The sequence below is a fragment of the Cucumis sativus genome, chromosome 3 (genome assembly GCF_000004075.3).
Source record: "Cucumis sativus cultivar 9930 chromosome 3, Cucumber_9930_V3, whole genome shotgun sequence".
Lineage (NCBI taxonomy): Eukaryota > Viridiplantae > Streptophyta > Magnoliopsida > Cucurbitales > Cucurbitaceae > Cucumis > Cucumis sativus.
The window spans coordinates 4,139,847-4,282,231 of record NC_026657.2 but is presented as its reverse complement, the minus strand read 5'-3'; the positions used below and the strand labels follow the sequence as shown (position 1 = coordinate 4,282,231).

The following is a 142,385-nucleotide window of genomic DNA, read 5'->3' as shown; positions in this document are numbered from 1 at the left end:
TTACCACAAATTCAGTTACCTCTTTCACAATTCACTTCTCATTTTCTCATATTTGTCTCTCATCTCAGAGTTTGTTTGGCCTCCTTCTCTTATGTTCATTTCAATCTTTCTCATCATCCATAAGTATGCCAAACATAGACGAAATTTGGATACCTTCGCTTGCTCAAAAGCATATAAGCTTAGAGTTAGTTTCGATTTGTTCTCTTTAGTTCTTCTTTCGACTCTCTTTCTCGGTTGTGGTAGTGTATACAATCGAACAACTATGACCTTTATTTTAATCATATTATGAATTTTACAACCAGCACTTCTTTTTTATTTCAATATTTTTTCTTTTGTACAAAAAAGTTCCATTTGTAGGGGGAAGATGGAAACAAGGAACACAAACAAAAACAAAAATGTTAGACAACCTATATTTTTTAAAAAAGTGAATAGAAGGGTATATGGTTCGTTTGATTTGTTTCATATATATATCCTTTTAGAAAAATTGATTCTGGTTTATATCCCTTACCCCTGACTTATACTAAAAAAAATGTATATATAATATATTTGTATATTTAGTAAATCAATTCATTGTTACACTTTACTTAAAGTGTATGCAATTGATATACTATTATTCTAATTGTGTGGAAAGTTGATTTTCTTTTTTGTTTTGATTTGAGAAGTTGTTTTCATTTTCATATAGTTGAATGGTTTACTTCATGTTTTGGCATTAATTTTTTTATGTTTTCACATTTTTATCTCGTTTGGATGGTGTATATTAATTACAATAATTATGTTATCTAATATAACAAATATAAAGTATATCAGTTAATTTATTATTATTATTTTTTGGAATTTTGACATGATTCCAATGTGAGGTAAGTTACGTTTAATTTGGTATGTCAATGATAGAATGTATATACGTCATATTTCGTATATGATTAAAAAGAAAGAAAAGTATATCAATGATATTGTTTTTTTTTTTTTCTTTTTCAAATTTAGTTTATTGCTAAAAAAAAACTTGAAGCTAATTTGAAGTTTGACCATGGAATCCAAAGCTACTTATGGCTCATGAATAGATTGAGATTGACGATCAAAGAGTTTCAACATCAACATCCGCTCATCAGATTACTGTCACACTCTGTCTCGAGTTCATATATCAAATCTAAGACATAGCATGACGAGAATAGATTCTAATTTAACAATAAAATTGATTATCAAATTCGAAAAGTATTTCTAAAACAAACAGAGGAATAGCAAATGCTTTCTTGCAAAATTTATTAAAATTTGTAGCATCATCGCCCCTTAAAGATCGAAGAAAACTACATCTAAAAAAAGAAAAACTTGTAAAGAAATTGTTCGTCAATTCCAACTGAATGCACAATTTTGATGCCCCTTTCTAAACCCTAAACTAAGCATTAATCTCTCTTACATTCTCAAACTTTGGAAGAAAGAAAAAAGAAAAACCCTTGAAAAATCTCTTTCCACCATGATCCACTCTCTCGAACCCAAATTCCACCAAACCCCATTTTCCCTTCTCCGCCGCATCCCCAAATCTCCACACCCCATTTCAATCCGATGCGGCGGCACCACTCGCGAGCTCCGATCTCGACTAGACTCCATCAAAAACACCCAGAAGCTCACCGAAGCCATGAAGCTCGTCGCCGCTGCTAAAGTCCGACGTGCCCAAGAAGCCGTAATCAACAGCCGCCCCTTCTCCCAATCCCTCGCCCAATTTCTCCATTTCCTCACCCAACAAATCCAACGAGAAGACATCGATTTCCCTTTTCTAAACCCCAGACCCGTTGGAAAAGTCGCCGTCGTTGTCTTCACCGGAGACCGAGGCCTCTGCGGAGGCTTCAACGCTTCAGTAATAAAAAAAGCCGAGGCCCGATTGGCGGAATTGAAAAACCTCAATATGGGTCACACCGTAATCAGCATCGGGAAAAAGGGCAATTCCTATTTCCGCCGCCGGTCTGATATTGAAGTCGATCGATTCATCACCGGCGGCGGCGGTGTTTCATTACCCACAGCAAAAGAAGCACAAGCCATAGCAGACATTGTGTTTTCTCTTTTTATCAGCGAAGAAGTAGACAAAGTGGAAGTAATTTACACGAAATTCGTTTCGTTGCTGAAATCTGAGCCTGTGGTTGAGACATTGCTGCCATTGTTGGGGGAAGGGGAAGCCATGGGAGATGGTGGGTTTAGATTGACGACGGCGGAGGGGAAATTGACGGTGGAGAGAGAAGGGAAAGGGGGGGAATTAGGGGAAATTTCGCCATTGTTGGAGTTTGAACAAGACCCAGTTCAGATTTTGGATGGGATGATGGCTTTGTATTTGAACAGCCAGATTTTGAGAGCTTTGCAGGAGTCAATGGCGAGTGAAGTTGCGGCGAGGATGAATGCGATGAGTAATGCTTCTGAGAATGCAATGGAATTGAAGAAATCTGTTACGATTGCTTATAATCGAGAGAGACAGGCTAAGATTACTGGGGAGATTTTGGAAATTGTTGCTGGAGCTGAAGCTCTTAAGGAATTTTGATATTTGATTTTGCATTTTGTTATGGCTGCTAGAAAATTTGACATAGCTTTTTTTTCAAGATGTAGAAAGAGATCTTTGACACCAACGAGTTTCCCAAAATAAACACAATGGTTTTTTTTCTTTTTTCAATTTAGTTAAATCTCAAATTAAATATGTTCATTTGGCATTTTAGTTCGGATAACTGTTTACAATTTTTTAAAAATAGTTTCCAAGTTTTTGCTATCTAAATTTTCCATAAAAGATTATATTTATTTCTTTTATAACTATTTTCTTTTCTTTCTTGGAAAAATTTACATTTTTATTCGAATACATGCATTTGTAAAAATTGTCATTTTTAGTCTTCTAAGTGGTTGATGAGTTTTTAAATAGATATTTTTAGTTTCCAACTTCATAAGAATAATATTTGAGATTTTAAAATGTATCTTTTTAGTTTCTAGTTTTTAAAAATAGATAATTTTAAAAGAAGTAGCTTTAGACTGCTACGAGAATGAAAAACTGAATACACCTTTGGTGTAGGATACTAATGCATCGCAGGAGGGTGCAGAGGTTATTGTTTAAAAGCGAGGGACAAATGAAAGTTAAATACTTTGGTGTGTTTATAGGTGTAGATTGTTTTAGTTTATATTATAATTGTAAGTACTATTTGGTTTAGATTTTTCTTTTCTCAATTAAAAAAAAATCAATTTTTTTTTATCACAAACCTAAATATTTGGTAATTAAATTGTGTACTAAGTGTTGTTACCAAGTGTGTATCTAGTGTATCAAATGCCTATTAGAAGGTGTCAAGTGTATACCACATGTACGCATATCAAAGTGGATATCAATAATATATCAAGTGTGTCAAACATGTTATAAAATTCGTGATTTGTGAATATTAAACTACTTTATTATGCAATAAAGTAGTTATTGGAATATTATTCAATAAGTTGTTATTGGTTAAGAGATTTTGCTTGATATGAACTTAGAATCCAATAAACAAGGTTCATTCAATATAGGATGAGTGTTTGAACCTGACATCCTAAAAAGAGTTTTCACGTAGAGTGTAACACTTCAAGTTTAGGATTCGAAATTCGGATCTCCGATATTCCCACAAACCAACACAAGTTCTCTTCAGTATGTTTTGTTCTCGCTCACATGCATCCTAGAAAAGTTTTCAGAGGTCACCTAACTAGAATTGATTCAAGCTAAACACATTTAACTTTAGAGCTCATATGAGCAATAAAAAAGAAAGGTGCACATTGTTTGTATAGGTATGTAACTTTTAGTTCTTTTAAGTATTTTTTAACTTTATTTTTCATGTCCTCAGGACCCCACTTATTCAGATGTAATATTAGTTCATTCATGTCTCATTCCTAAACTCAAAGTGTTACATAAGGTGTAAAATGGAATTCACTCTTGGTCACTTTTAGGGTTAGTAAATAGGAGTTAGTAAATAGGTTCTGCCCTTAACTGTTCAATCTAAGTCTTGAACAAAAAGACCTCACTCTCCTATTGGCCCAAAAGACATTTTGTTTAATAGCAGGACTATAAATCAATTGTTTATTAGAGGATCAATGAAGGCTTAAGAAACAAGATGTGATCTTAAGGGTAAAACGGTAAATTGACCCAACCAATATTACTAATAACTTGTGAAAGGTTGACTTATTGATCATGATTATATCAGTCGAACACATTATATTTATAGTAAGGAGAGTGCAACTACAAACTATAATGAACAGTCCTGATTAGTTAACAAATGTTGATTAACTCGATTAAAAGAGTTTAGCAAGTTAATTTTGGAACATTAGAGCTTATGATCTATAAGTCCATTAAGTTCCTCTACTCAAATTAGTAGTCTCTCAAATAGATCATGACATTTTGCTACATTTAAAAACAATAAAAACATAGACATGGAGAAGTAATAATATAATAATAACATATAAAATAAGAAAATATGAATTAAAATTTTTCTATAAATCTCTACTCTTTCTCAAAATCTACCAATTCTTGTTACAAAACTCACTAAATACCACTTGTCAGGTAAGAGGTGGATTACATAGATACTAATAATGTGTCAACTTGAGATACACGTACAACATGACATGACTCTATTAATCTTTATATTATAAATATAATTACATATTATAAAGGGGTAGTTGTAAATTTAGCAATTAAATTCAAATAATTAAGTATATAGCAACATTTTAAAAAATTTATAAATATAGTAAAATTTGTCAAATTCTATCAATGATACGAGTCTATCAATTATACACCATGTTGCAAATATTGGTCTATCACTGATAGACTATATGAAATGTATGAGCGATACAAGTCTATCAGTGATAATTTTGCTATATTTGCAATTTTTTTAATATTTTGTTATATCCTTAATTATTATTACTGAATGGTTATCCATTCCAATTTTCCTATTATAAATGTAGATATTCACGACCAACTCACGTCATCTATTTTCATAAAACATTCATTACATATTATAATGTTCATCATTTTGAATTTCATATATAACAATAGAGGTGTGGTACTAAAATACATGCAGTTGAATTCAATTGTTTTCTATTTTATACGAATTCATAATAATAATAAAATATTTTTTCGTAAGAGAAAAAAAAGAAAAAAAAGTGTAGAATCAATCATTTTCATTTTAGAAAATTGTGATGAAGGTGGTGTGTGGATTGGAATGTTGGGTCATGGGTGCGTTCATTGTACGCGTCGCGTCCCTTTATGACGAATAAGGATTCCTTTTTTCCCCACGTCTAAGAATATGTTATCCCCATAACCGTACACCCCGAATTCATCCTCATCGTCCATCTTTTCCAACCAAAGACTCCATACCCCACCTGGCCACCTCTCTATATATTCTCCTCACCCTCTCCCTTCTCCCCCAACCTTTCCACACTCCCCGTTCTCCTTCCCCTTCACCTTCAGGTACAACTCTCTTCTTCTTTTTCTTCTTCTTTTTCTTCTTCCTTTTGAATTTTCATCTCATACCACTCTGTTCTGCGATGCTTTTGAGTGGGAATTCATCTCGATCACAAATTTAACTGTTGTTTTTTAAGTGTTCTAAATCTTATAAGAAACATCCTTGGTGTTGTGTTCAACTCTTATTTGTCTTCTTTGTTAAGGTGTTGCTTCTAATTAAATTTACCATTTTTAAGCTTTTGGGTTGATTAGTGATTTGGTATGGTTTTGTGTTCAGTTGGAAGAATTTAATTTTCTCTCAGTTAATACTCATTTGATTTCTACTTATTCGCCTTGTACAATTTTTCAAGATCAAAGTCAAGGATTTGATATAAGCCCATTAAGCTTTTAGTGATTTAACAAATCTTTCCTTCATCTTTTCTATATCTATGTTTATCTTCATACACATTTATTGATGAGGTAAGTCAATAAAAAAATGTGTTTATTTTATCTTGAATATAGCTTACTGGTTCACTAGTTTTCATTAGGAACACTGCATTGACGATGCTTACCACATTCTTTTTTACTTGTGAGTTTTAAAATATATCTTCTCTATCAAAAACAATTATCTGCTGATAGCCAATCTGGCTGGTTAAGCTTTCAAGGGTGAATGTTAAATAGTTTTTTTCTTTATGTGGGTTTTGGAAACAGTTTCTTGGGTGCCTTTAGTTACCACAAGCAAATTACATGGTTGATCTAGACGTCCAGATTCCAAGCGCTTTCGATCCCTTTGCTGACGCCAAAGACTCGGATGCCCCCGGAACCAAAGAATACGTCCATATAAGGGTCCAACAGAGGAATGGAAAGAAGTGTCTAACAACAGTTCAAGGGCTTAAGAAAGAGTTCAGCTATGATAAGATCCTCAAGGACCTGAAGAAGGACTTCTGTTGCAATGGGAATGTTGTGCAGGACAAAGAGCTGGGGAAGATAATCCAGCTCCAAGGCGATCAGCGGAAGAACGTCTCTCAGTTCCTTGTTCAGGCCGGGCTTGTCAAGAAGGATCAAATCAAGATACATGGTTTTTAAGCAGGATCCTTAAATTGGTCTGCTGTTTATGCTGTTTGTGTGTGAATTAAGTTTTTAATCGAAGGGTCGTGGGGAGAAGGAGAGATTATATTGATGAATTGTCTTTATATATAGTGCAAGCTAAGTCTGTCTGTTTCTGTTATGGTTTGTTTTTACATTGCATTAACAATAAGAGGATTGCAATGGAATATTATGGCTTCGTTTTATTAATTAGTAAAAAGAATGTTGACAAGAATCTCCCTCACCCTTGGGCCACTTTGAAAAATAGAGATCACAATATAAGTAATCTATTACATAGGCTTACATATAACCATCTCCTAGTGTTATAAAATGCGTTTGAGAATGACGCCTGTTTTTACCTTTATTATAATTTTAGCAGTGACTTTTTATGATATCTTTTATCGTTTCCCTGCATTTTTTATCCACGGCCAAGTTCTGAGGCCTAATTCTATTAACTTTAAATGATTTCGTTTTCATTTCTGATGTCTTATTTCATTCAGTCTTATGAAGACTGAATTAGACTGAACGTAAGTGTGAATCAGTCTTCAAGGAAGACATTAAGGGAATAGAATTGAATCCTTCATTGAAGACTGAACCATGATGGAATTCTAAATATGCCTGACTGATGCTGACATTGACCAGGTGTAGGAGGAATATTTCTAGTCCGAAACTTAGTTTCTTTCTTTTATTTTATTTCTCATACTCCAACTTTGGTGACCCTAAAATTTTATGCCTCTTCGTAAGTCTTTCAATTTTCTCCCAAACCTTTCCAATCTCTTTCAATTTTCTCTCAATCTCTTGCAGATTCTTGTATCTGTAGTTACTTTGAGAATGTTGAATGGATGGTGTTGAAGTAGGATTTGTTTTTTTTTATATATGAATGGAAATATTATTACTCGTTTGCAACATATACACTATGAAAGACTGTCAACATTTAAGTCTGTTTGAAAAATTAGTTGTTTGATAAATTTTCAGTAGATCAAAATGAAGTATTAAAGGTAGTGTTTAGGTATTGAAGCGTAGGTTCTTGTGAATCTACATATTATTGTCGTTTGTTGCTGGAATTATTATTTTCCAAATTTTATCTCTAGTTGGTCATGACCAACTAGAGAGGACTTTGACAATTAAAATTTATTTTAAAGATTTTAATTTCGATATGTGTTTATTAAATTTGTTGTGTGAATAGTTTGATTATTATTGTTGATTAGATCAATACCCCTGACATAAAACATTGCCACAACTAACCATGTTAAGACAAGACACAATCAAGCAGACAATACCCCTGGCATCGTTGTATATGATACTTTGCCTCCATCCATTGCCATAAATGATGACAATTATGTCAAAACAGAAGATGATAGTGCGGTGGAGAGAAGAGAAAATTCCTGATCAATTCTTTAAGAATATATTTGATCATGGAGGTTATAGATTTTATGCCTGAAACAGGCATTAGTGAAGGTGTTAATGCACCTGAAACGTTGATGAAAGGTATGGTTTTTAAATCGAAAGTTGATCAAACAAATGTTGTCAAGAGCTATTCCATTCTTTCATCATCAACATATTGACGTTGTGGAATCCAAAGAAGGTTGCACTTGCAGACATTCTTGTGTTTATTCAAGGTTGAGTCAAGATCATCAAAAGTTGAAATCTAATTTGATTGTCGTGTAATTAAATACGACCCTTCTGTCACTGTTAAAACCCTACAAAAAATGATATATTGATGAAGAATGACTATAGGGTTATTGGAAAAGCATGTCATGAGAAACAGAAGGCAACTAAAAAATGCTTTTGGAGATTGAGAGGAATCCAGCTATAATATATTTATTGTCTAAATGAACTCATATTTTGAAATTTATTAATTCTGAATCATTACAACAGTCGCATGGAAGTTCCATGAGGATGTATGGTCCAACAATGAAGCCATCCTCCACAATGTATTTTGACCATTTGACCAACAATAGAAGGATTCCAACACTGCTTCAAATTGATGGAACCCTACTTAATTATATTGGACAAAAATTATAATGGTAAATAATTAATAGTTTCTTTTGTCGATACAAACAGTCATATGTCCCTATTGCATATGCAGTTGTGCCTGAAGAAAGTGTTGAGATATGGGGTTGGTTTATATATACTACATATGACATCATGTTGTATGCAAGAAGAAGAGGATATGTCTAATATACCATATCGACATAAAGGCATATCATTAGCTATAAGGGACGGATCAAATGGATAGGAAAATGTGCACCATCAGTTCTATCTACAACATGTGGCAAGTAACTTCAACACAAAGTACAAAGATAAGACATTAAAAAACTTAGTGTATCGCACCGGTTCACGTTTCAGAGTACATAAATATAAGGAGTTGTATGGTTGAGCTTAGTTGATGCAAATCAAAGAGCTTAAACCTACTGCTTTCTAGTTTATGTTTTAACTGACTATTAGTTAACTAAAACTACTTAGTTAGTTACTATGTAACCACTATTTTTCTCTATAAATAAAGCATCACCTCTCACATTGAGAGCATATTATTTATTCAAATAAAAAGATTTTTTGGTTTACATCACTAAAATAGAAGACAAAGAGTGTATGAGTTTCTTCACTTTACTGGACTCTACACAATGAGCACAGTCACATGATGGTGATCGTCGATATGGATGGTTGACAATAAAACGTGGTTGAATGTATAAATAGAGTACTGAAAGGAGTGAGACGACTACCAATAACTGCATTAGTTCAAACAACCTTTTATTGAACTGCAGCGTACTTTACCATATGGTGTTTAAAAGCACAAACAACAATTCACAAGACAGAGAGCGAATGTATACAATATATAAATATACATTATAATTAAACAGTACTTATTGCCATATTTGATTAGGTATGTTGTTGGTAAGCTAACAGTTTGGAAAGCGAGTGCAAATGAACATGCAGTGATCATGTATGATCACTTGATGGGGATTTGTGATGTCATCGATCAAATAGCATTAAAAGGTGGAACCACTCATTGTGTGCATTTGACTGAGCAAACATACAAAATTTCTTGTTCACATGCAATTGCTCCATGGAAGAAGCTCTAACTCGAATATTTGAGGCTCGTATAGTCATATTATGAACTGCCGCGTTACTTTCATACTATGAACCCCAGTTTGAACCCATCCCCTAGATAAGTTGTTGGCTTGACTCAAACTTTCGACACATTCAACCAAATGCGAGGTTATTGTGTAGTATCAGACATCCATGCAACTCACGTATACAAAACAAGATGGACTGGTGAGAGGGAGTTATTAAATCACGTTGCTCGGTATGTAGGCAGGAATGACAATTATAAGCAAATTTTCCCATTACTCATTATAATCATTAATGAGTATTGTTTATAATGTTGTATATTTAACCATAAACAATCAAGACGCTAAAATATTAATGCTTTTGGGTGTATACTAATGTTGACAACAAACCAAAATGGAGAGTATTACTTTTTTCAAATTCCATTGTTATTGTTTGATTAAACTCATATTCTTTGCATGTCTTTTAACTGTCATTAGATGGACAATTTTGCAACCACGGGATCGTATAACCCTTTCGTATTTGCACGTTCAAGCCAACCATATAGATCATAATTAGTTTTATAGGACAGATATATACAGATGTGATGCATTGCAATTGTCGAAAAGCAGTAATACATTGAATAGGACGGCCAGACGACGAATCTATTATGTCATACCTATGTCCAATATGATTTTACAAGGTGAGTGTATTGAATTTATTCTATTATGCATTCAATTACAACATGGGTAGAACGATGACGACAAAAGACCCATACGATCCTTCACCTTCCACATGGGGAGACGATAATCACATCACAAGATTTTGCTATTCAATTTGGACTACCAATCGACTAAAGAGATGTAACTTGAGGAGTTTCAAATTCGAATAACAATTTGGGATACAACTGAATGAGCATTTTATGAAAGGTGGTCGTCTTAGCTTAACATTTTAACAATTTCAGGCCTTTATCACATGATACAAACGAAGAACATATACGTTACACTAAGGCCTGTATACTAACTCTTATCGTAGGCATCACATTACACGATAAGACTAACAATATGGTACAGTTCATGTATCTCCCCCTGTTGGAAAATCTTCAAAGATCAAATACTTATCATAAGGGAAGCAACTTCTCCTGCATTGTTGTATAGACACAACTATGCATAAGCTGTGCAGCGATGGACAACAAAGACTTGTTAGACCCACTAATATCTATTACAAATATGGGCATGAGATCAATTACTTTCTTTTTCTGGCACCGAGACAATGACACTTGTCTTAATTAAAGGTTGAAAAATGAATGTCTATTTATACATTGTTTAGAGAAAAGTGATGGTTTGAACTTCAACATTTATATATATATGTGAATATGCGTGGTATGGGCATCAACAGACTGCTTGTCTTAATTAGAAGTTAGCATTATACTTATTACCGTTCCAAGAAACTATTAACCATTTTAGTTCTACTATCGATTATTGCAATATGATGATTGTCTAGTTTATTAAATATCCACACTCACCCACTTCCCATGTCACCTATTGCATTGCAGAAGATGGAACTATAATGGAACTATAGGCGTTTAAATTGATAGATCCACTAAATCCCCGAATTCAACCCTAGCTAGATCCACTAAATCCCCGAATTCAACCCTAGCTTACTCACAAAACCCTTTTGTACGCTTGCTCTTGTTGGAGAGGAAAACTTGTATGTACGTGATATATCATTATACTTTTAAGACACAAAATTGAGGTATTATCTCGTTACAAATTCAACCCATAGTAGAAATAGTTCATCACCAAAAAAAGTTGTACACTTAGAACCTTAATGAAAAATCCATGAATTATGAGCATAAGCAAAATTCTTACCTTTATCTATCATAACATCATTCACACATTCTAATGGTGGTTTTGCTTTATCAAACAAACACACAAACAAGAACCTTATAACAATTAGTTAGATTCAGATATTACCAGTGGAATGTCTTAGTGTAAATAGAATTTGTACAAGCAGAGTGTTCTTTGGTTTGCTTTTTTACCTTTGTAGCAGAATGATACATAACGATGCGATGCATGACCAGTTCGATTGGTTCAACAAATCCTTTGATAATATGATATAGATAAACAATTATACCTACGTAACTTACGTGAGCCACATGAACAAGATTGGGTTAGCATATTGGCTCCTCAAACAGAATTATTGGCAATATCAACACAATTATGTCGTAGAGTGTGCAAATGTTAGTTCTAGATATGAAGTATGGTTTTCCAACCTTAGTAGGAAATACATTACTGATTACATAGTCTATTGTAACTTTGTAAGGAATTGCTCTTATGTTATCGAGAGCTCCACGTGACATCCTAAAATTCTTTTTTCGTTTTGTTTTCCGTAGTGACATTCTAAACCTAAGCGAAGGTCACAGAATAAACTTAGAATCACTGACAATTATATACATTCCAGGTATGATCCAAGTGCATCATCTTCAAGCCATGAATAGAGGATATTTTGTTTTTAACTAAATTCATTGAACTAAACTAATCTTACAACATAGTCTAAGCATAGAAAACTTATTGATCTTTCAATTATTTAATTTTACAAATACTTTAAAAACCAAAATCATCAGTTGTTTATTTTTACAAATACTTGAAAATATGGAGACTTTTCCATTCCATTAAAGATGGGAAACGGACACCTTTTATTAAAGGGTGGAAGAAGGAAACAACTAAGAAATAAGCAACTTTCATAAGATCCAATCTGAAATCACTCAATCCTGGCCAAAGTCAACATTTTTTTTTACCCAAAAAGAGTAAGATCAAGTGGACATAATTAATACTCAAGTAAACAAGTTCATTGAGGCAAATACAAATTCTCCCATCAAGCAACTGCCTTAAACATATATCTTATACGAGCCAGCAAAATTATACAGAAAAATATAAACATCAATTCAATTGCTATGCAAAAATATCACACATTAAAACCTGAAAACCAATGTTTTAGGTGTAGTCTCGATATTTTGCTGTCGACAGACAAGCTCTTCTACAGGAGATGATCCCTTCGTCGTCTTCTGTATCATTCTACATGTTAAAAGAGTTTGGCTTGTTGGGTTCCACTTCTCATCATTGAACAGAATTCATCATAGTTGATTCTTCCATCCTACAAAAACCGAACAAAAATTAGTTACATGTTATAACAGAAGACTGGCAAGAACATCCAACTCTAAATATGAATGAAGTTACATTGTCTGCATCGACTTCAGAGATAATTTCTCTAATAGTCTCTTCGTCGCCCATTCCATAATCTTTCATTGCAGCTTTTAGCTCATCTCTTGTGATATAGCTGAAAGAACGATAAGCAAATACTCAAAAAGCTGAAAAAGGTTGTTTCAAAAAGCAGATGAATGCTTATATATTCTAGGATTAGAAACTGACCCACTGTTATCCTTGTCAAAATGCTGAAAGGCTTTGTAAAGATGCTCTTCTTTTTCTAGCTTGTATCTATGCATCGTAGCAGTGATGAATTCAATGTAATCAATTGTACCATTTCCATCCACATCTGCCTGAAATAGCAAAACAAGTTCTCTCGGTTCATGTGAGGAAAAGCAAATAAGGAACTTCGGGTGATTGATAATGTTTAATCATATAGTACCGCTTCCATAAGCTGTTTGACCTCAGCCTCACTTAGTGTTGAGCCAAGCCGGGCCAGTCCAGACTTCAATTCTGCATAAGTGATGGTTCCGCTTTTGTCGGTATCCATGTTTGTGAACATTGCTTTCAGGCCTTGGATCTCTTCCTCAGAAAGATTTTCGGCTATAACCTACAATTGTATCATAAAGTACCTGTTAATATCATGAACTCTCTATCCCCCGGCCCCTCATTAAAGTATAACTTCTGCTATGTAGAAAAAATATAACCAATCACCTTCAGGGCAAGTTTCTTCAGTTTGTTCATTGCCCTAAATTGCTTGAGTCTTGTAAATACTGCACTGTCTATTGGCTTATCCGATGCCTCTCCGCCTTCTCTCATCCACGGATGCTCTAAAGAAGATAGACAAATCCCATACCCCCGGTTAGATGATATAGAGTCATATACCAACTTTTTTCAGATTTTTTTAGGCAAAGGATTCATGAAAGCATTCACAGACAAGATACTGACATACCGAGAACCTGAGCAGATGTAATCCGGTTTGCTGGATCTTGAGTTAACATTCTCTTAACTAGGTCCTTTGCACTGGGGGAAATATGTGGCCATGGATCGCTTTCAAAGTCAATATGTCCTTGCAATATTGAGTCAAATATGCCCTTCTCCGTTTCTGCAATAAAGATCACATTATTCACAATAGCCGCCAGACATTTTTCAGAAAAAGAAAATGTGATAGATGTTTAATAGACAGAGCATGGCAAGGAGAAAAAGAATGAATGCTTTCTTTTACCTGCCCAAAATGGAGGTACACCACTGAGTAATATGTACAACATGACTCCAGCACTCCAGACATCAATTTCTTTCCCATATTTACGACGCAACACTTCAGGGGCAACATAATAAGCACTCCCTACTATGTCTCTGTACACCTTTCCTGAAAGAAGTCAAATGCCAATTTTTCAGGGAAAGCAGATATAATTCCATCGATCCGCACTCTTCAGCAAAGTATGAGTACATTTGGCACAAGTGCACTTGTTACTCGGTGATTTTGGAGCAATTTAATCGCACAAATTATCAAGTAAGATGGGAAAGGTCGAACTAGGCTATCTTGTGTCATGGATCCAGCCTCGACCCATATTTTGCAGGAGAGAAGATTTACAACTATCTATTATAACATTAATCATCAGAGGATGTATCTTAGAAGTGAACAAATTTTATCAAGAGTTTACTTGGGGATTTTGCATCTTGTTAAAGTGATTTTTAAGTCTGAATTGTCTTGTTAAAATGATAATTAACTTGAATTGTTATATATTTGAAGTTTCAGGCAGATTGATCATTGATATTCAGTATGTGATCCCATTACTAGTGCTACTCCCCTTCACAATATAAGGCTACAAGCAATTCACAGAAAAAAAACTACGCACAGAAATCAAAGCAAGAGTTATTGAGAAAAGCAGAGAACTTATCATAATACAAAACGCCCAAGCTTAAAATGCTGTGCTTCATCCTCATAATATTAAGAAATCAACATTAAAAAACCGCAAAATAAAAGTTAATCATGTTTGAGGCCATCCACCTCATGAAATAAACACATACGCCAATCTATTTCAAGAAAAGAAATTAATAATTAAATGAAGAGATTTATACAACTCAACATTGGATGCCAATTCTGTCAGGATGAAGGCATTAACCACTGTTAAAATAAAGGTTAAAACAAAAAGAAAATAAACGTGCTAGAAGAGTTATGTACTTTTCAAACCTAGCCATCTAGGAAGGCTTTATTTGATGAAGAAAAGACCTAGGAAAGTTCAAGACTTCAAGGTTGAGGTTATCAATCCATAATATTGAACTTTGACCAAGAAGAATAGTTCCTATACCCATGTCAATCGAATACTTATAAGTTGATTTATAACAATACTTTGTTTTTATATGGAGGTTGACTAACTCTTACCTGTCATTTTTTGATATGTACATGAATACTACTAACAACCAAATCATAAAACTTATAACTTTTCAAACATTGAATCGGCATCAGCATGAATAAACTAAGTAGTTAGGTGCAACTATGCAAAATATATAATAAAAGTGATTTTCAACCCTACATTTAGTTCGCTCAGTCAATTCAACCCATAAATTTCAATTTAAATACCTTCTGGCTTAAACTTGAATATGTGGTGAAATGAACACCTTCTCAAAAGTAAATTAGTAAAGCATCAATAAACCAATCCATAACTCATACAAAATTCAACCAACAAAATATTCCAAACCAAGTATAAGAATTGCCCACATCTAGCAATAAAAGGACAAAACCTAGCGAAAATGTCTGCACCGTTAATTTAAGTTCAATTCTATTAAACTGTGTTCAAAACTAAAATTGACTCATTGAGGAAATACAGGAGAAATGTGAATTTCCCCTAAAACGAAAGCCCCAAGACTTTGAAATATAGATGATTACCAAGAGCAACCGTAGAAATGAAATATAGAGAAAACACATATCTAGTTTTACCATCTAAAACTTTTAAGCCACACAAATTTCCCACACGTTTGACCTTCTAAAATCGTCAATAAGAAGAGCAATATCAACTAAAACAATCACAGAGAAACACCCAATCAAAAAGACATGAAGAAGAAAACCAATAAGCAAAGCAAGAACCTCACCCTCTTCAATGAAAACAGACAATCCGAAATCTGTTGCTTTGAGCATAGCATCTTCCTCTTTGCTAGCAAGCAGAAAGTTCTCGGGCTTGAGGTCCCTATGCATCACTCCCATGAAATGACAGATGTGAACCACATTAACAATAGACCTGCAGATTGAGGCAGCTGCTTTCTCACTGTAATGGCCCTTGGCAATAATTCTATCAAACAACTCGCCACCAGCACAAAGCTCCATGATCAAATGAACCGATAGCTTGTCTTCATAAGCTCCCTTGAACTCAACTATGTTAGGTTGCCCACTCAAATGCTGCATAATGTGAATCTCCCTCCTAATATCCTCCTTATCATTTTTGGTCACAAGCTTCCTCTTCAAAATGGATTTGCAAGCATATTGCTTACCGGAGGAATTCTCAGTGCAAAGATAAGTAACCCCAAATTGGCCTCTCCCTAATTCCTTTCCAATCGTGTAATGCAGCTTAACATCCTCTAATGGCTTCCCAAGAATCGTATCAGACCTGAAGGGGGTATGTTTGGGGCTTTTGGGAGGACCGGATGGCTTAGCCCCCCCCGCCGTTTGACGATATTCCGGCGAACGGTGAGTGTGTTGAGCTGGGGCTTTTGGTTGTTGTTCATAATGATCATACTGCCGTGAGTATTTGCCTTTGCTTGTACAGATGCCCATTACAGATCAAATCAACAAACCCCCCCCAAACTGAAATTGAAGATCAGAAACTCAAAAATAAGAAAACCCCAGATGGAAAATTGGTATTAGGAATCTGATTTTTCGTAGAATCTTGAAAAAAGAGGAAATGGGTATGGAAAGAAATTAAAAAGAAAGCTTCAGAGAGGGCTGGAAGACGAGAAAGAGGAGGGAGATTGCAAAGAAACGAAGCTCTCTGGATTTAAGGAAATGGGGATCGAAGGCTATGAAGGGAGAAAAATGGAGGGTCGAAGCCGAGTCAATGAATCTGAAGGAGTTGAAATTTGGTCAATTATTGTCCATTGTTGAAGGAGAAGAGGTTTGAAGGAGACAAAAATATATAGAAAAGAAAAAATATCTTTGCTCATAGCAGCCGATTATTCAATACAGCTGAGTAGGCTATGAATATATCAATGATATTGCTATATATAAACCCATAAATAAGAGTCCCCATTCTTGAAAGCCATCACCAAACTCCCTCTCCCAAATAAATAAAAATGAATCAATAACATTTCCATAATTCTAAACTCTTTTTTAATCTACAACTCAATTAATTAGAAGTATTGCAATATTTGATGTATCAGAATATTATTTGCATTGTTTACTTATCTTAAGTCTTGTATTTTCTTCATTCAAAATTAAATACCCTATCCATGTTCTCTCTAATTTGGCAAAATCATATATTAGAAAGGAAATTTTCTTATATTTTAATTGATTTGTAGTTAATTATTTAACTAATAGATAATGATAGATAATGGGACTTTGATTATGTGTAACAACGCGTTGACAAGAGTTTTATTGTAATGACATAAATAGTTTAAGATAGATATACGGTGGACCTTTCTTTTTTTAGAAAATATATATATATATATATATATATATATATATATATATATATATATATAAGTTTTAAGAAAATTGTTTAAAATAACGAATCTGTTGAAAATATTTATAAATATAGCAAAATTTTAAAATTTATCAAATTTATGAGTGTTTATGTATGTTATTGATAGACATCGTTGATAGAAGTCTATCAGTGTCTACCAATGTTTATTATTGATTAAATTTTTATTTAGGTCATTATGTCATATTCAGAGACAACTCAAAATTTGATGAAATGAAGTGGTATACTTCTCCAGATCTACCCAACCTATTTAGAAGAAAAATCAAGTAGACGAACAAGAATACGAGAGGATGGAATCACATGGTAAATTTAGTAAAGCATTAAATAGTATATGGAACGAAATAGAAAAGTCAAGAGTAGAAATATAATTTAAACATTTTTTTTTCAAAAAAATAGGTTTTTTTGAAATAATTATTTTAAATAACAAAATTGTTAAAAATATTTACAAATATAGTAAATGTCATTATTCATCTACCATAGATTGTTTTAAATATAAACACTAATGGATGATGTGTACCAGTATCCATCACTATCTATGTTTGATCGATAATGAATTAATCTTATTATACTCGTAAATAATTCGACTTATTTTGTTATATTTTAAAACATTTATTTTTTTATTCAAATCAGAAAGAAACACAATTTTTTAAATGTTTTTTTTTTCTTTTCTTACTTTTATTTTAATCCTTTGAAAACTAAAAATATTCCTAACTAATATTTCTATCATAATTGACATGATTTTTTTTTAAAAAAAATTGTTGGAGAAAATACAGAGTAATTATTGTTCTTTGAAAAAAAGACATAATGTTCTGGTTTTACGTTGAAATACTTTTAGCAAAATTAGTTCAATATAAGGTTGTGTTTAAAATGAGAATGGTACAATATAAGTCATGGGTTGAATCATGTTTGACACGACTTTTGATAATGGCATGAAACACGCATATGATAGAATATGTTGAGGGTCCAGGTTATAAGGAGTTTGAGAGAAGCCATACGAGACCATTGTGTTTCAAAAGAAAAATATTGATGCATCGATGTTTGGATCGATTAGCCGAACTAGTAAATATATACCAATTTTGAAATAATTGAGTTGGACCCTAATTGACACCCTGAGTGTCAAAAAAGTCACAGACATCATCCCCATTACATGTTACTTGAGGTATGTGTCAAGACCTATAAATAGCTAGTCTCATTTAACCATTCCAAACGAGATTAAGCAATCTTCAAGAGAAATATCTAAGTTTATGTTTTTTGTACTGTGTGAGCTAAACATTTTTTGTACTAACTTAAGTATCAAAGTATAATAAACTAGGTCCTACATTTGTGAATTTTTCTCCCGTAGAACTGTGAATTCTCTATAATAAATCCTTAACTTGATTCCTACGAAACTATAAAATTTTGTATGGATGAAGATTAACACAAAGGTAGGAATAAGGGACAAAAGAAAGAAAAAAGACATTTTCATCCGTGCTCCACCTCGTAAATGTCTCTAGTTTTCTTAGAATTTTCATCAACCCTTCATCACAATTTCAACATTCTTCCCGCCAATAATTAAAGTGTTTTTTTTAACCAATTGCTATACATCTTCAATAAGAAATTCTAAAACATATTTGTTCACGTTTTTAGCTAGTTTAAATCTTCAATAAAGTTTCGGTTGGTTTCAATTTTTTTGTTAAGTTTTAGTTTATTTTCTCATATGTTTTTGGTTGTTTCAAGAAAACCGTTGGTTTAAACAAAACTCTTCACTTAGTTTAATGAAACAAGTACAAAATTACCATATAGTAACAAGACTAAAAATAAAGGTAAACGTCCTAAACATGAATTCATCTAGATTATTAAATGTTTTGATTTATTTTATTATATTTAAGTAGTCGTTTTGCAAAAAAAAAAAAAAAATTGTATATAAAAAGAAAGTTGTTAATGGTTTCAAAATAATAGTATGAATAGTTTTTAAAAGTATGATAATAAATTTGACCCAAATTAAATAATGTAAAATGCAACTAAAAATAAAATACAAGTTATGGTATCATTATATAGAAATATATATTATAGAATTAATAAGTTTTATTTGAATAATGCATATTAAATTTATGTCATACCTACTCGAGAGCGCCAATGGGACAGCGACACACATGTAATTCTTATCACTTCTTTTTTTATGGATTTTTCTTTTTTATTCCTCATTTTCCACGTCTCATTCTTCCACCTTTCATATATTTTTTTAGAAAAATAAATACAATATCATATTTAAACCCTTTTTATTTAAAATACTTCAACAAATTGTACTTTACATCTCCAATATCCACGTATTGATATTTATTTGATCTTTAAAAATTTCAAAATAAACATTTTAATCTCCAATATTTAAGATATAGTTTTAAATGGCCTTCCCATACTCTATCAAGCAACCCTCTCTTCTTTCCTTTTATATTCTCTCCTTCAACCTTTTTATTGTAATGAAAGAACAGAATCAACCCACAGCCCAAAACCAGAAAAGGAGTAAAAGAATCCCTAAAACAGTGAATTACACGAATACCAATGGAGCTTTCAAATGTTAGATTTTAGTTTTTGTATCTAACTTAAATTTCTTTTTTAAAATCACAATTTGTTAAATAATAAATTATATTAATGTTTCTATGAATTTGCTTTCAAAATTTATAATAAAAATACTAATATATAAATATTTTTTTAAAAAATATAGTAATATATATGTCCTATACTATATTAAAAGAGGGTAAGTAGGAATAATTTTTACTTTTCTATTTTGGTCTTAATTTTTAAACATATTTTTATTATGCAATTAGTGCAAAATTCCCTCTTTTTTTTTTGAATGATACTATATTTTCATAGAATACTCTCTCTAGTTGATAGGATCGTTAAACAAGTTTTTATATAAAGAGATCATCCTAATCTTTTTTTTCTATGCAGTTCACTATTGAATTTCTTTTATTTTGATTTGTATTTGTTTGTCAACCCATTTGTTCCTCCTCTTCTTTCTTTTGTTTTTGTTTATCTTTTAGTTCTTTTGTGTGTTTTCTTTTGCACATTTTTGTCTAAGCATATAGAGAAAATGTTATAAAAGAAAAATTGTAAGTCATCTTTGGTATACTTTGTACCATTTACAACTTTAATTTACTTTTTGTTCAGCCTCTTCTTTCTTTTATGCATTTTTTAATTAACGGTTTATGTTCATTTTTAAACTTAGTTTTGAAACTTTTAAACCGTTTATGGGTATTTTTAAACAAAATTTTGTTGATTTATATTTAAAACTAACGACAAAAGTATCTTTGAACTTATCTTGAAAATGAAGAATCTTTTTTAAACTTTTAAAACTTCCAACCCATTTTTACATAAAATTTAAAGTTTAAGAATAATTTTTATATTTTAGTATAAAAGTCTTAAAAATATCGTATCAATCAATTATTTTTAAAAACTAAGTCATACTTTGAGAAAAGTTGAAGAAACCGATTTACTGAATTTTTTAAATATAAAAAAATTACTAGTATATATTAGTATGAATATTCTAAATTAGAGTTTGAATATTATTAGATGTCCATGACCTCTCTGAATTACAAATTTATTCACTAAACTTTTCATCCGTTTGCATAAATTTTTTTGTCATATTTTTATGTTTGGTTTTGTAACTATTATTCTCGCAACCTTATAAATAGAGGTTGTACAAATCATCGGTAGATATACCACAATACGCATAGTATGTGTGATATATTTGTTTTTACCTTGATTATATTTCTCTTGTTTTCTTACGTTTATTCTTTAGACATTTTTAAAAATAGCAAAATAAATGTACAAGCTATAATTTTCTTTTGCATTCTATTAATGACTTCTATTATTGTCTATCAAGACCACTGATAGAAGTTCGTATCTATTATTGATAGAATGCAAAATTTTTGGTATATGCGGTAAATATTTTGTCAAATTTATTATTTTTTACTATTTTTCTTTATTTTTTTTAATTTTTTCATTCAATTTTATAATGTATATATAAATAAATAGAGATCACTGTCCACTTGCCACGTGGAACTTCATTTATCTTTCACGCCAAACCGTGTGAGTTTCTTTATCTTTTAAATATATATATATATATATCATTTTATTTTCCTTTTAACATTTTGAAAAGCACTTTTTAAACGCGTTTTTAACACGGATTTCATTTTCGGACTTGAAATAAATAAATAAAAAAATGAAATCTTATTTGTAACCCAGAAAGGTATAGATGTTCCATTTTTTCATACAATCATTAAAACTAAAGCAAAGTTGGATTTAGCCTTTATTTATAACCGTCCAATTATGTGCTTATAATGATTGAGTTTTCTCTATTATTTATTTTATCAAAAGTAACTTCCTCTCCATTTTTGTTTTTGTTTATGGTCAGAGCTATCACTAATTGTTATTATCAGTTGTTATGACTGTTAACTCCTATAAGTGGTAACTTTCTATTTGTTACTGGTATGAGTGTTTCTTTTCGTTTTTTTCTTAATTGAAAGTTATTATTGATTGTAGAAACCAGTGATAGTAATTGTTAACTATTATAAGTTGCTATCATTGATAGATGCTATCGACAATAACTTTCAAATTGAAAAATGTAGTTGTAATAGTATATCAAGAATAGTCATTAGCTATTGGATGACAGATTTGACATTTTGAAAAAAATTACTAGTTAGTCAACCTTTCCTATTTTTGCTAGTAAATTTATGGGGGCGCTTTATTTTTAGTTTATTTTGTAAGTTATATATGCTATTTGCTCCAACTTTTCATGTTGAAAATACTACTAAATATTATTATTAAAAATTAAGATCTAAATTGTAGTTCAAGGCTAAAAAAAATGGTTTATTTCTTAAAAGAATAATGAAGTCTAAATAGAAAAGAAATGATAAAAGATCCCTCTTATCTTGATCATTGGACACGTTTGTTTTTAAAAACCTTATTATTGTTTAAAGTTATATAATATTTGTGGTAATTTTAAAGGATCAAATTGCAAAATGAACTAAAATATTTACAAAATATAACAATTTTTTATTTTATTTTACTAGTGATAGACTCTTATTAATGTCTATCAATATGCTCATACATAACGATAAAATATTGACATAGTCACCAATTTGTCACTTACAATAACTTTTTTCGTAGAAATGTTTCAATAATTTGCTTATAAATTTTTGGGTGAAAACTAGAACATACCTGTAGTGTATGGTGATGATTAAGGTCTCAATTTTTGTTTTGTTTTTTAGTCAATATTAAGATATCACATTACTGATGGGTATTTTTTCTGTTGTAAAAGGTCGAGACCCATTTATAAGGAACTCAATTCTAATAGATTGTTTAACTTTAATTTCCTTTCTAAAATATTTTACTCAGGTTGAAGTAGAAGATAACACTGTCAATTCTAGAAAGTAATATAAAATATCTATGTTTTTTCTGTATTTTATTGTTTATTTCAAATGTATAATTGAATGCACAAGAATAATCCATCGCTTCTACTAGGATTCGGTTAATGTATTAAGTTAGGTTGATTTAGACTCTAAGTGTTAGTTAAAAAAGAAAAAGGAAAACATAAATGAAGTGTTGAGAAAAAGTAAATGAGACACATAGGGAGCTTTCAATCCATCTTTAGACTATCCAAATGTTCTAATCTCTAAAAGGATCTTGGCTTATAATGAAAATTAGAGTACACAAGTAATTAAGGATTTGAAGAACTCAAAGCTAATGGATATAAAAGAATTGAAAAACATGTTTCAATGTAAAGGAATGAAAAACAGTAGCTAAAATCTAAAACTAAACTGCTATAAGTGAAAGGTAACAAGAACATAAGAACAAAAAAAAAAAACACAAGAAAACTCTTCAACTTGCCTTTCAATCTAGCCAAGACCACTCTTTTGAGATGAACAATAGCACTTCAGAATAAGCACTTGAAGGAAATTTATGAGATGAAAGAGAAACAGAAACAACGACAACAACTTCTTAGAGCATTCTAACAAACAAATGTAAATATACAAAAATTACTAAATTTTAGGAGGTTTGGCTTCAGCTTGATTCATTCTGCAATTCCATCGATTTTATATACCTTTGGAATGAAATCGACACCTTTTTCCAAGGGCTAGGGTTACATAAAAATACGTTGTAGATCTTTCCTAATAAGTGCGAGACGAAAATAGTGAATATTTTATCTGATTTCGGTCAAGTTAGAAAAGAATCTACAATCCCGAAAAAATTGAAAACTTTTTTGTTTTTGTAGATTGCAATTGTATCTCAATCGCAACATGGGCACATTTCTAATTATTCCTAACTATTCTACCACTACAAGAAGTAGTGGTTATCCTGATGCATACATATGTCGGTCAAAATCACAAAACGTGTCGAAAATGTCTCTCCCAACACAGAAAACCATGTTGGGGAGAGTGTCAGTATTGCGTCGGGGGAGACAAAACTGACACGAAAACGAGACAACGTCGGCAATACCTTTTGCCTAACGCAAGCTTCGCTGACTGGTACAAAAAATCGGGAAAAAGTCATGTTCGATGTCCGATCAATATGTCGCAATATGGTATTGCCGACGTCAACTTCTATGTCGACAATAGGGAACACCCAACATGACATAGAAGGACATTGGCTTGACGAGGCGTTAGTATAGGCGTCCATTCTTGACGCCATTGGGCTCATCCCATAATCCCGACATTATAATGAAAACGTTGGGATTACTTGGACTCATCATCGACATTTCACTTATGGCGTTAGGATTTTTTAAAAAAACTTATTCAAACCTTACGATTTTTCCTAACGTGGTCAACGTGTATGTAAATGTAACCTATTGTCTGACCCATCTCGACGCCATGCAAATACATGTTGAGGAAACAAAAAATTTAAATAATAATTTCCATTTTTCTCCGATGCCAAACACTTCCACGTCGGTTGTAGATGGGGCATCCCTGATGTTTACTCTAATGACGTCAGGAAAAATATATATTATTATTTAAACGAAATGTTTCCCTAACGTGTACGTGCATGGCATCAGAGAAGTATTATGCTGTCCTAACGTCTTGAACACTATGTCGGAAAAGAGGGCTATTGTCGACACCAAGTTTACAACGTTGGGATAAACTCTGTTTCCCAACCTTATCTATCTTGATGCCTTTTTGTGTGTCGAAATAGCTCCGTTTTCTTGTAGAGTATACATTCATCTATTGATATACTTGCAATTCTGTCTTAGACACGTTTTTAACAATTGTCTGTGAGTGAAATAAAAATAGAAATAGCCCAGATTTTGACTCTTGTTTACATATTTTGGATTATTTTACAAATAATGTCCATGACACATGCTCTATTTGTTTTTGCATAAAATCACTTATAAAAGCTATCAAATATGACATTAACGCGATTAACTTAATAACTTAGGCCTTTTATCTGAGAAATTTCTTGGGATAATTGCAAATTTAGCAATTAAATTCAAAATAATTAAGTATATAGTAACATTTTAAAAAATTGCAAATATAGCAAAATTTGTCAAATTCTATCAATGATATAGTTTATCACTGATGGATCATGTTATAAAAATTGGTCTATCACCAATAGATCATATGAGTTTATAAGTGATAGAAGTCTATGAGCGATAGTTTTGCTATATTTGCAGTTTTTTTAAAATGTTGTTATATCCTCAATTATTATTTTTCAAATGGTCATCCATTACAATTACCAAATTATCAACTCATTAGACCTCAATATAAGCTTTTTTGTTCTATGTTGGACTTAGATTTAGACCTTGCTTTATGCAACCTACAACAAATAACATTCTCATTTAGTTTAGTTTTTTTTTTATAAAAAAATTAATTTCCATGACAAACAACCTTTAATTAGTAAATAACATAAAAACTAACATTCTCATTTCAATTTGTTTTTATTTTGATTTCATATTTAAATGTTATTTAAAAATATTTATGTAAGGTTAGAGTTGCTATTTTAACTTTTGAAAAAATAAGAGTAATATTAAAATAAAGAAAAACAATTGAACCTTTCAGGGGTAAAATCTAACTTACCCGTGTTCGTGATCAAGATGTCTATAATTCAAATTTAGAACTTAGAGATGACTTTTCCATCACAACTCCATTACCCATTTCGTTCTCCATCTTCCTAAGATTCTTCACAGAAATCTAAGCAAAGATTCTCCCACCAAAAAAGATGGAACTCTTACAAAGATTGTTTTTTCTATTTTTAAAAATTATACTATGAATATAACACACACATACGAGACCGGACAAAGATGTGGTCACGAGAAAATCTTCTTACTTCATCTTCCATTTTCGATATCGAAAATTCACTAATTTGTTTGTTGGAATGTCTTGAATTTTTTATTCGACGTTAAGAACATTCAAGACAAGAATCAAAGTAGAATGATACATCCTTCCGGCCCGAATTTGAGAGCAACACAATTCAAACCTATTCAAAATTAGTACTTAGCATGGGTAATTAATAATTTATGATTATATGGGTTAAATGAACTTTCCTACCTTAGCCTTATTGTATTAAAAAAAAATGTTGGCGATAGGGTATGGGTGAACATCTATATATATTTTTATGGTTTAGCAAAACGGTATTACCAAACACTAGTTAGTGAGCGGCTGAGTGCGAAGAGTGAGGACAGCTACACCCAGACGATCAGGGAGAAGAGCGATGGCTTGGTGTGCGGCTAGGACCTTTCACATGCCGGCGTTCGACGTCACTGCACTGCGTTCCAAGTCTCCCTTGGCCGTCGGCGTTGGTTGTGTATCGGTGGCCGGAACCACCTTGTGGCGATCTTCCTCAACTTCCAAGCGTCAAATTCCATTCGCCTCCCTCGGCATTTCCACCAGTTCTAGTACGCTCTCACTTTTCTGCTTTTTCCTTCGCTTTCTAGTCGCTCGTCCATCAAATTTTTGTTGCGGATTATCGATTGCTTTTCTCTGTTTGCATTTGCCGAAATCTCGATGGATTTTGTAGGGTTTATTTTGTGTTTCAGCTGAATGGTTATTGCAATTTTGAAATAGGGCATTTCTATGCGATTAGGTTTAAGCTTGGTGAGGGAATGTTGTTGACTGACGTTCTTCCCATTTCTAAGTAAGAAAATTTGTCATTTTGGAAAATTATTGTAGTTTGTTCGAAATGTACAGCTAATTTTGAGTTCTTTTCATCTTAAATTTAGAACCTACTTGCAAGTATTGGAGATGCTATAAAATGGTATATTTCTCACATAATCTCTGGGCGTTTGAGGAGTGGGAATAATTAGCGGGAGACAAACTCGAGGACTGTGTTAGGATTTCACTCTTAAAAACAATAAGAATCTGTTAGGCCGCCAATCATTCATAAATATAAAAGGAGGGGCAGAAAGGTCAATAGCCCGCAAATAAATGGTTGAGAAATTATTGGGGAAATTTTTTTGACATGTGGGGCCACAGGTAGAGGAGAGATATAAACAGAATGTTATAAAGGATTGTTGTAGGGAGAGCTTATTTTGACTAAAAAGCTGCTGGAGCTTAGAAAAGAGCTTTCTAGCCCTCTTTAAGGTGCTGGATATATTCTTGTATTTTTGCTTGGTTATTTTCTTGCTGAAATGATCTTGTGACTTCTTATTTTGGTAAAGTAATATGAATAATATAGAGTGCTGTCTCTGTTTTTAGCCTTTTGTTAGGATTATTTTGTTATCTTAAGGTTCTCTTTCAAAGTAATGATGGCTAAGTCTCTTTCTTTAAGCATCTTTTCTACAACATTATTTGGTGATCTCTTTTCTCCATTCGAAATCAAAGGGGGTGGTGGTTTGCTGAACACTAGTTGGAATGGAGTGGTTTTTGTTGATGCATGCAATGTGATATTGTACCATAATTCTGCCTATGGGATAAAATTGTGCCACTCGTTGGGTTGTTCATTGCAAAAGCATCTTAGTTATGTTTATGTTTCAAGGCACCTGTTGACTCTCAGTTTGGCCATCCGTTTGAGAATGGAAGGTTGTGCTTCTTTTTAAAGTAGTGCCCACATTGGTAAATAGCTCCTTCCAAAAATTGCTTAAAAATATTTTGTCTCGGTCAGTAATAATAGATTTAGGAACACATGCTTTCTTACCATTCTGTCTATAAAGTTTTCAGCCACTTGCTGAGAAAGGGTGCTTTAGGGTCACAAAGTAAGCATACTTACTTAACTTGTCCACCGCCACCATGATTACATTCACATTCCTAGACATAGGTAGACCCTACATGAAGTCCATAAACCAGTCTTCAAGTATGAGTTTTGGCAATGGAATTGGCTGCAATAGACCTACTGGTAGCGTTGATTAAGTCTTGCTTCTTTGGCAAATGTCACATTGTTTCTTTGGCAAATGTCACATTGTTCCTCATAGTTCTTTATATCAGTCTTCATCACTTCCCAATGAACTCCCCAATCATTCGTTTGTATGTTTTTAAGAACCCGGAGTGTCCTCCCAATATGAAGTCATGGAAAGTATGTAATAGTGTTGGTATCAATGATGAGTGTTTAGAAATCACCAATCTCCTCTTATAAAGCAGCCTACCATTTAACCATTGATACTTAGTATTTTCCTCCAGATTCTTCTTGACAGGTTCAACGATCTTTTGTAGTTCAAATCCTTTTCAACTTCCTTCAACACTACTTATATATCAATGACCCCGGGTGTAGTTGTTACAGTTAACTCCGTTGATTGCTCCTCGGTTTGTTCTAATCTTGATAGGGCATCAACACCCTTGTTCTACTGGCTGGTACAAAATTTCGAAGTCGTAGCCTAGCAACTTAGGGAGCCATCTTTAGAATTGAGGTTGTACCTCTCTTTGCTCTAATAGAAACTTGAGTGCCTCTTGATCTGAGATGATGGTGAATCTCCTCCCTAATACATAATGTCTCCATTTTTTGACTGCTAAGACCATGACCATTAGCTCCCTTTCATAGACTGATGTTGCTTGGTCCGGGGGTGAAAGCTTTTGGCTCAAGAAGGCAATGGGGTGTCTGTTATGTGGCAAAATTGCTCTCAAACCTATCCCAAATGCGTCAATCTCAATAACAAATGGCAACGACCGATCCAACAATGCTAAAACTGGAATGGAAACCATGGGTTTATTAACTGCTCAAAAGCTTTCGTTGCCTCATCATTCCATTTAAACGCATTCTTCTGTAAGAGCTTTGTCAGTGGTGCTGCAATCTCACCATAACTCCTTACAAATCTTCTGTAATAGCCAGTTTTTCCAAGGAAACAATTCTATAACATCCTTTGGTTGTGGCCGATTCATTATCACTTAAATCTTATCTTCATCTGCCTCAACCTCCTTGGTAGAGATCCATTGACCTAGGTATTGTATTCTCTAATGGGCTATGGCACACTTCTGGTTTGCAAACAGTTGGTTATCCCTTAGAATGGCAAAGACCATTCCCAATTGTTTCTCATGCTCTGTTACATTCGTGCTATATTCCAGAATATCATAAAAAAAACTAATACAAAACACCTCATGAAGGACGGAATACCTTAATACAAAATATAATAAAGGAGGTGTCCATATTTATAAGGCCTTACATTAATAGGTCCCTATCCTGGTATAGTTAAAATGCGACGATCAACTTCCCTCTTGGGTTGTAGTCCAGGTGGGAGGGCAAAAATATCCTCATACTGCTGGAGGAGGAACTTAATCATTGGAAGATCTTCGTTTTCCCTTTTTCAACTTTCTCTTCATCCTAAATTGGCTCTTCCTCCACTTTTTCCCATGTTTGAGTGATAAGGGAGCACTCTGCCTTGATTAGTGATAGGTCCCTCTCAATATAATTGGCTTGTTTCCTACCCTAAACGACATTGTCAAGGTTGGCCAATGTATTCCCATAAAGCCTGTGATGCACAACCACTGCATTCCCAAAATGATATCCACCTTTCCTAACTCTACTGCCAAAAAGTCAGCAATGGTAGTCAACTCAGGCAACTTCACTTTCACCCTCTTGCATAACCCTCTTCCTTTTTAGTCTGATCCATCCCCAATAGTCGCCTCGAAAGCAATACCTTCAACAATTGCTCCTTGGTGAATAAAATTATGAGTGGCCCCACTGTCGATCAATATTATCACTTCCCCATCCTTCACTAAACCTCTGAGTTTCATAGTCCCCTTAGCTGAGAATCCCATAATCGTTCTTAATTCAATCTCTGCACCTGTTGGAACTTCTATCTTCTTTGAGGATTAGTTTGCAGCCCCTCCTAAACCTTGATTACTCAACTCTACTGCAACCAGTTTGAAGGCCAAGTTTCTGTCATTTACCAATTGAGCTTCCTCATACATGCCTCCAAGGTCTGTGAGTATCTACTCACTACTTCTGCATGCAGGCAGAGAAGGTTCTAGCCCAGTTACAAAAGCATCCATAAGTATACTTTCAGCCATGTCAGGTAGAGGGGCCGAATATTAAAATGTTTTTTTTACATAGTCATTGTAAGATCGATAAGTATACTTTCACCTATGGCTGTAAACTGTACTGAAAATTCATAGAGCAAGGAGCTGAGTGCAAATGAGTGGCTGATTAAATGGAAAAACCTACCAGAAATTGAAGCTACTTGGGAGTCAGTCTGCCAAATGAACCAACAGTTTCCCCAACTTCCACCTTGAGGACAAGGTGAATGTGGAACCAAGAGTATTATAAGACCTCTGATTATTCATCAATATAAAAGGAAGGGTAAGAAAATAATTATGCAGGGGACAGAGCTAGGAGAGAGAAATGGAGAAAGGAATGATGCTGGTGGGGCCACGAATGATGAGGAGTATAAATAGAATAATTTTAGGGATTGGTGAGGTTAGGTTTTATATAGAAAAAGTCTGCTTTCCCTAAAGGAGAAGCTGCCAGCCTCCCAAAGAAGCTGGACTGTTTGGTGTGTTATTTCCTAGTTTTTTTCTTGTTATTTTCTTAATATTTACTTGTATAAACTTGAGGTTTATTGAATATAATCAAATCACATAGTCCTGTCTCTGTTTCTACCCTTTTTGTTGGGATTATTACTGTTTAAAAAGGGAAATCGTAACAGATTATTATGGGAAATCTTAATTTTTAATTTTATCAAACAGCTTAAACAACGTATGAAAAAATTGGAGAGCTTTTTTTAATTCATAATCTAGTTGTATTGGAGAAAATAGTTCTTCTGTAAAGGCTCTGTTTTGGATAGTTGTAGATGATGATTCTTCCTTGGGGGAACAATGAATAGTTGTTCCTTCCTAATTGTTTCTGTTGAATGTTTATGACTGATGCATAATCACCTGGTCCACCCCGTAATATCAACTTCTTGTGTGGAAGGTATCAAGGAAGCTGTTCAGACTGACAAGGCTCCAGCGGCATTAGGGCCGTATTCTCAAGCTATCAAAGCCAACAACCTTCTCTTTGTGTCTGGTGTCCTGGGTCTAAATCCTGAGGTAGCTTCATCTAATTGTTATTGTTATTTTCTATTTGATTGTGCTTATGAGTGAGTAGATTAAGTGGGTTTTTGGATGCTAACCCGAGCATAGGTTGAAAGGTTGAAAGCAGAAACATAAGGTTAAAGTGGGTTTCTGTATGTGCACATTTTTAAGTTGCCTAATGGACTGTGTTTTTATGTTCTAATGTAGACAGGGAAATTTGTCTCAGATGACGTTGAAGACCAAACGGAGCAGGTATGTTGATTATGGTGCCTGCTCGTATCACGTTTGATCTGAATATCATAAATTCTGAGTGAATGAAATTTACAGGTCCTCAAAAATATGGGCGAAATATTGAAAGCTGGAGGTTCCAGCTATTCTTCCGTGGTTAAGACGACTATTATGTATGGAATTTTGGCCCCTTTTCTTGATGACCATAATAACCTTGCTCTATTAATATCTGAGAACTAGGGAATTGTTTAGTAGTTGTTTCAAAAAATGGTTTTATGTTTTTGTCTACCCAACCCCATCTACTTACAAGTTTTTCTGAGGGTGTAGATTCTATTTTATTCTACTTATCAAACCTTTTGTCTTAGCCTTTCAATTTTGTGATAAATATCATCTGTCTTATTAATTTTGTATAATTTATTCAATAGAAAGTCGACAAAATATACCTTTTGCCATTTTACATTTTTACTTGATGAGTAGATGTTGACGTGAAAAAGTATTTGAAAGCGAGTTCAACATGTAGTAAGTCATATGTAGTTGTAGGTGTTCAAAATGGATAAAGATTCGATAAAAAATAAATTAACTGAAAATTTATGTGGGGACTAGAACATTTGAAATTGCGGACTTAAAAAGAATGGGTATGGAAGTTTATGTACAAAAATATACTTTAAACCTATTGCAAGAAATTGTCATCTGTTATGAGACAACTACTTTTAGAAGACATTTTATAGACATTGTTTTCAATAAAATAGTTATTCTAAAAGTAATGAAGACATCTCTCAGAAAACTCCCATATTTTTGTTTTTATTAAGTTCTTTCACAAATTTTCTTGCAGGTTGGCTGATCTGAAGGATTTCAAGAAAGTTAACGAGATATATGCTAAATGTAAGTTTTGCTAAACTGAACCTCTAATCTCTCTATTATCAAATGCCGAGCTTGTACCTTAGATATGTCTGTATGATCTCTCCGTCTCCATTACGGTTCAACTTTAGTTTCTAGAGTACAGTTTATTTGAGTGAACTTGGAAATTTCAATTTCAACGAATTTTGAACGTGATTCTACTTGGAGAGAAAGATGAACTTTTCTTTGCAACAATTTACTTGGCCGACTTGCTGATTACTTTGATACATTGATATGTAGTTTTCTTTTGGGTCAATTATTGCGGGTCGGATTCCAATAGGTAGATAAAAATGTATTTATTGTTCATGGATTGACCTAGGGATAAAAAGAGTGAGGACATGAACTCGTTTAAGGGCTAGTTATGGTAGCCAACTACCTAGGATTTAATATTCAATAAATTTTCTTGACACCTAAATGTTGTAAGGTAAAACTGGTTATCTTGTAAGATTAGTCAAAATGCATGTAAATTGACATGAATGCATAGGTGCACTTTTTCATTTTGTTTTCTTGGCTACTTTTTATTGTAGATTTTCCGTCCCCTGCTCCAGCTCGGTCGACATATGAGGTTGCAAGATTGCCTTTGGATGCTAAGGTCGAAATTGAGTGCATCGCTACACTTTGAACGCCTCTGACCTAATTTGAGGTACCCCAGTTTTCGAGACAGAATAAAATAATAAAATGGAGATACCAATCACAGCACAGGAACACTGGCTCTTGTTTTCGCTTAGGCTTTTCTTTGTTATAGTATCGTAAGTGGTTGACATGAACATTAAGGTTAAACGTGCTTTTTGCCATTGAAAATCAAAGTTAGATGAACCATTTTGACTGATGAGATTACATGAATGCCTTCTTACATGAAATGTTAATATATTCAAATATTAAAATAATGTAGACATGCTGCAAAATTCGAAAGGTGAACACAAAGGGGAAATATTTATATTTGTTTAGATCTCTAGATTTCAAAAGTTTGTAATTTTACTTTTTGAGATTTAAGTTTTGATTCAGTTTAATCATAGTTTTAAGATTTTTCCTTTTGGCTTGGATTTCTCAATAAATATTCACATTTAATGTTATAATTGTCTAGCAATTAATTTAAATGAATTATAATGACTTCCATTGTTTTTTCTATCACCTATTAATTTTTTTAAAATTTACTTTATAATTATTTAAAACTAATTAATAGATGATAATTTTAGATTAAAAGCGTAAATCTTAAAATTCAGTGACTAATATTGTAAAATGGAACTCAAAATTTATAGTCAAGATGTATAACCTTTTGAATTTTAAAGTCCACCTGAATATTTAAATTTACTCGTTGCAAACCTGATTAATAAAAAAGATTGTATTACCTGGGAAGCTAATCTGGCAAAAACAAAACAAGAAAGAAATATATGGAAACTTTGAGGCAAGAAAGGAGTTATTATAGTCTTAGACTATTATTATGGTTGAGCTAAAATATTTTGGGTGTGGTTATAATGATATGTATTTGTGGTGTAAATTATTTTAGTTTGAAAAAAATAATAGTAGACTCTACAACTGAGGAGTTTGTAGAGTTTTGAAATAGTATTTAGTGTATAATTGGAGAATGTTATTATAATATTACATAACCTTCAGCCAGGCTTGTTAATTGTTAGCTTTAATTTTGAACTTTGTTTTTATTATTTAGTAGCATCACTCTGATTCTCAATTATATAATGGGAACAAGTTTATTGACAAATAAACTTGATAAAAGAAGTCAAATTGAAGATATCTCAATTGATAACTATGAAATCTTCAATTTGAATTTTTCTACTCTAAGATGTAGCACAAATGTAACTTGAGAAAAAGAACTACCTTATAAAATTCCATTTCAATTTTACAGATGTACTTGTAGAGAAAACTATAGCGGAGGTTTAAATTAAAAAAGAAAAAGGAAAGTGAAAAAGAGTAGACGACTAAGAAATGGACAATCTCTTCTTCTCATCCAAAAAACAAAAAAAAAATAGAAAAAATGCCATAAAAAAAAAAGAACCTAGATTTTTACAATTATCACATTTTATTTATTACATATTTTTTCATAGGTGTTGTTTATCTCATTTTTATTTATTATTAAGTCTTTTATTTGTTAATTTATTCTTAAGCTTTATTCTCTATCTCTCTCTATATTGTATCTTTATTATTATTTTTATATAATTAGCATTTTTGTTTGTTTTTTTTATTTTTTTTATAGCATTGATTATTATATCTTTAATATGTTATTTAATATTTTATTTTTCTTTTTGGTCAATTTTTTAATATGTTATCGCTAATAATGATTTAAATTTGTTAACATTTTTAATTACTTTTTTTTAAAAGAAGACATTCCAACTGTAAAATTTAGAAAATTTGGAAGTTCTATTTTTTAGAATTGAAGAGGTAAGTAAGAAAATCAATTCTTTGAAAGTCTAACATCAATTTCCAATATGTTTTTATTAAAATATGTTTGCATTAATTTGTTGTGATCCTTCCTCAAATTACTCTTGTTTTTACCTATATAATTTTTCTTTTATAATTTTCTTTCCTATTTAAAAATTTCAAATATTTCTAATTAAGATCTTCAATGTTTTAAAATTCTTCTAATTTAATATTTTCTATGTTTAATTTTTTTTAATTATTTAGAAAGTTTGCCTCTAACGATAATTTTTCTTGTATGCCTTTTCAAATCCTCAAAATTTAATCTATCATTTCATAAGGTTTTTTAATCAATCTTTTCTAATAACTTATATCATTTGCCTTGAACAAAATCCTACTTAGAAGTCCGAATTTTTAGAATTCTTGAGGTGAAGGATCAACCTTTGAGAGTCAAATATTTAATTCCAAGAAAAAATAATTTTAGTTAATGTTTTTTTAAAAAACATATATTTATTAGAAGGATATTCTTACGACCGATTTTGAGAAATTCTACTAATTTCTCAATTCTTGAGATTATTTTTTTTTCTTTAATATAGTCTAATTGATGGAATGCTGGACTCGTGAGGGATAAAATAAGACATTACTTTTTTAAAAAAAATTAAAAAATATTTTCAATTGAAGATTTGAAATTTGGCCACAGTTTTCTAAACGGGTGTTGTGGGGTGCTAACAATATTCTCATACACAAATGACTCCCGAACTCAACTCTAGTTTTTGCAGACTATTTTTTTTAATGATCTTTTAGCAAAAGTGTTTACATTATTTCGGTGTCTAATCACACCGTGAAAATGATTGGTGGCGACTCCTACTACCATTTTGAGGACAACATAGTCTTGGACACAACATCTTCGATTTTCGTCCCTAGCTCATTATCTTTTTATTTTATTTTATTTATTACAACAATTTGATGTTATATTATTATTTTATTATATAAATATCATATTTAAGTTTCAAGTTTTATTTTTTTAATATAGTCCTGATAATGAATATGTATATATTGAATATCTAAATTTAGATTACTTACTTAGATAATTTGATTGGTAGCTATTTCCTTCTACGAGACAATTGGAATTATATATTTTTTTTACAAGGGACTTTTAAATACGTGATCTAAAAAAAATTTACAAAATATAACAAAATTAAATTTCACATTATCAATACCAATATTGACAGAAGACTACCGATGTTTATTATTGTTGATAAATATAAAATTTTACTATATTTTGTAAATATTTTTAACAGTTTTGTCATTTATAGCGGTTTATGGGTATGAAACTAACTATATTAAAAATGAGTGAAAAAATTAACAATTTAGTTAAAACTTTTTGATAGAATCGATTTAAGTCAATTGACATATTTTTCGGGGAAAAAAGCTAAATTGAGAAACGTTACTTGCACGAAGAATCCAATCTCCAAAAATTATACGTGGGGAATCCCTACCCTGATCCTCGTGAGAAATAATGTAGGGATTGGCAAATGAAACGGGGAGCGAAGAACCCATCCTTGGGAGTGTGGATATCTCTATTTTTTTTTTTTTTTTTACTATAGGTTTAGTCAACAAATTAATAGTTAGAAATGTATGTGTTAAGATATAGTAGTAGTGCCTAAGCTACATTATACTTGTAGTGATAGATGAATTAAGAGAATATTGTAATGTTGCACACCTACTCCTTACTCTGATATTCCTTCCAGAATCACAATTAATATTAACTTTCTAAGACACCAAATTAACACCAAATTATTATTTATATTATCTTCAATAATTTTGATGGAATTTAATTATCTTCCAATCTTATCATTTTTGTGGCTTTTTAAGTAGATGTAATTTTGCAATCTTGTCATTTTACTGCTATGCATTACAATTTTTAATTTTGTCTTTGGTTTGTTTGTTAGTGAAGTTTTAGGATGAATTTAATTTAGCATTTGAGGTTTTTTCTTTCAAGATAAGCTTAGGAAGAGCTTCTTGAATTCGCTGTTCACGTGTTGACTTGCATGCATCCGCATGCTAACAACATTCAAGTGAGATTGATCATTCTATTTGTGGAGTGTTTAAATTTAGACAAGAATTTCATTATTGTTTCAAGATATTTGATTTGTGATGCCATTTGTGCCTAACCTAATCCGGTTATAATCGATGGATTTGAGAGTTAGTGATTGAGAATTAGAGGTTCTCATCTTAATAAGGATTGTAATTCTAATTCATTGTTGAGATATTTAGCACATGAAATAAAGTTGGTTTGATATCAACAAAAGTTAGTCAAAGATTGCATATTACCCTAAAGTTTCAAGCTTATGGTACATTTTGCTAATTACAAATAGAATTTGTGTGGAAAAGAATTTTTATCAATAGGGAGAGAGATAATTGAACGTTTGATTTGGATTTGAGATATTGATAAAGATTTTTCAATTCAATGATTCACTTTTTTTTTTTTTGAACAATTGAGGTATTGATAAAGATTTTTCAATTGAATGATTCGTTTTTTTTTTCTCAATTATTGTTCAATTGGAAAATATAACAAAAATATAATAATATTCTAAAATTTCATGAATATTGATGAACATAAATAAACCATCGAATTTATTTTTGGTATAATTTTTACTGTGAATTTTTGTTGGCATGAAATCTTGGTTATGTTTTAGTATTTTGATTGGTTGATACTATTTTAATTTTATTTAATATATGCCTATATTAGAAAACAAAACCCCATAAAAATTTGAAGAAGAAAAAAAAAACAAGCAAAAAAAAAAAGCAAAAAAAAAAAAGGTTGAAGTTTGAAATTAAAGATAGAATATTGAGTGTGCTGTAATAGTTTAGATTCAAATCTTTTGATTTTAAATTATCAAATCATACCTTCCATTGAAAATAAATAAATAGAGGAAATAACTATTAAAAATATCTAAAAATATAAAAAGTTTCATTATAATATATTTATAAAAAAAGTCCTAAATAAATTTAAGGGAAGGTGTATCATATGATAAATATATTTAGAAAAAAATAGTCCGCACCATCCATCTTTTTTTGTATATTATGAATATGATAAATATGACAAGTAATTAATGATACTAGACAATTATCAAACGACTATCAAATAGTTATCAGAGGGCTATCAAAAGGTTATCTACATTCAAATTTGTTACTTTTTACAATTTCCAAAATGTAATGAGATAAACTCTATTATCATAATTGTTTTTGCTATTTTTGTGAATGTCCCTAAATTTAAATAGATATAACTTAAATTACCTAATAAAACTAGAGACAATAAAGAGAAAATCAAAGTCTTATTAACCAGAAATAAAGAGAAATTGTAAAAAATAGAACATTTGACAAAAAATTTACACTTCATAGAAAAATCAAGTGTAATAAATCTTGTTTTTAAATAGTTTTGTTCAAGTGTAAATAGTTTGTTAGTTTTTCTATATTTTTAAAAACAAAAAAAAGAGTTTTTTTTTAATATATAAATGTAACAAGCCGAAAAAATATTTACACTAAAAAAAAGAGTTTTTTTTTAATATATAAATGTAACAAGCCGAAAAAATATTTACACTATATAGAACAATTTTGAAAACGAAAAAAGCCAACAAGCTCACAATATGGAAAATACAAAAAATGTCCTTGTCAATACGCGATTAATTGACCACACACGTGTATGTAATTTTTCTTCTAAACGATCATGATAGGCGATTGTGAAGGAAATGATACACTATTGAGTACCAAGATCTAAACTATTGTGTACCAAATCTAAACGATCTTGGTTTACGATTGTGTTCCAAGATTATTTATATTTAATACAAGATCGTGTACCAATATCTTTTATATTTTGTACACGATCTTGAAACAAGATCGTTTAGATCTTGGTATATGATCATTTAGATTCGGAAGAGAAAAAATATGAAAGGTGATGAAGATCGTTTACCAAGTGGGAATTTAGAGAAGTGAAAAAAGAAAGAAATAAAAATATGAGAGCTGACGAAGAATGAAGAAATTCTAGAAGAGGACATGAAAAAATATTCATAAACAAGAGAATAGGTGGAAAAAAAAGAAGAAAAGTAATAATATGAAAATGGTATAAACAAATTGCAAAAGAGAAAAAGAAAAAAAAATCTACAATATTTAAAGGCAAACCTAAAAATAATGAAAGTACCATGAACTTTAAATATTTTAATATTTTGACGTTTCGTTATATTTAGAAAAATTAACTTAAAAAAAAATATAAAGATTAAACATAAAACATGGTTGATGCAAATATAATATAAATGCTAAAAATGCTATCGTATAATATAAATAATAGAAATGATATCATATTATATAAATAATGAAATGCTAACTTGTTTTAAAGTCATTAGAGGTTTATTTACTAATTATAATTTATGATTATTGATAATTTTTCCAAAATATCTTTCAGAATAGAAATTTTATTGATATGTTCTTCAAAATTTCAATAAAATTAAGAATTCAATCTTTTAAAATATTTTTATGTGGGACATTTTTAAAATTATATAATAAATTAAACTATTTACAAGTTATAATAAAATTTTGGATTATATCAATGAAAGAAACATATAGACTACTATTGCTGTCTATCAATGCCACTGATAAAATCATATCAGTGTCTATCAATCATAAAATCTGAAATTTTGCTATATGTTGTATATATTTTGTGAAATGTTTTTTTTTTTTGACAATTTCCCTTTTTATAATATAATTTTTTATTTTAAAATTTAAATTTTACATATAAAAAAAATATAAAAATATTGGTTTTCAAAATTTAGACCGTTTGAATCATAGAATTCAAAAACAATATTTTAGATATAGTCTCTCAATTATATGCATTGTAAGATTATGCAAAATAAATTTGACCAAGAATGATTTTTTTTAAGTACCCTAAATGAATAAAAACACGAGTTAAGTAGATAAAACCGTTGAAAATATATATTTATGAATATAACAAAATTTCATAGATCAATAGACAATATAAACACGGATAGAAATCTATTGATCTGTTAGTATCTGTCAACATCTATTTGTTATATTTTGCAACATCGGAAGAAAAAAAACATATGTAAAAGTGCTCTTACCATTTTTTTTTTAAATAAGAATGAGGGAGAATACATTTAAAAGAAAAATGAGAAAAATTATTTAAAATAGAAAAATGGTTGAAAATATTTTTAAATATTTTTTCATTTTACTATATTTATAAATAAATAAATAAAAAACTATAAAATTTGGAAGAGATGCTTACTTGCTCAAAGAAGAGAGAAACAAATGAAAAAAGAGAGAAAAATACGAAAAGAAAAAAGAAACAAAAGTAAGAGAAACAAATGGAGGAAATTTTGATTTAAATATTTAATTTTGAATAAAATAATATCTCAAATTTAAATTACCGATAGAACAAAACGTATTTCACTATACCAAAGTTTTTCTACACTGACGATCTTGAAAAAAATAACATGGCAGTAGAACAAATTTGTTTAAAGAATAACATGTGAGACTTATTTACAAAATTATTATCAACTTTTGAAAGATTGATGCACAAGATTGGAATATATGAAATATGTACAATTTCTTCTACATTGAATTTTTTTCCGTTAGATTTTTTTCCAGTAAGATCTTAATGAGACATATTTCAAATAGGTAATGAGCATCTAAGGAGAGTATTATAAATATTAGTAATATATATAGATTCTCCGTTATACTTAGTGTTCATTGTCAAGTGTCAAATCCTCCATATTTTACTACACTGCCTTAAAATTTCAACTATGACCATATAATCTTCCTCATGCTTGTCAAATCATCTATAAATATTGCAATTTTTGGAAGACTCACATCAAAATTTTCAAATAAATGGAAGAAAGTGGAATCTTTTTTATTTTTGTTTTTAAATTTCTTAATTTAATTTAATTTATTTATTTTAATATTATATTTTTTCGATTTCCATATTTGGGTTGTACCTCACGTTTACAACAAAAATATGGTTTAATTAATAACTTTTTTTCCCTTTTAAAGAAAATCATTAATATTAATGATAACTAAACAAAATTGTATAATAATGTTGATTTATTATAGGTGCATTTTTTAAAATAGCAAAATAAACTAAAACATTTAGTAAAATTTTGGATTCTATCACTATAGTATATCAATTACTATCAGTGATAGAATTTGCTATAGGTTGTAAATATTTTGTAAAGTCTACTATTTTTTAAAATTTCTCTTTATTATATGATAAAAAATCAGACTTAGAACCAATTTTTTATGGATAACATTTTCACATTTTTCACGAGTTTGTCATCAAACATGAGGGGTTGTATTAATAATCTATATTTTAAAAAGTTGATGAAATATAAAAAACAAGTAAACTTTAGAGGTTTTTTCGTGAATATAAAAAATTGACAAACTATTTACACTCTATAAAATAAAATCACTAAAAGATAAAATTAATTGCACTTTATTTTTGATATGAAGGGTAAATATTTTGTAAAATATATATTTTTTTCGATAATTTTCCTTAAACTCTTTGACTTGTTTAATTTGTTTCTATACTTATTTTTAATATATTTTAAAAATAAAAACAGTTAAAATATTATTATTATTATGTTTTATATTGATGTTCAACAATTTAAATCAAGCCAATTTATTTTTGAATGGTCAAAATTTATTTGTCTACTTTCAATCAAATTACTTAAAATTAGTCATTTGAAACCATTTTAAAACCAAAATTAATTAAATAAGTTTATATCAAACTTAATTAGTAATTAACCTATTAGACATAAATTAAAATTTTCAATTTTTATTGGATAAGTACATTAAAAGTAACTAAAAACCAAAAAGTTGAAAATTGTTACAATCTATGTTAAAGATTTATTAATTTTTTTTAAAGTTTGAAAATCCATTATTAAAAAAACAAATCACAAATTTGAAAAACCAAAAGTTGATAAATAAAAAAATTGTTTATAAATTAAATAAATACCCATTTAATCCAAGGTTGGATCCTTATCACACAATTGTTATGTCATTAGAAAAATAAATAAAAAGTGAAAGAAGCATTTTCATGAACTTGTATGAAACTTTTCGATATTTTACAAATATTTTCAATGACTTTATCATTCAGTCATATTCACAGTCATTTTATTGAAAATAAAAATAAAGATTACGTATAAGAATTGAATTAGTACGTCTAATAAAACAACAAAAGGGACCACAATACACATCCTTGAAAAAAGAATTAGCACGTGAATATATAGTATGAAAATGAAGCATATATAGATTTTAAAATAAAATTTTGTAATTTTATTTTAAATTTTAAATTTTTTATTGTTTTTGTTTATTTTGATCCACCTACTTTCAAAGATTTATTTAGATTTATTATGACCATTAGATTTTCAAAGAGTGACTATTTAAATTATATTCTTAAAAAATGGGAAAAAGAAAATAAATGGTTACGTTTTAAATTATAATTTTGCCTCCTTTTTTAAACTATAAAAAGAAGCATATAGTTGAGTGAAGATTGGTTGAATATGAAGGAGAGGTCCAACTAATTGGTTGGTTCCAACTCCAAAACCCATTGGTTTTCTTTACTTTAGATTCTAACACATTCAAATAAATAAATAAATAAAATACAATTTCCCTTTTCTAACTTTATTTTTCGAGTAATACTTATGTATGCTTTTAACTCTATATATACAAGTACTAGTTGAGTTGAGTTTTTATTGGCAATATCAACAAACTTTTTTACTATTAAAGTTTTAAAACCATTTTGTAAATCAAAATATTAAAGATGTATGTGGATTGATTTTTTAAATGATTAAATTTAAAATAAGTTGTTTTGAAAAAAAGTTCATATGTTTGCCAATCACCTAAAATGAATTTTAAAAAAAATGAGTTTATAAAATAATTATATGGTTTAGAATAAGAGGCTTTTGCAAAAATAGAAAAAAAGTTTATGATAATAGAACTCATGTTATTACATTTTCTAAATTTCAAAAGTAACAAATTTAAAAGTCGATAGCAGTCTGATAACTATTTGATATCACTAATTTTTTCATATTCACAATATGAAAAAAATAGGTATCATGGACTGTATTTTTCTAAATATTTTTGTCATGTGATGCAACTTTTCTTACAATAAATACTTAAAACTTAACTTTCAGAAAAATTATTTTTTAGTGTTTAATGGTTAATCTCTTCCATTTTGTATGATAAATTTCAGAGACTACTGATAGCACTGAAAATTTGCTATATAATCTCGCTTAATTTGAGATCCTTCGATGATTTTACGTTTTTATTTGACTAATTTGTAGGTCTATACATGAGAATTGTATGACTTTCACTTTCATTAAATCTATAATTCATGATATTCCATCATATGTTAGCTTGTTATTCTAGATGAGTATATTCCTCTAACTAACGTAGAACATTTAATATTATGATTAGATGAGTATATTACTCTATCTAACCTAGAACATTTAATATTACGATTAGATGAGTATATTACTCTATCTAACCTAGAACATTTAATATTACGATTAGATGAGTATATTACTCTATCTAACCTAGAACATTTAATAATCATTCCACTAAAGGATCTCTAAAACTTAAATGTGATTAGGAAAATTCCAATGTGTATGTTTTTCGTCTTCTTGAATTAGTATAGTTAGGAATCTAGGACAATTTAGTTAGATTCTCTAATTAATTTAGTCAGGTGTAAACGATAGATCGAGTTGGATAATAATCACACAATTTGATGAATTAATATTTTAATTAGGGAAAACTTGTTTCACACCAAGCTAAGCTCTTTTGATTATTGAATTCAATCAATTTACTTTTCTTGCAATTTTACTTTATTCATAACCAAAACCAATTACAATCTCAACCCTCCCGGTTACTCTCAGGTTGGAAATTGTTTGCTAGAAAAATTAATGTGCTTCCTATACTTTGACTAGATCTTGTCGCTAAGACTAGCTCTTGTGGATAGTTTGGTAAATTATTTGGTCTAATTTAGGTGACGAAATCCATTTGATCAACCATCTGCCACGATGCTCATCGACCAACCTTCGACAACAACTGACCTTCCCTACTGCCATCGATCGACATCCAACCACTATCACTAGAGATCATGATCACTAGCAAACCTCCAATCATTGTTTTCATGCAACAATTGAAAATCAATTTTCATCTACCATTTTCCCCAAGCACTTTTGATCAAGCTCTGATGATCGCTTTCTAACAATCATTGTAGGCCAAACTTCGGGTGACTATTTTCTGGTGACTGTCATAAGATAACCATCAACCATCATTGACTATCATCGGCGAAACCACCAGTCATCATTTTTCTAGCTACTGTTTTTCATCAAGTTGATGATCAACTTTCGCTACTGTTTTTTCAGCAACTGTTGTCGACTAACCTTCAACAATCACCACTGACAAAACTTTCGACAAATGTTTTTCAATGTCTGCTACCGACAACTTTTTGTAGTTTTTTTTTAAAACTTCTTTATGACAAACATTGTCGAACAACTTTTGCACTGGTCGTCATTTTTGGCAACTATTTTTTGTCGCTCCCTGACAGTTAACTTTTGTTTACAATTTTCCCTGCAGTCGTTGAAGGAAAACCTCAGACGACCACTTTTTGACAATCATCTATAGCTAACTTCCAATGATCATTTTTTGGTGACCATCTTCAACCATTCTTTTGTCATTGTTTTTTTGGTGATCATCTACCATTCACCTTTGGTTATCATTTGACGGTGACTATCATTGACTTGACTTTTTTTTTTTACCAATTTCAGTGATTGTCGACTACCATCTCCAATCATCGTCTCTAGTGACCCCCTTACAACCAACTTTCAGCCAACTTCTAGCCAATCTCTGATGACCATTGTTGCCAACCTTTTTCTAGTCGTCGTTTTCTAACGATCATCATTGACCACCTACCTTCTATAGTCAAGCTAATTAATGACTGTTTCATGTAACTGAGAACAACTTCCAACAACTATTCTCCAATGATTGTCATTAGCCACCTTTAACTACTAGCTTTGATGACCGTCAACCAACTCTAACGATAACCTCCATGAACAAATGTTTTTATTTTTATTTTTTATTGTAGTTTAAAATTAATAAAAACATTTTTAGTATATAACAAATCAACCAAACTTGTACCTAAAAACACTTAAAAACATTATCAAACACATACGCATTTTTATTTTAAGAAGTTTTTAGAAAAAAATGTTGAAATAAAAGTTCATTTTTGAAATTTTTTTTTCTTAAGTCATTTCAAACCTACCGCAAATGGTATCGATACTAAAGTATCAAGGCAAAAATCAATTATTTATACTCTTGAACTTTGGGGGATGTACTATTAATTTAAACCCTAAACTAATAATTGTATCAATTTAAACCCTAGATTTTAGGGGTTATATCAATTTAAGTCTTAAATTAATGGTTGTGTCAATTTAAACCTTAAACTTTTCTAAATGCATTAATTTAAACCGTTAACTTTTCTACATGTATCAATTTAAACCCTCAAGTTTCATAAGTGTGTCCAACTTATAAAACATAATGGAGAATTTCAATCGATACATTTATATAAGTTCACAGTCTATACTGATACAACTCTTGTAAAAGTTTAGGGTTTAAATTGATTCAACTCCTAAGAAAAGTCAATGTTTCGCTTTTACTAAAATGATGAAAATAAAATTTTGTCCTTTGACTAAAGTTAGTGAGAAAATCCAACATCTTGTTCGATAATCACACTAATTCTAGCGAGCTATGTGGATGCATGAGATGTTGACACCAAGCCCAATACTAAAGTCTGCTAAGGGTTAATGAAATATGATGTGATGAATTTTGGTGAATTTGGACGTGCAATAGTTGGATGAAAAATGTTTATGAAAATTGTGTTTTGAAACTGTTTAGAAAACTTTTGATACTTTTTGAAATATGCTAATTTTTACACCAAAGAAATTTATCTTCCAACTCTCAATGTTAAGTTCTATCCTCTTACTTCTATATTTCTCTCTCAATTCCTTCACCCATCGGATCCCACAACCCAATTTTAATTCCAAAGAATAGTGGGTCAACACTAGTGATAATTTGATTCAAGTTGGTGTAGAGATTTTGAGCATTCAACGGCTAGAAAGGTACACATGTGTTACGTACTAAAACCCTAACTTAATTTAGTTAGATGCATGTTTGTGTTAATTTCTAATTAGATTAGATGGAATGAGAGTTTAATTTGATCCGAATTTTGGTGCACATGTCTATTTCTATCATGTGGTATCTATTTTTAAGTTGATATAATTATTACTTTAAAATTTAAATGAATACAAATTATAATTTCAAGTTTAAGTTTGAAGGTATATAAATGGATATTTTCTTAAAACTAAAATGGTATTTTGGAAACAAAAATTCCAAAATAAATATTTATTAAAACGACAAAAGTGTTGGTTCAATAATTGCGATGAATAGAACCAAAATTGTCCAAACAATGAAATGAAAAAGGTTGATGGACAATGGCCACACCACCACGTGGATTTGGCAAAGCTAGTGAAATACCCTACTTTATCTCCAAATTCAAATATCCATGAATTCGTTCCTTCTATCTATCAAAAACATTCAAGAACTCTTTTAAATTTGAACATGTGTGTTCAAATATTTTTTTAACCTTTGTTAATTATATGTATATATATGTGTGTATCTATATGTATGTGTATATATAAAAGATCTTTGATAACTCACTCATGTTTAACAAAATTTTTGATAGATCAATTGTAATATACATGAATTGTAATTGTAATTAAATTATTTTTGATACATACAATTATGAATTTTGTTATATTAATTTACTACTACCTTTACCTTTATCATTACTTCCTAGCTATCTTTACCTTTATCGATCGTTACTTTCAAGGGTCGTCAAATAGTAATTGTATCAGTAAAGATGTTCAAATTGATCATAATTTTTCTTCTGACATATTAAAATAATGATAATTAACCTGTAATAGGGAGTGATATGAAGTAATTTCTAGGTGGAAGTTGGATTATGCCTGCTACATTTTTCAATCAATTTTCACTTTGTTACTTCAAATTCAAAATTAAGAAAGTCTCATGTTTTATTACAAATGGAGTAAAACACAAGTAAATAACAATAAAAGTAATAAAATGGAATCCACTTTTTACATTACATTTTCAATGGGGTAAACTTGGCAATAGTTGTTATAAAACTGAAAGAATAATAATATAAGAAGATGTTTGAAGCAAAAGTTGTATAAGATTATAAGAACCATCTCTTTACTACTATTTAAAAATTATTATTTAGCTATAGGAAACACTATTTCAAAACTCTCAATTATCTATAGTATTTACCATTAATTTTACACTCATCATTTTTTTTTTGCACAATGTTTACTATTTGCTTCTCAAACTAAAATAGTTAACATCTTAAACACATATTATTATAACCAAAACTAAAATAATCTATCCCTAATACATTAGTAATTTAGTTTTTCTTATCCAAACACCACATAAATAATAATAATAATCAAATTATTTTAAATGACAAAACTGTTGAAACTATTTACAAATACAACAAAATATAATTTTGTTATATTCATAAATAAGTTGGTTCATTTTGCTATATTTGAAAACAAAATAAAAAACAAATTTAATTCGAAAGAAAAGAAAAAAAACAAAGAAAAAGAGAAAGGGTGGTGGGGTGGTCCTCCTAAACCTCAATAAAAAGGTGCGTAAATGAAGCAATGAGATTCATTGGACGGACTAAAACTATAGTGTGGGAGGAAGAAATCTAGAAGTAAAAAAGGAGAAGTCGCAGATGGCTATGTCCGCAGCTCACACCCTCCAAATTCCGGCCTCCACCGCCATTACACGGAGGCGATCCATCACTCCCTCTGCCAGCACCGCCGTGTCCTTGTGGAGGCGGCCTTCACCGGCCATTCCATCTATTTCAAGCCGTCAAATGTCCTTCAAATGCCATGCCATTTCCAAGTGTACTACTGGTATTAATACGTCCCCTCATTCTCTTTGACCTATTTGGCTTCATCAATTTTCCTTTTTAAATCTTATTTTAAAGAAATTATTTATCCATTATTATGTTAAATAGCATTTTTTATAAAAGAAAAATATAAACAACCTATTTTGATTAAAAAAAAAATGGTTATTGAATTCCTCTAAGACAACATAAAAAAAACGGAAAAAAAATAAAGTTAGTTAAAAAAGAAAAAAATAAAAAAAAATACATCTATCATACACAAGAAAATAAATAGTTGAGATGTTGAAAAGATGCATTTTAATAAAAACAAATGAATTAGGGAATTTTCCACGACTTTTAACAACTATCTCTATTAGTACGACACTATTTTGATGTGGTATCAAAAGCAAAACTATATGGGTGTATGTTTAAAGTAAAAATTATCGCGTGAAGACATGTAAAGGTCTTCTGTCCTTACCAAATCCAAATGATTTTAGTACTTTTAAACATTTTTTAGAGAAAAATATCTTTAGTTTCAAAATTTTGACGAATATGTGCTTTTAGTGCCTGAGTTTTCAAAAGTGAAATAATTGTAAATGACAAAAATATTAAAAGTATCTACAAAAATGTAGGAAAAAATTTCAAATCTGATCCATCGATAGACCTTGAATAGATACAAAAATTTGTTATATATTATAAATATTTGTTAGTTTATTTGACTAGGTTTAAAATGTCCTTTTTATATATCTTTTTAGTTTTTAAATTTATAAAAATAGATTTGAAATAATAACCCATTTTAAATTGTAATATTAACTTTGATCTACACAAATCACTCAACAAAAAAATTAGATCTTAAATGAAACGTAACAAATTTAAGGTAAAATTTATATTTTTTTCCCCTAAAGATTATCCCACCACTTAATACCAATGTTTGTTTTGTGGCAGAAATCATAGGCATTGCAACTGACAATGCCCCAGAAGCATTGGGGCCCTATTCTCAGGGAATCATAGCCAACAATCTTGTATATGTATCTGGCTCCCTTGGTCTAATTCCTGAGGTACTGTTTTTCAATGTTTAACATAAACATAGCTCAGTTGATCAGTTGGGTTTCAATTATTTGTCATGAGTTCGCGCTGGACACGTATAATTGAGTATGTTTTTTGGTTTGATGCAGACAGGGCAATTGATCTCAGATGATGTTGGAGAGCAAACTGAGCAGGTTATTGTTATTTTTTTTTGTTTAAAAAGAAAGAAAAATTAAATTTTGTTAGCATTAATTTCTGAGGAAATGAAATATTATTATGCAGGCCCTAAAAAATGTTGGTGCAATATTAAGAGCTGGAGGGGCTGATTATGATAGAGTGATTAAGACAACTATTATGTATGAAATCTTGAGTTGCAATCATTTTGCATCTATAGCCATCTTTTATCCCATGTTTTGGAAAATTGTACTCTCGCAGCTTTCGTTTCAAGAATTAGTCATTTGTTTGTTCTTCTCATTTTGTTTTTGGCAGGTTGGCTAATGTAGCAGATTTTACATTAGTAAATGAGATTTATGGAAAATGTAAGTTCTTTTCAAATGAATCATTTCAAAAGATCAAGAACGTGGCATTTAAAGTTGTAAGTTGTTTGTTTTTTGACAGATTTTCCAAACTGCCCTGCACCAGCAAGATCAACATTTGCAGCTGGAGCATTACCCAAAAATGCTAAGATTGAAATTGATGCAATAGCTGTGCTTTGAATTGGAAGTTTATATTAATATAGTTTTTGAAGGCAACATTATCATCATAAATTTAAATAAGTTGGAGCGTTGGAGATATATAGCTTATGAAAGGGAACATATTCACCAAATTTACTATTTGGTTTGTGTATTATTACCTTAGCTAGGCTTTATCTTGTTACCAACGTTTTATTATTGTAATAACTTTATATTTTCACTATCATATGCATTTAAGCTGTGGAAGTGAAAATAAAGAGGTAATGGAAGATAGTGTTGTCTTGGTTATATGAAGAGCTTTTCTCAATGCTACAATGCCTTAAATTACTACTTTTATTCAAATGTTTTGGTTAACGGTGTTGATTTGATTGCATGCATTTTCGGATCTTTGTAAGATCAAGTGTTAAAGTCTAGAAGAGCTCTTGAAGTGTGGGGGAAAAAGTGGTTTTCTTTCCCACAAATATATTAAAATAGGATTCTTTTTTCAAATAAATTTATCCAATCCACGTATCAAGGACTAATTTAGTGTGGCAATCATAGGTTGGTGTGGTGTATTTAGAGTATTTTTAAAAGTTCGTATTCTTTCCTTAAGTGTATTCTTCTTTTAGTATATTTAGGCTTGTACCTCTGCTAAATTATCAATGAAATAAAGATTCATTCCATAAAAGCAGCAAGTTGAACTCAGGGAGCATGATAATTCTTTCAACAACCTAGTTCTAACTGATTAAGTAACTGAATGGAGGGAAGAGGTGAGGTTGATTCTGATTGCAAGAAAATAAATTACATAGAAAGAGTAAATTATAGAAATTTTATGTCAAAAAGAGTCTAGCTTGGGTTACATTACATTGATGTCTCCCAATCCAAAAAATGAATTACTCGCTTCTATGTAACTTTTCACCAAATTAATTTAATTAGGTAATATAACTAAATTTATTCTAAGATTCTAATTGTTCTAACTCAACACGATTGGACGTACATAATTGAATTTTTCAACAACATTAAATTGTAGAGATCCTTAGGTGGAATGTCTAATTTTCATTCGTCTAATTGCATTCATCGTTAGGTATAATTCTATGTTGGTTAAAACAATGCTCATCTCATAAAATAACAAACTAACCTAACCTATTAAATTGTTTCTAATTAAATCTTATCAAATTCTCATAAGTCAAAGATTTAATTGAAAGCGTAAGTCTACGTACCTCATGCCTTGCACATGGTGTAGTGAGATGCAGTGACACTACAAGACAGAGGTCAAATGGACTTCTTTTTTATCACCATTTGCCTCAGTTGATGCTACTTGACTCTGTCTTTGCCTAGTTAAGCTTCTGATCGACATCAACTTCAACTTCTACCTTCAATCGAATTGCTCAAAATCTGTAAAATAGCCAATCAAGAACGTAAAATTAAGGAACGAGTTCGAATTAAGTGAAATAAGATAGCATATTTCCATTTCTATCACTTAGGCTTTTGTTGATGATCATTTAGTTTTTTTTTTTTTTTTTAAAATAATTCTATAGACATTACTTCCATCTTCACTTTTTTGTTGTTGTTATATCTAATTTTTATCAATCATTTATAAAACCAAACTAATTTTTGGAAACTAAAAAAAATCTTTTAAAAAGTTGGTTTTAGTTTTAGAATTTGGCTAAATTTTTTTAAAAAAAAATTGGAAAAATGGGTGAGTTTTAAAATATTTAAGTAAATGAGGTTTTTTTTTTTTTTTTTTTTTTTTTTTTTTTGTCTCTAGTGAGTTTCATCTTTCTCTCCTACCCTTTTCCTTTCTTCTTTTTCTTTGTTTTGTTTTTATTGAATGTCATGCAAATGAATGATTTTGCTAGTTGGTAATAATAATAATAATAATAAACAAATATTTTATTTTATTTTAATATTATTATAATTATTCATAATTCACGAAAAACATTATAATTGTTTAATTTATTTTAAAGCCTATAAAAAGATGTAGTCTTTTAGAAAATACAAAAAAAAAAAAAAAGCAAACATAACGATTTAAAAAACAAAACGTATCTTTTTATAACGTTATTTTTATTAATTTAAATGTTATATGAATGAAAATATTATTAATGGGTCATCTGGTGTTGGTTCATTTTTAGGTTATTTTTAGATTCGTTTTCATGAATAAAACAAATTGATAAAATATTTACGACTCAATTAACAAAATGAAAAAGACCATGAAGTTGACCATCTTTTTTAATATTCTAGATTTTCTCCTTCCTAATTTATATTATTTTTCATCTCCTCCTCCCTTTTTTTTTCTCTTCTTCTTCAATTTTTTAAAATTTTTTTAACGATTATTTGGTTCAAGATCATGTACCAAATATAAAATATCTATTTTTTTAAAAAAAATTAAATTGTTATTTGGTTATTTAAGATCGGGTCTAATATAAAAGATAAAAAAAAAATCATTCTCGATAGACAAATCTAAATCATGTACAAAAATAGCCTTAGATTTAGGCAACGAAATTTAAACAATAAATGTATAAAAAAGTCTTGAAAAAAATCTAAAAAAAAATCGTTTAGATTTAACTACCCAAATTTAAATGATTAGATATATACAAAAATAGTCGAATCTAAACGATTGTTGGAACAAAAATAATTAAATCTAAACGATGGTTAAAAAAAATAGTTTTATATTTTTCTAAATGATTGTCCAGATAATAGCGAAATCTAAACAATAATTTATTCTTTTTTTCGTTTTTAAAATAGTTTTGTTTACTTTTTTTGTTTTGTATTATTTGAAAGACTACTTCTTTTTATAGGCTTCAAATAAAATATTTTATAAATAAATTAAACAATTATAATTTTTCTTCATGAACTATGAATAATCATAATAATATTAAAATAAAATAAATTATTATTATTATTATTATTACCAACAAGCAAAATCATCCATTTCATGACATTCAATAAAAACAAAACAAAAAAAAAGAAGAAGAAAGGAAAAGGGTAGGAGAGAAATATGAAACTCACTGAAGACAAAAGAAAAGAACCTCATTTACCTAAATATTTTAAAACTCACTCCATGTTTCCAATTTTTTTAAAAACTTACCCCATTATGCAAAAGACCCATGAAAATATGCAAAACTAATGTAAGAAATATGGAGCAAATATACTTAATTTTTGTTAAAAAAAAGTTACTGAACCAAATTTTAGTTTTTATATTAAATTATGGATTGAAAATTTTATTATACAAACAGCACTTATATCTTTCTCTCCAATTTTTTTTAAAATAATGTTATTTTAGAAATTAATAGAAAAATAGGGTAGAGACACAACCATATTGAAAAAAACCAGTAGTTAATGGGTCCACAACTTCTTTTTTCTACGTAGAATTTACATGAATAGAAGAAAATGAAAAATATTTACATCTTATAGCAAAAAAATGAATACTTTCGACTTGAGTTAAGAACTTCTTTCAAATTGTTATACATCGTCAATTTCAAAATTTACATGTCACGTTGTAGAAACCACTGCCTTCAAAACAAAATTAGTTAACTAGGCTAAGACATGTCTTGTGTCAATCTTTTATATTTCTCAAGGTTTAACATAATACCCACCATGATTATGTACTCGTTAGAGGAAGAGATTGAAAGAAAAAGAAAAGAAGTAACTTAGAATCAATGAATGTTTCATGGTTTCGAAAGAACAACAAAAACGTCATAAGTGAAGTAAATGATTCTTTCAATCTGAAATTATTACATACATTAATTTAATATCCATAAACTAAATGTATGTTTGGATTCACTATGAAAAAGATGTTTTTCTTTTAATAATACATTTTTTAAAAAATGTTTTTTTTTGTAAAATGAGTTTAAAATCTAAATACTTGCATGTTTGATCTCCCCTCTTTATAAATATTTATATGTAAAATTGTGTTTGATTTGTCCTATGCTAATAAATGTTTATACTTAATACAAATTACCATCAAACATTATTAAACATTATGAACTAATTTCATAAATAAATACAAATATTTTGAATTTTTTCAGAAATATATTTTAAATTTAATTGAACGTTGTTTTGAAATTATTGATTTTTTAGTTACTTCAAACATTACTTTCATTTTTTTTGTATTAATTTTCTTGGACAATTCAATTTTAGAAGCACAAATATTTTTTTCGAGACAAATATAATATCAATTAGACAAAAAGATGTACAATTCAATCATGTTCTTAATTCATCTTTATTTCATGAACTGAACGTTCTTTGTTGACATTCTCATGATTTCTTTCACAGATGTTAGGACGAAGTAGATTTGACTAAGAAAGGAACACTTGCAAATCCCTACCCACATTGAAAAAATATTTAAAGTATTTGAAAATTAACAGAAAAAACAAAACAAAACAAAAGAACAGTGAAAAATAGATGATAAAAAGAAATATAAAAAATAGAAGAAGAAAAATAGATTTTTGGAAGAAATTCCTCGTTAAACACCAAATAAATATTTAGGATGAGTTTAAATTGATTTTTGAAGTATTTAATTTTTAAAATAATTCATTTTAAGATAAATGGAGATGTTTGGCATTAGTTTAAAATAATTTTTAGAAAAATGAGATTATGAAATAAATCATTTTAGATAAAACACATGCAACCAAATTTTAGAATAAATGTTTATTTGATGTTTAATGAGAAATCCCTCTGCAATATTTATTTGTCTTCCCCTGTTTTTTTATGTTCCATTTTGCTATGTATTTTCATTCTTCTTGTTTTTGTTTTTGTTTTTAAATACTTTGAATATTTTTTAAATAGGTTGATATACATTTAAATCTAGGGATTTGCAAATGTTTCTCTTTCACCCAAATCTACTTGGCCTTAACATCTGTGAACATGATTGTTCAGTTTGTGAAATTCAGATGAATGAAGAACGTGATGAAATTGAACATATTTTTGTCTAGTTGATATTATATTATATCAAAAATTTATTTATCTTATTTATATTTTGTTTGATGGAAATTAATTATTTTTATGGTTATGTATATACATTTCAAGATATTTGGGCTTCTAAAATTAAATTGTCCAAAAAAATTAATACAAGAAAAATTAATGTTTAGTTTCTAAGTAAATAAAAGTTAATAATTTCAAAATAGTGTGCTATTAATGTTTAAAATATTTTTGAAAAAAAACTCAAAATATGTATTTCTTTATAAAATTAGTTCATAATGTTTAATAGTCTTTTACGGTAATTTGATTAAAGTATAAACAATTATTAGTATAGGACAAATCAAACATAATTTTTCATATAAACATTTATAAAAAGATCAAACCAAACATGGTAAGTGTTTAGATTTTAAACTCATTTTACAAAAAATTGTTTTTTTTTTAAATATTCTTAAAAAAACATTTCTTTTATAGGCAATCCAAACAGATGTCTTATTCTAAAATTTGGTTACATATGTTTTCTCTAAAATGATTTATTTCATAATCTCATTTTTCTAAGAATTATTTTAAACAAATCCCAAACACCTCAATTTATCTTAATATAAATTATTTTAAAAATTAAACACTTTAAAAATAAATCCAAACACATCCTAAATCTAGTCATTTAGCTTTTTATACGATTGTTTGTCCACTTACGCGATCGTTTAACTTTCAAACGATTGTAATCGTTTATCTTCTTACACGATTGTTTAGCTTTTAAACGATTGTAAACGTACGTACTAAACGTTCAGAATTGTTTTCCTTCTTAGACGATCATTTAGCTTTCTATACGATCGTTCTACCTCTTACACGATCATTTAACTTTCTATATGATCATTATTTACCCTCTTACACGTGATCATTTAGCCTTCAAACAATATTCATAATCATTTACCCTCATACACGATCGTTTAACTTTTTATATGATCATTGAACCTCTTACATGATCGTTTTAGTTTTCTATATGATTGTACAAACTCTTACAGATCAGTTCGGTTTTAAAATTAATTTAATGTCTTAAACCGAACCGAACCGGATTCAATTTAATTGACACTGCACTGAACCTCATGCATTCGATTTTTGTTCGATTTGCGGTTTGATTTGATTTGCAATTGTCTATTGAACCCCCTAATTACTACCGATTGTTTTCCACATTTAAATCTCAAAATGTTTTCCATATTTTAACACAAATTTGAGATGCTTTTATATTAATTCAGATCTGAAATTTTTTCTATATTTTAATTTAGATTAGAAAACGTTTTGGCTTGGGTTCTTATAATTGATCATTTGAGGTTTTCCTAAGGATTTTTCTTTTTATAATTAGTTTTTAGATATAGTGTCTTTTTTCGTACTCATTCTTTTTAGTATGAGCAAAATTTCGACTTGATTTCAATCATTCTCAGGTATAAGAGTGAGTACTGTATTAAAATTAGAGTGCGACTTGCAAGAAACGATTAATTTGCTTTTAAGATAGTAGCTACTCTACCAACAATACTCAATTTACAAACAACATTCAAAGTTTGTTAAGGTAGAACATAACTCAACAATAATTTTTATATATACTCTTTCAATGTGTGAATAAAGTTGGAGGCTCAAATCTTCGTTTCTCTTGTGGTTGTGTATTCATAACCGATAGTTCAAAAGGAAAAAAAAAAAACAAAGTTTACTATTGGTTTGGTTCTATATGTGTCTCAGAGAAACAATTTGGAGACCAAAAAACTCCAAATATTAAACCAGAGAGAGAAAACAGAGATCCCCAAAAGTGTTCATGGAAAACCACACCATAACAAGATGAGTAAGAAGAAGAAAAGAAAAAGAAGATAAAATCACTCTGGATTTCAATCCATCTCAGGGATACTCTGCAGGGAAGGCCGCCATGATCGTGGCTGCATCTCGAAGGCATCGTCGATGTCGATTGGCTGCAATTCGACGATTGGCTGCGAAAAGAAATGTGCCGAGGGCAGCTCGTCCTTCACCTCCACCACCGTATAATTACCTAGTAACATCTCTAGTTCTTTTTTTGTGATCTTGATCTTCACCTCTGTTGTTGTTGCCGCCTTCGAAGATCTCGGAGTCTCATCGTAAGCCATAATTCTTCTCTTCATCATCTCTAGAGCTTCCTCATCGCTAAGTATTCTTGTTGGTTTTCCACATAAACAATTGCTGCTCACACAGTTTCCCATGGGGAACGCTTCTAATTGCTCTAAATTTCTCTGGAGAGAGAGAGAGAGAGAGAGAGAGAGGAAGGTGAGATTTGGAGAAGGAGAGATGATGGTGTGTTGTATAAATAATATTGATGATGAAAGTTTGTTGTCATGAATAATGGAAGGTGATGAAAGCTGAAATAAGTCCAAGCCAAAAATGTTGTCACACAGAAAAAAAATGTAAATACAGCTATTTGCAAACTATTTGCAAAAGATGAATTTGCTAATATAGCAAAATTTTGAATTATATTAGCTTTAGAAATCAGTTAGTGATTGGTCATACTATTGGTACAGACATCTGTAATATATTTTTGCTAGAGTTGCAATTCTCCAAAAATGCTAAGCACTATACTTTTACTATTAAATCTTAAAAAGATAAAAGTTATCTGTTTTAATTATCCAAAATAAATAAAAATATATATATATTTATTTTGATGCATGTAAAGTTGTATTTATCTTCGTATATACATCCCTTCTTCAACGTAGGGAAAATATTCTTTCTTTCTTTTCATTTTTTTTAAAATTTCTCTGCGACAACTTATGAATAAACACTTGAGTAGGTTTGCATAAAAATGATGCAATTTGCAATGCATCTTAATACATGATAGTGATTTTGTTAAAAAGAATTTTACATTTTGGATATAATTCTCATATCATTATAATTGGTTTTTTTTTTAATTAAAAACATGTTTAACAAAAATTTCAAAAATAACAAAAAAAGAAGAAGTAATTGTAACTATTTTTGAAATCACGATGAAACATGATCTAAGTACTTAAACAAAATGATAAAAGTAAATAAAGGTTGGAGGGTCATGAATGGAAGTTAGGGCAGTTGTTTTTGATGCAAAATAGATAAAATATTTTCAAATATAACAAAATCTCATTCTTTTATCACTAATAGACTATGTGATTTGCTATATTTATATAAATATATGTCGGTTCATAAAAAAAATTGTTCATAAATTTTTAGATCTGCTCTTTCTTTCTCGAGTCAATAAAGACTTCATATTCCTAACCAGTGGGGGGCTACATGGTTTTGTTTACTCCATCTGTGTGAATCTCATCCCTACAGGACGACATTGTTCGTGAACCTCTTACTATTGTTGTCATGACGTGAAAACAGAAGTGAAATAGTTACTTCAACACAAAATTTAAGCCTACAAAAAGACTACGACCAACCACTCTTAAAGGTCAAATTTATATTCAACATTCAAGTTGTGAGAAAGGGACAATTGATGAGTGATTGTAATAAAAGGGAGAATAATCTTCAACCACATGAATATTATGTAGTGTGAACTTAACCACTAATTGACCCAAGAAAATAATAATAAAGGTTTTCACATTTTGGCTGCTGTTACTTCACAATTTTCAAACATGGTTGCTAACTTTGATGTCATTCACTACAATTAAAATGAAAAAGTCATTTCCTTTGTTAACTCTTATTTTCTAGCCAATAACGTTTAGTGATATATATATATATACAAATATATATTTTGTTTGTTTATGAAATGTTTTGCTTCTTTAAAAGGGGTTGTTGAAGTCCAAATTAAAAGTAAGCTTTTTCATACCAACCCTCCATGAGGATAAGCCTTTGTTATTTGAAAATGTCACAAAGTTCCAAATTTGAAGGAATTGCAAAATAATATATATAGTTGAATAATTAATTTCATTAATTGGTCCACTTGGAATAAAAATTGAGTAGCTGCAATATGGCTAATCAGAAACAGTTTGATTTACCAAAAACTCATCTAACTCATGTCATCATTTATAGTACTTTGTTTCCCCTATTCGTTTTTCGTTCATATTTTCACACCCAATTCCAAAATGAAGAGTGAAAGTGATGAGACCCTTTTTTTTTTTATTTACGTTGGTCTCTGTTATGAGTTGTCTTTTTGGATTAGAGGGTATATTCGATGTAAAGTAAGAATACAACTTAAAATCGACCAAAATAAAGAAGATAATAATGTTATTTAGACTAAAAAATTGCACCTCATGTCCAATTTAGACTCTGGAGAGGAGGATAAACTCAAGTAGGGCAGTAATCAACATGCTCAACCTTAGTTGAACCTAATTACAAAATAACTAATGAGGCATATTTCTGTATTTCCAACCAAAAGAATCACCCTAGGACCAAAATGAACCGAGATAGTGCTTGGACGTGACAACCCTAGCCAATCATGATATGGCAGGGCACATCCTTCTACTTGGTAGGATGAAGATCTATACCATATGTTACTCTAAAACCTTACTGGAACAATCTAATTCGAACACTCATATAAACACAATTACTGGATAATTATAATTGATGGTCATTTTAGGAATAATAATTAAGAATATAGAAACATTTAAAAGAAATTGCAAATATAGCAAGACTATCGCTGATAGACTTGTATCACTGATAGATTTGTATGATCTATCAATAATATATCAATATTTACAATATGGTCTATCGGTGATAGATTTCTATCATTGATAAAATTTGATAAATTTTGCTATATTTGCAATTTTTTAAAAATGTTGCTATATACTTAATTATTTTGCATCTAATGGCTAAATTTGCAACTATCCCCTTATTTATTTTAGGGTTTAAGACTCAAAATTTCTGTGGGAAAGCATCACATGTGCATGTGTCCAGGTGATCTTATTTTTGCAGGTCACTCTCTTTCCTTATAAAAACAATTATTATTGTTGTCAAATGAAGACTAGGTGCATTGGTTGTGACATCAACTTGTAGATTCAAGGAGATAACTTGAGATCGAGAGTTCATCTAGAGAGATAAAAGTTTAATAAGAGGTAGCTTAGAAAACTCAATTGTGGAGTCTAAATGCAACTTAAATGAATGATGTATGGAGGAGGGTTGAGAGCAAGCTCAAGAAACACACTATAAGGAGCCTAGGGTGAGCTCAAAAAATCACATACAAGGAAGTTTTGAATGCAAGGTATGTGCCTTCATTGATTGTAAACCTTTTCTTTTCTTTTGATTTGTTTGATGCAAGTTTTTAGTTAGACAAAGTTTTCCAGCCATCTTGTTTTAGGTGATCAATTCAACACAAGGATTCAATTGGGAAATGTAAGCAAAGGTATTTACATTCACAAAGTCTTAGAAAAATTAATAATAATAAGGTTGTTTAAAGCTAATTAAGCAGAAATACCAAAGTTAAACAAATTAACAACAAAAATGTTAATCAGAATAATAAAAGTTTAAGAAAGCATGTGACATTGAATTTTATTTTATGAGAAGTGCGTGCTTCAGTTGCACTAAGTGTTTTGATACTCAACTCCTAACAAACAACTCCCTAACTCCAAAAAAAAAAAATCATTAGAATTTCTATTGATTCGAATGCTCGTGAAAAACTCCTTGAACTATAAATTTTGGAAACAAAAATTAACAATTATTTAAAATAAAAAATCTAATTAATTCAACACCCGTTTCTAACATTAATCATTTTTTTTTTTAATACACGGTATTTTCTCATCATAGAATGAGTTGAATAAGGCTAAAATATATGGTAATTAAGTGTATTATTTTAACACTAAACACGACCGTTATACAATTCAACGGTTTAAATAACATCTTTATTCTCTCTTTACTGATATCACCTAACGATCAATTTCAGCTAAGCACAATTAATTATCTAAGACTAATCAAAAAAAAGTTTTGTATTTCAAATACACACTAAAATATATTTTAACTCACACATTATCATATCCAACTCTATATTCCAAATAGCCCCTCTTTTCATCTTGTTAATACAACATTGTTTATTACAAATATCATGATATCAGATATATAATTGTGCTTAACTAACAAGCTAAAACATTATTTGACTATATCTTCTTTTATGGCAATTCCGATTTTCGCTTCTTTTTTTTATATAAAACTATAAAATCGAGAAAACTAAAACGTATATACTTATATCTCTCAACCCAACCTGAGCATAATTCAACTCAAGTGGTCATATATCAAACCTCTTTAAAACAATCATAGTCCTAAGTAGGTTCAAAATACTCCCCCTGTCTACATCCAATATTTACAATATTTAACATATATGTTGTTCAATTCACTTCAGGAATACTTTGCAAAGAAGGCCGCCATGATCGCTGATGGGTACTCTCGAATGTATCGCCAACATCGATTAACTTGGATAACAGCTCCGTCACTGGCAACTCCTCCACATCCACTTTGCACAACAACTTCTCCAGCTCTCTCTTTGTGATCCTAATCTTCAACTCCGTCGTGGTACTCGCTGAACATTTCTGAGCTCCGTTTTTGACAACTAGCCTCCTTCTCAGCATCTCCTCCACTTCTTCGTCGTCATCGCTCATCGGCACTATTGTCTCTGCCAAATATTTGTTGCTTGTACAATTTCCCATGGTGATGAGGTTATCTTTTGAGATAGCTAGAAAGAGAGAAATGAAGGGAGTTTTGGAGAAAGGAGAAAGATGGTGTTATATATATATATATATATTTTTGGATGGAAATTTGATGGTTGTTGGCTTATATTGAATAGTCAGCCCAAAGCATCTCTTTAATTATCAACCTGAAATTAATATAGAAACCATCAAGAAAAAAGTTTGACTGAAACTTATCACCTAATATGCTCTTCCAATAAAGTGTTCTCTTTTGTAGTTTCCTTTTTAATATTATCCAATATATACAATATATATACACACATATATATATGTACAATTAAATTGGTTATGACACATGTTTCTAATTAATATGCCAGATATTCGAATTCCACCCTATTGTAGTTTGAAATTTCTGAGGTTTTTAAAAAATTATTTTTAGCTTTTGAATTTTTAATTTGCAACATTAATTATGGGAGAAGGGATATTTGTAATAAAAGAAAAACAGTTTTCTTTTTGCAATCCAACATTTAAAGTAAATGAAATAGAATAATTGTAAGATTTTTAATTGATAGTAAAATTTTATGTGAGTTAAACTATAGTAGAATGTAGCTAATAGAATATATTAAGTTAAAAAGTTAGATAAGCAATGGTACATTTAGTAATTGGACAAATTTCATACGTGTTGGACTTTTCCAACATCATCATTCTAATATAATTGATTTCATGAAATGGATTAGAATGCCAAAATGTTTGATTATTTCACTAATATATAATTATAATAATATAGTTGAATTTTTACGTACTATATATTATATATACTTTTTATTTTAATGGAAAATAGTGGTGAATTTTAGATTGCCGTTTTAAAAGAAAATATAAAATAATTGTCATTCGAATAGTTGGTTTTCTCTTACGTATAATTTATTTTTAACAATACTTTGTTCAAAATTTTTGTTTCTTAATCTTTTCTTAGTTAAAAGTAGTACTTACGTAACCTCAACAAAATAGTCTTTTTTAAGGGTTACTTTTCCTTCTTATACTTTTAAATATTTAGTTTTATTCTTATCTTTCAAACTTAATGTTTATCAAAATTACTTAAGAAATATTATAATAAGAATAATAAATATGGTTAGAAAAAGAAAATTTGTATCAAATGACATAAACATTTAGAAAAAAAATAGCTTTTGACATTTTTTTTTTTTTTTGCATATTGCGAATATGAAAAAATCAAACGATAATCATAGAACTATTGAAATATTATTAGATGGTAATCATAGAGTTATCAAATGATCATCACTATTAAATTTTCTACTTTTGCAAATTAGAAAATGCTGTAAGACCTCTATTATCATAATTTTTTTACTATTTTTTCAAAAGTCCCTTTAAATATTGTTTTGGTAGAGCTCGAGTGGATTCTAGAAAAAGGGAAGGGTGGTACGGAGAACATCAAGACCTATATCTTTAGAACTAGTGAGAGAAAAACAACTTAAAGTTGAAGGAAGTTGGTAATGGTACATGACTAAAATTAAAATGTAAGAAATTATGTATAGATTAAAAATTGAACCAACCTTGAAGAACGATAATTTATTTTAAAAAACAATTTTTTGGGTAGAAAGTATAAATTTATGCATACATCATGAATAGTATAAAATGTATAGAAAATTAAATGTTATTGTTCAACTACCAAAAACAAAAACACAAAACAAAAACAAAAACAACAACAAAGAAACAAATGTGAAGAGTTTGAGAAATAATAAAATAAAGAAAAAGATAGTATTTTCTCTAAATCTTAATTATTCAAATATTAAATTGCAATTTTTCCTCAAAATTTATATGATTAACTCTACCCACTAGAGATATTATTTAACTTCGAAAAAATTGGTAAGTTCACGTTAACAATTAATAGATATACATTTTTTTTCTACAAGAATGGTTTATTTTGCTTAATTTTTATTCTAACGCCTTGGCTATATTAGTTAGAATATTTGCAAACATGTAATACAATATTCAAAGATTTGTTTGAAAAGAGCCACAAAATCTACTAAGGAAACCAACAACATGGTGTGAAGTATACTCAAATATACATATTAATGTCCTTGGTGCATGATATTAACACCAATAAGGAGTAATTATTTGAACATAATGTAATAATCAACAAAATTTCGTAGAAACTTTGGTGGCTGCATGCTGACATGGCTATGCTTACAAATTTGAAGGAGCCAATTTGACAAAAAAAAGCAGCTAAACTATTTATTTGACCTTATTAATACCACGTGGAGTCAATTTAAGCAGCTCAACTGCCACGTCTTCTGATTATATCCCTTCTCTAATTATAATATAACATATCAATTAAAAAACACTTCATTTCTTTCTTTCAACTTTCCTAAAATTAATAATTTTTTCTTTCTATTCTTAAAGTTGTAATAATTTTTTCTCTATTATAAAAACAAAAGAATCAAAATTAGATGTAATTTTTTTACAATTTTGTGATGTATTCTTTATATGTTGTAGAGTCATAGAAAGAAATTTCGCTAAAATTTAACACTAATTAATTCAAATCGTTACAATTTCTAAAATTAAAAATACAAAAACTAAATTGTTACTATTAAACTTTAGACACTAAATTATTATTTTTATAAATATTAATTTAGGACTAAAGTGGTTTTTATACTTTTATTTATTAAACTACTAAATTAAAATATGTCATGTATATAAATAACTTGAAAATATGACTATCTTTTGAATGTATAACTAATATATCATTTATTATAGTCTACTCTCTTCAATCAATCATAGGTAATCTTGTTACACATATGTGTGCAAAGTACAAACAACAATTATAGATGCAAATCAATTTCACATATTATTGATCCACCATTTATAGTTACATATCAATATGATAATGTGTATACTTAGATTTAAAAATAAAATGAGAATGAAAAATAAATAAATAAATATAGAAGATAAAAAGAACAGAAGTTTATTACAACTATTATTAAAATAGATGCTCATACTAGTGTGTATATTCTCATTTGTCACTCTCTTCCACAATTCACATCCAATTATTTTGTCATGTGTCAATCTTTATTAGTCATGTAGTCTGGAACAGATTTCTTAAGGAGTCGGACACATGTATTTTAATATTAATTTTAAAGTGTCTGATTACAATATATTGAATTTAGCTTCATGCTTGTGGTGTGTAGTGATTTAGGGTTTAGGTTGTGAGTTTGATTTTTGCCTATTTCCTAGCTCTCATTTGCTATCTAACAAATATTTTAAGAAAATGCAACAAAGTCGGTGAAACCCTCAAATTTGATTTCCTAAAAAAAATATAATTTTTTAAAGAGAAATTTTTAAAAATAGTAAATTTTACAAAATATTTACAACTTATAGCAAATTCTATCAGTGATGTTCATTGATATGCTATAGGTGATAGAGGACTATTAGTGATACAATAAAAATTTTTGCTATAACTTGTAAATATTTTAATTTATTTTGTTATTTTTAAAAATGCTCATTTTTAAAAAAGAGAAAAAAAACATATCTAATATAAAACCCTAACTTATTTCCAAGCCCTCATTTGTTATCTAGAAAAAAATGCAACAAAGTCCGTGAAACTATAACTTATTTCCAAGCCTCATTTGTTATCTAACAAATATTTTTAAAAAAACGCAACAAAGTCAGTAATCCAAAATTTCACTCTATCAACAATATTTCATGAAAAATGTTTTTTTTTTTTTTATGCAATTTTAAAATTCACATATTTACATTATAAAAAATTATGTGAAAATTATTTCTTTATTGCTACAAATGCAGTGAATGTTATTGAAGCATCAGTGAAACGTCGAGATATTTTTTTAACATTTTTAATGTGTTTATTATATAGTGTTCGATGTCCTTTATATAAAATTTTTGGATCCGCCACTCTTTACAAGTTAATTAAGACTGTCTAATAAATTTCTCTTCATCTCTAAAATACTTTCTCTCGCTGTCTGTTATTTTGTCTCTTAAATTTTTATTACTCTCTAATATAATTTGCTCATGACCTCTATTTTCTTGGATCTCGAATGTAATATTATTCTAGTAATTTGATGGTCATGATCAATTCCTAACTTTTCCTTCAATCTAAATCTTCTTTATTTTTTCCGTGGTAGGATTTATAAATATATAAAAGAAAGTTGTAGTTTGACAAAATTGTTCGAGAGAAAAGAAGTTGGAAAAAAGATGAAAATAACAGAACATACGTTACAGTAAACAAATGGTCTTTATTTCCCCCACATAATTAACATTTGATATGCCCATTTTATTAAAAATCTTTAAATTTGGAAAAAGAAGAATCTCCATTCATGTGTGTTTAAATGTGCATATGTCGACAAATTGTGTTGGCAGAACTGATGCATTCATTCGTGAGAGAGATGTTTACATATTCAGTGAAATCTTAAGTTTAGTGAAAAGTACTTTGAGAACAAGAAAAGATCAAGATTGCAGCAGAGACTCGCACTTAGGGAGCCAAAAAATAGTTGTTTAATTTTATATTAGTGAAGTTATTTTTTGTTCTCTATACTATCTTTATATATTACATCTAATATTTTGATGGTTATAACATATTGTACACGACTTATGACAATTTGTATCAGATAATTAATCCTTCTCTCAATAATTATAAAACAATCCTCCAAAAAAAAGAAAAAGGTCTCATTTCAATTCAATACGTACACAGCTTCTAGGAAACTGGTTTTCATTTTCTTCTATATATAATAATATATCATAAAGTTTTATGCATTAGAAGATAAACTATCCAAAAACTTTTAAAAAAAATTTGTAACGAAAATACATGCATGTGGTCAAATGATTTGTGTTTATCTGAATACTATTTTGTCTGTTATAAGAAAAGGTTTGGTTGGGATCATTCTGCTTTCATACCTTAAACTAAAGTTGTTCATGTTAATTTTTCTTAAGTAACTAAATTTCCAAGTTCAAAGCTGTGTTGATTCCATTCGTGACTAGTGTCTATATATCGTACGTAAATTAGTCTAAATTTTTTAATGGTCAATAAAAAAATATGCAACTTTGTAGTTCATAAACTAGCCTACCATACTTGAAAACAAAGACTGCCAACATGGGGGTCATTCCTTCATGGGTGACTTTTTTCATTACTTCTCATTTCTGGTTTGTTTAGACTTTCTTTCCTTTGTTTTGTTAGATATGCTAAAGAATGTGTGATATTATAATTTCGTTATTGTCTTTGCTTCCATATATCTTTGTAGAGTTGCATCGATTTAAAACTTGATGGTATCAATTTAAACCTTAAACTGTTATAAATTTATTTGTATTAATTTAAACCTACGACTTTCTTAAATGTGCCAAATAAAATAGAATGGAGGGTTTAAATTGATGCATTATTGAAAGTTTAATTTAAAGTTTAAATTGATACAACTATTAATTCAAGTTAAGATTTAAATTGATACACTCCCAAAGTTCAAAATGTTTAAAAGTTGATACAATTATTGGTTTGGTTTGAAGTTTAAATGAAGAGAAATTTAAAAGTTTAGTTGTATAACTTGGAATTTGTCCAAAAAAAATGAAAAAAAATTAGTTGTACATAATACAAATTAAATTAGTGTTAACTTATAAAAGTTGTTGGGTCAACTTCATATTCAATTGTTGCAGCTTAACTCACTATACTCATAAATATATAGGTATAATATATATTTCAATTATGCATAATGTTGGGTTGATAATTAATTTTGAATTTTTTTTGTAAAGATAATTAATTTAGTTTCAGCTAATTCTAAATTTTCATAAAATAATTGTAAAAAATATATATGTTTACCAAATATAGAAAAATGAACTAACTTATTTAAAATATAATAAAATTTTACAAATTTCTATACGTAATAGATTGCAATAAACTCGGATAGAAATCAAATAAATATCTATCCGATAAACTCGGATAGAAATCAAATAAATATATATCCTATTAGTGAGACACTAATTGATGTTTATGAAGGTCTATCACAATCTATCAAAAATATATATAAAAAAAAATTGTTATATCTACGAATATTTTGTTATATCTACCAACTAATGGTTCGTTAGCTATTGTAGAACTCGGGAGGAGTTGGTTATTGGTATTGTATTTACGGGAGCCTAAATATAGTGAATGTGAGGAGATCTCACTCTTAGGGTGAGCCTAAGCATTTTGTATTGAAGGGATTTCATACAATGCTTGAATAAGCATATGGTGAAAGCGAGGGAAGACTTAGACTTAGGGGAAGCCTAAGTTGAAACGTTGAAGAGAAAACTATGTGAAAGTCACGAAAGAGGAGAGTTTATCATATAAGTACTTTCATTGTAATTACTAAACTCTTTATATAATAAAGTTTCGTTCCATCAGGTACACTGTCCTATCCTCCATTATTAATTCTCTTATTGTTATTTTTCAGCATGTTTCCATAACTGCCATCTTGCCATATATATTGTCGTGACATTTTATTGATTTATCATTTTTAAAAACAAATGCATTAATTTTTAAAAACAAATGCATTAAGGAATCTGCCAATTTACGGTACATCAAAACTTGTAGGACAAGAACTTGCCAAAAATGAAGAATTTTTAGTTTTGAAATGACCGGTGCTACGACACTCTAATTAAGGTAGTGTCATGGTGTTACCTCGTGTCGTTAACCTCTCACGCACAGCATGACCGGATGCCTCAGCTTCGATATATAGCACAACATGTATAATGTTGCAGTGCCCACAATGCTTTAGAGAATTTGAATCAAGGGTGTGGTGTCGGTCTATCACTACGATGATGACGCATATTAGGATTTTTTTTTTTTTCGATTGTGGTTTAGCTTGGTGTCCTTTCGACTTTCAATACTCATTTATTTTAATAATTCTTCAAAAATAAACTAGCAAACGCGTTAAATCTAATAAAAACAACTCTAAATAAGAGTACAAAATAGTGCATATAGGATGTGCATTAATTTTCAGCACAACCAAACCCTCTATGTTACATCTGCCTAAAGAAACTTAGAAGTAGTAGTAAGCAATGCAATTGTTTAGATAACATCCTACAACCGGTAAGCACGAAGATGTGAGGGTACCTTAGAAACACGAGATGACCTTCCAGACAAAGGATTAGTCGTTGTATGCTCATTCAGAATATCATCGGTATAAGGCTAAAGATATTGAAGTATCATGCATACTAAGACTGAAGAATAGAAACATCATTATCATTAGAAACATGTAAATATGTAGACTCCTCATAAATAAAAGCATCATTGTCAACAACGCATGAAGATATAAAATTGTAATCATAGAATAAAGATGTACTAAAATGTCCAATAGAAGTTGGCAATACCAAAGGAGGAGAGTGTTGACAATAATATCTTGAGAACGAACAGTACTTAGATATATATGCCCATGAGAAAACATCACAGACACAATTCTTATGTTGTTCAATATTATTATACAAACGATAACCTTTTATCCCACATGGATATAACCAAGAAAAATAAAGGCAACAACTCAAGACTGAAATTTCAATCAATTAGGCCCGAATAGTGGAAGCAAAACATAGACATATCTAAATACTTCCATTTGAGATAGATGATCAAAATGCTTCCCATTCAGTGATGGACTACCGTTAATAAAAAAAAAGCAAGCTGTCAATATACATTCACTGATCCAAAACCAAATAGAGAACAAGAAACGTTAAGCAAATGTTGGTGTATACATTTCATAACGAAGTTTTGTTTGGGACTAGAAAGACAGGAAAATTGATGAATTATTAACCTCTTTTGTAGCAAAAACCTCGATGAGTCCAAGTGCACTATCAAACCAAAATGAGAAAAGAATCTATATAAACTATCCATACAATGTTGGTTCAAAAGTTATAACAAGCTAGATAATAAACAGAGTAGATCAAGAAGTAGAAAAGAGTAAAGAGAAATAACATACGAGACTTGGGCAACCCAATTCGGTATAAAACACCTACGTTTGGGGGCTATGCCAGAATAAGAACGTTCACAAGAGCACTTATCCTAAATCAAACAAGAATTTTCAACAAAAGAAGCAGTGAAGCACAATACAGAAACATCAGCCAGCAGAACACTGACAGAAACCAAGTTGAGGGTGAAGGAGTGAGATAAAACATGGTGCAGGAGCATTAAACTAACATAACATGAAGAATAAAAGAATCATAACAAAAAAACATAACACAACATAATGGAAAAAGAAATTAAAAAAAAAAATAAATCAAAATTATTGAAAATTAGAAGAGTGCTCATAAGTATGAGTAGACGAAAATGAGAAGTGTAAAAATGGTGAGAAAAAAGAGTTCCATTATACTAAAAACTATCTGAACAAAATAAGATAAGTTTTGAATTAAGAGTCTAAAACATTTAATGTAAACATTATTTGGGCTACCACTATGTGTTACAAGTTGATAGTGCTTGAAAAAATGAGAGGGATAGTAGAAAACTAACATTAATCAAGTTTGAGATGAAATAATGTGAAAGTCCAGTAGAAAATTGAGAAAACACACACTTAGTTATTGTTATATTGTTTGTTGTACCATGAGTTAATAACATAAAGAACAACTATGGAAACACATAAAAGAACAAAGAACACATCAAACTTTGGAAACTCATACGGATGACATAATATCTACATCTAGGACCTTTAGGCTAAGAAAAGATTATTTATAAATATTGAAGAAGATCACAAGTACACAACTTATCAAGAATCAACCATGTTAAACCATATGACTTTTACCGGATTAATATTTAAGCTCCCCTAAATCGCTTATGTGTGAACAACAATTCGATCTAATCTCCCCCTAGAACATATGCTTCATGTTTCACCATTGAAGCTCAATGTGCAGACTCACCCTAACTTGCCCAGATCTTCTCTTCTCAAACAAGGGACTCACAATGCGGCCGGTCTTCAACCACAACAACATCACCGGCCACAAGCTTATATTTTTTAGGTGTAAAACAAAAACCAAACCCAACTCCCTCAATTTATTAAAGAATATTTTAACCAACTTGAATATATGGTAACAACCACAACCCAACCGAATATCTTTGTTAATAAATATTAACCATATCTTTGTTAATAAATATTAACTAACCTAATAAACAAATCTCCAAAGGCAACTAGATATCTTTATTTATATATTTATTAATAGATAGTAACCATATAGAAAATTAAACTCCAATTTTTTTAATAAAATAAGCCAACGACCTTAGTAAAAATCTCCCCTTTGGCTATTTTTTTAAACACAAACCATACACGAATGAGCTTTCACAACTTTGACCACATGACAATTCAAACAAACAAGAGCAACCTAATGGCCATAACCACATTCATTCTTTCCCTTTGGTTTGTCTTACAAAAACAACCAAAATCAACAACCATTAACATCTCAACCATTCTAAAAATAGAAGGCTTATCAACAAAATGATCAACATAAATCAAATATTCAATAAAAGCAACCTTCACAATAACGTCATTACACATCACATGAACCTCAATAAATATCTTGTTTTCAAAAGAATACTTGACCAAGTCCGGCTTTTCTAGATAAGAAAACTTTAGTTGCTATAAGGCATTTTTGCATTTTTTTTTTTTGAGGAGGGCACAAACACAGAGTGCTTAGAGATGTTGCAACTAAATTTGAAAATATTAGGGATGACAAGTCGTAACAATTGTCATAAGATCGTGTATCTGTCATGATGAAAGTCTCATTTCTATTAGACTAGGCATCTGTCTTTTAAGAAACTATCCATACAATTGACTGATCTAATAAAATTTGCTAATAATTCTTTTACAAGTTAGTCGTCTGACATCTTTTAGAATCGGTAATCTTAGTTTACTAATGCGTTTCCTTTTCCAATAACTTTGCCCTTCACACCATCACCAAAAGGTACATGTCCCTTGAATTGTGAGAAAGAAAAACTAAGTCTACCCACTATCGAAATACCATCTTATGAGCTTGAAGCATGTATAGAGGTAAAAGCCACACTATATTTGTTAAGGTTTTCTCTTCTTTTCGCTTCACTCTCCACTCTATCTTAGAATCTATATGATTATAATTTTGATACACATTTATCATACTTAACAAACCAAATCTCAAAAGCCAACCGCATATCCTTATTAATAAATATTATAAATATATATCATATAAGAAATTAAGTTCCAATTTTTTCTTTAATAAAATAAGTCAACCAGCCACGATAACAATTAAAATATTTGAATGAAAACATGTGATTCCTTTGTAGAGAAAAATTTTCACGGCAACAAAAGAAAACTTCCTTTCAATTCCGGTAGCCAATTAATTACCAGAAAAAGAACTTTAAAATTTGAAATTTGGATGGAACTATTAAAAAAAAAATCCAGAAATTTGGAAACCAAAATTTTGAACCATATGAAAATTTAGAAATTTGGAGATTTAGATCCAAATTCTAAACTATGTTTGTAGGACAACAGTCATAACAATCTTAACAAAACAATCAAAATCAAAATTCAAACAATAAAGACAAAATCATTGCCAAACTAAAAGACTAAACCATTACCCAATTAAAAGCAAAAACAAAAATATGGATCAACCAAAAGTTTAGAAAGCAAGAATCTTTTATAAATATTGTGTATTCAAAGTTAAAAAGGTGGACTTATGTCAGATCTGCCCATGAAGTGTGCACAAATCAAATACAAACAAACTGAGATAAAATATTAAAAAGTTAGAAACAAAACAGTTAAATATATAATCCAAAGAGGGGAAATATATATTATGACCAAAATAATTTTATTTGACAATAAAAAAGAAAAATATTTGGTGTTGTAAAGGATGGCACATAGAAAATAAAATAAGTGACACATGTGTTTCCTTCTTTGGATACCCTTTTGCCTTCTCTTTAATTTGTTTTTCTGAAACAGAGATTTTATATTGATGGGATCAAATAAATAATTGGTAGATCTGAAGGACTAAATATATATTCATTTGTGATTAAAAAAAAAAAAAACTAAGTAGGGAAGATATATTGCTAAAAAGAGAGAAAAACTGCATTCCATTCCCTATTTATTGAATTTGATTGTATAAAGTGCATATATTCTACTAAAAGTTTTGCCATTCAAATATCTCTAGCTACTTCATCTTGAACTAAATTTGTTTTTAAAAAAATTCAGTATAGGTAGCAAAATATATATAAATAAAAGGTATTTTGTATAGATAACCCCTTTTGAGAGACTGAGGGTGGAAAATTGGTTTAACCCGTTTTGAGAGACTGAGGGTGAAAAATTGGTTTTTCTTCTTTCTAAAATCAATGAAAAGTGATCTTCTACTTGTGTCAGCATCTTGTGAATTTATAAATTTATCTCTAAAAACTACGTGCAATGCTTGCAATTGAAAATGTTACTCGATGCATGATGCTCGATTTTGATGTTCTATGATCTATGCTTTATGTTATATACTAGATACACGATAATCGATACTAGATATACTCGCTACTCGTCTACTCGATGCTCAATATTTCATGTCGTACATTTTATATATATTATATGCTTCATACTTGATGGCCGATATAAACTTTAAAGAAACACAAAAATGGAGAGTAGAAATGGACAAAAAGAATGAGAAAAATGAAAGAAAAAATCTAGAGAAAACACAAAAAAAGATAACCATTTAGTTTTTAAAAAAAATAAAAATTCAATCTACCTCTTTTCTTTTCTATATGTTACGATAATGGAAAATTATATTATATTTTGGTAAATATGACGGTAATCGAACGATAATTTGTTTTTAAATTTGTTGTTTTTGCAATTTTAAAAATGTAAGTGGTAAAGACTTTATTATCATAATTCTTTTTGCTATTTTTGCAAACACCTCCATATTTACATTTTTATTAAGTAGAATGGATGAATTTTTAGTCAAATTCTAAAAAAAAAAAAAATTAAAAATATCATTTTTAGTTCAAATTTAGCTCAATCTTGAAAAAACAAAAATAAAAGTCTAAATTATTAGGAAACAAAAAGAAAAGAAAAATTAGTCTCCCTCTTCATTTTATCTATTGGGAGCACACCCACTCGTGAGTCTCACCTCCAAAATTATTAATTAACCTTTTAATCCAACTAACTAAAACTCTACCTTGAATGAAAAATTATTTACGCGATAACACTACCTGATATGCTATGATATACGATAAGGACAAAGCTATGTGATAAAAGTCCTATACGATAATTATCAAATTTTGTGAATTATGCATGTAATATTGATCATGACTACACTATAATACTAGCCATATGAGATGTTAGAATATCTCATCGCATAAGTTGACATCCTAGGCGAGATAGTCAGATGAGATGAGATGTAATAAATGACATGATCTTTATTACATAATTAAATAATCAAATGTTTTAATACCGTTTTACATTTAAGTTTCAAAGTAATCTTCCCATTAACTACAAACGTTTTTTCATAACTAAATCTTTGTATTTAATTACCAACAGCTCTCTTTTGTCTCCTCCATGTATATAAACCCATTTCATTCTTCGTTTGGTGTGTGAGAAAATACAAGCAAGAAATTCTCTTTCAAACCTTCTCTCTCTGAGCTTTCTTAGCAAATAAAGTGTTTATTTGAGTGTTGAGATTTCGATTAGTTTCTGTTCAAAACTAATTGAAGGACACGACTGTTTTATCATGGAGACGACGAGGCTTTAGAAATTTGTTTACATAAAGGAGCAAAGCCGCAAAACGTCTTAAAGAGAGTGACATCTACTGCTCAGCCTTTTTTCTTAACTACTTTCTATTTTGCAATAGGTGTATTGTGACAAGAGGCATTTTGATCAGGTGAGCTAACCATTAGGTGAACTGATTAGTACGTAACAAACTTCAGTAAGTTAACCCTTGCTACGTAAAAGACATTATTAGAATAAACATCTATAGTTTTTTCGGATAAAATCAATATATACAACAATTAAAATTTGAGCATATGCATACTTTTTCTAATTTACCCTTTACTTTTGTTAAATTAATTTTAATAGAGATATAAAAAAGAATTGAAACCCAATTAATTAAAATTCTTTTAAAATTAAATTAATAGACATAAACCTTTAAATATTGAGAAGTGAATATTAAATAAAACATTGAAGTTAAAAAAAAAGGTAAATCTCAAAACCTTTGAAGAAAATTCAAACAAACTTAAATTTAAAATGGTAACAAAAGTAACTAAAATTGCATCAAATCAAACCTCTCATAACACTCTTTTTTGTTTGTTGCATACTCCAAATATGACAAATAATTAATGATATCAAAAGGCTTATCGATTTTAAATTTATTATTTTTGCAATTTAATAAATATAGTGACATGCATCAAACTTATCATAAATTTTTCTTTTTGTTATTTTCACAAGTATCCCATAAATTAAGCTCAAACTTAAAACTTTAAGTAAAAAGTATCATATTGTGAAAGCTAGTTAGAGACTAAATAATGGAATGTAAATTTATAATGTAGGAATAAAAATGTTTGTTCATTTCTCGACAAAGATGCTTGTTATGACTTTCTTTGTACCTAGCCCCTGAGTGAACTTAATAAAAAAATTTAGAGCATAGATTGAAACTCCGTTCTTTTCATGTAATTATTGTGGATAATTGTTGTACTAAAAAGTTTACTCAATGCAAATATTAGAAATAAATCAAATGAATTGAAAGTTTAAGAAGGAAAATTAGACGTTATAGATTAATCAATTTTTAACAAATTACTCCAACATAATTAATGTATGATATTAATAAGTTAAACACTGAGACCTTCTCCAACCTTTTTATTTGGATGCCCAAGAAAATCTTTGTAAATTCAATTTGGATATTGAATAAGTTGAAAAAGACTTGAGTGAGAGAGAGAAAAGAGAAGTCATCATAGTCATTGAATTAAAGGCTCTTCATAAATATTTGTATCCTACATTTCTCATTTATTTATTGTACCTATCAAATTATTAATTTTTGGTCTTCTCTCCATTTAATGCAAAGTTCTTTAATTAATAATACTGTTTTTTTCATTTTCTTTCTTTTTTTAGATTAGAGTTAGTTGAATTATACATCACACATTCTTGAGTGATGATTAGAATTATTTATTACTAGAGATGTCGACTAGGTGAGAAAAACATTTTAGTTCAACAAAAATATTTGAACTATATAGAATTATAAATCGATAAAAGCATGTTTGAGATGTCTATTTTCTTCGCTCGATCGAAGCCCAATCGTGACCTAATTTCTAATGGTATGAAAAATGGAAGAAAAAATCATAATATCCATCATGTACATTTGAATCATTTAAATCTGTTAAGTGTCCATAATATTGAAATAATTTGCAAATTAAAAGAATAATTCCCCAAATAATTTTGTATATGAGTATTTAATATGCATCTAAACCTTTATAAATACAATCATTAATTAATTTAATATAACATTCTAAACTTCATTGGTTAATCATTTAGTATTTTATTTTAGTTTTTAAAAGTTAATCCATTTTTTCGATTTCTTATCATGGTTTACATATATTTTTTCATAGTTGAGTTTTTAATAAAATATCTTTTTTTTCTAGGTTTTGTAAAACAATTAATAAAAAGTAGATGGCAAATGAAAATGAAAATTTTAGAGGTGAGATTAGTGTAATTTATAAAGTTAATTTTAAAAAAATAAAAACAAATAATAAAATAATTATCAAACCACCTATTGTTTCAAAAGAAATAATTGCACAAATTTAAATGAGAATTCATAATAAATAATTAACTAATTTTTCATTTACTTAAATGGTTTTCATCTAAAATTAATTAATATTTTTTAACCATTTTCAAAAGTTTATGAGTATTTTTTATTCAAACTATAAAATTATATTTTTTTTCTTTTATAATTTAGCTTAAATTTAAAATGGTATTTAATGAAGCAATATAAACGATAAACTAAAGCTTTTAAAATTAATAGTAACAATGAATACGTTTAATGCATGAGAAAATGACATTGTTTTATTCTCCAATACAAATACATGATATCACAAACAAAAGTTTTCTTTTCTAAGACTACAATATAATATGTGTAATGTTTGTGAAATCTCACTATGTTACCCTTATTAATGTTGTAGAGCATAAGACTCTTGTTTTGTTGGAGTTTGGTTGGGTTTGTTCTTGAGATTGCAAGGCTCGTCATCCTGGCTGCTCGTGTTGTGTTGTTGTTTAGCGATTGGTCGGTTGGTTTGTTTTTGTTGATAATTCTTCTTCTTGCTTTGTATAAATGATTAGGATTTTTGTAATGTCTCGGATTAATTCTTTCTCCTTACATTCTTTTCTAGGAGGCTTCTGGTTTGCGACTGTTTTTATTTGTAGATTTATTTTATCATTAGGTTCTCTTTTTGTTCTTTTCTCTAATTTAAATTGTATATCAAATCATGTTTTTTAAAGACATGTTTTTTTTTATTATACATGCATATCACTCATACCACTACAACAAAAATGGTCTATGACGACAGTTATTTTCTGTCACGAATAAAATATGTGAAAGTTATTTACAGTTATAGTATCGAGAGTCATGGAAAGTCATTCCATGACAGTTTTCGAAAACTGTCGCAATAAGTTTTTTCATGATAGAAAATAAATGTCGTTAATTACTATTTTATGACAACAAATAACTGTCATCATTTGCGTATTAACAACAGTTAAAAAAATGTCACAAATTCGTTTATTGTAACATTTGTCAAATGTCAAGAATAAGTCAATCTTGACAGTTTTTTTTAAAAATAAATGTTACCTTTTCGAAATTGACGACATTTTTTTCCTGTTAAATATAAGTCAATTGTGACAGTTTTTTTAGAAAATTAAATGTCATTGTTTTGCTATTGACGACATTATTTTTCTGTCAAATATAGGGTAATCGTGACAAATTTTTTTATAACAAAAATGTTATTGTTTTAATATTGACGACAATTATGGAGTGTAACGAATTCATATATTATGATATTCATTTCATCTTGCAAATTCCTCAATTACTACTATTTTTTTATGTTCTCCTTGTCACTCTGCCATTATACGAACCATTTGAATGACAATCATGTTATAATACATACACCGATATAGAATCAAATGATCGACACTTTAATATATATACGCTATAATACACTTTGTAATATTTCGTACATTTTCAATTAAGTTTGAACAATTTACAAGTATGGAATTACAACCCTTAATCAAAACCAGTGTAAATATTATCATAATACATATAACATGATTTTTTGTACTAGCTTAAACAACCAACCAATAATCCTTCACCTCCAAAAATATTCTTTATTTCTACCGTTTTCTGCATTCCTGATGTACTACTTGTTTCCTTTTGTCGCGAACTTACCTTAAAAAATAAGATAGAAAATTTTGAGTTGAGAAAAAATGTTGATTGGAGAAAAAATCTTAACTAACCTTAATTTTCATTTAAACTTAATTTTAATTTATTAAAATTAAAAAAATTATTTTAGGTACCTTCTATACATCAAATAACTATCGCGCGAATAGTTCGCGAATAGTATTATCCGAAAAATTCCGTTTTTTCCATTTAAAAACGCGTTATTTCACCTTTTGTGACAGTTTTTTTTTCTCCCTCCATTTTATGATTTAAAGAACTGTCATAATAGAGGGTTTTTCTTGTAGCGTATGTCCAACAAAAAAACATAAAGTTTGATGTATCTACCTCCACTCAATTGCGTATTTATTAAGAGTCAAGAAATACATTCATCTCAAGGTTTGAGTAAATATCCAAAATTTAAGATTATTATTCCGATTCTATTGTCAAGTTTTTCAAATCAAGATTGAATAAGCAAATAACGAGAGGCTTAGTCAATTCCAAGTTACGAGTGAATTTTTTATTTTCCCTAAAACGAACTATACAATGGTTAATTTGTAAAATAAATTAAAATAGTTGTTCTCCAAACCCTAAACAATCTACTTCGTTTCCCTCTTCCATCTATCTTTCTCCCGTTCTCCTCTTTCTTTCTTGTTTCCATAGTCTATTATATATTTTTTCTACCAACTAGTTTTTTTTTCTCTAAGGAGAGAAATAAATAACATTTTTTTTCATCTCCATAGTCTACTTTATGTTTTTTCTACCAATTACTTTTTTTTCTAAGGAGACCAAATAAATAAGTCAAAAGTAAATTAAATGAAAGATAAAAGATCTTTTAGTTAATTAAAGAAAAGATAAAAGATCTTTATTTAAAGAAGAAGATAAAAGACTTTTCTTATATTTAGGAATCTTTTATAGAAAAGAATGGAGTTCTCTTCTCCTCAAACAAAAGAGTTTCTTTCCTCTTTAAAACAAAAATATCTCTGAATGTAAAATTCATTCTAGTTGTTATTCAAAAGTTTATATTTTTGTTGGTGAAAAGAATCTGTACGAAGGTAATTAAACTGGTTACTTTCTTTATTTTATAAAGAATTATTGATATCTTCATTAGTGGTTGTATTTGGGATAAGAAATTTAAAGAAGACTTTTCTACCGGAAAACCTTACCATCTTCATTAAATTCAAATACAATTCAGAGGAGCCGGATTATTTTTAGTTTTTGTTTATAACTAAAAATAGTTTTAGGTCTAGGGGGTATTTTTTAGATTATTAAAGTGTTATACCCATTTGAATCTCAATAAAATCTGTTTATCTTAAGCTGGAAAAGCTCTTCGATGTAAATGGATTCACTGAACTAGATTAACAAAGTCTCATAAATTATTTACGTTTTTTTTATCATGTTCCCCCTCTATCTATTCCTTTAGTTATTAACTACACTAACCACTGTACAAAAATTAAACTATACAAAAATTATTTCACTTTTTGAGTGAGAATCACAATCTTATTTTTATCTGAAAACTTTCAAATTGGTTTAGTGATGGGAGGCTCATAAAACGGTAAAGAAGAAGAAATCTTAAAAAGAGTGCTTCAATGTACATCCTTCTATGGATGTAGACATGACCTCTCCCACATTTAAATAATCTCTTTTGCTATGTTATTTTATTCTCAATCCAATAATCTATTTATAAGATTTGACTTGTTTAGTTGGTATTTCATTTGATTTGTAATAGTAATGCAATCTCAATCCTTTGATTACAACAACAATAATAATAATAAATAATAATTTGCTAATTACTTTAGTTAATTAGCTATAGTATAATGGTATATTATTCCAATTGAACTTTAAAACCTTTAAAAATCTTCTAATTCAACCGTGTGGAACAATTAAATTAAATGATCTTATTAATGGTTCAAAATGTATATTTTTATGAAGATTAAACATATTGGACAAACTTTATTGATTATATACACATTATTATTATTATTAGACGACAAATCAAATTTTTGCCACGAACACTCGAGGTGGAAAGATAAAATAAAAACAAAAAATTTCTTCACATACATGCTTTTATATATACTATAGACTATATAGATATAAAGTTATGAAACATGTATACACACATGAAATTTTTTGTAGTTTTAGTTATTTTTCTTGTCGAATGTTATACTTTTTTATTCTAATGTTATTTATATATCTATTATGAAATTACAGAAAATAATGCATTGTTCATCGTATTAATTATTCCTTTCATTTACGATTTTTTTTTTTTTGTATTTTATCTGAATTTTAGATCTCATTAAATTATTTAAAGTATTTATTATTTATTTTTTTTACACATGCATCTCTATATTGTACATTCTTACCAATTCAATGTACTAAAAATTTGGAATGGAGAATAGTTCAATAAAAAACACAGGTGTGTTAATAATTACAAGATTTGTAATTCTCATTCTCTTATTATAGTTGTACTAAAAATTATAGGTATTTTTAAATATATCAAAAAAAAAATGAAAGTATTTATAAAATTATAAGAATTTAATTAAATCATAAATAAAAAAATTATATCATAATTTGGCCATTCTTACTTTGGACTTTAGTTAAATAAAATAAATTTTTTGTTTCTTTATATATATAATTTTGGAAAAATGTTTTGTTTCTTTATATATTTTGTAAATCAATATAATTTTGGAAAAAAATGTTTTGTTTCTTCATATATATACTTTTTTAAATCAATATAATTTTGGAATATTGTCACTTTGTCATACAAACTTATTGAGCAAATAATAAATTATGTTATGATTTATAAAAAAAGTACCGTTTTAAATATAGCAAAATAAATTAAAATATTTACAAACCATCGTAAAATTTTAGATTATATTAGTGATAAAAATCTATTAATGTCATTGATAAAAATATATTAATGTCTATCCATGTTTGTTATTGATAGAATCTGAAAATTTTACTGTATGTGTTCTAAATATTTTATCAAATTTGCTAAATTTTATAATTTTCCTTATACAAATAGCAGAAATTCATTGATATGAATGAAAAATTACCATTTTAGATTTTAAGTTTTGAAAAATAGTCTTTAAATTTTGAAAATATACCTTTTAGTTCTAGATTTATAATAATAAACTCATTTACTACTCGAGTTTCCATAAATAGGTTTAAAAAACCTTTCAAATAAGTTTATAATTTTTATTTTAAATAATTATATGACAACTAATTTTTTTCTAGTTACTTGTTTTTTAAAAACCAAACTAAAATTACTTATGAGATCTCAAACTAAAATTACTTATGAGATCTTTTTAAAGGTTAACTTTCATAAATATAACAAACAGACAAAATGTTTACGACCCGTGTCACATAATGAAAAAGCCCACAGAATTTATCAGCATTTTTAAAAAAATCAGGTTTTCCCTTCCTTATCATCGTCTTTCTTTTCTTTTGTTCTCCAATCTTTTTTCTTTTTCTCTTCTATAATCTTTTTTCTTTTTCTCTTCTTCTGCAATTTTCTTTAAAATATTTTTCATTTGTTCTTCATTTTCATATTATTCCTTTTGCAATTTTTCTTTTCCTTCCCATCATCTTTTTATTTAAGTTTTTCATATTTTTTTTCAAGCTGTTATTTGGTTTTTTAAAACCGTCTATCAAATATAAAATATTGTGAAAAAAAATCTTTGGGATATTGAATTGTCAAATGTAAACGTTCGTCTACAAAAATAGTCAAATCTAAACGATCCTGTTTCAAATCTAAACGATTATGTTTCAAATATAAATGATCGTGTACAAAAAAAAATCTTCAAAAAAAATAGTTGAAATTTGGCTACTCTAATTTAAAAAATCAAATATAAATGATCGTGTCTCAAAATGTTCAGAAAAAATATTTTAGATTTGGCTACTCAAATTTAAACGATTAATAAATTAAATGATTGTGTGCCAAATTTAAATGATCACATACAAAAATAATCTTGAAAAAAATTGTTTAGATTTGGCTATCAAATCCATAGGATCATATACGAAAAATAGTCAAATCTAAATTGATTGTTTCTCACAAATATATTACACACGCTAGATGCCAATTAATCACTAGACATTTGGTATTTTTCATTGTAGATCTGTGGCCTGTGGGCTTTTTTCGTTTTCGAAATTGTTCTATAACTAGTAAATATTGTGTCAGTATGTTATACTTTTAAAAGACTCCTCTTTTAAACCTACATTTAAAAACTTAAAAACTAAAAAGATGCATTTTCAAATCTCACAAAACAATGAATTTATTCTTGTTAACATGGAGATTAAAGATGTGTTTGGTTAGCATTTTTAAGTGTTTAAATTTGAAAGGAAAAAGTTATTTTGAAAAAGGTGGACTCCATGCTTTATTTACACTATTCAAATTACAATTTACTACACAATCAAAATTATTTTCCCAAACAAAAAGGATCAAAACAATAGCTTTGGTTTTAGATTGGCAATGTTCTCCAACCTCTCACACACAAAATTCTTTCGAAATATATTTCTTTATAAAAAAATCAAAATATATGAATTTTTTTATGAAATTAGGTCACACTCTTTAGTAGTCTTTCGTGGTAATTTGACTTAATACAAACATTTTTAGTATAAGACAAACCAAACAAAATTATAAATATAAACACTTCTAAAAAAACTAATCAAACACAAATATGTAAGTGTTTAAATTTTAAACTCATTTTCATTTTTTGTATACATTTTTTCCTAGAGAATTCAAATGCGGTACCTTTTTAAAGCACATGAACCATAGACACATATTCATCAAAACTTAATACTAAAAACACAACTTTTCCTATATATAAATCAAAATGCCAAAGTAAGCTAGAGATGTTAGTACTTAAAATATAATAATAAACGAAGGCAAAAAGAATTATACAACGTAACTAATCCAAAGTCGAAAGATTTGGTAGATAGATTTGTAAATTTTGAATACAATTATTTCTATTCCACTTAGTTCACTACACACCCTTCCTAATCATATTTGGATGTTCCAAAGACGAAATGATTTAGGTATAACCACTATAAGGACTTTTGATCTCACATCAACCACAAATATCATATATTTGAAGAGTGAATGAATTGTATTAATAATTGGAAGATTAGGTTTTAAATATGGTATTGTTTGGTCCAAATACTCATAAAAAAATATGTATCTATATATATATATATGTATATATAGAAAAAGTCAAAAGAGAGGGGGGAAGGTGGGGAGGTGGGGAGGGGCTTAGGGTATTAATTTAAAAGAACACTGAAGAAATTTAATATTTGAAGGTTAAGCCCTGAGGGGTGAGAGGCGGTGGGGGAGGGGACTGAGCATTGTTTGTAAATGTAAAGCATAAGGCATAAGAAAAGAGATTCGTATACAAACCTCTCTCTACTCATACTGTATTAATACGCTATCACCGTATTATCCAAAACGCCTGTCCTTTTCTCCATCACCATCTTCAAACTAAATCCTCTCCTCATCCCCTTTCCTTTTTCTTCCTCCTCTTCCTTCTTCTTCTTCCTTCTTCTTCTTCTTCTTCTTCTTCTCACTCTCTCTCTCACAGCTCTCCACCTTCCATACCCACTCCTTCACCTCTCAGCTTCAACCTCAACCCACACCCACCATTTTTCTTCCTCAATATCTCACCATCTATCTCAATGGCACTCTTTCGCCGGAGATGACTAAGCTATCTGCAAAGAACCCGCACCTTCCTGCGCCATTCCCGCCTACACTCAACCAACTCCCAGATTTGGATCTTCATTACAAGCCTGGTTCCACTCGCCCCACACGGCGGAGAATCCGAAGTCCAGCTCGTGTTAGAAGAGTTGTTGCTCCGCTTGGGAGGCGGAGTCGTCCTGAAACGCCTTTGCTCAAGTGGAAGGTTGACGACCCTGGGAGTGGAGGTGATGGAGTTCAACAGGAAGAAGAGGACAACAAGTTGGCTATGGAAAACAGGCAGAGAGGTCGGTTTCGAGGAAGTAAAGGAAGGAAAGTCGTTGTTTCTGCTAGGAAGCTCGCGGCTGGAATATGGAGATTGCAATTGCACGAGGCGGTTGCTAGTGAAGGGAGGAACGGCGGTGACCAGCGGAGGACGGAGGATCTTCTAGGGTTTCAGGTAAAATTTACTGTCTTTTTTTTGGTTTAGTTTCGTTTTCGTTCTGTATTGGAAAATTTAATTCAGTCTCTGGAGTTTAAGATGATTGAGTGGAAGTTTATGATTGGTTCTCCTTCTTTAAAGCTTTGATTTTTGGTCTGATCTATTAATTACACTGAAAACTTTCATTTAAATGTGTATCATCAAACTAATTATAACGACGAAAACATTGATTTTGTACTAGGAATTCACTTTCTTACCTCGTTTTTTGGATAGTTCATTATGTCAATTAATGTCCTGCGTTTTTCATATAAGAAAAACAATTGATGTTGAGGTGTCATCCTGTCTTCTTCTATGGTTCTTTGTTTGTTTTTGGTGAAGATGAATCTAATAATTATTCTCTTTATGCAAAGTTGACTATTCATCTAAATTTATGTTTGAAATTCTAACTATTTGTGCTGATTCGAACAATGTCAAGTTTAGGAATTAACAGCTTAATCACCATTTCAGAAACTGGTAATGCATGCATGGATGATTCAGTTGTGTTACCTAGGATTTAGATCAATATTTATTGTTTGCTGCAAAATGGTTGGATATGTGGTCCTCGTTGACCTTGTAGTTGAACATTTCAAACATGATGATTCAAGTTCTTGAGATTTTAGGACTCAAGTTTATTCATTTTTTTTGTTGTTGAAACTTTTTGTTTCAGTCTCGCACTGGTCATTCTGGCGTTTCAGCTTTTCATCCTGATGATAAGATCGCATTTAATTCTGAAATGAATGATCTATTACATAGTCCGCATTCTGTCTCGGATTCAAGAAATGGGCGATTGTGCAAGGTTTGACTCTTTCTTATACACTTGACTTTGATAAAAATATTTGATTTTCAGATAATATGAGAGGATATATCTTTCAGTTTTAACTTAACAAATCAGATGTATATTTGCATTTTCATTTAACAAACTGGTTATCATATATCTTTTCCAACTAGTTATCTTTCTACTTTATTATAAATTTTTCTGTGTCATTTTAAACACATTCTTTAAGGTATAGTATTATAAATCCTTTTAGTTAAGGATGAATGAAATTGGTTGGTAACCAATAATATGTAAGATGTTCTAGTCACATTGGATAATGGAGTTTGTTCTAAATTAGTGTATAGTATGTTTTATATTCTCTTTTAGTTTCTTATTTATATTCACTTAGTCATTTTATGACCCTGTTCTGTAAATTGTTGGTTTGCTTTTCCAGTTTGAGCCCTCATTTCGATATTTGAACTCAGCAATGGAGGGGGCAACAAAGTGGGAACCTGCATGCTTGAAAACACCAGTTGAAGCACGCCAGATTTACAATCAAATGAGACTTGTTGATCAACAAGGTGCTGTTTCGGCACTTTCTGCGCTAGAAGCTGAACTAGAAGAGGCCCACTTGCGGATCGAGGAACTTCAAGCTGAGCGTAATGCTTCAAAAAAGAAGCTTGAATACTTCTTGAGGAAAGTTAGTGAAGAAAAAGCCTTATGGCGGAGCAGAGAGCATGAGAAAGTAAGGGCATTTATTGACGATATAAAGGCTGAGTTGAATAGAGAAAAGAAAACCCGACAAAGGGTGGAAATGATCAATTCGAAATTGGTAAATGAGTTGGCTGATGCTAAGCTATCTGCAAAGCGGTTTATGCAAGATTGTGAAAAAGAAAAGAAGGAAAGATCCTTGGTTGAGGAAGTATGTGATGAACTTGCAAAGGAAATTGGTGAAGACAAGGCAAGAATAGAATCTCTGAAGAGAGAAACCATGAAATTGAGAGACGAAGTGGACGAAGAACGGAGAATGTTACAGATGGCGGAGGTCTGGCGTGAGGAGCGTGTTCAAATGAAGTTGGTTGATGCCAAGGTCGCGGTCGAAGAGAAATACTCGCAAATGCGTAATCTAGTAGCAGACCTTGAAGACTTCTTAAGGTTGAGAAGTGAAACTTCAGATGTATCAGAGATGAAAAAAGCTTTATTACTTAGAGAGGCTGCCGCTACTGTCAATATTCAAGATGTCACAGAATTTGTTTATGAACCTTCCAACCCAGATGATATCTTCTCTGTGTTTGAAGATGTTAATTTTGGAGAATCGAATGAGAGGGAAATCGGACAGTGCATTACGTACAGTCCACCTAATCATGCTTCTAAAGTCCAGACTGCGAGTCTTGAAGCTAACGTGACTGATAGGATTGGCATCCAGAAACATACAAATTCCTTTATTGCTCATAATGGTATTGGTGATATAGAAGAAGATGAGAGTGGATGGGAAACTGTGAGTCATCTAGAGGATCAGGGCTCAAGCAATTCCCCAGAAGAGAGTATTGCATCTGTCACAAAGAATCGTCGGGAGAGTAATGCTTCGGTGAGCGGGACGGAATGGGAAGGAAATGGAGGTGGAGACTCACCTGTGACCGAAATTAGCGAAGTCTGCTCAGTTCCATCAAAGCAACTAAAGAAGATATCATCTATTGCAAGACTTTGGAAATCTTGCTCAAACAACGAAGGATACAAACTAATCTCACTTGAGGGCATAAATGCCAGGCTCTCAAATGGAAGATTATCAAGTGCAAGTATCTTATCTGCCGATGGAGGCTCGGTCAGAAGCGGTATTAGTCCTCCAGAATTAACAGGACAGTGGAGCTCTCCTGACTCGGGCAATGGCCACGCAATGCGAGGGAAGAAAGGATGCATTCCTCGCAACACAATGAAGGGTAGTTTAAAGGCGAAGCTCTTGGAGGCAAGGATGGAAAGCCATAAGGTCCAGTTGCGTCAGGTCTTGAAGCAAAAGATCTAAGTGTTCATAGAAGATGCTCATTTTCTTTGGCTTAGATACCATTCGTCATGCTCTGCTCCTATCGATGCTCCTGGATTCTATCCTGTTGCTAAGGTAAACAACTAGATGATTCATTTTTCTGTTATGTTAACATCAATTCAAGGCATTAGGATGTAATGTATTCTTAGTATCTCTCTTAGAAGCCATGGGGGGTGGGGGACCCTCATGAGGGGAAAAAAAAAAGGCTAAATTCATGTAGGTGACCAAGATAATTGATATGTTCATTCCCATCTTTGTAATTTATAATTTTGCAATGTAAAATGTGCCTTTTGAATTTTCTTATTTTGGTTAAGATAGGGGGAAGGTGAGAGATGTAATGGTAGTTGCCAAATGAGGAGATTTAAGAGTCTTTTTTGGAATTATGGTTGGGGGATGGTGATTTAGATTAATTAGGTACATTGTCAATAACAACTGGAGACAGCTATGTTTGATGGAGAGGGATGTGGTACTTGCCATATTCCTTGAATATCATATGTTTAAGCAAGTCAATTTTTTGGGTAAAGTACCATATTCTTACCATTTTTGGTTCGTCACTTGTTTTAATAATTGTATTAACCTGGTAAAAAAATTTAAAAAAATCTTGTAGATTGTGTAGAACATAAATGTCAATGAAGACAAGTTTATTGTATGAAATGGGAGTATGGTAGTATGAAAGTAGATCAAAAGTTTGTATGTTATACTTTATTAGCTCTTTACATTGTGTCGCTAAAGTACAATAACTCTCTAGACTTCATAATTTCACTATTCCACCCCTTACTCCAAACATAGAAGTACAAAATAATTTCTATAGGCGGTCAAAACTCGGCACTACTTTCGGTCGAATTTTCTTTTTTTAAGTAAAATAAAAGTTAACCACAAACAATTGTTTTTTAATAATACTATTTGAAAATATATTTTCATTTATTCAGTAACTATTTTCCATTTAAGTCTTTTTTATAACCTATTTTGATTTTAGTCCTTAGATTGTGATTTCTTTCCAAGTGAAAAGGGAGGAAACAACAATTCCTTAGACAAATATCTCAATTTGTTAAAAGAGCCTATGAGTTAAGCTTATGCAATTGTTTGAGACAATCATATTCAACTATTTGACAATAATCTAAAATACTTTTTTTAAAAAAAACAATTTCATTTAAAATTTTTCTCTACTAAATTGGTATAAGGAACAAATGAAATTTTAGGCCCAAATCTCTAACTCCAATTTAGAAAGTATTACCCTAAACTTAAAAAATCTATAAAATTTTCAATTATGTTTATGGCCAGTGGACTAATCACTAAAGCCATTCATTAAAGTGAGTTTTACAACTTTGCCCATTAAATTAATAGTTTAACATAAAGGTGGTTCGTTGACAACAATTTTCCATTTGTGAATTATGATTAATAAGTAAACTATTAATCATGAAAGTTATGATTGAGAAATGACATATAATATAAATTTATATGAAGGCTTATTAGAACATATTGACCATTAAAGAAAAAAAAAAAAGTTTATAAGAGAGTTTTTTTAAAAAAAATTATAACCTAAAAGATAGGTCCATTTGACACTATTTCTAAATTTAATGTGAAACTTAGACTAACTTATTATTAGTTCCGCTCCCACCATAACAAGTTGGGAGAACTAAACAGTTGATTTTAGGATAAAAATTTGTATCTTATTCATTGAGTTATGATCAAATTGTCGTCTTGTTACCTCCTAATAAGGTATTAGAATTCATAAAACCCAAATGAATATTTGATCTATAAAAAAAATTTATTTGAGATATAACATTTGATCGATAAGGAGCCCTTATCATCTTTTACAATATACACAAGTTATCTTTTTTTTTCTTTTTTCTTATAGTCAATTTACTTATGAGACGATACAACTTCATACCTTTTTTATAACAACCATATATTTTTTTTATATACTTATCTTAATTTAACAAAATGAAAAAATCTCGAAAGTTTGACATTTTTTTAAATATTCGAGATTTGTCTTTTCTTATTTGGTTGTTATAAATATAAAACATCGTGCCAACTCTAAACCATCAATACAAAATAACCAAATCTAAATGATTTTTTTAAACACTATTTGTAGATGATCATTTAGATTTGGTGATTTGAGTAGCGATCATATTTCAAATATAAACTATCGTTTTTGAAATATAAACGGGTACAAAAGAATATTAAAAAAAATTATTGAGATTTGACTTTCCAAATCTAAACGAGAAAGAATAGTCAAATTCTAAACTATTGTTTTTTAAATAGTAAAAATTATGCACCCTGCATCCAAATAATCGGGACATTTCTAAAATTTTCCATCGAGGACTAGGATTTTTTTTCGTTTTCGAAATTGTTAAATATTATATCGTTTTATTATATATATTTTTTTAAAAAATCCATAATTGAACTATGTTTAATTAATACTAAATATCAACTACTTGACTATTTTTAAATAAACAAAAATTTATAGTAAATTTCTTTTATCTAAACAGTGATAGACAATAATAAAAGTGAATAGAATAGACTACTGTAATCGTTTATGATTGATAAAGAAAAAAGATATTTTAATATGTTTTGTCAATTTCCATACTTATTTTGATAATCATTTTAAATTAAAATAATAGTAAGTTTAATTTAAAATTAGATTAAGTGTTAAGTTTGAAATTGAGATAATAATGAATGAATGAAATACATAATTAAACTGGAAACATTAAAGATAAAAAAAATGATAATGTAATTGTGTTTGCACGTGCTCCATGTGCAAGAACCATATTTGATTGTCGGTGTCATTTACAATATTGAAAGAAACACAAACAGTGAGTCTGAGTGGGAACGAGCGACAAACAAGTGGTAGAAAAAGATGAACTAACAAATGACAACAACAAACCAATAATCTTACTCTCTTCCTTCTCCTTCAATTACTTTACTTCCTCATCTGTCCTCAAACTTTCAAACCAACAAAACCCCACCCCTTTTTCCCAAATCCCATTTCTTCCCCTTATTCAACTACTAAACCTGATACCAAAACACATCTTCCATTCTTTCATCTTATGGTTTTTTTACCCATTTCCTTAAGATTTCTCGTCTAGTCCAACAACCCCATTACAAAAAAACAAAGAGAAAATGGTAACTTCTTTTTTTCAAATGGGGCTGTAGTTGTACGCTGTAGGGTCTTCTCAAACCTCAATCAGTCACTTTATAGCGAAGCTCTCCACCGACGCTCTAACCACCACTAGCTACTGTTGTTCAAGATCCACCTCTTCTTAAGTTTAAAACCCATTTCCCATTTGAGGTTTTTCTGATTAGATTCAAGTTTTTTTTTTTTTTTATAACACCCCCCCACCCCCTTTTCTTCATCTCTCTCTTTAGGTCTTCTTGAGTTTTGACTTTGGGAATTTCTGCTGTTTGGGATTTGATTTCTTCATTGGATTTGGTTGTTTTGGTATCTGACTTGGGTTTGGACTCTTGGGTTGATTTGGGGTTTGGTAATGGTGGCTTGATTTTAGCTCACTGTGGTTTAAAGAAGAAGAAGAACATTATGTCGTGGAAGAGTAGAGGAGGATTTGAGCCAAGTACGAGGGGCTCTGTTTCTCGTAAATGGACTTTTCTGTTTTGCATTGGATGCTTTTGTGCTGGAATGCTCTTCTCTGATAGGTTTCATTCCTCTCAATTCCTTACCACTTGATTCTTTTTCTTGTTCAAATTCTTTCTCCTGTCCTTCTCTTTAGGGAAATTTGATGGGGTGGATTGGTTTTTATCTTCTTTTTTACCGATAAATCTCGAAAAGAAAAAGGAGTGTTTTCTGAGCTCATCTGAAAAGTAACTGGATGGCAATGATTGCTTTTGTAATCGGATCTACTGGGGTTTTCCCTTTCTTTCTGCTTTATCGTGTTCAAATGACTACTGTAATCAATGTTGTTGGATCTCTGATGATGTTGTAGACCATACTTTTTACAACGGCCACGAATTATTTGATCTTTCTTTCCATATGCTTTATTGTATTGGAATCTTGCCCCAAATCGCAGCCAAGCTCTCATGATGAATTTGTCACGAGGGCTGTCTTGTAACATAATGTAACTCTTGCTGAGTGATGTATAGAATCATTTCTTTGTAGATTATGGATCGAAATCGGTTAGGGGTAGAGTGGTTTACATACATACAAAGTTGTACATAACAAGTTGTATTTTAGATTGAAAGATTTCTAAATGAAAATATTGTGGAAACTAACTGGATTTATTTTGGGGATACAGAATGTGGGCTGTGCCTGAAGTTGAAAATATGCCTGGAGGGTCAACAGGTTCTGAAGAAGACAAGTTAAAGATGGTATCAGAGGGTTGTAATACATCAAACGTGAGTTATCTTCACCTAATGTGGATAATGTATTATGAACTTTTTTGGAACAGGGAAAAGAAAAGTTTTTAATAACTATGTTTGTTAGCATTATGAAAAGCCCTTTTATTTTACTGCTGCTTGATAAGTTAACTTCCTTCTTCAGAAAGATGGAAGCAGCGAGTCCAAAGACATTCTGGGAGAAGTTTCCAAAACTCATAATGCTATACAGTAAGCTAATTTTGTTACTCATAACTCGTAACTCGTTGCTTGGTTATTGGTTTTAGTTGAAAATCGGCTAATTTCTTACTGGTACAAAATGCAGGACATTAGATAAAACAATTTCAAGTTTGGAGATGGAACTAGCTGCTGCTAGGGCTGCACAGGATTCTATTCTTAACGGTTCTCCACTGATGGAAAATGTTAAGCTTTCTGAATCAGTTCGCAAAAGAAAATATGTAATGGTTGTAGGTATCAATACGGCATTTAGTAGTCGGAAGCGGCGAGACTCTGTTCGTGCTACTTGGATGCCTCAAGGTTTGGTTATCTATCAGTTATCACCTACATGCTCAAATCTTTTCTTTTGATCATTGATCTGTGTTCTAAGATTTTCGCTTTGGCTCTGTTTATAAATAGGTGATAAAAGAAAAAAGCTTGAAGAAGAAAAAGGCATCGTTGTCCGCTTTGTAATTGGTCACAGGTGCTTAGACTATATAAAATTTGAAGTTATTTATGGTGAAATCTTCTATCTTTTGATAACTTGATCGCACTGAGAAAGAAAATGGCATTTGGGCTGAAGTTGATTGACTTATTTTCTAATGATGGAAATATTTAAACCAAATTAGTTAAAATTTCAACAATATTTTTAAAACATAAACTACAAAACACTCATCATTTATTTATCTCTTTTGATAGTACTACGCCGGGTGGTATTCTCGATAGAGCTATTGAAGCTGAGGACAAAAGGCATGGTGATTTTATGAGGCTGGTACTGACTTCCTCATTCCTCTATTGCCTTCAATTTACTTGTTTTTGTAATTGATTATAAATAATATCCTCTTTTGTGAGTTGTATTTAAAAAATGGAAGCTGACATGTTTTGTTTGTTATTTTTGGGGAAGGATCATGTCGAAGGTTACCTCGAATTGTCAGCTAAGACGAAAGCTTACTTTGCCACCGCTGTTGCATTGTGGGACGCTGATTTTTATGTGAAGGTTGATGATGATGTGCACGTCAACATAGGTAATATGCAGATGTAGATGTATATCGAAGCTTACAGTGTCTTTTGTCCCTTTTTTTTTTGACCCGTAAAAGACCTTGAAATAAAGAACCAATGAAAACTGTGAGGTTGCTTATATATACTTTTCAAAAGTACTTTTTAAAAATGAAAATCTGGTTGGCCTGTAGTAAGTGTTTACCTTCATGAAGATGTAAAACTGAAGCTTGGTTTTGATCCGACAGAAAACGATATGTTGCTAATATTGCCATCTTTATGAGATTTGCGTTATCATACCCAAGATCAAGTGTATTTATCTATTCATCACCCTTTTTCTTCACTCAATTTCTTTTATATTTGTCTGCAGCAACACTTGCATCAACACTAGCTAGACATCGGTCGAAGTCCCGTGTTTACATGGGATGCATGAAATCTGGTCCTGTCCTCGCACAAAAGTAAGTTGATTTTTCTGAGGTTTCTCAAAGTAAGTTCCTATTTTGTAATCAAATTAATGCCTCACCCTGGTTTATTTCATCACCAGAGGAGTCAGATACCATGAACCCGAGTACTGGAAATTTGGGGAGGAAGGAAACAAGTATTTCCGTCATGCCACAGGGCAGCTTTATGCCATTTCAAAGGATTTAGCAACTTACATATCAATCAACCAGTATGTTTTCTTGTTTTACAAAGAAAGAAACTCTATTTTTCTCTTCATGTTACGAGCGGTTTTCTCAGAACAATCATTGTATAGGCATATACTTCACAAGTACGCAAACGAGGACGTTTCGTTAGGTTCTTGGTTTATCGGATTGGACGTGGAGCACATTGATGACCGGAGATTATGTTGTGGCACCCCACCTGGTATGATTCATTACTTTCCTTCCATTATTACTTTTGTTTCTCTCTTAGGAACAAAAAGGATAAAGGGTCATCGATATTTTCATCATTGAGCATCCCATGCTTGGAACTTGTTCATTATATCAGAAAGCGAGTTCTTTAATTCATTTAGTCGTCCATATGCTTCCTTTCTGTTTGACTCGACGTAATACGCATGTGATAATCTCTATTCCAAGACTTGTTATGCCCAAGTTTGACAATGTCAATTGGTTAAAACAGATTGTGAGTGGAAGGCTCAAGCAGGAAACATCTGCATTGCATCGTTCGACTGGAGTTGCAGTGGGATATGCAAGTCGGCGGAGCGAATGAAGGAGGTTCACCGGCGATGCGGAGAGGGGGAGAATGCATTGTTGAGTGCAGTTTTCTAATAAGCAACAGTATTTTTTTTAACAAGCTTAGAAGAAAACATAAACAAAAATAGGCATTTTGTTGGGATTTTTTTTTATTTTTTTGAAGTATAAGAGTAAATATAGATAGTGATTGTAAAATACCATTCTTTCAGTTCATAGAGTTAGAGGCATTTCTGATGCCTTAATCTATGTGACTAATCAATCACCATAAGAAGTGTTTGCTACTGTTTTCACACGAATCATATTATATAGTTCATATCTACTTCAGTTCATGTAATTTTTTTTTTCTTTTACTTTATTTTGAGGTGTAAATTCTATATTGGTTTTCAAGCTTTGAATAACTATTTCATTTTTGTATCTCAATTCCAAATTAGTTATGAAACTTAGTATCTATAACTTTTCATTAATGTAGGTTTAAGTAATAATATAATATATATATATATATATATATATTGAGGAGTTGTATTTTAGTTTTAAAACTTCATACGTTCATCTATTTTTAAATGGTTAAAAGAAAAGAAAAGAAAGAAAAAAAATTCTGATCCAAATTTTATACCAATTTTCTCACCGACCATAATAAAAATCTAAAATTTAAGTTAAAATCATAGTTTTAAATGTTTTTGACTATTAAGAAACAATGATAGATCACTCTATAGTTATTGTAGTAATAAACATACAATTAATTGTTAAATAGACTATTAACACATAGTGATAGTCTGATAAATTGATCACTGTGATTTTTTTTGTTTGATTAACTATTGTTTTATTATGTTTTAAGGAGAAATTCTTATTTTAAAATTTCGTGAGATTTTATATTTTAACCAAGGTTTAAAATATTTAAATATTAAATATATTAAAGTTTAAATTTTTATAGAAATTTCCAATTCAATGTTTCTAACAAAAATACATAAAAAAATTCAATACATAAATTAAAATTATTAAATAAATATTTTATTATTTTCAAATAAGTAAACAAGACTATTAATTATATTATATTTATATTAACGCTACTTTAATGTTTGTTTTTTGTGACTCGTGGAATTTTTTAAGATATAATGAAAATATCCATTCACTCTTTTTATCGATATCAAATCCATGGAAATGGAGACATATCGATGTAAATTTAAAACTATAGTTTTAACTTAAAATTTTTGTTTCTATTTTGGATGCTAAGAAATTTGGTGTGAATGAATGAGAGCATTTTTGAATGTTCTTTAAGTTTAAGGATATTTATGAAACTTTTCACTACTTTAATTTTCAAATATTCAAAACTAACCGTAATGATATTTTTGAATTATATTTTAAAGTTTGAGGATATTTTTGAAAGTTCACCGACATTTTTTTAACGCAAACATTTTTTTAATAATTCTGCTGTAATTGAATTTTGATTGAAAGTTTAATAATAAAACTAAAACTTTTGAAAAATGAAAGTTGTGATGATAAAATAAGCTTCAAGCGGTTTTCTCGATCAACAATTTAGTCAATTTATTACTTCAATAAAATATCTACAAATTAGTTTATTTATTGTATTATCAATTATGAAGATATAGGAGCATGTGAGTTGTGTAGAAATGTTGAATTCTTTAATGAATTTGATGGGAAAATGTTTTAAATAATTTGGTGAATCTCAATATAAAAAACTTTTTACTTTGGGATGATGGAAATAAACTTCCAAAATCAAAATTTCTCTTAAATTGATGAAATTGCTATTTCTTGTTTTTTTGTGTGGGAAATTCTAAATTTTTACAAAATCCTTTATCATTTTGAGGACATTCAATAAACCAATACATCTCTTTTACTTTGTCATCTATAAATTTGACTCATACATTGACTTTTAATTATTTCCTAAATTAATTTCAAAAACAAATATAAATTTAAAAAACATAAAGGAGAAAAATAGTTCATCACATCTATATTTTAGATAGTGTAAATATGAAAAATTTAGTGATATCAAATGTCTAGTACAAGCACACCTAAACTAAACAAAAGTCCCTTTTAATACTTTAAATGAAATACCAAACATAAACTCTGAAATCACATGTTTTGTTTGTTTCCAAAAGAAAAATTAAGAAAAGGTTCCCTTCAATTTGAAGCTTCATCAAGCACAACACCAACACCACCACAAATTCATTCAACATAAATCCCAAACCAAACACAAACTCATCATTCCAATACATAAAAGATGATGAAAAGATAACCCCACTCATCCACTAATCCTCACTCCATAAAAGGGCAAACAAAACTTCTCAACTTTCATTTCACACTCTTCTTATTCATCTACATCCCCTTCTCCGCCAAACCCCATCAAAAGATTAGCTTCAGAAATGACAGAAACCAACAGTCCTTCACTCTTCAAATTTCTTGATTTCTCCTTAAGATTATGCTCTGTTCCTTTCACCGTCGCTGCTCTGTGGCTCACTGTCACCAACCGACAAGACAATCCAGATTATGGCAACTTAGAGTTTCATAATCTCAGTGGTCTCAAGTAATTAATTATGAAATTTCATCAGATTTTCTCTTCATCTTCTTAATGGGGTTGTTTGTAATTTAGTAATTTCTTCTCTGTTTCAGGTACTTGGTTTGCATATCTGCCATCGCCGCCGTCTATGCTTTTCTCGCCGCCGCAGTTTCTTGCTTCCGGTGGTTCATCGTTAGGGCTTGGGTATTCTTCGTCTCCGATCAGGTTTGTGAATTTCCGTTTCAATTGAATTGTTATCTATCTCTTTCAATTTACTATTTTGGAAGAGTGGTTTCAAATGGTTAATTTAATTGGGATTTTTGATATCATATTGAAAGTATTTGCCGATTGTACGATTCTCACTGCAATTTAATGAATTTTGTTTCTTTTGTAAAAGAAAAAATTGGGAAAAAGGTAGAGACTGATATGGGGTGGCAGTCGTTCTTATACTCTCCAACTTTTTATTCTAAAAATTGAATACTAAAATTTTTAGAAATGTTAAAATTGAACCTCAAAGTTGCCAAAGGTACGATAGCATCAGTAACTTCATTTTCCCTTTTAGAAATGTGACAAAAAGTCATAATATTAACCAAATTCGTTCCCTCAAATTCATAACTTCTGACGTAGGATAGGATGCTTATTAGCTAGCCATTTATAGAATTTGTTTACTATCGTTATACATTATTAAATTCAATTTAAATTTAAGTCTAGTTTTAGAAATGATACTTGAGTGCATTCTACACATCTACGTCTTTGTTATGAACTTATGTTTGAATTTGATTTTGTTGGTAATGATTTAGATTGTGGCTTATTTGATGGTTGCATCGGGCGCAGCGGTGGGGGAGATATTATACATAGCATACAATGGAGATAGAGAGGTTTCATGGAGTGAAGCTTGTAGTTCATATGGCAAATTCTGTAACAACATGAAAATGGCTCTCATTTTTCAAGCTTTAGGATTTGCTTGCTTCTTTCCCTTGGCTATCATCTCTGCTTTTAGGGCTTTTAGTGTCTTCCCCCCTCCCCTAATCTCTTCCCAATAAACCGATTTAAACTATTCGTAATAAAATTCGGTGTAATCATGACGAGATTTCATCGCAAAGGTGACAAATTCCTAATTTTCATGGTGTGACATTAACAATAATATAATGATAACAAAGTTGATATGAATGGACTCGAGTTTCTTGTACTTGAGGGTCTTTTAATTATAAGACTATTGATGAATGTTTATTTCCTCTATAACTACTCTACAAATTTTACAATATATATCTTTTGGCTTAAATAAAATTTTACTTTGTCGGTTGGATTTGGATGTAACATGATGTGAAATTTTAAAATTAGTTTTACTTTTGAAAAACACATTTTATATTGGTTGGAAGAAAGTGAGTTTAATAATGTTATTGATGTGAAAAGAATAATAATGTAAAGTTTATTGGAGTTATTTTTATATGTTTTTGAATATATGTGTGTGATCCACATACATCTTTAGCTTTACCCCATTCCTTTTGACCACCAACCACCATCATGCCCTTAGGCAGGAATATTGACATGCTATATATGTTATTATATTACATATTATATGTATTTATATGGAACTTTGTATTGAGTGTAGTGATATAAGAATGGGGTTTAGCAATTATGCCTCCCACTTTTCAAAATTTACACACATATATATATAGGATATGCAGACTTTGTATTTTTATCGATGTGATGGGGTGGTTCCGTAGTTATCTCAAATATAGCATTAACATCTGTTTTAGATAAAAATGTTATTTTCTTGTTGAATATTCGCAGATGTGATATTTTATTCGATAGTTTTCTTTTTGAGGTGCAAATTTTCTTCTCCAAACATACTACCAGTTCTTGGATTTTATATTTTTATTTTATGATTCTGTAGGATTTGAGCATATTAAAGGTAAAATCAGGTGTTAATGATGGAATTTAGATTATTAGATGTAACTAAGGTCTACATGCATCAACTAGAGTCAAAATGGCAAAAGACGTGGCCTTATTAGCATCTACATTGCAATGTTGTGGAGCCTTACGACACTGTGCATTGCTCGGTAAGGCAGTAGTCTTATAGTCCGTGACAGTGCTTCAAAGACCTAAGCGCTGTAACAATTCTTTAAATGATGTTTTTCATTATTTCGGTAAAAGGAGGTTGGATTTTGACCCGTCACTACCAACCACCATTTCTCTTCACTTTTCTCTGTGTCTTCATCTATCTTATGCACTTAATCATTACCCCATCGTTCGACACGTGGATACGTGGATGAGGGGCTAAGACACTTGTTCTAATTTTTAGAAATCCCATTCTATTTTATTATATTTGTGAGGATTTGACGACTATATTATGACTTGTATTTTCGATTTCAATTATGTTTCTAATGATTGTAATTCATACACTTGTAGACCATATGATGTATGCTTTCAATTGACGTGTAATTTGCTTGTAGGTTGATGTCATTCGTTCTATGAAGCAATGAGTTAGATTAGCTCATTAACCCAATTAGACGAGTATTGTCTTAATCAACTTTGAATTGAGTCATTTGAATAGTTACCCTAGAAGTTAATTGTTCCTAATTGGCTCTAGCGTATTTTATATATCTCTTAATGCAATTAGATTAATACAAATTCACATTCGCATGTGCTTTTCATCTTTTCAAATTAGAATGGTTCAATATTCAGTAAAACTTAGTTAATTTATCTAATTAATTGGTTAGGGGTAGAAAATGAACTCAATTCAGTGATCAAAATTCACCGACAAAACTTCGACTAGAATGAATATTTCGTTAACCCAAGCTAGTCTCTTTTAAATATTGAATCCAATCCAATTTTCTGATTGCACAATTTATTTTCTTTTACAGTATTCAATATATATATTAACCCTTTGGTTTACCTCAGGCTACAAATTATTGACCTGAGAAATTCACATGCTCCCCTCTTTGTTCAACTCTAACTTACCACTAACATTAATTGTTGTGGATAGATTCGGTCTAAAATCATTTGGTCTGGATTTAGGTGAAAAAATCCGTACAGCAGTCACTCCTAGCACTGTAAAAGGAGTATAGTTCATTGGTAGTGACCGATCTGTTGTTTTTCAAAACTGCAGCTTCATACTGAGATCCACATTCTCATTTCAAATTGGAATTAGTTTTTGGACTTAACTGTATGCTGTATTTTCTTCGGAACTGTGACAAATATCATTAACAAACAAACCGGGATGAAAATTGATTAAACCAATTAAACACTTCACTATGTTTAGATTTCCTAATACATCATCTTTAGAGCAGGAGATTGTAGACTCTCTTTATACAATAATGGTTTCGAGTGATAAAACTTTTAACTGATATATAATTAAATTTATATTCACCAGAAGTTTAAAGCTTTAGGATCAACCGGAGTTTAGTTCAAGAGGTTTTAGGTTCAAATCTTTCATTCTCATTTGGTTGGATAGATTGTGTTTTAAGATGGTATGAGAGTTTAGAAAGTTATCCGTTCATCAAAACCCAATTAGTATTCATTTTTAGTACTCATTGGGTCTTTAAGCCCACAAGTGAAGGCGAGAGTAAATTTACCTTCAGCTACCTTCATTCACTAGTTTAAAATTTTAAATTAATTGGTAGTTTAAAATGGTATCAAAGAAAATAGACATGCATGGCTAAAATTGAATCGAGATTCTACCCTAATTCAACTTAATTAACATGAAACCCTAAACAGTAAATTAGTTTGAAATTAAGATTTTTAAGAAAACTTATATTCGATTGTTGCCGAACCCACTAAAATTTTGGTTTTTGCTGACAACTTTTTCTGGCAATGTAAAAAAAAATGGGGCAAAGATATGATGTGTCAACTTAGTTTTGATCATTACGTGGGCACATATTCGTTTTTGCCTACAAAAATATGTACGTAGGCAAAAGTTATGAATTGTGTGGGCATACCATCTTTCCGATGAAAACATACACGTGGGCATAAAGTTTGGTGGTTTAAATTTTAAGGAAAATTTTTAAGTTGGATTTCTGCGTACCAACACATATTCTTGCTTATAGCCATGTATCGTATGTGGGCAAATATTTGAAATATTTGTCAATGTAATTTATGTTGTTGGCAAAAGACTCTAGGGCTTTTTACACATTTATGGCCACGTAATTTATGTGGCGAAAAATCCTACGCTTTTTATACATATTTATGTCAATGCAAAATTTAAACACATACATGACGATGATGATAGAGTGAGAATAAGTTTTTTTTTTTAAAAAAAGAACATAACTTCCCTAATTTTCCTCCTTTCTTTTTACTTTTTCCCTCCAACATTTTCCTCCACATTTTCTCTCTCTCACACAACCCCCTTCTCTGCGGTTTCCCTGTTCCTTTTCTCATAGAGCTGCCCCTACGACTTCCCTCTTTCTCTTCTCCCAACCCCACTGTTGCCTAATTTCCCTCCTCCTCCTACTTGCAACCCACCATCTCTGAACGTCGCCGCTACTCTCACAATTTCCCTCTTTCTCTTCTCGATCACAACCCACCATTCGTACGCTGCTGCTGCTACCCTCCCATATGTCCACTGCTATGAAAATTGAATTACTTTGACACTTGCCACTTTTACTTACTTTATGTTTTTGTTGTAAAAACATCTAGTAATTACCATTTTAAGGAAAAAATGTTAAGTAATCGATTAAAAAATCTGAGATTTCACGAACATTTTCGAGAGCTATTTTATTTTAGTTATTACTTTATGTTTTATACTTGTCAAGTGTACTTGATACTTACTTAACCCGAAATAAATATAAAGAGTAATGTTGATTTTTATTTCACGGGTTAAAAACGTTAAGAAATTTAAAATTTATATTTTTTTATTAAAGATTACAAAACAAACAAAATTATAAAAAAAAAAATCCCTTTTCCCTTGAGTTCTCCCTCATTGTCTGGGCTCCAAACTTTTACTTATTTGCCCCCAAATACCCCAAATCACTCCAAACCCTCAAATTAGGTTTCTTCTCATTCAACACTCTCCTTGACCGTTTCTCATCGAAAGTTTTGTTCCACCAAGCCGATGAAGCCCTACCTCCCTCTGGTAAAGTTGAATTTTGATTTCTCCAAATACACTACCACTAAAGTTGACCTACTATCCTCTAGACTCACCGATTGTAGGACTCATTGGATGAAGGAAATGAGAGAGAGAAATAGATGGAAATGAAAAATTGAGCTTGGAAGAGTAATTCGATCTTTTTCTTTTCTTGTCTTCTTTTTTTTAGAGCGAGGAAGAAAATTAAACAATTTCTTATGAGAGTCCAAAATTACCAACCCATTAAATGAATTGAAAGACCGTATTTATAAGAAATTTTTATTCAAAATTGCATACGTATGCAATACTATAGTCCAACAACTCAAAGTTCACTTTCTCTAGTGGACTTTTTGTGTCCTCATCAAAAGACAACACCTGGCCCACTAGAGTTAGAAGGATTATCTAACAAAATATTAAAATTTTCTACTAACTTTGGTCAAACGGCAAAATGGTCATTTTGTCAAAAGTTAAACTTTTGACTTTTTACTGTTCTGTCCGTCTTGACTAATATTAACCTCTCGAGCATGAACCCATATTTATTTTTCTCAAAATTCAAACCATATTTGAATATATTATCGATTAAAGTTTGACTTTTCATAGTAAAAAAATCAACATTTTGACTTTTTACAACTTTGACTATTTCCACCATTTTCGAGCTTCCAAGTATGAAACCACATTCATATCTTTAATATTTAAATCTCACTTAAACATAAAACTCTATCTCTATTCTAATAATCGACGGTAATATCACATATACTTGTCATTTTCTCTCTCCTCACTTAAATCCAACAATTTGACTCATTCCATCGTACTGTTCTAAAGTTTATTCCATATGAGTTAGCAAGGGGACCTAATGTACCTATAGATCATGGGCTCCAACAATCTGAGATTAACTAACTAAATTCTTTTAGACCAAGCTAATCAACATTCGTTAACTAACAGATCATTCCACTAAAGTCTCATAGTTGCAATACCATCACTATAAGTATATTTGTGCCCATTTGATATAACCATGATCAGTAAGTTAATCCTTCACAGGTTTTATGTAACCTCGACTGGCTGAAATTACCATTTTACCCCCAATACTACATCCTACTCCTTAAGTCCTACTATTTCACTATTGAACAATTGGTTCAAAGTCCAACCTATAAACTGAATAGGGTGGGGTCCCTTATATTCAAGACTTGAATTTAGTCCTTAAGGGAACAACCTATCTACTAACCATAAAACGAGTAGGAGTGAATTTCGTCTTGCATTCTATGTCCTCAACTATCTACCTAGTCTTACCTTTGAAATGGAATGTTTATTGGGCCAATGTTGATGAGTTGCCTCAGCTATATAGAGACCTAAGGATAATCTTGTGTGAACAGGAGTTCATAGTTAACTCACAATTAAGATTAAGTTACCTAGGTCATCAATAATCAAAATAGTAAGTTTTAAATAGTAAACGGAGTTATAACGCAAAAGTAAGTATTTCATGATTTAGTCTTATATAAGCTCTTTACATAGGATGTTTCCACTTTCATGTTTCTACACAAACAATTCATAACCACATTGTTTGTATTAACTACAAAGCGGGTCACATCCATAGTGTTCCCAGAATAAGATACCCAACTTATTCATATACGCTATAGACTAATTTAGGTTATATACTCAAACTTGATCAACTTTTATGTCTCTACATAAAGTTCAAGTTTACTCAAAATAGCCTCGAGACTTTAGTTTATTGCATTTAAGATTATAGTATTTAATTTCATTAATAACTTCTCAATAACAACTTTATTGAATAGAATAGAATATGATTACAAACTATGAGTTTTAGGATATAAACTCCAACAAATGGGTATTTGATCTAATGAAAAGATCATATTATGATTTGACTAAGGTTAGTGAACAAAAAAAAAGGCACCATCTTAAAGGGTATATGCTGAGAATCCCACATTGAGAAAAAACAAAAGGGATTCAAACTCTTTATTGGTGCATTAGTAGTTCATTACAAAAAAAAATGGGAATCTCTCGACGTACAAACGCATCAGGAGATATGCGAAAACATGTCAAAAAAGGATCTCTCGATGCATAAATTTTCATTGAGATGGGGGACAAAGGAAATGTGTTGGGAGATCAAACGCCATCCATATGGTGTTGAGAGTTGTCTATGATCTCCTGACGCTACAATTTGTGTGTCGAGAATCTTTACTGAATCTCCGTCCAAATTGAAAGAAAACTCATGAAATGGAAGAATATAATACAACAAGAGTGTACAATTTCCATGAAAAACTTGGCGCATTTGTGAAATAAAATAGGATGAACAAAATAAACACACTTGACAATTCCACTTTTCCTTATAATTATGTGTAAGACAGTTAATTGAAATTAAAAACTACAACAAAAAGATGTAGTGTGAAAAACCATGCTACTAACTTGTACGAAACATTAGAACACGTTAGAATTCATATACTCCATAAATTAACTTTCAAAAATAGTTCAAAGTTGAGTAAGAATACAAAAAGAAGCATACCTTAACGATCCAGTGTCATTCTACTGCAAAGAATGAACACTAAGGTGCTTAGAGACGTAAGGAAAAAGCATAGGAGTGACTTCAATGCCATGACATTGCGTAATAAAATTATTCGTGACTTTTAGGGAAAAAAAAAGATTTAAATTCCCTTGTCTTCTGCTATGTTGTTTTTGTGGTTGTCCCAAAATATGTTTTAGAATATTCTTGTCGCAGCAACTCTATAAGGTTGCTGATTTTGTGGAATATTTCCTTCCATGTTTTCTTTATTCTGCAAATTTGTTCAGTGGACATTTAATTTTTCTTGCTTCGTAGTGTTATTTAAGCCAAAAAAAGCTTTCGGTGCTAGGATTGCCACACATATATTGTTTTGCTTGTTTTTCATTGTGTTTCGATGGAAAAGTGTGTTTGAAGCCAAACAATAATTCTTTTGTATGTGTGGTACGGTTACTAATCTTGTTTGTAGCTTGCTGAAGACTGCATTTATTTTAATCATACGAGAGCCTAAAATCAAGTTCATTGAGATCAAGAATTCTCAATCCTTAACTAGGAGTGTCTAAAGTCGTTCATTCTTAAGAAATAAGTTCTGATTCATGATTTAGAGGAGCTTAAGTTTTCTCAAGTGAAGAAAGTTCACGAAGAGAAGAAGGAAAGATACTTCGAGTGAGAAGGAACCTCACATGTTTAGGGGAGTCTAGATTTGTTCGCCACTAATAGTCATATACTTGAAAAAGCCTAAGTTCTAAAGAGAGCGAGACTTGATGATCTAGGAAAACCTAGGTGTTCATTGTTGCAATCACTTAACTCAATTATATTAGTGACTTATCTTTCTTGGACACACTGTCTTCAAACTTAGGTGTTCTATATCACCAAATTGAATTAACAACTCTTGTGTGTTACTGTTGTTAATTTCTCTATTATTATTGTACTAACTAGGACGTATTGTATAGCAACTTAATCCATGTGAAAGAACCACTTTTCGAAATTCTACTCTTTATTATGTAACCACACCTGGTTTTTTTTCTCTAAAATTAACATATATACAATATAGGAGAGAAATTAGAAACATATAATTAGGTAGATATATATAATGAAACACATGGCAGTTATTGGAAATGACCAAGTTTGCCAATATACACGTTTACTATATATAATTAAATGTGTGAATCCCTCTTCAAGTCTCACAGTGTATATATATATAATTTTCTCAAATAATAACAATAAGACAAAAATATAAATTAAACAAAACCCCATCAATTTTGAACCCACATTTAGAAAATTTGCAGACTTTTTCTTCTTCTTTATACATATATAGATATATATTATATTTAGGGTTAACTTATCTATTTATAAATGTTGATTCAAATTGAAATTGGAATACAAAGATGAATTAATGAAGTTGTTTGTATTTTGATTAGATAATAAATTTGGGTTTTTTTTTTGTTTTCTTTTTTAAATTATTAGCAAATTCCTGGCAAGTTGTCCCAAGGGCAAGAGGTATTATTGTTGTTGGTTCTTGTAGACTGGTCTTGTGGTTCAGTAGTGGAGACAGGGAAAAGAGCAGCAATATGTTGGACATCAAGACCACCAACAACAATGTTGTCATTATGATGATGATGATGATGATGTTCAATTGGTAAAATTGATGGTGAATTTGTTTGTCCTGATGATCCATACGATGAGATTTGTTGATGTTCTTCTTTGTTGACGTTATTGTTTGTGTACCATTGTGGAAGATGCATGTTTGATGGCATTGCTGCATTTAGTAGTTTTGACCAATCTTCACTTCCACAACTCCCATGTTCTTCTCCTTCTTCCTTTGCTTTTGTGTCTGTCAATTATTTACCAAAAAAAAAAAAAAAATCTGATTTTAGAGAAAGATGATACCTATAGTTAAATGGATCCGTATATGCACAGAAGTATCTTAACTAAATTGACATATCTTTTTACACCCTTCAAAAGAAAAGTACATAAGAGAGTTGGAGAAAAGCTCATAGGAGGTAAAGCCATGAAAGACCCAAAGAAAGAAGTTAGAAAGGACTAAAACAGAAAAACACTAGAGATTGAAATGACATATAAAATGCAGCTAGATTGAGGGCAATAGTTCAAGTTTTTGTTTTAACTTGAACTATTGTTTCAATTAATATATAATAAATTAATTAGTTTTATAAAACTTTCAATATAAGACCTATTAGTTATAAAATTAAAAGTTGAAAGATATTTTAAAGTACTTTTGAAAGTAGAATATGAGCAACTATGTAATTTAATATATAATATAATCAGTGATACACTAGTTGAAATTTCTCCTTCATACCAAGTTAATTGATGTAATAAATTTGCATGCATGTTATGTGGACAATATTAAGCTCTTAGTCTTGGTTGTGAGATCAGAAATTCGATTCCTCCATTAAATACAGTCATTAAAATAAAGAAAAGAAAAAACAAAGTAGATTAGAAAGTTGGAGAGGTTACTCAAAAACAAGCAAGTATTGGAGTCTTGGGCGAACTTTTGGAAGCCATCAAAGAGCCGCTGTTCTTCGGGGGAAACCAAAGAAGAAGAAGGAGAAAGTTTAGGGTTATTGGAATTGGCATCACAAGCCAAAACCTGAGCTTCATCCAAGAGATCCTCCAGCAGGCCGGCGCTTGAGAAACTCATACCGTTGCCGATCTTTTCATCGTTAAAGGTCAACCCAGTATGGGGAACATTCATTTGGTGAAACTGGGTTGATGAAGGGAGGTCCTGTTTTAAACCACCTACGCAGTTACTAATAACCATTCCTGAGTGGGCGTTATGAAGAATGTGGGGTGAGGAGGAAGATGTAGTTGCTAAAGTCATGGCTGGAAATTGGAAGGAATCCACTCGGGAGAGCTGTTGCGGCGGCGGAGAATGGACCATAAGAGTAGGATGATGATGAGAAAAATTAACCGCACTGTGGTGGTTGTTGTTTGTTCGAAAATGCTTGAATCGGACCGGGGCTGCGAGGATTGGCGGTGGGCGATGGAAGGTGAAGGAATTTGGAGGATTGAGAGGGAAAGATGTGAAAGTGTGTGGTTCATGTTGATGTGGTGAAGATAAAGGAGAGTGAGAGTGCATTGTGGTTGGGCTGTGGAATTGGAAGATGGAGGAAGCGGCACCCCCAGTTGGTGTTGTTGGTGTAGATGTTGGTGTCATTGGCATAGTCGTAGGAAGAGGACTTGTTGGTGTCGTCGGCTGCGATTGTGCTGACATTGGCCTTATGTCAAGAGGATACAATGGCAAACCTTGTCGTTGTCGTCTCTTCACCCTGGTATTCCAATAGTTCTTTATCTCATTGTCTGTTCTTCCTGGTAACTACACCACCTCACGAATCAAAACAAGATGTTATTATCTTCTATATCACAAGAATTCAAGAAAAAGCAAAACCAAAAGGAAGGAAGAAATAACCTGAGCAGCCATGCGAGCCCATTTGTTACCATATTTAGCATGAAGCTGAAGAATGAGCCTTTCTTCTTCAGAGGAGAAAGCTCCTTTCTTCAAGTTTGGCCGCAAATGGTTCGCCCAACGGAGTCGACAGCTTTTCCCACAACGGTTAAGCCCCGAGTTTCTTTGAACAGCATTCCAATTTCCTTCCCCATTTTTCCTTACATACTCCATCAAAATGGCATCCTCAGACGCCGTCCACGGCCCTTTCTTAAGCCCGCTTTCTCCTCCATTGCCACTGCCACCGCTGCAGCCACCATTCCCCATCGTCCCAACCGGGGTGTTTGGTGTCATATTAGCAAACCACCCAAGAAAAAGAAAGAAAAAACCACTATCCTCAGCAGCCTGGTTGGGTAATAATAATAATTTCTTTTTCTATTAATTAGAACAAGATTTTGGTGATTCTAATCGTGGGTTAGTTCTGTTTGGTGGGGCATCTTCTTTTTTTTTCCTCTCCTTACCTCTTTGTAACAAGAAGTAAAAATTTAGCCATTATGAACCGGAATGAATAATAAAGAACAAAAAAAAGATAACCCAGAACCAAACCAAAGGAATAACAATAAATAATAACGTTATGGAAATGGCTGACCAAGTGGTGGAGGGGAGATGGTGGCGACGGAGGCAGTTGAGAAAGGGCGGGCTGGGAGGTTGAAGGAAAGATAGAGAGGTTTGATTGTTTTTATGCAAGAGAGTGTGACAACCAAGTAAAGGTAAGAGACAGCCCTTCAACAACTCTCCCTCTTAACCTCAACCATCCCTCCATTTTTTCCTTTTTTTTTTTTACTATTAATATATACTAATTCTATTATTTTCTTTTTAACTCTTAAAATTTAATGTTCAACCTAGTTTTAGCGTTGTCACCTAAAAATTGATTAAAAAAGGTCATATATACAATGATCTCATCTAGACATATGTATGTGTAAAAGAGTTTCTATCTAGAACCGTGTAGGATCTACATATGTTTTTCATATTCTTAGAAGAAATACTACAAAAAAAAAAAAAAAAAGAATTCAAGAAAACAAGAAAAATTACCTTTTAATCCTTCAGCTTTCAATAATATATGCATTTGATATCTCAATTTTAAAAATTACAGTTTTCGTCTCACGGACAGACCAGCCCATTTGATTCATGAATTTTCAAGATATGCTCTATAATTTGCAAACTATGATATTTTTGAGATTGACATTTTTTCAGTATCCCTGCATACATCCTATATATAATTCATAACAGATTTGCATTTATTTATTTAATTCATGTCTTACTTTTAATAAGATTTTCCTCAAACTAGCTAACAAATTTTGAACCTAATATTCCTAATTCATTAATTTCATATTATTTTGAATTCAAATATTATATCATATCTCTAAAACAATCGACTTATGGCAAACACTCATTCAAATTGCTTTTAAAAAATGTATGAGATAATAAGTATCATTAATTAAAAAAAAAAAAAGACTAATCTTAAAACTCATTATATTTTTTGATTTCAAATATTACATCCTATCTTCAAATAATCAGGATCATACATAAATGAAGCATTTTCATATTATTTGTATTGCATGTTATTTAAATCTTTTTATCAAATAATACATATATTTGCAAAAAGGTGCACCATATATCTGTTTTGAAACCTAAGTGAAAGTTAGTGCCAACACAATTGACACGTCAACAACAAAATCATTACTCAAGGTAATCCCAAAATACCGAAAACAAAAGCATGCTTTAATAAAAAAGTATAAATTAGGGAGAAAAAAACTTACTTAATTTGACGTTTATAAATATACTAAATTTCTAAATTTGGAGACATGACAAGACGTTCCTATGCTTGAGATGAGACTGGCAGGTGAGAATCAATTGGGATGAGAAAAATTTGGGAGAGAAAACTATTTTTTTGGAGAGCAACAACATTCGCTTTTTCCTAATTAAGAAAAAATGTTTTAATATTTATAACTCCCTTCCATAGAGCGAGTAGGAGAAAATGAGCATATTCTATTAATTTAAAACATATTAAATTAATAAAAATTTCAAATCAATTAATTAATTAATTAATTTTAATTGGTTAATCATTAATTAAATTATATTTAATTAATATTTCATTTAAATCACATTTAATGAATATCTCTTCGACATCTTCTAGTTTTAAATTAATTTAATTAAATCAAATAGAACTAAAATATTAATTAATTTTTCAATTACTTAATATCTAAATTAAATATCTTATATTTAACTTAATATTTGAATCATAGTCAAATATAAATTTATCTCGTAACCAATAATTTTTATATGAATCCAATTCACATTAAATTAATATTTGAATTTATTCAAATATTTTCTCTCTCGTAAATTAACTTTAAATCATATTCAAAATTAAATTTATATAATAAAGTTTAATTAAAATATAAACTTTATATTATAATGAATCATTATACATTATACTAATTCTCAACGTAAATTTGAACATTTAAAATTACAACCAATATAAATAAATCAAATACAAAGTAAGTCGTATCCATAGTGTTACCAGGATAAAGTTTAGACTTTATCCTTATACTATAGACCCTTTAAGCTGATCTCGAACATTGATATTTGTATGTCTCTACATACTATCAAGACTCATCAAACAACTTAGGATGTTAGTTTATTGGATTTGGGTTATTAAGAAAAAACTAATAATATAATCAATAACATTTATTATAATAATAACACTCTATTAATAACGATCAATGAATTATATTTACAATCTACGAGTTTTGGGACATAAATCTGAACAATTTTATCTATTCTGTTATGCGTTTTCTTCATTTTTTCCATGTTAAGGCTTCATTATTTTATCTAAAAAGCCATAATAACTTATATTTCTACAAGTTATTAGTAGTCATTTTGTAGAACTCAACAAGAGTTTAATATTGATATTTCATTTAGGAGGAGTCTAAATATAGTGAATGTGAGAGAATCTCACTCTTAAGGGGAGCCTAAGCATATTGTATTGAGGGGGATCTCATACAAAGCTTGAAAAAGATATTTTTATGGAAGTGAGGTGAGTTCAAACTTAGAAGAACCTAAGTTGAAATGTTGAACAGTGCAAAATATACAAGAGTTACTAAAGAGGGAGCCTGTCAAATAAGTCCTTTCGTTATAATTGTTAAACACTTTATAGTGAAGTTTCGTTCCATCGGACATATTGTCCCCTAAGACGTAGGTGATTTTCTACATGTTTTGTAACGACCCTCTTGTTGAATATATTGTATGTGGCATCGTGCTTGACATTGTATTCTTTGTTAGATCTATCGCTTTTTTTTTTCAAATTTTAACCAAATAACACTCCCAAAAACTAGTCTCAATGGTAAGTCTGGGTCAAATATAGGGGAGGACCTAAATTTTCTCAAGAAACACTACTAGAAAAGAGGAATCTCCTAATGCACAAAAACATCAGGACTTATATGTAAAAGCATCGGAGTATCTTCACTCGATGTATAAATGACCATTGGGATCGAGGTCAAGAAAAATTTATAGATAGAGGATCTCTCAATGCACAACATTCGACGTCGGAAGATTCTCCATTTTTTTATTAAAAAAATACCTTCCATTTGATAATGGAATGTGTATATTCTCTAAGAATACAATTCAAGCTAGATTGATCTAAGCAACAAAAAACATAAGAGTTCAAACAATTAAAACATCTTACACTCTATTTTCAAGCATCTAAATTTCAAAGAACAAAGAGTTTTGAGCAAAATTAAAAAAAATACCTAAATAAGTTCAAAGAACAAAGACATAGGACACACGATAGCGGCGGACATGAGTGGTACGATAAGGTAGGCGGTGACGACGACAAATAGAATAACACATTGAGAGGCCATTTGACAATAAAAAAACACAAAAACAATTAGTCCCTAAAGCAAACTAAAGAAAAAAATAATAATAAGAACAATTGCTTACCAAAGGGAAGGGGCGACAAACGAAAGTGAAGACAGAACGATGGACGAAGGGGAAGACCAAACGATGAGCGGTGACGAAATTCTGAAATCTCTTCCTCTCTCTCATTTTTTGGCTCGGGTCTCTCTCTCTATCTCTCTCGTTTTCAGCTGGTTTTAGATCTGCTTACAATCTGAAAAATGAGCTTTAAAGGAGAATTTTTGACATTGTGTGTAATAGCATCGAAAAAAGTTAAATATATTAAAAAAATTATAAATTTCTCCTGACGCTATGCATAACGACATTAGAAGAAGTTAAATATATTAAAAAAATTACAAACTTCTCCAGACGCCATGCATAACGGTGTCGGGAGAAATTGAATATATTTAAAATTATAAACTTTTCTGGACGTCATACATAACGGTGTTAGGGAGAAGTTTGTAATTTTTTATTAAATTACCTTATACCAACGTCGCCTTATGTCACGTTAGAATTGTCAACCTTTTTCAATAGAACTTCTACGACATTGAGGGAAAATTTTTCTTCCAGCTGTCGCGAGGTGATCGTTACGCGGAGCGGTCGACCTCCCGTTTATTTAATTTTAATAAGTAGTTTTGGAGTCGCCACCAACCATATTAGGGTGTGATTGGTCACCCAAAAAAAAAATGGTTTGCGTACATTCAGAGATTTAAGTTCGGGAGTCAGTTGTGTGTAGGAAAGGTGTTAGCACCCTACAACACCGAAAAAATGGTTACCTAATTTTTATCTTTTAAATTAAATTATAGAGGTTCACAAAACAAAGTTTAGTTTTTATTTAGGTTTTGTTTAAATGTCCCATGTTTATCAATTCATATCGAAGAAAGTAAAACCTAAGCATGAATTGATGATTATGGGTGGCATAGAAGCCATTAGAAAAATTAAGTTTATTTTTGTTTTAAAAGATTTTTATTCACCATAAGAATATTAAGATACCAAAACACTACTTAGTCTCATTTAATGAGAGATTTAGAGTGGTTCGGCAAAAGCACCTACATCCACTTTAAAGGCTATCAATTCATTTCTTCTTGAAATGATTACAAGATGAAGAATACATGTAAGTGCCAAGAAACTCTTCTTCTATAGAGTGATAAAACTACTAAAAATTAGTTTTAATTTCTAACTTCATAAACTGTTTTTGAACAGATCCATCAAGCAAAGGAAGTTGAGTTCAAAGATTAACACAATGGAAATCCATTTAGTTCGAAAATATTCTAATGAAGAACCACTCACAATCAAGTAACTTCTTCACTTAAGCCAAAGAACCCTCACACTTCCTTGTAGACTCTTTTCAATTCCTTAGACTCTTTCTTAAGTAAACACAAGGTAAAGTAGCTCTAAAAATGGCTGGACTTCTTCTACTTATAAGCTTCTCCTGTGAAGTTAATTTCCAAGCCAAAATGATTATATATGTTTGTGGTGAGAATTATCAAACATCAAAACACCATGTGTTACTGCTACATCTTATCCTGAACTCAATTGGGTGCCTAAGTCAAAATAACTCATCGACCTGATGACATTAGCTACTTCATGGTGAAGGAAACTCACATCGCATGCCAATTCATCGCATAGCTCCTTCTCATTGCATAGCTAAAACGAGATATGAAGATATCTTTACAAGTTTACCAATTGCCAACTTCCATCGCACACAATCCCATCGCATAATCAATCCTTATCGCGTGTGTAACTTCATAACGTGATTAGGTTCTCACAGAAAAAAAACGTACAATTATATGTCTCAATCCTAGACAAGACATAATCAAATTAACAATACATCAAAATCATGTTTCAAAAGCTCATAGACAATGAAAGAGGAAAATAATTCTAACAACCCAAGCTAAAATTATTACCTTAGCCTCTCACCCACATGATGGAAAATGAGATGTTCAAGTGCATAGAACTAAACTAAAAGACTACAAAAATGGAGAGAAATATTCGTCACTTTGAATGGCTGGAATTCGTCTTCGATCGTCTAAACTTAGCGACAATAATTCATTTAAATAAAACTTGTGGTGTCGTGACACTAACGAATGTATGCACGAGTTCGGACTTCGAAGCACTGAGATACTGTGTGTTGTGCATGACAAAGATAACTACACCACAACAATGCTACACAACATAGGCTTATCTGGCCTCTTTTGCACTCCCAAACTCTTGGGTTAATACATCTTGACCTTTTTCCACTCATTTTAACTCCAATTTAACGTCAACACACATTCTACCTATGATCAGCTTGAAACCTACAAAAATGACAAAATAGAAATGTAAAAGTATAGAATCATCCCGAATTAAGTGAGATTAATTGGATGATACATTTTCGACGTTATCATATATATGTAATGCTTTTAGTAGTTTTGTCCTTTAAAACAAAATTTACATTTATACCTGTAAACTAAGTAAATTAGTATGTTTAAACTGCACAATTCGATTACATTTACTCCCTACTTTTGTTATTCATTCTTTATTTTTCAAAACACAATATATAATTGTTGAAACTATTCATGATTTTAACAAATAGTATCTAAAACTAATGTATTTTAATAGAAAGTTAAAAACAAAATCTTGTACCCAATCCCCCTAAAATGTTGGTGGAATGATTTTAGTAATTCATTCCAAATGATTTATTGTGACAACTATATTTACTCCTTTAATGATTTATTGACATATATTTGATATTATGCATGGGATAAAAGTATACTCAATATCATAACTTCTGTTTTAGATAATTTGTAATATTTTATTAACAAATTTATTATATTTTGTCAAATTTTTATTGATATAATGAAAAATTATAAGCAATACATTCATACTAACATATAATTCAGCATATCCATAACTCATAGGCCTTTTTAACATAAAAATTATAGATATTTGAAATATAATCCACATTCTTTCTATTGAAAACTTGACATTAGCAATTAAAAAGAAATTTATAAATCAATTTAATTCAAACCTTTCGGATTGACCAAAGGATCACACGTGGACTTTCTTTAGATCCTTCGTAGATTATTCATCCTTAAATAAATTAAAATAAAGAATAATTATTTTTTTCCCATTTGGACAAATTAGAAAAGAATATTAAAATAAATAGGACAACAAATTAAATTAAGTTGGTATACCAAATAAGACCTTGACGTTCGTGTAGTTGGTCCAACACGTTATTTTGTTGGCTAAAAACCAAATTTTTATTATTCTTAGTCTAATTTCCAAAACAAAGCTGGTAAATTTTGACCCTTTTCTTCCCATTTTTAAATTCTTTTCCTTTACACAAAAAAAGAATTTGCCTTTTAAACTCACCCACACATGCTAAAGAATTTTCTATTTCTTCATTGAAGCAGGTTAAAGCCCACAACAATGACTTTCCTTTCAACCTTCTTCAAATGCTTCTCTGATCCTGATCATCATCAACAATCTAAACACTATGTTTGCAATGGAGATGTCTGTGTACTCAAACACCGAGCCTCGCCTATGGTGAACGACAAAAAGATCGATAAGGAACCGCCCTCGAGTCCATTCCGAGCTCGTTTTCTTCAAATGAAATGGTGAATGATCAACTTGTGAAAGGAGACCAAATCGAAGTTGAACTCAGGAAGGAGGGTTGCAAAGAAAGGCAAGTTTATGTGGTTTGTGTGAATCATGAAAAGAATTGGAATACTAATCTTTGTTTTTATCATTTATTTATTTTTAAAATAGGGTAATTCGGGGTGTATGTATATATTAATATATCTTCTTCATCATCTTAATCTTCCTTCGATATTTTCTAAGAATTAAGAATACAGTAGATTATCGTTTTGATTCGTGAACTTTGATTATTCTTTCCATACACTTTCTGTGCATAATCAACCATTAGTTTAGTATTTTATAGCTACATTTAACTTCATCTCTCTCAAGCAAGAAATGAGAAATGAAAACAAATATGTAGCCAAAGGTTAGATTATTATAGAAAGAAACAAGACTACAATTACAAATAATAAAATCAATCCAACAGGAGCAATTGGTGCTTTATGAAGCATCTATTCCCATTAGCTTTTTGAATAAACATGTTCCATGGAGTTGAACTCGTGTTTATATTGTGGTTGTGTTGATTTGTCCTTGATTTAAGAAGCGAAACACGTGATTTTTTAAAGTTGAACGTAATTATCTTGTAGTTGGAGAGAGTTTTAGAGGAAGTTTTATATCTTCAAAGAAACTTCAGTATCTTCCAGAGTGGTCGGGTTCACGATTAGGGATCTCCTGGTTTTCAGGAGAATTATGTCTAGATCTTCTATGAGCATTGAATTTGTTGGTTTTTGGATGAGACTCATGTGCTCAACCACATGAATTTAGGTTATGTTTAACTTTTTTTTTTCTTTAGTCAAGTGAACTTTCAAAATAGTTAAGCATTGATCCAACGGTTACGATGAAAACACGTGTGATTAATTGATCAATTTATGTGTCTTCACTTTCAAGTCCTAGATTAATTCATGTCTCTTCACTCCCAAGCAAGTCCTAGATTATTTTACATTGAGGCCATTAGCTCTCAAATTACTATTTGAATTATTTGCTTTCCTCAATTAGTCTCGAACTAAATTGGATACCCATCTGATCACTACACAATTGAGAGCAGAAAAAGGAAAAAAACAGTAGGCCAACACAGCTTCACTACTCTACCCAACGTAGCCAGCCATACAACATTGAGGGCTTTGAAGCATCTTTTTCTTTATCTGAAGTGTCATGAAGATATCCAACGGCCTAGCCTCGCTTGTTATGCCTTATATAGCATTGTCAAGGGTAGATTACGAGAGTATACTGTAACACTACTCTATAGCTTTGGATCGTCGTAGCTTTTTTTAAAAACGTGTATTTCGTGGAATCAAACTTGTGTGTTTCATGTCCGTTTATGTTTGGGTAGTTTGATCTCTAACACTTGATCATCTGACTGTTTCTCCGTTATGATTCTTAGTTATGATGTGTAGGCTTGACAAATTAGAATTGAATCACACGGATAGTTAGTTTGAGTCCGTATAAGAATGCTGATATTGCAAAGACATTTAGTCTTCAACGATGTAATGAGTCAATATCAGGAGAATTATTTTCTCTAAACGTTCTCTACAGTCTAAAATTTTGAGAACTTTTCTATTTATTGGGTTCTATGAGATAGAGCTTGTTTAGTACATTGGACTTGTCCTTAGGCTCAACTAATTGAATTTGAGCGTTAGTTGACATGTCTTACTTTTTTTGCTCCATACCACTTTAGTTCAAATAATACCAAATTTGGACATAATTATTTTATTCAATTCACGTATGAGGATGAAAATACTTTGGATTTTCAATTTTGGATGTGTGAAAACTTTTAAATAGTAATTTCCTCATTGATTTAATTTTTTATTGGTCTAAAATTTTTTAATTAACAATATTAATTACATAAATAATATATTTTATATAAATTAGTGTATCAATTTATGGACATATAAAAAATGAGAGGGGCTTGCAAAAATAGTAAAAAATAGCGAAAAGATTATGATAATAAAGTGAAAAGTCTATCTCACTATAATTTTTAAATTGTAAAAATAGCAAATTTAAAAGTCCAATTCAAAATCGTCAATGAACTTAAAAGGAAAAGGCAAAATTACCCACATTTCAAATTTATTGTGCGCTAATTCATTTTTCTTCGTCTTTAACTTGGATAGCCCTCTTTGATAGTCTTCTGATAATTGTCTGATATATCTAATTACTTTGTGATAGTTATCTGATACATGTATTGTTTTAAATTTGGGAGCCCTCTGATTGTTTTTTATATTTGTTTGATAGACCTCTAATAACGTATGATATATATCAAATTAGTTTATGATAGCACTTTGATTGTTTTCCCGATCAATCTTGAGGAGATCTTAATCACCTTGGTCAATCTCGAGTGAGATTATCGGAATTTTCTAAAATTCTAATTTATCAATTATTTTGGATTTTTTTGGTGAATCTCGATAGAGAATTAGATCGAGATTCTATCCCTTTTAAATTTTTTCCAAATCTTATTTAATTTCTTTTATCTTTACAAAAAAAACTTATCCAAACCTTCTTTAAGACTCTTGAACGTCTCAAGGCCATCTGCAGCGGTGGCCATCGATCGGAAGCCGATGGTTTCCAGGTGAAGTTGGAAAATTCTATGATTGAAGAAGGAGTCCATGCAGTAGACTACGAAATTGAATGAAGAAGGAGACTGGAAATTCGAAAATTTGGAAACGGAAGAAGAACACTGGAATTTTGGAAAGGAAAAGGAAAATTCACTAACAGAAAGGATTTAATATGGAAAGGGATAGTTTTTTCCTTTGAAAAATATTTCTTTTTTTCTACCTATATAATTTCTTTCAAAGTAAAAATATAGTTTTATATTTTGAGTTAGAGTAACAAATAATTATTAGAAAATAAACTATATTAAACATAACAAAAAAATAAGCCCAATTACATACCATTCCCTACAAATATTCCAAATTATTGCTCTCTTAAGGAAAGAAAATTATTTAAAAAATAACTCAACAACAACTTTGATTAATGCATATTATTCACTCAAAAGGAGATATTATTATTCCACATTCATTAACCAATACAATTGATACAAAAATCTATAATAATATAATAACACAACACTATAATATTATAATATAATAAGACATGTTGAAGTATAAGGGAATTTTCAAGAAATGCAATAGTCGTCCTCTACATTCTTGTTTTTCTTCAAAGCCTTCCCTTTCTATAATCTTTGTTGTCAACCATAATCTGAAGATCAAAAGTCAGAAGGAAAAAGTGTTGAAAGGTAAGATTTCTAAGAAAATGAGTGGGAAATATATATATATAAATATTGCTTTTACTCCTAAATGTATTATTTTGCTGATTAAATTAGTGATTTAAGATGATATTAGAGGTTTTACCGTTATCCAATTATCGGGGTCAAAAAAGCCAGTTAATTTGACATTGATATTGGACAGTAGAATAGGCTCGATGATTACGCTACCGCCAAGCTCTTTCATTACCAGCTTAGCTGCATCAGCACTCTTGTTTACATTGTCAGTACCAATATACACCTGAAAAATGGAAAGAACAATCATAATAATGTTGGTTAATTACTTTTCCAATTTCTAAATTCTTTTTTTCATTGTTTAAATCTTGTTATATGGTTGAAAGGATGCTCCAAGCTAGATCTGAGGTTCACTAGCACAGACTCAAATTATGCTTCAGGTAGAAGATTTGAATCGTTCCATCAACTTCTATACAAAGGTAAGCACATATAATATTATTGATGGGTTTCTTCTTTTGCACTCAACCATTAGGAATGTAAAATTATTGTATAACAATAAGAGAATCATCCGTAACTTTGGATTTACTATTCACTATGTTAATTAATTTTTGAAAGATTAGTTTGAGTTATAGATAAAGTTATCAGTTCTATAATAATTGAATTCAAACTCGACATTAATTAATAACATCACAGATGGACGAAAACATGAAAAAGAAATTAGACTAACGAGTGTCTAGAAATAACATATGACAGATAAAAAAAATGAAAAGAAGCAGTATTTAAAGTTTAGACATACCATTGAATAACCATCTCGTCCATCATCACGAGGGATGTTTTTCCTCTTTTCCAATTGCAATACTGTTGTTTTACTTTGGTTTATTCCATAACCCAAAGTCCCTGAAACAATCTGCCCAACAAAATAATAAACCAATACATATTTAAAATACTTTAGTTGCAGAGAATATTAATTACATCCTATCATATAATAAGTTGATGCTCTTCAAATCTCCAACCCTAAAAAATGAGTTATATAACTCACTTTTTAAAAATAAATAGCTGTCTGGATGGAATCTGAATATATATGTTGTTTTGGTGACAAAAAGTTTAAAGTTTGAAGTTTTTATATATACTTTGTGATTAATTCAACTCGATATGAAATGTCTTCAAAAACCAAGTTAATTTAATTTTGAAAATAAAGAAAATAGGTTTTGTTTTCAAAAGAGTGGTAATTATTTTTAACAAAAGTAAAGATCATAATTGAAAGCTAGATTTTAAAAAATTGAATTCTAAAAGTATTTGCATGATTTATATGATACAAATATGTATACCTGTCCTGTTGAATTGTTTTTCTTTTCAAACAACTTCATGCCCAATGCCTGCATTAATTAATTAAGTTCTAGCAAATTAGTACGTAACACAATTACTTTGATTATATTAGTCAAAAATTAAACTTCATACACAATATTCCAAATATAATATTAGATATTATAATAATTATTCATTCACTTTTTTTCATGAAATAAATTTGTGAATAAATGAAATCATTATTTTCAAGAAGGAAAGTATCACTAAATAATAACAAACTTATAATTCCACTAGAAAAGAAAAAAAAAACATAAAATATCAATATTATATTTATTAATTAATTAAAAGTAATCTTTGGATTGGTGTGGTTAAACTAGCATTTAACATACAAAAGTTAAAGTTTTAAATTTTAATTGCACTCGGTGGCATCATTTTTAAAAGATTATAAAAATAGCAAAATTTACTGACGATATACTCACCTAGATTTCTATTAGAAACAATATGATATCTATCTCTGATAAATTTCAGAAAGTCAGTTATCAAAATTTTACTATATTTGCAAATTTTTATGTATTGTTAGTTTTTAAAAAATGCCGTGTCTATTCGAATTTTATGTTACTAAATGAATTAAGTGTAATACTCGACCCCTCTAATTTCGAGTAACAGAAAGGGTGGTGTCGATGCAAAAAAAAAAAGTCTTGGATATAAAGCTTACCTTTGTATAGAAGTTAATGGAACGATTCAAATCTTGTACATGAAACATAACTTGAACAAGAGGATCAGCTAAACATTTGCTTTGAATGAGCTTAAACTTATAACCATCATGATCTTGCACAAAGGCAAACATGGTTTGGTTAATTTTTTGGGGTTTTTGGATCACCAATGCACCATTAGCTCTAGCTTTCTCCACAGATTTATAGACCTAACAAGACCAAATATGACTAATTAGTAATTAGAAGTATATGTATTAATATTATAGAAAACTATATATTATAAGAAGAAAAAACCCACATCTTGAGTGGCAATCCCAAAGTGTCCAAACTCTGTCCCAATAAATACATTATTGGAATCATGTCCTGAAAATTGTGATCAAAGATTATTGTTAATTATTGAGACATAATATATAATATATACATTATTGGCATTATGAGTTGTTTGTATAGTAATTAATTAATTTAATTATTAAACTAAATGCACTCACTTTGTCTTAATTCTAACAAAAAGTGAGTGTTTTCAGGTCCAAACCCAACGAGGGCATCTCTATATTGACGATCTGGGAAGTTCCTTCTTTTCAAGACTTTCATTCCAAAGCCTTTAGTGTAAAACCTACACACATTAATCAAAATCATTCTCAGGGCTTATAAGTTTAGTGCTTCGATAAAAATCAACTAAGAACTAAAATAAATTGGTGTTTGTTTAGTTTTACCTTTAAATTTAACCAAGTAGACTATACAAACAAGTACATTAAAAATATATATATAAAGGACACCTATTTATTTTTTAGGTTAGATATATATAAAATTGAATCAATCACAGGCTAATAGTGAATAGATTTTAAAAAGTTTGTGAACGAAGAGGATGAGAACAATGAACACTTTCATCGCTCGAGAGTTTTAAAACATTTTTTTAAAAGGTCGATAAGTAAAACCAATATTAATTGGAGAAGAAATGATATACAATAAATGAAATTATATGAATAGTTTAACTAGCATAAACATAATGACGTACCGAATAGAACGGTCGAGATCTGATACGTGAATAACTGCACGAAGAAAATGACGATGGTCCTTCTTTACCCATTCTAACACATTGTCATTTAGATTACGAGCGGCTAAACTTGTTCCGATGATCTAAAATAGAAGTTGAATAATGATATATATATATGTTCCATGTTAAAAAGATTATATATGAGAAAGAAGAAAGGGGCCGTAAGCTTACCAAAGAGAGGAAGAGAAGAGATGAAATGATAGAAAAAGGTCCCAAGTTGTTTGCCATATCTTCAAACTTCAAAGCTGCTATGAACGATAATGATAAGTGTAATTGTAAAAGAAAATGGAAGATATTTATAATGAGTGTTGGACCTACGCGTTTTGTATTTGGAGTCGTTGTGTGGAATTGTCAAAGAAAGAAGTCATTGCTTTTGCTTCTTCTTATCTATACTTTTAGTATTCAATTCAAAGTCAAAGATGGCATCACGTGTGTGACTGACTTGGTCCTTATCCTTTCCTCTCAAACATCTTTGCTTTTCATTTGTTTATATTTTAATTTGGTGGTTTTTGATATTTTAGATTATGTTTTATTAAATATGGACTCATGTGTACTTTAGAGTTTAAAATTTAAATACACCTAGAGTTTAGTTCTTTTATGTGGAATCAGAATTTTGACATGAAACATCTTCATCTTTAGAATATACAAATAAGTTGGAAAATTGCCAAAAATATATTTATATTTTAGAGTTGGATAGCTACAAGGGTTTGAACATTGATGGGAAAAGTGTATTTTCGTGGCCCATTGAATATTAAATCAGAGAAAAAATGATGAGCTTGTTGTGTTGGATGGTATTTATCCCAAAATAAATACTTCTCTCTATTATTGCAATAAGATGCTTTTGGAATGCAAGCCATTTGAGCCTTCAGTCTACCAGACCCACAACATGCTGCTTTAACTTCACTAAAACCTGAAAACCCCAAAAATAAAGTAAGAAAAAGTTTAAGTAAATGATTTGGCGCAATCTTAAGCCGCACCTAATTACTCATCCTCCTTTTAGCTTTCCTCACATGTTAACAAAAATTATGTGCCTTGGAAGAAATGGATTTTTTAACGATAGATATGCCACTTTCCTCTCATATTAATCAATGTTTTCTTAACATTTTTACTATATGGTTTTTTCATTAAAAAACAATATAATTACCATGGCTTTTCTATTTTCTAACTGTATTTTAACTCTTAGACTTGTAGATTAGCTCATTTTGAAAAACAAAAACAAGTTTTGAAAACTACAGCCTACATATATATTTCAAAACATAGCTTGGTCTTTTAAGACACTCCAAAAATGTAGATAAGAAGAAAAATAAATAAATAAGCAAAGCTATTAATTTTAAAAGCGAAAAACAAATTAAAAAACAAAAACGGTTTGGTTACAATTTGATTTTTGTCGTAGCCTTTTCAAGCACATATAAATACTCATTTGATCACCGTCGACTTTCATGTTTTGTTATCTACTTTTCACTAAAATTTTAGACATTACTAAACCAAGTTTAAAAAACCTAAACAAAGAAGTTCTATTTTTAGAAACGTTTATTAAATTTTGAAAACAAGAAATAAGAATGGTTATCAAACATGTCTATTTTAAAAAAAAATGAGAAACTAAAAACAGAAACGTTATCTCGAACACGCTCTAAATTTTTATAAAATAGGACATTAACTACCCTTATTAATCAAACTAATATTTGAGCACATAGGAAAAAGAAAAAAGAAATCTTTCCTAAAATAATAATCGAAATTTTGCTTTTAGAAAGAGAGGAGTGAAAATGAACTAGAAAATAGAAAGAGTTGAGCATACCAAAAGAAGTGGGCTTGTGGATGGAGCTAAGCATGATAGAGAAGCCATCAAAGAAGGAAAAATGAAAGCCAAATAACTCATCTTTGAGTCTGTTTAGCATTGATGTGAGGTGTTGATTGTACACAAATGCCAACCAATTCATTTCAGAATTGCATCCTTCCGAGATGTTTCGGTATCTCATTGCTGGTGTGCATCCAATTACTCCCACACCAATCACCACCACTTTACGTGCTCCATTTTCGTACAATCTCTAACGTAAATAATATTAAATATGTTATGAAATCAACAAACAAAAAGAAAGTTTATGTTATGAATTCGACAATAAAGTAAACAACTAAAATGTTGGATGAAGATCGTTCTTAAAATGAATGCAAAAGAAACCAAAGAATCAAAGAAGGAAGAAGGAAGAAGAGAATTAGAGAAACCGTGTGCCCAACACATTATGAACACATTTGTCCTTTTAACTCTTGTCATCAGTTCTCTCCACGATGCAATTGTTAGTTTCTATATTGTATTATTGATTTTTTAAAAATTAACTCTTATAATTATAATTAGATTGAAAAAAAAAAGTAACTTTACTAAGTTAACGTGTTCAACTTTAATGTTAAATTGAAAGATTGTAAAGGGTTTTAAAACTTTATAGAAGTCGTAGATCATGAGTTTAGCTCAACTACCACTTATATATATTTGTGGACAAGAGGTCCTAGATTTAAATCCGCACTCCAACATTAAAATATTATAGAAACTATTTATAAATTTGGATATCAATGTTACAATTGTTAGTACAATCTAAGAGGAAATCAAGATCATTAATTAAGATGTCAATTAGCACAAACCTAAGGTGGGTGTTAGAAAATAAAAAGAAATCTATTCTTTATGGCCATCAAGAAAACTAGATGATCGGACTTTCTTGATGTCTGTCTATTTAATGGGCAAAGACCATCAAGATAGACATTTCTTTTATGTGTTTTACATATCAAATAAGGTCAAATTTATAGTAAATATTGACTCGTTATTAATATACAATTAGCTCAATTTTGCTACTTTTCTCTCATTCCATAGTTTGTAGAAATTGGGAGGATGTACATATGTTATTGAATGAGAGGTTAATAAATTATCCTTTTGACAACATACCTTTAGTTGCTTCTCGAAATGGTGAGACATCAAGTCCAAATATTGTGGAGGAGTGTAGATTTTGCGAAGGTTGATTGATGCAAAATAGCCAAATATGTCATTGCTTCCAATTTCTATCAAATATAGAGATTTGGAAGTATATGCCTTTGCTTTAGTCACTCCCAAATCTTTCACCAATGATTCATATATAGAATTGTAGTAGACCACTTGCTTACACAATGATATTGATGTACTCTACAAATGAAATTTAGCAACAATGAGTAGCATATTAAACTTTGGGATTAATATTAATTGCTCCTATCTTATTTTGAAAAACACTTAACAACAAGAAAGTTCTCTCGAACCACCCTTAGTACATTACATTATGCATGGACCAATTTTAGTGTATTGACATAACTTCCATTTTAGAGGCCGGACAACCTCATTTGTTATACTAAAATGAAAATATCTTGTATGCATAAATAAAAATTGGATCTAAAACATATTATATTATATATATATATAACTATTATAGACCAAATTTGAAACATAATCTAGAAAATGAGCTCAATAAAAGTTATTTAATCTAACTGATAGATAGAAAAGGATAGTACTTAATTACTTACAATTATTTGATTTGATTGTGGAATGATTGTGGCTCCTCCAGAAGCAAAGTTGATGCCTCTGTTTCTGTCATGTATATAACTTCTATTCTCAATAATCGAAAGATATGATGGTGCACTAGCCAAACCCACTTTCTCAGCTGTTCCATATGAAAATAATAATAATTACAACCTCAATTAATGAGAGAGTTCTAGATTTTGAATCTAATTACTGTATTTTTAAATTTTGTAACCTTCAAATAATTTTTTAAATCTAATTACTATATTTTTTAATTTGGTAAAGTTTCAATATTTTAGCCAAATATAACATTTTAGACTATATATATTTACTTTCAAATGTAGTTTAATAAGTATTGGTCTACATAACCTTAGACCTATCCCTACGAGAGTGATATTCTTTTTTCTAATTTAACACTTTATATAAATTTTATACTTTAATTCATTTTAGTCTTTATACTTATAAATTGATTTATTTTAGTTTTATATTTTAAATTTTAGCTTTTTTTAATTATTTATTTTCAAAACGTCTGTTTCCAGCATCTTATTTTTAAAAGTAACATTTTTCTTCTTTTACTTTCTATTTTCGACCAAGCAAGCATTTTTGCAAACTAGAAAAAGAACTAAGGATATTAGGTACATAAAAATGAAAAAAGAAATACTAAAACTAAAAGGAAAGAGATAAAAAGTAGTATTTAAATCTATAAAATTACGTAAATAATGGGATAAAAGAAATTTTTTTTGCAAACATTTTTTCCTACACCAACCTAAATTATTATTAGTTATTACCATTCAAAAGTATGAATAAACTAGAAGAAACATATATATATATATATGGCTTCATCATTAATTGGGGGTAGGTCAAACCCTTTATATCTCTTCAATTTGGTTTGGTTGTCTTTTAAGAAGTTTGGTGTGAATAAAACAATGACCTATTTAAGTTACCAACAATGTATCTCAGACTCTCACTTATTTTTACTGTTCCTACACGTTTATTATTAACTGTTGTTTTTCAATCAAAATTAATCGAGAGATTTTAACTACAAATAATCTTATTATTAACTCACTCATTCATTATGGCTCATTATGTTAATTAAGTTATGTTCGACTTGACCATCGTTTCTAATGTTTTGTACCGATTTACTTATATTAATTCTTAAACAAATTTTAAAAGAGAAAGATCCAAACCAAAACCATGTGATAGGTTTATGTATAAAGTTGTTTTCAAATAAAGTAGCATGAAAAAAAAACTTACAAATATAGAAATTTTAGTTTCTATTTATAATACACTATAGTAATAGATTGTGATACACTACAATATGGGTTACAATATATAGAACTAGATAGTATTCTATGGTTAGTTATGGCAGATTAGAGTATGACATTTTGTTAAGATATTTAAAACAAATTTTATTATATAATTGCTAATTCATTCCATTAAAAACAAACAGAATGTTTACTTCAGGCCACGATAATAGTTTGATGTGTTGGTTGTAAATAATCTGAATATAACACTGATGGATTATATTATAATAGAAGATATATTACATCACACTATAAAGTTATAAAAAAAAATTGTATATATTTTTAAGAAAGAAAGAGAAGTATTTTGATGGAGTGTATATGAGTTGTTAAAACATACCGAGAAAATCAGCTGGGTTCTTGCCATTACAGAACCTTCCGGTGGGTTTTCCGGTGGGAAAGTCAATGCCATTAGGATAAAAGTTGGCTTTGGGTGATGAAAAATTAAGATAATTGTTGTTACCAACATCCACTAATGAGTCTCCAAATACATACATGGCAGGAACCAAAGCCGCAGCTTCCAAAAATAATGTAAAATAATTAAAGATGATGAAGATGAAGATGAAGATAAAGAAGAAGCCATGAAAACTTGAAGCCATAATGAGGCCAAAACTTCAACATTCTCTCTATATGATCTTTATAATGCTTAAAAAGGCTACCTGTGAAATGGGGATTTTATTTAATTCATTCACCTAACTTTCTTTTATGATTGTAAGTGTCTGACTGTCTTCTGCTAGCAGATTTCGTAAATTGTTAGAAATAACCTTTATAAGTTTTACTTTTCTACTACTGACATACTTCTTTTTTAAATTCGTTGAAGTAGATTTTTTCCGGTGCTTCTTGACTGAGATCAACCACCGAGATAGTTTACATAAGAATCGAAGGTTAATCTTTTCAACTTATCCAAACTATCTATTCTTAATTTCGTGCTTTATTGATAGAATCTTGGCCAGGATGATGAGAATTGAGATTCACATCATTTTTTTAAAATTTGTCTTAATTTTCTTATTTTTTAAAATTTAATATTATGAGAGAGTTTGAAATATTAATGGGAATAAAACCATTTTGATACTCCATAAATCTATTTTGGAAAATCTGTGGAAAATGTAAAATTTTGCAAGAATGAAGAATTTATATAAGATTTTGAAAAAATTATCATGCATGGAAAATTAAGAAAGAAAAGAGACTTAGGGCCCATTTGGGAGTTGGAAATGAAAGGAATAGAGAGGGAAGGATTATAAATCCTTCGGTTGTGAATCCTTTTTAGTCGGATAAAATGAAAACGAAGTCTGCTTTCGTGTCACATACGTCGACGACATTTGTGGCCACTTCGTCCTTTTATGTTTTATACCTTAGTTGATCACTTGCGGCCACATTCACCTTAACGTACATGTTGTCTAAGCCCCAAGGCAATTCTGTAGTGACTAACAAATGTCAAATCAGAAATGGCCACCAGACGTTGATTATCAATTAAACCCAATATAAGAAACCGTAACCTCGAAATGTCTCCAACGTGGATTTATGCATGCATACGTCACTGGTTGCGATTTTGCTAATAACTCGTCATGCAGACAAAGTGCGACCAACAACTCTAGGGTGAAATAAGCTAGAGGACGTTGGCCGCTTCGCGACGTCTCGAACACGTGGCGACAAGTGGTATTAGAAGATTTTATTTAAAACAAATAAATTTCTTCTTTCCTAAAATAGTACAAATAAGATAAGTGTAATATTAAAAGTTTTTTTTAAAAGAAAAATATGCTCATTAAAAAAAATTCTAAAAAAGGATTATGATAAGGAAAAATAAAAAACTTAGTCTTTTTTTTAAAGAATATTAAAGAAAATGGAGGATAAAAACAGGTGGCTACAATATGTCCCCCTCGTGCTTACTTGTAGAATTGGAAGGTGGACGAAGGTATAGTCATTAACTCATCAAACTTAGATATTTTAGATAAATTACTGACGTCAAGGACATGGATAAGACAAGTGTCTCATGATTAAGGATAAACAAGTTGGAGGCTAGGGATGAAACAAGCGTCATCGTAGTGATACCGTGTCAAGAGCCATGGATAAAATAAGCACGACATGACAAAAAAATAAATAAGTTGGAGATTAGGAATAAAACAAGCATCATCGTAGCAACAGAGCGTTAAGAACTAAGGATAAAACAAGCGTCATCATAGCAAACGGTCTGTCAAGGGCCAGGGATAAAAGAAACGTCTCGTGACAAAAGAATAAATAAGTTGGTGGTCAGGGATAAAACAAGCGTCATCACAACAAAAAGTGTCAAGGGCCAGGGATAAACAAACATCACATGACAAAAAGAGAGCTGGAGGCCGGGTAAAAAGAGCCATCACAACTAAAATCAAATTGAATAATGTCATTCATGAATACTTGTATGCATGTATAGGCTTACTATGATATACTTATTTTAATGGTTTTCTTTAAAAAAAAAAAAACATTCTCTAGATTCTTTTCAAAAGACGAAAATACGTCAAAATATACTAAATAGGTGGTTCACTTTTCCACAAAAACTGGCAATTAGGTATCATGAACTTAAGTTGTAATTTGATTGCTAATTTTCCTCGAAAAACTTCCTAGAATGATTATTTACCAAATAAAACACTATCTCTAGTCTTTGAGACCGATGGTAATAAGTAGGTCAATAAAAAACAGTGATCATGTAACTTAGATGTTGATCTAAAAGTATTTCCTTAGACTTTAAACTCTTCATAAGTGATGAACTTTAAAGGCTCTTATAGTTGTCGCCACGTGTCCGAGACAACGCGGAGCAATCAAGGTTCTCAAAAGAGTTAGTTTTAAAAAAATAGGAGTCGTCACCAATTTTTTTTTACGGTGTGATTGGACACTGAAATAAAGTAAATTTTTTTTTAAAGAATGGTCTGCGAAAAATAGAGTTGAGTTCAATAGTCATTTGTGTATGAGGAAGGTATTAGCACCCCACAACACCTATTTAGAAAAACGGTCGCCAAATTTCAAATCTTAAATTGAAATATTTTTTAATTTATTTTAAAACTAATGTCTTATTTTGTCTTTCATTATTCCATATTTGAAGCAATAATCTCATAAAATAAGTTGAATAATAATCCATTAATTAGACTATATATTGAGGAAAATTTCTCATCTTAAGAAGATGAGAAACTATTACAATTTCTCAAAATCTATCATAGTTAGGCTAGTCTTCAAATAAAGATTTTTTTAAAAAAATATTGATTAATTTCATTTTTATTTGGGATAAAATCTCGGACAATCTAATGGTGTATGGAAATGAAGGACACAAGAAGACATGCGGTTGATGAGATGAGTGGTAGTGAGAATGACCTCACTCCAGAGATAGAAAGGAAGAGAAGTGGACAACATAAGGAAACGAGCAACTCCCAAAAGGTGACAATTTTTTCGTTCGACAATCCCATTTTGTTGGGGTGTAAGCATATGAACTTTGCCAACAATAAATTTCTTTGAACCAACAACTTCAGTTTTGCACTTCTTCCCTAGTAAATTTCACATAATTTTTTTGTTGAATCAACACCACTATACACATTACACATTTGTTGTCCAATCCATTCAACGTGTAATTTTTACAAATATATTATGCATGTTTTTATGCATCAACTGCAAGTTACTTTTATTTGTTAGTTTCTCTCTCAGATAAAAATTTTCACACAACTTTTGTTTTTAAATCATTTTATAAAAAAATTCTTTAAAATTATACTTTTTTTTTATGTTTTTTCAAACATTCAAAATTTAATTTATGATTTTATAAGGTTTTTAATTAATATTTTCTAATAACTTATATCCGAACGCTTCTAATATTTTCTAATATTTTCTAATCAAGACTTCTATTTTGTTTTAAAACTAATCTTTTTATTATTATTATTATTTTTAGGTTGTATGTACATTCTTATCGTTCCAAATGAAAATGGAAGAAAACAGTTTTGTTGACATATTTCATATAATGATTTTCAACACATGTAAATATTATCTTTTCGTTTTTCATGGTCTCTTCATCATTTGGATTGGAGAAGAAGTCTATAAAGTTACTGTTGACATCATTATGATTATTATTATTATTAATTAGGGTTTAGGTGATTTTTCTTTAATAGGTTGAATTAATTCTTTGATATATAAATTTCTTAAACCCTACCGCTACATTTCTTTATTTATATCAAATCATTTTCTCTAAACACAAAGTTTGAAAAGTCCAACTAAACTTATCCTTAAATAACTTGTATTATTGAATAATTGTCACAAACTTTATTTTGCCTCTTTCAATATCATTTTCTTTTATGCATATAATATAATCAATAGCCTAACACATACCTCTTCAAACTTAACATAATATAATATTATAATAGTTCTAAATTTTATCAAAGACGTATAGTATTTTGTATCAATTAGATAAGACTGTTACGATGGCTCATTAAACCTCAATATTTCTTCTATTATTTGGTTGGTTTGGGTCAATGTATAGGCCTCTATTCTTCTTTCTCATGTATTATTTTAGAATGTGTTTGTTATAAAGAGGAACTATATATTCAGTGTGTGATTCTGGAGGCAAGAGTTTTTCATTTTTCTATATATTTGAGGATTATTGTATTCAATATCAAATGGAATCGAATGGAATGTAGGGTTTTCTATTGTATTTCTCAATCTCTTTCCACAATCATTGGTGTTCTAGAAAAGATAATTTGTAGTTGCCTAATTTTTAAATAAAACTTAAGCAATTAGCCATCGCCATCTTGAATTTTATCTGTACAAATTTTGACAAGGTCAAAAAGGGCAAGCAATAATATTTTTATAACTCTTTTCACAATTTCATTTCGCACCCAAATTGTATTAAATGAATCTTATGTTAACTTTTTCTTGTAATAATTAAAAAGAAAAGTATAAGGAAGAATTGAAACGATACATATTATTGTTGGGTTGAATTTGAATTCTTGGGTCAAAAGGAGAAACAAACAAACAAATAAATAAATTGAACATTGACAATTCCAAATTAAAGAAAGTGTAAAAGGGCCAAACTTATATGTTATAATAATATATAACACACAATATAAATAGAGGACGATGGCTACCATTGCCATTTCATTACATTATTCAAAACATTCATATATACCTTTCAAGAACATCAATGGCTAACAAGATGGGACTATCTTCAATAATTCTTTGCTCTCTTCTCATCTTCTCTTTGGTACGTTTTCACTTTCGACTTTTAAATAATTTCCTTTTTATTTCACATTTCCTGTTTTTTTCACTTCTATATTTCAGAATTTTTTTTAGAAAAACTTTATTTATGGTGTCTGCCAAACTTTTACATGATGAATGTAAGTTCACAAAATTTAAAATATAAAAAAAAAAAATTATGTATTTTTAGTTTAAAGTATTTTTTTTTTGTTAGATTACAAATTCCATTGATTATATTCTAATATTTTGGAACTTAGAATTTAGTACATTAGTTGATAAAATTTCATAAATGGTTCATATAATTTAAGAAATAGTGAAAGAGGACTAAATATTTCTAAGTTTGTTACGTTTAACCTTTTTCTTTTTATGGACTTTGGGGGTTAGAAGATTGATAAAACAATACGTTTATATATTTATAAAGAAACTGGTTACACCAGAATGTTTATGATAATAACTGTGAAATAAGAAAGCAACTACAAAATACAAACAATAAATTATGAAATTTGTATTAAGATAATGATCGTGAAACAAGAAAGTGGTAATAGTTATCCACTATTAACTTCAATCTCTCAAGCTTTTCTAATTTGTGCCAATATATATATACATATATATCTAACATGTGAAAAATTATTGTTTGACCTAAATTACAGATCATCAAAACGAGTTTTGCAGCTCGTAACTTAAATGAAAACGTGTTAGAATGGGTGAAGAAGGATCATCGTCGTTTTCTTCGTGCTGTCATTCATGTCTCCGATCTTAACAACTCTATCAAGTATGCATGATTTTTATTTTAATGCCATTTGAAATTGTGTTTATCTCAGCTTGTTGATTTTCGTGGGCTGATAGAAAAATTTCCAAAAATGTAGAACTTACACTCAAGGCTTTGGAATGAAGCTTTTGAAGAGAAGGAAGTTTACTGATAGAGGATATGAAGATGCCATTGTTGGATTTGGACCTCAAAACACTCACTTTTTGTTAGAAATGAGACAACGTAAGTAAAAACCAAATCATTTTCTAAAACATATTTTAATTTACGTTGTGGAATGATGATTGAAATAATGATTAAAAAAAGAGAGAGATTTAGAAATGAATACTAGTTTTGAGATTTACATGTATGATTGTATATCATATCATGCATGGCTACAAACATTTAGAAATGATCTTTTAATAATATTTATGTTTGGTTTAAGAGTGATTTTAGATTTAATTACCCAATTTTCTAAAAATGACATTTTTTTACTTGAAAAATATCCTAAAATTCAAAGCTAAATTGGATACTTCACAAAGATTAAAATCATTCCTAAACATATCTTTAAATCCTTTTAGAACTTTTAAAAATCAATTTGATTTAAGAAATTGGTTTGGCAACGATTAATTATTGATTGGTGTATTTGAAACCATCCCATAACAACTCTAAATCAAAAACATTAATTTTATTATGGTATATTTTCTTCCACAAGTCAAATTATATTTTCATTTCTTGCAGGGGATGAATCCAACAATGTATTTATAGGCACAGAGTTTGGATACTTCGGAATTTCCACTCAAGATGTGAGTATTATTTTTAAAATATAGTTTAATTATATGGTCGCTAGCATGAATTAAAAAATTCAACGAGTGATTCAAAAGCTTTAACTTCACTTGGCAAATTGAAAGCATGACTCTCAAATTACATATCGATGACCATACCGAAAAGCTAAAGCTAGGGGTGAGGCAAATTTGATGTAATCTATCAAACTGTAATAACGAGTATTGTGAACTTGAACTAGGTCTACAAATCTATGGAGCAAGCTCGAAGAAATGGAGCAGTGGTGATTCAAGAACCTGAAAAAGTTGACCAAACTATAAGTGGAATGGTGAAAGATGAAAATGGATATCAATTTAAGTTCATCCAATGCATCTCAGCTCCCATTGATCCTCTCTCTCAAATAATGCTTCGTGTACAAGATTTGAATATCTCTACCAACTTCTATTCAAAGGTAATACTATATATTAACTTATAGTAAAATTCAGTAGTTGGATTTTTTATAAAATATAATATGAATTTATTCCCTAAACTCCATAAAACTTTTTAAATATAGAAAATTTTTAAATTCTATCAATGTGTTTAGATGATAATTTAGAACTACAATCATAACCCCACTTTTTTATGACAGTTACAAATCGTCATCTAAAGTAAAATTTTGCCCTTGTGAGGATTTTTAGATTCTGTTTTTTAAGTCGTGACACAAAGTTGGTCCATGAAAACAATTTATATTAAAGAGTTGCTTAATTCATATAGTTTGTAAATTGGTAGCATATATATCTAAATTAAACCATAATTGTTGTAGTGATATTTTATAAATACTTTTAACAATTATACATTTACCAGAGATAATTTTCATGTTTATTTTTTTAATTTGCTGTAATATTTATATATAAACACACCAACTTATTTTTACCTAAAAGAATATTTTATTTTTACGTTATAAGTCTTCTATATTATGATAAACAAAAACATGTTGAAATTAGTTGATGGAAGTTTTAAAACTAAGATTTTGGCTTATTTGGATTATGATGAAGCATATAATGGAAAATGTTTAATTAATCGGCTAAACTTGGATTTGTAGGCATTGGGGATGAAACTGTTCAAGACCCAAAACAATTCACAAGGACAGGTAAATTTAATTTATTACTTTTCTCTTAACTTTTACTATTTCAATTTTTCTATCATATTCAACGTAGAAGATATAGTTAATTTCTTAAACAACGTAGATGGTTTTTGTTAATAAATTAATAATTAACATGGCAGTTAACATGGGGTATTATGGGATATGGAAGAAATGAAAGTGAGACAACACTGCTTAAATTGGAAACAAGAAATAACATATCTCGTAATGATGGACGAGATGGCTATTCAATGGTAAACCCTTTTCTTCAATTCCTTTTTTTGTTTCTTTTTATTTATTAGAAAAATATATAATTCTTATCCCAATATTGGTGTTTGTTTTTATAATTTCAGCTATACATTAGTACTGAGGATGTAAAGAAGAGTAATGAAGTAGCCAAATTGGTAACCAAAGAGCTTGGTGGGAACATAATAATGGAGCCTGTTCTGGTGCCAACCATTAATGTCAAAATGACTGGATTTAGTGACCCTGATGCTTGGAGAATGGTAATTCTTTTTTTTTTCTTTTTTTTTTCTTAATTCCTTTGCTTTCTTTATAAACAAATTATTCCTTTTTAAAAAAAAAACTAATGAATTAATAACCAAAAAATATATCATTTTAGTTCTTAGATGTATTTTGAGTCTGGTTCTGAAAGGTGATTATTCTCAATTTATGTGTTCCAATGGCCTCTTTTTTTTTTTTTTTTTCAGATTATGGTGGACAATAAAGATTACCAAAGAGGAACCCTTTAGAAAGAAGGGAAAAAGAAGAAAATAATGATCAAATTGAGAGGAAACTAATTGTGAGAATGAAGAGTTTCTTCCTTTTAATGTAATTAATGTTTGATATATATTTCTAGATATTAAATTGACGTTTGTGTTATTATTCCATTTTCTCCATTTTTAACTTTTCATGGTAATGTTTAAGCTTTTCAATTCTTGATTAATTAGGATGGATTATTGTTGAGTGAATAAAGAAAATAAAGTTGATGGGTTATTCTTTTATAATTTTCTTTTTCATTTTATAATCATGCCAGAGCACATACTTGTCTACTTTTTTCTTTAGTTGATGGAATTTATATATATTATAAAGGACCATTCGAATTATAGATGTTGTTTCATAAATATATGAGATTTAAAATTTTGGAATTTAAGTGGAAGATAATTAACGTTGGAATGTTTGTGTTTAATTCAGTATTTTATAAAAAGAAAACTAAAATAAAATAAAACAATTACTTAATGGTAGAGATCAATTAAATTTAACATATTAATTAGTTACTTAGTTAATAAAAGAAAATAAAATAAAAAAGAATGCATTTTAACTAAAAAAGTATTAGTTGGAATTTATTAAGTATAAATAATATATTAATAATTAATAACTAATTAAAAGTAAAGTAATAAATATTGTATATTAATTTATAAATCTTTCCAACATAAAAATGATTTCTTACTTGTATTGGGATACTAACTTAGTTGTTTTCTTTCTTTTTTGAACTTTTAGTATTGTGAACAAGGTTATAGGGATATAGAGCTAAAACGATGCTAAGTGTAGTGTAAGTGATTTTATATATATATTCTTGAACTTAAACTAATAATGCAATGTAATGTTGTAAAAAGGGTTACCAATTTGCAGAATGATATATAATAAGTGATTTTTGTTTTCTTTCTTTTCTTCCCATTTTGATATTTGGGTTGGTATTTTGTTGAAGAGGCAAACCGAAATAATGAAAATAAAGTGGGAATAGGAAAGTTGAGGAATGTGGTGTCGACTACAATATATAGTGGCTATCAAAGTTCCACATTTCCAATTTTTGGATTTCACATTCAAGATTCATCCAATTTCGGCCTTTTTCTTCTCTACCACTACTTTGCTTTTCTTTTTCTTTTTATGTGATTTAAGTTTCATTTTCAGTTTCAATCATAGTTGTTATTTAAATAGTGAATATTATGTAGTGATATTTGGAAAGTTTAGGAACAAAATTGATAAAAGTGGGATATATTTTCATAAGATTTGGGGTCCTTTTTTGTATTTTTAGGATATTAGTTTGAGTGGATTGTTAATAAATAAAATTAGTCAACTCTTAGCTGCCTTTACAAACGCGTCCCATCTTATTTCCTCCTTCCTCACTGCCCTTCTTTTGTTATTTTCTCCCATGCCAAATAAGTTATTTGGATCTTCTTTTATTCGTTTTTGTACCGACACCATTATTAACCACATCATTCTAAAGAACGTCAAAAAATTTCAAAATTCATTTCGTCGTCCAGTAATGACAACCGTCTTTTCAATTGGTACTACAATAGCCTTTTTGGTTGGATATTGGAGTAACATTATCGACGAGTGTATCTAGGAAATAGTTGCTCTAGAGTGAATTACCTAATAATCGTTTCATAACAAATATTTGTAACATTTTTTATTTGTAATAATTATCCTATTTAATAACTAATTAAAGTAAATAGTAATGATAAATTTTAATAATTTGTTAATTAATTATGTTATATATTTTGAGTGTTGATCCCTCATGCATACAAACTCTACCATATATGGTATAATGAAAAAATTAACATGGTTGTGGTGTTGATTGAAAAATAATAATATATATGTTGATTTTAAAAAGTTCATTTTTATAAAATAAACATGGACATTAAATATGTACATTCCCATGAAAGGAAGGGATGAGACAAATTAGCTAAATTAAACCACTTGTTATTTTGGTTTTTGGTTTTTTATCATTTAAAAGTTAAAGCATACTACCTTGATCTAAGTTCTACAATAGTAACCTGGCTTTATTTTTTAAAATAGTAAGATAGAAATAGACAACAAATAAAATAAAATAAAAGGAAAGAGATGTTATAGCTAATTAATTATCAACAAAAAAAAAAAACATAAAACTAAAAATCATAAATTTGATATAAATTAAAGGAGACCACAAATTTTCTTTTTCATTTTTAAATGATAAACATTAATATTCACTTTGAACCGTTGGATTAAACAAATGTATTTCTTAAAAAATATATATATATATATATGTAAGCTTTATAACTAAAATTGAAGATGATTAATTATAATCATAAATTTTATATACAGTAACGTTGATTGACCTACATTCTTTTTTAGAATTGATTTGATTGACCCACGTACCTTAATCATGTATAATTATTCGTTTTTATTAGTACCATCGTAACTATAGATTATTTCTTCATTTAATAAATCTAAAGTAACAATAAATACATTTAACAATGATTTATAAGCCGTTGAAACGAACTCTAGCTTAAATAACATATGAACGGTCAATAATCACAAGATCTTTAATTTGAATCATTCATTTCTATTATACTAAAAAATATTATGTATACATCGAAATTTATGTTCTAGATGAGATCACCCCTTTTTTTTTTATATAGATTAAAATTAAAGCATTCTAGACATTTATGAATAAGGTTAAATTATATTTAACTTAGACATCCAATAATTCACCTGTTAAACAAATTCAAAAGTCAACATCTAATATGTAACATATAAATAGTAAAATTTTCAAATATATTAAAATGAATGAGATTAAATTTTTATGAAATTAAATATAAAAAAAGTTTAGATTTTTTTAATAATAGACACCAATAAGCATGGATAGACATTTATAGACATTTATATTATTATCAAATTTTGTTATATGTAAATATTTAAACTGTTTTTTTATTTACAATAATTATTTTTCATGTTTTTTAATCCACATTCTTTATAAATGAAACATTCATTATATTACATGTATATTATAAACCATATAATTAAATGATAAGACACATCACACACATATATATATCACAAAGGTAGCACTATCTCATGTTCCATTTCGATTTTCGACCCATCTTTTATTGTATCTTTTTCTACATACACTTTGCTTTTGTATTTATTATTTAACACACCACTACAACAAATTACAAGCTTTTGTAAACATGACCCTCACATGGATTTTAAAGCATTTTAAGACAAATCTTATAATATTTGTAAAATTAATTACTTCCACTCTTCTATTACTTAATTTTCTAAAACAGATTTGATGGAAAATCATAAAACAGATTTTAGGGCAAATTAATGCTATATAAATGGATGTTATATAGATACAAACTAGTGAATCGTGTGTTGGATAGACGATTATATTTCAACCTAGAAGGCCAAACATTGTCATTCTTGATGGCCTCCTTCGACCTTGAGCAAGGTTAAATCTCCGTGTTTGATGAACATATGACATGCTAAATATAATTCATGCCCTAATCCATTTGGTTTTAGTATTGATCTAATAAGATTAAGAAACCATGATATACACACTTTAATTAAATAAAAAAAATTAAATACATCATTACGACTTTAAAAGAAAATTAAAAGTTCATTCAAACTCCTTAAACCATCGATAATAGTTGATAGTATGAGGTTATATTCTCATCTATTCTTTTAATAAGTTTGAGTCTCCTTTAATTTTATTCAAAACATCTTCTAGGATGATGTTACTTTTAGGTTCACCCACCCTGATCAGATCACAATTTAGACTTTATAGGTTATGATAGCATATTTAATAGTATGAGATTCTATCTTAAAACCAATTAACAATAAGAAGAATAACTCGATATCTATTTTATAAAGAATTAAAACTTTAAATCTATTTTATTTTTTCAATGTGAGATTCTCAGTACTATTAAAAAGCTCATTTAGACATGAAAGGACATTGTGCCTATATCACAATATTCTCTTGTTTTGCCAATCACATATTCTTTAAATTACAAATTATTCATCACTATTGTACATATAGGAGAAGGAAGTGTAGTGTGTTCTTGTTCCATCTAGATTTTGGCAATCATCATACTTCTATTCATATCCTTTTTGCTCCATTGTAACTTCATAATTTTTTCCATTGGAAAATGAATAATGATTGTAATTGGAATATATATTATTTTTAGTTGGAGTTTCTTCAATTCCTTTATATGTTTGACTCATAATAATGAAATTTGAGAATAAAATTGAACCCAATAAACGCGTAGGTGTGACAACATAAATTAGTCCAATAAATAATCACTAACAAACAAATACATCAAACACACAATTCCCCAAAATGGGTCCCCAAGAAAACTCCTTCAAAGCACTTCTTCTTTCTAGCTTTCACACTTAAAATTTAAATTCCCCTCTCTCTCGGCCACTTTGCCTCTATAAATTCTCTGGCATTCCATTGAGGAACCCCCCAAAAAATAAAAGTCTACTAAAAAATGGGCTCCCAACTTCTATTATCCCTCCTCCTCCTCCTCTTCTTCTCAAGTTTGATCAGGGTTTCAAATTCTTCCTTAGTTCCTGCAATCTATGTGTTTGGAGACTCATTAGTGGATGTTGGAAATAACAACCACTTGAAGCTTTCATTAGCCAAAGCCAATTTCCCCCACAATGGACTTGACTTTCCCACCAAAAAGCCCACCGGAAGGTTCTCTAATGGCAAGAATGCTGCCGATTTTGTTGGTGAGTCCCACTGCTTCAACTCTAATTTTACTCATGTCATGGTTGAGAATCTCACTTAAAAAGACGTAGAAGAATGATCCATATGTAATCATTACCATAGTTTTGATAAATCTTGTAATTTTTTATGTTAAACTACGATCAACACAAAAGATATTTAAACATATTTAAACTGGTCGGTGAAAATAAGTTTAACATCATTATATTGAACTTTAAAGCTATTTACTACTCTCTTCCAATTAATATTGAACTTTACTTGTTAGATTTTAAATAAATTTTCAAGTCGACAGGTGAGGAAAGTTATTAGTTTGTTTTTAGTGTATTAAATCTATATTCTATCGACTAATCAACTTTAAGTTCTTGGATAGAACGATAATTTACAAAGAAAAATAAATAAATAAAGGCTTTGGTTTTTCTTTTCACCACATATTTGATATCTTTTATAATCTTTTTTTTTACAATAAAGTTATGAAATGAACTTCTGTGATGTTATATAAATCCAAGATAATAGTTGGTTGCATTTAATTCAATTTGATTATATTTGTTTTGTTGTTCAGGTAGCTTTAATTATTTATTTTGTCTTTACATTTTATTTAAGTTTGTTTTGTTTTGTAAAATATAGTTTCAAATCATTTTTCAATTATTTCTTATCCTTTACATATCAACACATTGATTTTTTTCTTCTTCTTTTCTTTTTTCGTTTTCGTGTTATATTGGGTAGAATATTTTAAGTTCTTCAAACTTATTATTAGAAAAGTGTTATTAAAGTGTTGACCAATTAAATTATGCCATTTCATTCTTTTAGAAAAAGGAAAAAAGAAAAATATATAATGCCATTAGGATTCCTTTCAGAAAAAAAGAAAAGAAAAGAAAAGAAAAGAAAGAAAGAAAATTGATATCTATTATTAATTGTGCAACTATAGAAAAAAGATGGATAATTAATATTATATTGACTATATCATGTTTATATGACACATGTATATCACATATATATAATCTTATTCCATAGTTAGAATAAAACCTCTAATTTTAAAATTGATAATTCAAATATCATTCTTAATTAGTTTGATTAGAAAACATGAACCCTTTCTAAGTTTTGTATTAGGAGATAATTTGCGTTATCTCTCCTTTTCCATGGGGATCAGACGTGTCCATGGGCATTTATGCAAGGAACGTGTTGATTCTGACATTATATTAAAGAAATTAAATTCTCTACTAAGGTCTGATTATTCTTTATGTTCATACCATACTCTTTTTCTTTTTTCTTTTTATATATAATACATTAATTGATACTATTCTATTTAGGGATACTGTTTATAAAGCTGGAATATAATTTACTGTGGCAATAAATTGAGAGTTACAAAGTATATGAATAGATGAAGAGCAGACGAAAATAAAAGTTTAGTTGAAAACAAGCAATCAATTTTTAAATGAGGAGAAAAAGGTTGTTTTCTATATATTGTGGTTGCCACATATGTTCATTTATTTACTCAATAATTATATACACATGATATTTGAATTTTAAGTTTTATTGTTGAATGAGTTGGAGGCAGCTCATTTAGAAAACTACATCATACCAGTTTTGATTAGTTTTTGAAACATAATCTATGTCTATATCTACTCATGCATCATCAAGTTAAAATCAGCCATTGTCTTAAATGTTTGAGTTTTTCTTTCTGTCTGAATGATTTTGGTTTGAATTAATAATGAGCAGCTGAGAGAGTGGGGTTGGCGACTTCACCACCATATCTGTCTCTTATATCAAAGTTTAGAAAGACCGTCAACACAGCACCATTTAAAACAGGCGTCAGCTTTGCTTCTGGAGGAGCTGGAATTTTTAACGAAACAAATAATCTTTTTGTAAGTACACACATACAAACACACACATATATTGAAAACCAAATATGTTAGTTACAATTATATATATATAAAAAAAAGTAACTGAATTTGATTTTTGTGAATTTATTTATTTAGAAACAATCGGTGGCAATGGAGCAACAAATAGAGTTATATTCGAGGGTTTATACAAATCTAGTAGGAGAGCTGGGGTCGTCCGGAGCGGCAGCACACCTATCCAAATCTCTTTTTACGATTGTGATTGGAAGTAATGACATTTTCGGCTACCATGAGTCCTCCGATCTCCGTAAAAAATACTCCCCTCAGCAATACCTTGACCTCATGGCCTCCACTCTTCACTCTCAGCTTAAGGTATAATATAATATAATGTTTATTTTATGGGTTTATTATTATATGGCCTTCTTCTTCTTTGTTCTTTTTAAACGAAACAATTATTATTCTGATAAGAGGGAAATAAGATAAGGTTTGAATGGCCCTCGTTTCACTACGAATGAGACACAAAACAAATTACAAATTCAAATAATGACTACTTAGGGTAGAGTTAGAATGAAATTTTTTTATGGAATTAATTATGGCAGAGATTACATGGATATGGAGCAAGAAAATATGTGGTGGGTGGAATTGGATTAGTGGGATGTGCACCATCACAAAGGAAGAGAAGCGAAACAGAAGACTGTGATGAAGAAGTCAATAATTGGGCAGCAATTTACAACACTGCTCTAAAATCAAAGTTGGAGACACTAAAAATGGAGCTCAATGACATTTCATTCTCCTACTTCGATGTATATCAAGTCATGTCCAACTTTATTCATTCACCATCTTCTTATGGTAAAACCCCATTTCTCTATTTCTATAGGACGTTTTATTGCAACAATAGTAATAATATATATATATATATATGTATATCATACACACTTTCTGATCTTCTCTTTACATGCATACAAAATTTTGGGAAAATTATTGAATCAAAAGTACACCTTCTGTATAAAATGCTTTTATGTTAATTATGTTATTGTGATCATGATCAGGATTCACAGAGATAAAAAGTGCATGTTGTGGGCTTGGGAAATTGAATGCAGATGTTCCTTGTTTACCAATAGCAAAATTTTGCTCAAATAGAAACAATCATCTCTTTTGGGATCTCTATCATCCTACACAAGAAGCTCATCGCATGTTTGCTAATTACATTTTTGATGGTCCATTTACATACCCGCTCAATCTGAAGCAACTCATTGCTCTTTGAACACAAATGTCGGTGTGATGATCACTGTACATCAATAAATTCATTTGGTTTTGGTCTGTGATCGGTTCAGTTTTTCAATCTCTTTTAGTCACTCCTACGGAGAAAGAAAACTAAGAGATTGTGATCTTAATTGAGACAATTATACATATCTTATTTCTTATGTACTGTTTTGTTATGTAGGAAAAAAGAAAGTGGAGGTTGTATAATTCTTTGCTAGCTTTTTAGTTAAACAAATGGAGAGAATTTGAACTTTTTACTTTGACTTCGTGAGGTGAAGTAATTAAAAGAGATGTGAAAGGTTTTTGTGGTATTTTGTGAAATTTTACTTGAGATATAAATATTGGTTGTATAACATTTTCACTTAGTGACTGCTTAGGGTTGTAATGATACGACCCATTTAAAATGTAATAGAATCCAAAATCCATGTTCGAATTGAGCGTGTTGGACCTTATTTGTAATACAAAATTTACTATGTTTCCATGGTTTTCAATCATATCCTCATTTTTCATCCTATCTTCATACTTCACGATTTATCTTTGTTTCCCTCTCGATTTTTCACACATTCCAAATAGTATCATTGATATTAACTATAAGTTATAACTTCTACTAGTGAGAGTCATTTGATGAAAGACTGGGATATTTTAAAAAAAATATATAGTCAACATTTACTATTTCTATTAATAGTTTATTATATTTGCTATAATTTTTCAAATAAAAACTCATCCAATCATACAATTTGATTTGCCATACTTAATGGTGGACTATGTTGAATCATATACAATTAACTTTATCTTCACCAAAATTTTTCGAAAATGAAATAAAAAAGGACTAAAAACAAAATCATGGATTTAAAAAATTTTAAAAATAAAATAACACTACTTAACATGCAACTAATGCACATAATTAATTTATATTTAATGTTTAAAGCTTTTGATCAATTTTCTATTTTCTATTATCATAATGTTATTAATTTGTGCTCATGAACCTTAAATATTATAAGGTTAGACAAATTGTTTTTTAGGGTATCCAACCTGTGGATTTTTTCTAAAAATAATGTAAAATTTGAAACATATTTCAAAAATAGGGTGGATGCAAAAC

General features: G+C 29.9%; 15 protein-coding genes across 16 annotated transcripts; 9 read left to right on the top strand and 6 right to left on the bottom strand.

The window, feature by feature from the left end:
• The first annotated feature begins 1,235 nt into the window (after positions 1-1,235).
• Positions 1,236-2,650, top strand: LOC101214682 (ATP synthase gamma chain 1, chloroplastic). Its single transcript, XM_004152881.3, has one exon. The coding sequence runs from the start codon at positions 1,469-1,471 to the stop codon at positions 2,519-2,521; it is 1,053 nt and encodes a 350-aa protein (XP_004152929.1). The 5' UTR covers positions 1,236-1,468; the 3' UTR covers positions 2,522-2,650.
• Positions 2,651-6,130: 3,480 nt separating this feature from the next.
• Positions 6,131-6,740, top strand: LOC101214921 (protein translation factor SUI1 homolog 2). Its single transcript, XM_031883556.1, has one exon. The coding sequence runs from the start codon at positions 6,167-6,169 to the stop codon at positions 6,503-6,505; it is 339 nt and encodes a 112-aa protein (XP_031739416.1). The 5' UTR covers positions 6,131-6,166; the 3' UTR covers positions 6,506-6,740.
• A 5,539-nt stretch (positions 6,741-12,279) lies between these two features.
• LOC101215161 (calcium-dependent protein kinase) lies at positions 12,280-16,945 on the bottom strand. Its single transcript, XM_004152883.3, has 8 exons — positions 15,853-16,945; positions 13,985-14,128; positions 13,712-13,864; positions 13,474-13,589; positions 13,202-13,369; positions 12,985-13,112; positions 12,793-12,892; positions 12,280-12,709 (listed from the first exon to the last, which is right to left on the bottom strand). The coding sequence occupies exons 1-8, from the start codon at positions 16,529-16,531 to the stop codon at positions 12,638-12,640; spliced, it is 1,560 nt and encodes a 519-aa protein (XP_004152931.1). The 5' UTR covers positions 16,532-16,945; the 3' UTR covers positions 12,280-12,637.
• A 9,096-nt stretch (positions 16,946-26,041) lies between these two features.
• Positions 26,042-32,934, top strand: LOC101215404 (reactive Intermediate Deaminase A, chloroplastic). The gene is made up of 6 exons (XM_004152884.3): positions 26,042-26,319; positions 30,762-30,877; positions 31,070-31,114; positions 31,190-31,263; positions 31,923-31,972; positions 32,515-32,934. Exons 1-6 carry the CDS (start codon positions 26,136-26,138, stop codon positions 32,607-32,609), a joined length of 564 nt encoding a protein of 187 aa, XP_004152932.1. The 5' UTR covers positions 26,042-26,135; the 3' UTR covers positions 32,610-32,934.
• A 14,274-nt stretch (positions 32,935-47,208) lies between these two features.
• CHRD (chordin) lies at positions 47,209-49,421 on the top strand. The gene is given in 6 exon segments (NM_001280732.1): positions 47,209-47,424; positions 48,342-48,454; positions 48,572-48,616; positions 48,705-48,778; positions 48,912-48,961; positions 49,041-49,421. Coding segments are annotated over 6 exon segments (564 nt in total). The 5' UTR covers positions 47,209-47,240; the 3' UTR covers positions 49,139-49,421.
• A 6,466-nt stretch (positions 49,422-55,887) lies between these two features.
• Positions 55,888-56,232, bottom strand: LOC105435072. The gene has a single exon (XM_011654434.1). The coding sequence runs from the start codon at positions 56,230-56,232 to the stop codon at positions 55,888-55,890; it is 345 nt and encodes a 114-aa protein (XP_011652736.1).
• A 3,705-nt stretch (positions 56,233-59,937) lies between these two features.
• Positions 59,938-60,667, bottom strand: LOC116402843. Its single transcript, XM_031883238.1, has one exon. The coding sequence runs from the start codon at positions 60,625-60,627 to the stop codon at positions 60,310-60,312; it is 318 nt and encodes a 105-aa protein (XP_031739098.1). The 5' UTR covers positions 60,628-60,667; the 3' UTR covers positions 59,938-60,309.
• A 21,691-nt stretch (positions 60,668-82,358) lies between these two features.
• LOC101221647 (hypothetical protein) lies at positions 82,359-86,453 on the top strand. The gene is made up of 3 exons (XM_004149306.3): positions 82,359-83,117; positions 83,806-83,934; positions 84,347-86,453. Exons 1-3 carry the CDS (start codon positions 82,680-82,682, stop codon positions 85,910-85,912), a joined length of 2,133 nt encoding a protein of 710 aa, XP_004149354.1. The 5' UTR covers positions 82,359-82,679; the 3' UTR covers positions 85,913-86,453.
• Positions 86,454-88,783: 2,330 nt separating this feature from the next.
• On the top strand, positions 88,784-92,998 carry LOC101221407 (probable beta-1,3-galactosyltransferase 3). 2 transcript variants are annotated; one of them, XM_004149305.3, is made up of 11 exons: positions 88,784-89,584; positions 90,181-90,280; positions 90,426-90,490; positions 90,585-90,796; positions 90,896-90,959; positions 91,175-91,247; positions 91,380-91,500; positions 91,842-91,929; positions 92,016-92,141; positions 92,226-92,335; positions 92,591-92,998. In XM_004149305.3, exons 1-11 carry the CDS (start codon positions 89,469-89,471, stop codon positions 92,737-92,739), a joined length of 1,224 nt encoding a protein of 407 aa, XP_004149353.1. In that variant the 5' UTR covers positions 88,784-89,468; the 3' UTR covers positions 92,740-92,998. The 2 variants fall into 2 exon arrangements, with proteins under 2 accessions (XP_004149353.1, XP_031739283.1); XM_031883423.1 differs by lacking the exon at positions 88,784-89,584 and adding an exon at positions 89,614-89,793.
• A 1,824-nt stretch (positions 92,999-94,822) lies between these two features.
• Positions 94,823-96,368, top strand: LOC101221171 (CASP-like protein 2D1). Its single transcript, XM_004149304.3, has 3 exons — positions 94,823-95,206; positions 95,293-95,404; positions 95,980-96,368. Exons 1-3 carry the CDS (start codon positions 95,046-95,048, stop codon positions 96,220-96,222), a joined length of 516 nt encoding a protein of 171 aa, XP_004149352.1. The 5' UTR covers positions 94,823-95,045; the 3' UTR covers positions 96,223-96,368.
• Positions 96,369-104,219: 7,851 nt separating this feature from the next.
• On the bottom strand, positions 104,220-106,486 carry LOC101203510 (transcription factor MYB97). The gene is made up of 3 exons (XM_004149315.1): positions 106,184-106,486; positions 105,232-106,090; positions 104,220-104,590 (listed from the first exon to the last, which is right to left on the bottom strand). Exons 1-3 carry the CDS (start codon positions 106,484-106,486, stop codon positions 104,220-104,222), a joined length of 1,533 nt encoding a protein of 510 aa, XP_004149363.1.
• Positions 106,487-116,666: 10,180 nt separating this feature from the next.
• Positions 116,667-120,460, bottom strand: LOC101203268 (lactoylglutathione lyase). The gene is made up of 9 exons (XM_011652220.2): positions 120,186-120,460; positions 119,976-120,097; positions 119,449-119,573; positions 119,259-119,323; positions 118,963-119,169; positions 118,271-118,318; positions 117,739-117,849; positions 117,076-117,228; positions 116,667-116,923 (listed from the first exon to the last, which is right to left on the bottom strand). The coding sequence occupies exons 1-9, from the start codon at positions 120,240-120,242 to the stop codon at positions 116,882-116,884; spliced, it is 930 nt and encodes a 309-aa protein (XP_011650522.1). The 5' UTR covers positions 120,243-120,460; the 3' UTR covers positions 116,667-116,881.
• Positions 120,461-120,663: 203 nt separating this feature from the next.
• Positions 120,664-125,475, bottom strand: LOC101203033 (GDSL esterase/lipase At5g55050). Its single transcript, XM_011652219.2, has 5 exons — positions 125,185-125,475; positions 123,549-123,685; positions 122,944-123,177; positions 121,810-122,059; positions 120,664-120,924 (listed from the first exon to the last, which is right to left on the bottom strand). The coding sequence occupies exons 1-5, from the start codon at positions 125,441-125,443 to the stop codon at positions 120,698-120,700; spliced, it is 1,107 nt and encodes a 368-aa protein (XP_011650521.2). The 5' UTR covers positions 125,444-125,475; the 3' UTR covers positions 120,664-120,697.
• Positions 125,476-129,936: 4,461 nt separating this feature from the next.
• On the top strand, positions 129,937-133,701 carry LOC101202797 (lactoylglutathione lyase GLX1). Its single transcript, XM_004149312.3, has 9 exons — positions 129,937-130,053; positions 130,697-130,818; positions 130,913-131,037; positions 131,533-131,597; positions 131,816-132,025; positions 132,656-132,703; positions 132,838-132,948; positions 133,048-133,200; positions 133,405-133,701. The coding sequence occupies exons 1-9, from the start codon at positions 129,994-129,996 to the stop codon at positions 133,444-133,446; spliced, it is 936 nt and encodes a 311-aa protein (XP_004149360.3). The 5' UTR covers positions 129,937-129,993; the 3' UTR covers positions 133,447-133,701.
• A 4,169-nt stretch (positions 133,702-137,870) lies between these two features.
• LOC101220935 (GDSL esterase/lipase At5g55050) lies at positions 137,871-141,777 on the top strand. The gene is made up of 5 exons (XM_004149303.3): positions 137,871-138,190; positions 139,902-140,047; positions 140,162-140,395; positions 140,623-140,872; positions 141,073-141,777. The coding sequence occupies exons 1-5, from the start codon at positions 137,947-137,949 to the stop codon at positions 141,285-141,287; spliced, it is 1,089 nt and encodes a 362-aa protein (XP_004149351.2). The 5' UTR covers positions 137,871-137,946; the 3' UTR covers positions 141,288-141,777.
• Positions 141,778-142,385: the final 608 nt, after the last annotated feature.

Bases quoted from the DNA above. Each gene is read 5' to 3' on its own strand.
- LOC101214682 (XM_004152881.3), top strand. From the start codon at position 1,469: ATGATCCACTCTCTCGAACCCAAATTCCACCAAACCCCATTTTCCCTT.
- LOC101214921 (XM_031883556.1), top strand. From the start codon at position 6,167: ATGGTTGATCTAGACGTCCAGATTCCAAGCGCTTTCGATCCCTTTGCT.
- LOC101215161 (XM_004152883.3), bottom strand. From the start codon at position 16,531: ATGGGCATCTGTACAAGCAAAGGCAAATACTCACGGCAGTATGATCAT. The intron at 13,370-13,473 runs GTGATTGGTTAT...ATACAATTGTAG, and splicing joins TGAAGAAACTTGCCCTGAAG to GTTATAGCCGAAAATCTTTC. The intron at 12,710-12,792 runs GTAACTTCATTC...CGGTTTTTGTAG, and splicing joins CTGAAGTCGATGCAGACAAT to GATGGAAGAATCAACTATGA.
- LOC101215404 (XM_004152884.3), top strand. From the start codon at position 26,136: ATGGCTTGGTGTGCGGCTAGGACCTTTCACATGCCGGCGTTCGACGTC. The intron at 30,878-31,069 runs GTAGCTTCATCT...GTTCTAATGTAG, and splicing joins TCCTGGGTCTAAATCCTGAG to ACAGGGAAATTTGTCTCAGA. The intron at 31,973-32,514 runs GTAAGTTTTGCT...TTTTTATTGTAG, and splicing joins TAACGAGATATATGCTAAAT to ATTTTCCGTCCCCTGCTCCA.
- LOC105435072 (XM_011654434.1), bottom strand. From the start codon at position 56,232: ATGGGAAACTGTGTGAGCAGCAATTGTTTATGTGGAAAACCAACAAGA.
- LOC116402843 (XM_031883238.1), bottom strand. From the start codon at position 60,627: ATGGGAAATTGTACAAGCAACAAATATTTGGCAGAGACAATAGTGCCG.
- LOC101221647 (XM_004149306.3), top strand. From the start codon at position 82,680: ATGACTAAGCTATCTGCAAAGAACCCGCACCTTCCTGCGCCATTCCCG. The intron at 83,118-83,805 runs GTAAAATTTACT...TTTTTGTTTCAG, and splicing joins AGGATCTTCTAGGGTTTCAG to TCTCGCACTGGTCATTCTGG. The intron at 83,935-84,346 runs GTTTGACTCTTT...TTGCTTTTCCAG, and splicing joins GAAATGGGCGATTGTGCAAG to TTTGAGCCCTCATTTCGATA.
- LOC101221407 (XM_004149305.3), top strand. From the start codon at position 89,469: ATGTCGTGGAAGAGTAGAGGAGGATTTGAGCCAAGTACGAGGGGCTCT. The intron at 90,797-90,895 runs GTTTGGTTATCT...GTTTATAAATAG, and splicing joins TGCTACTTGGATGCCTCAAG to GTGATAAAAGAAAAAAGCTT. The intron at 90,960-91,174 runs GTGCTTAGACTA...CTCTTTTGATAG, and splicing joins CGCTTTGTAATTGGTCACAG to TACTACGCCGGGTGGTATTC.
- LOC101221171 (XM_004149304.3), top strand. From the start codon at position 95,046: ATGACAGAAACCAACAGTCCTTCACTCTTCAAATTTCTTGATTTCTCC. The intron at 95,207-95,292 runs GTAATTAATTAT...TCTCTGTTTCAG, and splicing joins CATAATCTCAGTGGTCTCAA to GTACTTGGTTTGCATATCTG. The intron at 95,405-95,979 runs GTTTGTGAATTT...GTAATGATTTAG, and splicing joins TATTCTTCGTCTCCGATCAG to ATTGTGGCTTATTTGATGGT.
- LOC101203510 (XM_004149315.1), bottom strand. From the start codon at position 106,486: ATGGGGAATGGTGGCTGCAGCGGTGGCAGTGGCAATGGAGGAGAAAGC. The intron at 106,091-106,183 runs GTTATTTCTTCC...GAGGTGGTGTAG, and splicing joins GGGCTCGCATGGCTGCTCAG to TTACCAGGAAGAACAGACAA. The intron at 104,591-105,231 runs GTAACCTCTCCA...AATAATTGACAG, and splicing joins CAATACTTGCTTGTTTTTGA to ACACAAAAGCAAAGGAAGAA.
- LOC101203268 (XM_011652220.2), bottom strand. From the start codon at position 120,242: ATGGCAAACAACTTGGGACCTTTTTCTATCATTTCATCTCTTCTCTTC. The intron at 120,098-120,185 runs GTAAGCTTACGG...CTTCTATTTTAG, and splicing joins CTCTTCTCTTCCTCTCTTTG to ATCATCGGAACAAGTTTAGC. The intron at 119,170-119,258 runs GTGGGTTTTTTC...TGGTCTTGTTAG, and splicing joins TTGGGATTGCCACTCAAGAT to GTCTATAAATCTGTGGAGAA.
- LOC101203033 (XM_011652219.2), bottom strand. From the start codon at position 125,443: ATGGCTTCAAGTTTTCATGGCTTCTTCTTTATCTTCATCTTCATCTTC. The intron at 123,686-125,184 runs GTATGTTTTAAC...CATATGGAACAG, and splicing joins GAACCCAGCTGATTTTCTCG to CTGAGAAAGTGGGTTTGGCT. The intron at 120,925-121,809 runs GTATGCTCAACT...TGGGGTTTTCAG, and splicing joins CCACAAGCCCACTTCTTTTG to GTTTTAGTGAAGTTAAAGCA.
- LOC101202797 (XM_004149312.3), top strand. From the start codon at position 129,994: ATGGCTAACAAGATGGGACTATCTTCAATAATTCTTTGCTCTCTTCTC. The intron at 130,819-130,912 runs GTATGCATGATT...CCAAAAATGTAG, and splicing joins GATCTTAACAACTCTATCAA to AACTTACACTCAAGGCTTTG. The intron at 132,949-133,047 runs GTAAACCCTTTT...TTATAATTTCAG, and splicing joins GACGAGATGGCTATTCAATG to CTATACATTAGTACTGAGGA.
- LOC101220935 (XM_004149303.3), top strand. From the start codon at position 137,947: ATGGGCTCCCAACTTCTATTATCCCTCCTCCTCCTCCTCTTCTTCTCA. The intron at 138,191-139,901 runs GTGAGTCCCACT...AATAATGAGCAG, and splicing joins GAATGCTGCCGATTTTGTTG to CTGAGAGAGTGGGGTTGGCG. The intron at 140,396-140,622 runs GTATAATATAAT...TAATTATGGCAG, and splicing joins CTCTTCACTCTCAGCTTAAG to AGATTACATGGATATGGAGC.